The following is a 144,179-nucleotide window of genomic DNA, read 5'->3' on the forward strand; positions in this document are numbered from 1 at the left end:
ATGTATCTTCATAGGAATAAGTTGTGTAGTCAAATTAATGCTCATTTAGGCTTCAGGAGGTCAACCTGAACTAAATACATGTTGAAATGTGTGCATAAGGCCTTTGGTTTAGGCGTGACACTCATTTTGATTTTATCTTGCTTTAAATGCATTTTCAGGCAGAGTAGAGCACGTTTTTTTACTTTGAATGTATCTTCATAGGAATAAGTTGTGTAGTCAAATTAATGCTCATTTAGGCTTCAGGACGTCAACCTGAACTAAATACATGTTGAAATGTCTGCATAAGTCCTTTGGTTTAGGCGTGACACTCATTTTCAGTTTTTATTGCTTTAAATGCACTTTCAGTCCGAGTTAAGCCCGTTTTTTTACTTTGAATGTATCTTCATAGGAATAAGTTGTGTAGTCAAATTAATGCTCATTTAGGCTTCAGGAGGTCAACCTGAACTAAATACATGTTGAAATGTGTGCATAAGGCCTTTGGTTTAGGCGTGACACTCATTTTGATTTTATCTTGCTTTAAATGCATTTTCAGGCCGAGTAGAGCACGTTTTTTTACTTTGAATGTATCTTCATAGGAATAAGTTGTGTAGTCAAATTAATGCTCATTTAGGCTTCAGGACGTCAACCTGAACTAAATACATGTTGAAATGTGTGCATAAGTCCTTTGGTTTAGGCGTGACACTCATTTTCAGTTTTTATTGCTTTAAATGCACTTTCAGTCCGACTTGAGCCCGTTTTTTTACTTTGAATGTATCTTCATAGGAATAAGTTGTGTAGTCAAATTAATGCTCATTTAGGCTTCAGAATGTCAACCTGAACTAAATACATGTTGAAATGTGTGCATAAGTCCTTTGGTTTAGGCGTGACACTCATTTTGAGTTTTTATTGCTTTAAATGCACTTTCAGGCCTAGTTGAGCACGTTTTGTGACTTTGAATGTACCTTCATAGGAATGAGTTTTGTAGTCAAATTAATGCTCATTTAGGCTTCAGGAGGTCAACCTGAACTAAATACATGTTGAAATGTGTGCATAAATCCTTTTGTTTAGGCGTGACAATCATTTTCAGTTTTTATTGCTTTAAATGTACTTTCAGTCCGAGTTGAGCCCGTTTTTTTACTTTGAATGTTCCTTCATAGGAATGAGTTGTGTAGTCAAATTAATGCTCATTTAGGCTTCAGGAGGTCAACCTGAACTAAATACATGTTGAAATGTGTGCATAAGGCCTTTGGTTTAGGCGTGACACTCATTTTGAGTTTTTATTGCTTTAAATGCATTTTCAGGCCGAGTAGAACACGTTTTTTTACTTTGAATGTATCTTCATAGGAATAAGTTGTGTAGTCAAATTAATGCTCATTTAGGCTTCAAAACGTCAACCTGAACTAAATACATGTTGAAATGTGTGCATAAGTCCTTTGGTTTAGGCGTGACACTCATTTTGAGTTTTTATTGCTTTAAATGCACTTTCAGGCCTAGTTGAGCACGTTTTGTGACTTTGAATGTACCTTCATAGGAATGAGTTGTGTCGTCAAATTAATGCTCATTTAGGCTTCAGGAGGTCAACCTGAACTAAATACATGTTGAAATGTGTGCATAAGTCCTTTGGTTTAGGCGTGACACTCATTTTCAGTTTTTATTGCTTTAAATGCACTTCCAGTCCGAGTTGAGCCCGTTTTTTTACTTTGAATGTTCCTTCATAGGAATGAGTTGTGTAGTCAAATTAATGCTCATTTAGGCTTCAGGAGGTCAACCTGAACTAAATACATGTTGAAATGTGTGCATAAGTCCTTTGGTTTAGGCGTGACACTCATTTTGATTTTTTCTTGCTTTAAATGCATTTTCAGGCCGAGTAGAGCACGTTTTTTTACTTTGAATGTATCTTCATAGGAATAAGTTGTGTAGTCAAATTAATGCTCATTTAGGCTTCAGGACGTCAACCTGAACTAAATACATGTTGAAATGTGTGCATAAGTCCTTTGGTTTAGGCGTGACACTCATTTTCAGTTTTTATTGCTTTAAATGCACTTTCAGTCCGAGTTGAGCCCGTTTTTTTACTTTGAATGTTCCTTCATAGGAATGATTTGTGTAGTCAAATTAATGCTCATTTAGGCTTCAGGAGGTCAACCTGAACGAAATACATGTTGAAACGTGTGCATAAGTCCTTTGGTTTAGGCGTGACACTCATTTTCAGTTTTTATTGCTTTAAATGCACTTTCAGTCCGAGTTGAGCCCGTTTTTTTACTTTGAATGTTCCTTCATAGGAATGAGTTGTGTAGTCAAATTAATGCTCATTTAGGCTTCAGGAGGTCAACCTGAACTAAATACATGTTGAAATGTGTGCATAAGTCCTTTGGTTTAGGCGTGACACTCATTTTGATTTTTTCTTGCTTTAAATGCATTTTCAGGCCGAGTAGAGCACGTTTTTTTACTTTGAATGTATCTTCATAGGAATAAGTTGTGTAGTCAAATTAATGCTCATTTAGGCTTCAGGACGTCAACCTGAACTAAATACATGTTGAAATGTCTGCATAAGTCCTTTGGTTTAGGCGTGACACTCATTTTCAGTTTTTATTGCTTTAAATGCACTTTCAGTCCGAGTTGAGCCCGTTTTTTTACTTTGAATGTATCTTCATAGGAATAAGTTGTGTAGTCAAATTAATGCTCATTTAGGCTTCAGGAGGTCAACCTGAACTAAATACATGTTGAAATGTGTGCATAAGGCCTTTGGTTTAGGCGTGACACTCATTTTGATTTTATCTTGCTTTAAATGCATTTTCAGGCCGAGTAGAGCACGTTTTTTTACTTTGAATGTATCTTCATAGGAATAAGTTGTGTAGTCAAATTAATGCTCATTTAGGCTTCAGGACGTCAACCTGAACTAAATACATGTTGAAATGTGTGCATAAGTCCTTTGGTTTAGGCGTGACACTCATTTTCAGTTTTTATTGCTTTAAATGCACTTTCAGTCCGACTTGAGCCCGTTTTTTTACTTTGAATGTATCTTCATAGGAATAAGTTGTGTAGTCAAATTAATGCTCATTTAGGCTTCAGAATGTCAACCTGAACTAAATACATGTTGAAATGTGTGCATAAGTCCTTTGGTTTAGGCGTGACACTCATTTTGAGTTTTTATTGCTTTAAATGCACTTTCAGTCCCAGTTGAGCCCGTTTTTTTACTTTGAATGTTCCTTCATAGGAATGAGTTGTGTAGTCAAATTAATGCTCATTTAGGCTTCAGGAGGTCAACCTGAACTAAATACATGTTGAAATGTGTGCATAAGTCCTTTGGTTTAGGCGTGACACTCATTTTGAGTTTTTATTGCTTTAAATGCACTTTCAGGCCTAGTTGAGCACGTTTTGTGACTTTGAATGTACCTTCATAGGAATGAGTTGTGTCGTCAAATTAATGCTCATTTAGGCTTCAGGAGGTCAACCTGAACTAAATACATGTTGAAATGTGTGCATAAGTCCTTTGGTTTAGGCGTGACACTCATTTTCAGTTTTTATTGCTTTAAATGCACTTCCAGTCCGAGTTGAGCCCGTTTTTTTACTTTGAATGTTCCTTCATAGGAATGATTTGTGTAGTCAAATTAATGCTCATTTAGGCTTCAGGAGGTCAACCTGAACGAAATACATGTTGAAACGTGTGCATAAGTCCTTTGGTTTAGGCGTGACACTCATTTTCAGTTTTTATTGCTTTAAATGCACTTTCAGTCCGAGTTGAGCCCGTTTTTTTACTTTGAATGTTCCTTTATAGGAATGATTTGTGTAGTCAAATTAATGCTCATTTAGGCTTCAGGAGGTCAACCTGAACGAAATACATGTTGAAACGTGTGCATAAGTCCTTTGGTTTAGGCGTGACACTCATTTTGAGTTTTTATTGCTTTAAATGCACTTTCAGTCCGAGTTGAGCCCGTTTTTTTACTTTGAATGTATCTTCATAGGAATAAGTTGTGTAGTCAAATTAATGCTCATTTAGGCTTCAGGAGGTCAACCTGAACTAAATACATGTTGAAATGTGTGCATAAGTCCTTTGGTTTAGGCGTGACACTCATTTTCAGTTTTTATTGCTTTAAATGCACTTTCAGTCCCAGTTGAGCCCGTTTTTTTACTTTGAATGTTCCTTCATAGGAATGGGTTGTGTAGTCAAATTAATGCTCATTTAGGCTTCAGGAGGTCAACCTGAACTAAATACATGTTGAAATGTGTGCATAAGGCCTTTGGTTTAGGCGTGACACTCATTTTGAGTTTTTATTGCTTTAAATGCACTTTCAGTCCCAGTTGAGCCCGTTTTTTTACTTTGAATGTTCCTTCATAGGAATGAGTTGTGTAGTCAAATTAATGCTCATTTAGGCTTCAGGAGGTCCGCCTGAACTAAATACATGTTGAAATGTGTGCATAAGTCCTTTGGTTTAGGCGTGACACTCATTTTGAGTTTTTATTGCTTTAAATGCACTTTCAGGCCTAGTTGAGCACGTTTTGTGACTTTGAATGTACCTTCATAGGAATGAGTTGTGTCGTCAAATTAATGCTCATTTAGGCTTCAGGAGGTCAACCTGAACTAAATACATGTTGAAATGTTTGCATAAGTCCTTTGGTTTAGGCGTGACACTCATTTTGAGTTTTTATTGCTTTAAATGCACTTTCAGGCCTAGTTGAGCACGTTTTGTGACTTTGAATGTTCCTTCATAGGAATGAGTTGTGTAGTCAAATTAATGCTCATTTATGCTTCAGGAGGTCAACCTGAACTAAATACATGTTGAAATGTGTGCATAAGTCCTTTGGTTTAGGCGTGACACTCATTTTGATTTTTTCTTGCTTTAAATGCATTTTCAGGCCGAGTAGAGCACGTTTTTTTACTTTGAATGTATCTTCATAGGAATAAGTTGTGTAGTCAAATTAATGCTCATTTAGGCTTCAGGACGTCAACCTGAACTAAATACATGTTGAAATGTGTGCATAAGTCCTTTGGTTTAGGCGTGACACTCATTTTCAGTTTTTATTGCTTTAAATGCACTTTCAGTCCGAGTTGAGCCCGTTTTTTTACTTTGAATGTTCCTTCATAGGAATGATTTGTGTAGTCAAATTAATGCTCATTTAGGCTTCAGGAGGTCAACCTGAACGAAATACATGTTGAAACGTGTGCATAAGTCCTTTGGTTTAGGCGTGACACTCATTTTCAGTTTTTATTGCTTTAAATGCACTTTCAGTCCGAGTTGAGCCCGTTTTTTTACTTTGAATGTATCTTCATAGGAATAAGTTGTGTAGTCAAATTAATGCTCATTTAGGCTTCAGGAGGTCTACCTGAACTAAATACATGTTGAAATGTGTGCATAAGTCCTTTGGTTTAGGCGTGACACTCATTTTCAGTTTTTATTGCTTTAAATGCACTTTCAGTCCCAGTTGAGCCCGTTTTTTTACTTTGAATGTTCCTTCATAGGAATGAGTTGTGTAGTCAAATTAATGCTCATTTAGGCTTCAGGAGGTCCGCCTGAACTAAATACATGTTGAAATGTGTGCATAAGTCCTTTGGTTTAGGCGTGACACTCATTTTGAGTTTTTATTGCTTTAAATGCACTTTCAGGCCTAGTTGAGCACGTTTTGTGACTTTGAATGTACCTTCATAGGAATGAGTTGTGTAGTCAAATTAATGGTGATTTAGGCTTCAGGAGGTCAACCTGAACTAAATACATGTTGAAATGTGTGCATAAGTCCTTTGGTTTAGGCGTGACACTAATTATCAGTTTTTATTGCTTTAAATGCACTTTCAGTCCGAGTTGAGCCCGTTTTTTTACTTTGAATGTATCTTCATAGGAATAAGTTGTGTAGTCAAATTAATGCTCATTTAGGCTTCAGAATGTCAACCTGAACTAAATACATGTTGAAATGTGTGCATAAGTCCTTTGGTTTAGGCGTGACACTCATTTTGAGTTTTTATTGCTTTAAATGCACTTTCAGGCCTAGTTGAGCACGTTTTGTGACTTTGAATGTACCTTCATAGGAATGAGGTGTGTAGTCAAATTAATGCTCATTTAGGCTTCAGGACGTCAACCTGAACTAAATACATGTTGAAATGTGTGCATAAGTCCTTTGGTTTAGGCGTGACACTCATTTTCAGTTTTTATTGCTTTAAATGCACTTTCAGTCCGAGTTGAGCCCGTTTTTTTACTTTGAATGTATCTTCATAGGAATAAGTTGTGTAGTCAAATTAATGCTCATTTAGGCTTCAGAATGTCAACCTGAACTAAATACATGTTGAAATGTATGCATAAATCCTTTGGTTTAGGCGTGACACTCATTTTGAGTTTTTATTGCTTTAAATGCATTTTCAGGCCGAGTAGAGCACGTTTCTGAGTTTGAATGTATCTTCATAGGAATGAGTTGTGTGATCAAATTAATGCTCATTTAGGCTTCAGGAGGTCAACCTGAACTAAATACATGTTGAAATGTGTGCATAAGTCCTTTGGTTTAGGCGTGACACTCATTTTCAGTTTTTATTGCTTTAAATGCACTTTCAGTCCCAGTTGAGCCCGTTTTTTTACTTTGAATGTTCCTTCATAGGAATGAGTTGTGTAGTCAAATTAATGCTCATTTAGGCTTCAGGAGGTCAACCTGAACTAAATACATGTTGAAATGTGTGCATAAGTCCTTTGGTTTAGGCGTGACACTCATTTTCAGTTTTTATTGCTTTAAATGCACTTTCAGTCCGAGTTGAGCCCGTTTTTTTACTTTGAATGTTCCTTCATAGGAATGATTTGTGTAGTCAAATTAATGCTCATTTAGGCTTCAGGAGGTCAACCTGAACTAAATACATGTTGAAATGTGTGCATAAGTCCTTTGGTTTAGGCGTGACACTCATTTTCAGTTTTTATTGCTTTAAATGCACTTTCAGTCCGAGTTGAGCCCGTTTTTTTACTTTGAATGTTCCTTCATAGGAATGATTTGTGTAGTCAAATTAATGCTCATTTAGGCTTCAGGAGGTCAACCTGAACTAAATAAATGTTGAAATGTGTGCATAAGTCATTTGGTCTAGGCGTGACACTCATTATGAACCATTGATGAAAATAAGTTTTATTTTTAAAAAAGCCAAAAAATGTGAAAGGGACGAAATTACAAATGTCCTGTGTGTTTCACATAGAGTACATACAGGCCAGCGATCCCGCTCCCTCTCTTTCTCTGTGACACACACGCTTCCGAGCGCGCCAGCACGCAGCAAGCACACACACAAACGCACGCACACACACTCACACAAACGTACGCATAGACGAGCACGTATCGTAAACAACACACCAACGATGATTTAGATCAAAGAAACACTCACACATGTATGGGCACACGATCACGCGCGCGCAAACACACACACAAACTCATGAGAGGCACACACATCCGCACACGCTACGCATGTAAACAACATTTGGACACTGATTGAAGATCAAAGACTAACCCACGTGGAAGACTGAAAGATGCACAGCCAATCACCTAGGCTTTGCATCTTTTCACCTCCCCCTGCTCTCACACCACGTGGGCTAGATCCACTCGGGCTGTCATTGGTTGACGTCGTCGGTGTCAGAACAAATCAAGTGCAAGCAAAAGTTAAAACCTCTGAGTAATTCGTCATTTTTATCCGAATACAGTACTTTTGGGGGGGGGGGGGTGCGCACAACACACACACGCACACACACACACACGCACGCACCCACACAAACACACACCTACCCACTCTCACACACGCACGCACACATACACTAGCACGCATCGGAAACAACACTTTAGACGTTGAAATGTGTGCAGACATCCTTTGGTTTAGGCATGACACTCAATTTTAGTTTTTATTGATTCAAATGCATTTTCAGACAGAGCAGGGCACTTACTGACTTTGAATGTATCTTCATGGGAATGAGTTGTGTGATCAAATTAATGCTCATTTATGCTTCAGGAGGTCAACCTAAACTAAATACATGTTGAAATGTGTGCATAAGTCCTTTGATTTAGGCGTGAAACTCATTTTGAGATTTTATTGCTTTAAATGCACTTTCAGGCCTAGTTGAGCCCGTTTTTTTACTTTGAATGTTCCTTCATAGGAATGAGTTGTGTAGTCAAATTAATGCTCATTTAGGCTTCAGGAGGTCAACCTGAACTAAATACATGTTGAAATGTGTGCATAAGTCCTTTGATTTAGGCGTGAAACTCATTTTGAGATTTTATTGCTTTAAATGCACTTTCAGGCCTAGTTGAGCACGTTTTGTGACTTTGAATGTACCTTCATAGGAATGAGTTGTGTAGTCAAATTAATGCTCATTTAGGCTTCAGGACGTCAACCTGAACTAAATACATGTTGAAATGTGTGCATAAGTCCTTTGGTTTAGGCGTGACACTCATTTTCAGTTTTTATTGCTTTAAATGCACTTTCAGGCCTAGTTGAGCACGTTTTGTGACTTTGAATGTACCTTCATAGGAATGAGTTGTGTAGTCAAATTAATGGTGATTTAGGCTTCAGGAGGTCAACCTGAACTAAATACATGTTGAAATGTGTGCATAAGTCCTTTGGTTTAGGCGTGACACTCATTTTCAGTTTTTATTGCTTTAAATGCACTTTCAGTCCGAGTTGAGCCCGTTTTTTTACTTTGAATGTATCTTCATAGGAATAAGTTGTGTAGTCAAATTAATGGTGATTTAGGCTTCAGGAGGTCAACCTGAACTAAATACATGTTGAAATGTGTGCATAAGTCCTTTGGTTTAGGCGTGACACTCATTTTGAGTTTTTATTGCTTTAAATGCACTTTCAGGACTAGTTGAGCACGTTTTGTGACTTTGAATGTACCTTCATAGGAATGAGTTGTGTAGTCAAATTAATGCTCATTTAGGCTTCAGGACGTCAACCTGAACTAAATACATGTTGAAATGTGGGCATAAGTCCTTTGGTTTAGGCGTGACACTCATTTTCAGTTTTTATTGCTTTAAATGCACTTTCAGTCCGAGTTGAGCCCGTTTTTTTACTTTGAATGTATCTTCATAGGAATAAGTTGTGTAGTCAAATTAATGCTCATTTAGGCTTCAGAATGTCAACCTGAACTAAATACATGTTGAAATGTGTGCATAAGTCCTTTGGTTTAGGCGTGAAACTCATTTTGAGATTTTATTGCTTTAAATGCACTTTCAGGCCTAGTTGAGCACGTTTTGTGACTTTGAATGTACCTTCATAGGAATGAGTTGTGTAGTCAAATTAATGCTCATTTAGGCTTCAGGACGTCAACCTGAACTAAATACATGTTGAAATGTGTGCATAAGTCCTTTGGTTTAGGCGTGACACTCATTTTCAGTTTTTATTGCTTTAAATGCACTTTCAGTCCGAGTTGAGCCCGTTTTTTTACTTTGAATGTATCTTCATAGGAATAAGTTGTGTAGTCAAATTAATGGTGATTTAGGCTTCAGGAGGTCAACCTGAACTAAATACATGTTGAAATGTGTGCATAAGTCCTTTGGTTTAGGCGTGACACTCATTTTGAGTTTTTATTGCTTTAAATGCACTTTCAGGCCTAGTTGAGCACGTTTTGTGACTTTGAATGTACCTTCATAGGAATGAGTTGTGTAGTCAAATTAATGCTCATTTCGGCTTCAGGAGGTCAACCTGAACTAAATACATGTTGAAATGTGTGCATAAGTCCTTTGGTTTAGGCGTGACACTCATTTTGAGTTTTTATTGCTTTAAATGCACTTTCAGGCCTAGTTGAGCACGTTTTGTGACTTTGAATGTACCTTCATAGGAATGAGTTGTGTAGTCAAATTAATGCTCATTTCGGCTTCAGGAGGTCAACCTGAACTAAATACATGTTGAAATGTGTGCATAAGTCCTTTGGTTTCGGCGTGACACTCATTTTCAGTTTTTATTGCTTTAAATGCACTTTCAGTCCGAGTTGAGCCCGTTTTTTTACTTTGAATGTATCTTCATAGGAATAAGTTGTGTAGTCAAATTAATGCTCATTTAGGCTTCAGAATGTCAACCTGAACTAAATACATGTTGAAATGTGTGCATAAGTCCTTTGGTTTAGGCGTGACACTCATTTTCAGTTTTTATTGCTTTAAATGCACTTTCAGTCCGAGTTGAGCCCGTTTTTTTACTTTGAATGTTCCTTCATAGGAATGATTTGTGTAGTCAAATTAATGCTCATTTAGGCTTCAGGAGGTCAACCTGAACTAAATAAATGTTGAAATGTGTGCATAAGTCATTTGGTCTAGGCGTGACACTCATTATGAACCATTGATGAAAATAAGTTTTATTTTTAAAAAAGCCAAAAAATGTGAAAGGGACGAAATTACAAATGTCCTGTGTGTTTCACATAGAGTACATACAGGCCAGCGATCCCGCTCCCTCTCTTTCTCTGTGACACACACGCTTCCGAGCGCGCCAGCACGCAGCAAGCACACACACAAACGCACGCACACACACTCACACAAACGTACGCACAGACGAGCACGTATCGTAAACAACACACCAACGATGATTTAGATCAAAGAAACACTCACAGATGTATGGGCACACGATCACGCGCGCGCAAACACACACACAAACTCATGAGAGGCACACACATCCGCACACGCTACGCATGTAAACAACATTTGGACACTGATTGAAGATCAAAGACTAACCCACGTGGAAGACTGAAAGATGCACAGCCAATCACCTAGGCTTTGCATCTTTTCACCTCCCCCTGCTCTCACACCACGTGGGCTAGATCCACTCGGGCTGTCATTGGTTGACGTCGGCGGTGTCAGAACAAATCAAGTGCAAGCAAAAGTTAAAACCTCAGAGTAATTCGTCATTTTTATCCGAATACAGTACTTTTTTGGGGGGGGGGGGTGCGCACAACACACACACGCACACACACACACACGCACGCACCCACACAAACACACACCTACACACTCTCACACACGCACGCACACATACACTAGCACGCATCGGAAACAACACTTTAGACGTTGAAATGTGTGCAGACGTCCTTTGGTTTAGGCATGACACTCAATTTTAGTTTTTATTGATTCAAATGCATTTTCAGACAGAGCAGGGCACTTACTGACTTTGAATGTATCTTCATGGGAATGAGTTGTGTGATCAAATTAATGCTCATTTATGCTTCAGGAGGTCAACCTAAACTAAATACATGTTGAAATGTGTGCATAAGTCCTTTGATTTAGGCGTGACACTCATTTTGAGTTTTTATTGCTTTAAATGCACTTTCAGGCCTAGTTGAGCACGTTTTGTGACTTTGAATGTACCTTCATAGGAATGAGTTGTGTAGTCAAATTAATGGTGATTTAGGCTTCAGGAGGTCAACCTGAACTAAATACATGTTGAAATGTGTGCATAAGTCCTTTGGTTTAGGCGTGACACTCATTTTCAGTTTTTATTGCTTTAAATGCACTTTCAGTCCGAGTTGAGCCCTTTTTTTTACTTTGAATGTATCTTCATAGGAATAAGTTGTGTAGTCAAATTAATGGTGATTTAGGCTTCAGGAGGTCAACCTGAACTAAATACATGTTGAAATGTGTGCATAAGTCCTTTGGTTTAGGCGTGACACTCATTTTGAGTTTTTATTGCTTTAAATGCACTTTCAGGCCTAGTTGAGCACGTTTTGTGACTTTGAATGTACCTTCATAGGAATGAGTTGTGTAGTCAAATTAATGCTCATTTAGGCTTCAGGACGTCAACCTGAACTAAATACATGTTGAAATGTGTGCATAAGTCCTTTGGTTTAGGCGTGACACTCATTTTCAGTTTTTATAGCTTTAAATGCACTTTCAGTCCGAGTTGAGCCCGTTTTTTTACTTTGAATGTATCTTCATAGGAATAAGTTGTGTAGTCAAATTAATGCTCATTTAGGCTTCAGAATGTCAACCTGAACTAAATACATGTTGAAATGTGTGCATAAGTCCTTTGGTTTAGGCGTGACACTCATTTTGAGTTTTTATTGCTTTAAATGCATTTTCAGGCCGAGTAGAGCACGTTTCTGAGTTTGAATGTATCTTCATAGGAATGAGTTGTGTGATCAAATTAATGCTCATTTAGGCTTCAGGAGGTCAACCTGAACTAAATACATGTTGAAATGTGTGCATAAGTCCTTTCGTTTAGGCGTGACACTCATTTTCAGTTTTTATTGCTTTAAATGCACTTTCAGGCCTATTGAGCACGTTTTGTGACTTTGAATGTACCTTCATAGGAATGAGTTGTGTAGTCAAATTAATGCTCATTTAGGCTTCAGGAGGTCAACCTGAACTAAATACATGTTGAAATGTGTGCATAAGTCCTTTGGTTTAGGCGTGACACTCATTTTCAGTTTTTATTGCTTTAAATGCACTTTCAGTCCGAGTTGAGCCCGTTTTTTTACTTTGAATGTATCTTCATAGGAATAAGTTGTGTAGTCAAATTAATGCTCATTTAGGCTTCAGGAGGTCAACCTGAACTAAATACATGTTGAAATGTGTGCATAAGTCCTTTGGTTTAGGCGTGACACTCATTTTCAGTTTTTATTGCTTTAAATGCACTTTCAGTCCGAGTTGAGCCCGTTTTTTTACTTTGAATGTATCTTCATAGGAATAAGTTGTGTAGTCAAATTAATGCTCATTTAGGCTTCAGAATGTCAACCTGAACTAAATACATGTTGAAATGTGTGCATAAGTCCTTTGGTTTAGGCGTGACACTCATTTTGAGTTTTTATTGCTTTAAATGCACTTTCAGGCCTAGTTGAGCACGTTTTGTGACTTTGAATGTACCTTCATAGGAATGAGTTGTGTAGTCAAATTAATGCTCATTTAGGCTTCAGGAGGTCAACCTGAACTAAATACATGTTGAAATGTGTGCATAAATCCTTTGGTTTAGGCGTGACAATCATTTTCAGTTTTTATTGCTTTAAATGTACTTTCAGTCCGAGTTGAGCCCGTTTTTTTACTTTGAATGTTCCTTCATAGGAATGAGTTGTGTAGTCAAATTAATGCTCATTTAGGCTTCAGGAGGTCAACCTGAACTAAATACATGTTGAAATGTGTGCATAAGGCCTTTGGTTTAGGCGTGACATTCATTTTGAGTTTTTATTGCTTTAAATGCATTTTCAGTCCGAGTTGAGCCCGTTTTTTTACTTTGAATGTATCTTCATAGGAATAAGTTGTGTAGTCAAATTAATGCTCATTTAGGCTTCAGAATGTCAACCTGAACTAAATACATGTTGAAATGTGTGCATAAGTCCTTTGGTTTAGGCGTGACACTCATTTTGAGTTTTTATTGCTTTAAATGCACTTTCAGGCCTAGTTGAGCACGTTTTGTGACTTTGAATGTACCTTCATAGGAATGAGTTGTGTAGTCAAATTAATGCTCATTTAGGCTTCAGGAGGTCAACCTGAACTAATTACATGTTGAAATGTGTGCATAAATCCTTTGGTTTAGGCGTGACAATCATTTTCAGTTTTTATTGCTTTAAATGTACTTTCAGTCCGAGTTGAGCCCGTTTTTTTACTTTGAATGTTCCTTCATAGGAATGAGTTGTGTAGTCAAATTAATGCTCATTTAGGCTTCAGGAGGTCAACCTGAACTAAATACATGTTGAAATGTGTGCATAAGGCCTTTGGTTTAGGCGTGACATTCATTTTGAGTTTTTATTGCTTTAAATGCATTTTCAGGCCGAGTAGAACACGTTTTTTTACTTTGAATGTATCTTCATAGGAATAAGTTGTGTAGTCAAATTAATGCTCATTTAGGCTTTAGAATGTCAACCTGAACTAAATACATGTTGAAATGTGTGCATAAGTCCTTTGGTTTAGGCGTGACACTCATTTTGAGTTTTTATTGCTTTAAATGCACTTTCAGGCCGAGTTGAGCATGTTTTGTGACTTTGAATGTACCTTCATAGGAATGAGTTGTGTAGTCAAATTAATGCTCATTTAGGCTTCAGGAGGTCATCCTGAACTAAATAAATGTTGAAATGTGTGCATAGGTCCTTTGGTTTAGGCGTGACACTCATTTTCAGTTTTTATTGCTTTAAATGCACTTTCAGTCCGAGTTGAGCCCGTTTTTTTACTTTGAATGTTCCTTCATAGGAATGAGTTGTGTAGTCAAATTAATGCTCATTTAGGCTTCAGGAGGTCAACCTGAACTAAATACATGTTGAAATGTGTGCATAAGTCCTTTGGTTTAGGCGTGACACTCATTTTCAGTTTTTATTGCTTTAAATGCACTTTCAGTCCGAGTTGAGCCAGTTTTTTTACTTTGAATGTTCCTTCATAGGAATGAGTTATGTAGTCAAATTAATGCTCATTTAGGCTTCAGGAGGTCAACCTGAACTAAATACATGTTGAAATGTGTGCATAAGTCCTTTGGTTTAGGCGTGACACTCATTTTGAGTTTTTATTGCTTTGAATGCACTTTCAGGCCTAGTTGAGCACGTTTTGTGACTTTGAATGTACCTTCATAGGAATGAGTTGTGTAGTCAAATTAATGCTCATTTAGGCTTCAGGAGGTCAACCTGAACTAAATACATGTTGAAATGTGTGCATAAATCCTTTGGTTTAGGCGTGACAATCATTTTCAGTTTTTATTGCTTTAAATGTACTTTCAGTCCGAGTTGAGCCCGTTTTTTTACTTTGAATGTTCCTTCATAGGAATGAGTTGTGTAGTCAAATTAATGCTCATTTAGGCTTCAGAATGTCAACCTGAACTAAATACATGTTGAAATGTGTGCATAAGTCCTTTGGTTTAGGCGTGACACTCATTTTGAGTTTTTATTGCTTTAAATGCACTTTCAGGCCTAGTTGAGCACGTTTTGTGACTTTGAATGTACCTTCATAGGAATGAGTTGTGTAGTCAAATTAATGCTCATTTAGGCTTCAGGAGGTCAACCTGAACTAAATACATGTTGAAATGTGTGCATAAGTCCTTTGGTTTAGGCGTGACACTCATTTTCAGTTTTTATTGCTTTAAATGCACTTTCAGTCCGAGTTGAGCCCGTTTTTTTACTTTGAATGTTCCTTCATAGGAATGAGTTGTGTAGTCAAATTAATGCTCATTTAGGCTTCAGAATGTCAACCTGAACTAAATACATGTTGAAATGTGTGCATAAGTCCTTTGGTTTAGGCGTGACACTCATTTTCAGTTTTTATTGCTTTAAATGCATTTTCAGGCCGAGTAGAGCACGTTTCTGAGTTTGAATGTATCTTCATAGGAATGAGTTGTGTGATCAAATTAATGCTCATTTAGGCTTCAGGAGGTCAACCTGAACTAAATACATGTTGAAATATGTGCATAAGTCCTTTGGTTTAGGCGTGACACTCATTTTGAGTTTTTATTGCTTTAAATGCACTTTCAGGCCTAGTTGAGCACGTTTTGTGACTTTGAATGTACCTTCATAGGAATGAGTTGTGTAGTCAAATTAATGCTCATTTAGGCTTCAGGACGTCAACCTGAACTAAATACATGTTGAAATGTGTGCATAAGTCCTTTGGTTTAGGCGTGACACTCATTTTCAGTTTTTATTGCTTTAAATGCACTTTCAGTCCGAGTTGAGCCCGTTTTTTTACTTTGAATGTATCTTCATAGGAATAAGTTGTGTAGTCAAATTAATGCTCATTTAGGCTTCAGGAGGTCAACCTGAACTAAATACATGTTGAAATGTGTGCATAAGTCCTTTGGTTTAGGCGTGACACTCATTTTCAGTTTTTATTGCTTTAAATGCACTTACAGTCCGAGTTGAGCCCGTTTTTTTACTTTGAATGTTCCTTCATAGGAATGATTTGTGTAGTCAAATTAATGCTCATTTAGGCTTCAGGAGGTCAACCTGAACTAAATACATGTTGAAATGTGTGCATAAGTCCTTTGGTTTAGGCGTGACACTCATTTTCAGTTTTTATTGCTTTAAATGCACTTTCAGTCCGAGTTGAGCCCGTTTTTTTACTTTGAATGTTCCTTCATAGGAATGATTTGTGTAGTCAAATTAATGCTCATTTAGGCTTCAGGAGGTCAACCTGAACTAAATAAATGTTGAAATGTGTGCATAAGTCATTTGGTCTAGGCGTGACACTCATTATGAACCATTGATGAAAATAAGTTTTATTTTTAAAAAAGCCAAAAAATGTGAAAGGGACGAAATTACAAATGTCCTGTGTGTTTCACATAGAGTACATACAGGCCAGCGATCCCGCTCCCTCTCTTTCTCTGTGACACACACGCTTCCGAGCGCGCCAGCACGCAGCAAGCACACACACAAACGCACGCACACACTCTCACACAAACGTACGCACAGACGAGCACGTATCGTAAACAACACACCAACGATGATTTAGATCAAAGAAACACTCACACATGTATGGGCACACGATCACGCGCGCGCAAACACACACACAAACTCATGAGAGGCACACACATCCGCACACGCTACGCATGTAAACAACATTTGGACACTGATTGAAGATCAAAGACTAACCCACGTGGAAGACTGAAAGATGCACAGCCAATCACCTAGGCTTTGCATCTTTTCACCTCCCCCTGCTATCACACCACGTGGGCTAGATCCACTCGGGCTGTCATTGGTTGACGTCGTCGGTGTCAGAACAAATCAAGTGCAAGCAAAAGTTAAAACCTCTGAGTAATTCGTCATTTTTATCCGAATACAGTACTTTTTGGGGGGGGGGGGTGCGCACAACACACACACGCACACACACACACACGCACGCACCCACACAAACACACACCTACACACTCTCACACACGCACGCACACATACACTAGCACGCATCGGAAACAACACTTTAGACGTTGAAATGTGTGCAGACGTCCTTTGGTTTAGGCATGACACTCAATTTTAGTTTTTATTGATTCAAATGCATTTTCAGACAGAGCAGGGCACTTACTGACTTTGAATGTATCTTCATGGGAATGAGTTGTGTGATCAAATTAATGCTCATTTATGCTTCAGGAGGTCAACCTAAACTAAATACATGTTGAAATGTGTGCATAAGTCCTTTGATTTAGGCGTGAAACTCATTTTGAGATTTTATTGCTTTAAATGCACTTTCAGGCCTAGTTGAGCACGTTTTGTGACTTTGAATGTACCTTCATAGGAATGAGTTGTGTAGTCAAATTAATGCTCATTTAGGCTTCGGGAGGTCAACCTGAACTAAGTACATGTTGAAATGTGTGCATAAGTCCTTTGGTTTAGGCGTGACACTCATTTTCAGTTTTTATTGCTTTAAATGCACTTTCAGTCCGAGTTGAGCCCGTTTTTTTACTTTGAATGTTCCTTCATAGGAATGAGTTGTGTAGTCAAATTAATGCTCATTTAGGCTTCAGGAGGTCAACCTGAACTAAATACATGTTGAAATGTGTGCATAAGGCCTTTGGTTTAGGCGTGACATTCATTTTGAGTTTTTATTGCTTTAAATGCATTTTCAGTCCGAGTTGAGCCCGTTTTTTTACTTTGAATGTATCTTCATAGGAATGAGTTGTGTAGTCAAATTAATGGTGATTTAGGCTTCAGGAGGTCAACCTGAACTAAATACATGTTGAAATGTGTGCATAAGTCCTTTGGTTTAGGCGTGACACTCATTTTGAGTTTTTATTGCTTTAAATGCACTTTCAGGCCTAGTTGAGCACGTTTTGTGACTTTGAATGTACCTTCATAGGAATGAGTTGTGTAGTCAAATTAATGCTCATTTAGGCTTCAGGAGGTCAACCTGAACTGAATACATGTTGAAATGTGTGCATAAGTCCTTTGGTTTAGGCGTGACACTCATTTTGAGTTTTTATTGCTTTAAATGCACTTTCAGGCCTAGTTGAGCACGTTTTGTGACTTTGAATGTACCTTCATAGGAATGAGTTGTGTAGTCAAATTAATGGTGATTTAGGCTTCAGGAGGTCAACCTGAACTAAATACATGTTGAAATGTGTGCATAAGTCCTTTGGTTTAGGCGTGACACTCATTTTCAGTTTTTATTGCTTTAAATGCACTTTCAGTCCGAGTTGAGCCCGTTTTTTTACTTTGAATGTATCTTCATAGGAATAAGTTGTGTAGTCAAATTAATGGTGATTTAGGCTTCAGGAGGTCAACCTGAACTAAATACATGTTGAAATGTGTGCATAAGTCCTTTGGTTTAGGCGTGACACTCATTTTGAGTTTTTATTGCTTTAAATGCACTTTCAGGCCTAGTTGAGCACGTTTTGTGACTTTGAATGTACCTTCATAGGAATGAGTTGTGTAGTCAAATTAATGCTCATTTAGGCTTCAGGACGTCAACCTGAACTAAATACATGTTGAAATGTGTGCATAAGTCCTTTGGTTTAGGCGTGACACTCATTTTCAGTTTTTATTGCTTTAAATGCACTTTCAGTCCGAGTTGAGCCCGTTTTTTTACTTTGAATGTATCATCATAGGAATAAGTTGTGTAGTCAAATTAATGGTGATTTAGGCTTCAGGAGGTCAACCTGAACTAAATACATGTTGAAATGTGTGCATAAGTCCTTTGGTTTAGGCGTGACACTCATTTTGAGTTTTTATTGCTTCAAATGCACTTTCAGGCCTAGTTGAGCACGTTTTGTGACTTTGAATGTACCTTCATAGGAATGAGTTGTGTAGTCAAATTAATGCTCATTTCGGCTTCAGGAGGTCAACCTGAACTAAATACATGTTGAAATGTGTGCATAAGTCCTTTGGTTTAGGCGTGACACTCATTTTGAGTTTTTATTGCTTTAAATGCACTTTAAGGCCTAGTTGAGCACGTTTTGTGACTTTGAATGTACCTTCATAGGAATGAGTTGTGTAGTCAAATTAATGGTGATTTAGGCTTCAGGAGGTCAACCTGAACTAAATACATGTTGAAATGTGTGCATAAGTCCTTTGGTTTAGGCGTGACACTCATTTTCAGTTTTTATATCTTTAAATGCACTTTCAGTCCGAGTTGAGCCCGTTTTTTTACTTTGAATGTATCTTCATAGGAATAAGTTGTGTAGTCAAATTAATGGTGATTTAGGCTTCAGGAGGTCAACCTGAACTAAATACATGTTGAAATGTGTGCATAAGTCCTTTGGTTTAGGCGTGACACTCATTTTGAGTTTTTATTGCTTTAAATGCACTTTCAGGCCTAGTTGAGCACGTTTTGTGACTTTGAATGTACCTTCATAGGAATGAGTTGTGTAGTCAAATTAATGCTCATTTAGGCTTCAGGACGTCAACCTGAACTAAATACATGTTGAAATGTGTGCATAAGTCCTTTGGTTTAGGCGTGACACTCATTTTCAGTTTTTATTGCTTTAAATGCACTTTCAGTCCGAGTTGAGCCCGTTTTTTTACTTTGAATGTATCTTCATAGGAATAAGTTGTGTAGTCAAATTAATGCTCATTTAGGCTTCAGAATGTCAACCTGAACTAAATACATGTTGAAATGTGTGCATAAGTCCTTTGGTTTAGGCGTGACACTCATTTTCAGTTTTTATTGCTTTAAATGCACTTTCAGTCCGAGTTGAGCCCGTTTTTTTACTTTGAATGTTCCTTCATAGGAATGATTTGTGTAGTCAAATTAATGCTCATTTAGGCTTCAGGAGGTCAACCTGAACTAAATAAATGTTGAAATGTGTGCATAAGTCATTTGGTCTAGGCGTGACACTCATTATGAACCATTGATGAAAATAAGTTTTATTTTTAAAAAAGCCAAAAAATGTGAAAGGGACGAAATTACAAATGTCCTGTGTGTTTCACATAGAGTACATACAGGCCAGCGATCCCGCTCCCTCTCTTTCTCTGGGACACACACGCTTCCGAGCGCGCCAGCACGCAGCAAGCACACACACAAACGCACGCACACACACTCACACAAACGTACGCACAGACGAGCACGTATCGTAAACAACACACCAACGATGATTTAGATCAAAGAAACACTCACACATGTATGGGCACACGATCACGCGCGCGCAAACACACACACAAACTCATGAGAGGCACACACATCCGCACACGCTACGCATGTAAACAACATTTGGACACTGATTGAAGATCAAAGACTAACCCACGTGGAAGACTGAAAGATGCACAGCCAATCACCTAGGCTTTGCATCTTTTCACCTCCCCCTGCTCTCACACCACGTGGGCTAGATCCACTCGGGCTGTCATTGGTTGACGTCGTCGGTGTCAGAACAAATCAAGTGCAAGCAAAAGTTAAAACCTCAGAGTAATTCGTCATTTTTATCCGAATACAGTACTTTTTGGGGGGGGGGGGGTGCGCACAACACACACACGCACACACACACACACACACGCACCCACACAAACACACACCTACACACTCTCACACACGCACGCACACATACACTAGCACGCATCGGAAACAACACTTTAGACGTTGAAATGTGTGCAGACGTCCTTTGGTTTAGGCATGACACTCAATTTTAGTTTTTATTGATTCAAATGCATTTTCAGACAGAGCAGGGCACTTACTGACTTTGAATGTATCTTCATGGGAATGAGTTGTGTGATCAAATTAATGCTCATTTATGCTTCAGGAGGTCAACCTAAACTAAATACATGTTGAAATGTGTGCATAAGTCCTTTGATTTAGGCGTGAAACTCATTTTGAGATTTTATTGCTTTAAATGCACTTTCAGGCCTAGTTGAGCACGTTTTGTGACTTTGAATGTAACTTCATAGGAATGAGTTGTGTAGTCTAATTAATGCTCATTTAGGCTTCGGGAGGTCAACCTGAACTAAGTACATGTTGAAATGTGTGCATAAGTCCTTTGGTTTAGGCGTGACACTCATTTTCAGTTTTTATTGCTTTAAATGCACTTTCAGTCCCAGTTGAGCCCGTTTTTTTACTTTGAATGTTCCTTCATAGGAATGAGTTGTGTAGTCAAATTAATGGTGATTTAGGCTTCAGGAGGTCAACCTGAACTAAATACATGTTGAAATGTGTGCATAAGTCCTTTGGTTTAGGCGTGACACTCATTTTGAGTTTTTATTGCTTTAAATGCATTTTCAGGCCTAGTTGAGCACGTTTTGTGACTTTGAATGTACCTTCATAGGAATGAGTTGTGTAGTCAAATTAATGCTCATTTAGGCTTCAGGACGTCAACCTGAAATAAATACATGTTGAAATGTGTGCATAAGTCCTTTGGTTTAGGCGTGACACTCATTTTCAGTTTTTATTGCTTTAAATGCACTTTCAGTCCGAGTTGAGCCCGTTTTTTTACTTTGAATGTATCTTCATAGGAATAAGTTGTGTGATCAAATTAATGCTCATTTAGGCTTCAGGAGGTCAACCTGAACTAAATACATGTTGAAATGTGTGCATAAGTCCTTTGGTTTAGGCGTGACACTCATTTTCAGTTTTTATTGCTTTAAATGCACTTTCAGTCCGAGTTGAGCCCGTTTTTTTACTTTGAATGTTCCTTCATAGGAATGAGTTGTGTAGTCAAATTAATGCTCATTTAGGCTTCAGGAGGTCAACCTGAACTAAATACATGTTGAAATGTGTGCATAAGTCCTTTGGTTTAGGCGTGACACTCATTTTCAGTTTTTATTGCTTTAAATGCACTTTCAGTCCGAGTTGAGCCCGTTTTTTTACTTTGAATGTTCCTTCATAGGAATGATTTGTGTAGTCAAATTAATGCTCATTTAGGCTTCAGGAGGTCAACCTGAACTAAATACATGTTGAAATGTGTGCATAAGTCCTTTGGTTTAGGCGTGACACTCATTTTCAGTTTTTATTGCTTTAAATGCACTTTCAGTCCGAGTTGAGCCCGTTTTTTTACTTTGAATGTTCCTTCATAGGAATGATTTGTGTAGTCAAATTAATGCTCATTTAGGCTTCAGGAGGTCAACCTGAACTAAATAAATGTTGAAATGTGTGCATAAGTCATTTGGTCTAGGCGTGACACTCATTATGAACCATTGATAAAAATAAGTTTTATTTTTAAAAAAGCCAAAAAATGTGAAAGGGACGAAATTACAAATGTCCTGTGTGTTTCACATAGAGTACATACAGGCCAGCGATCCCGCTCCCTCTCTTTCTCTGTGACACACACGCTTCCGAGCGCGCCAGCACGCAGCAAGCACACACACAAACGCACGCACACACACTCACACAAACGTACGCACAGACGAGCACGTATCGTAAACAACACACCAACGATGATTTAGATCAAAGAAACACTCACACATGTATGGGCACACGATCACGCGCGCGCAAACACACACACAAACTCATGAGAGGCACACACATCCGCACACGCTACATGTAAACAACATTTGGACACTGATTGAAGATCAAAGACTAACCCACGTGGAAGACTGAAAGATGCACAGCCAATCACCTAGGCTTTGCATCTTTTCACCTCCCCCTGCTCTCACACCACGTGGGCTAGATCCACTCGGGCTGTCATTGGTTGACGTCGTCGGTGTCAGAACAAATCAAGTGCAAGCAAAAGTTAAAACCTCAGAGTAATTCGTCAGTTTTATCCGAATACAGTACTTTTTGGGGGGGGGGGGGTGCGCACAACACACACACGCACACACACACACACGCACGCACCCACACAAACACACACCTACACACTCTCACACACGCACGCACACATACACTAGCACGCATCGGAAACAACACTTTAGACGTTGAAATGTGTGCAGACGTCCTTTGGTTTAGGCATGACACTCAATTTTAGTTTTTATTGATTCAAATGCATTTTCAGACAGAGCAGGGCACTTACTGACTTTGAATGTATCTTCATGGGAATGAGTTGTGTGATCAAATTAATGCTCATTTAGGCTTCAGGAGGTCAACCTAAACTAAATACATGTTGAAATGTGTGCATAAGTCCTTTGATTTAGGCGTGAAACTCATTTTGAGATTTTATTGCTTTAAATGCACTTTCAGGCCTAGTTGAGCACGTTTTGTGACTTTGAATGTAACTTCATAGGAATGAGTTGTGTAGTCAAATTAATGCTCATTTAGGCTTCGGGAGGTCAACCTGAACTAAGTACATGTTGAAATGTGTGCATAAGTCCTTTGGTTTAGGCGTGACACTCATTTTCAGTTTTTATTGCTTTAAATGCACTTTCAGTCCCAGTTGAGCCCGTTTTTTTACTTTGAATGTTCCTTCATAGGAATGAGTTGTGTAGTCAAATTAATGGTGATTTAGGCTTCAGGAGGTCAACCTGAACTAAATACATGTTGAAATGTGTGCATAAGTCCTTTGGTTTAGGCGTGACACTCATTTTGAGTTTTTATTGCTTTAAATGCATTTTCAGGCCTAGTTGAGCACGTTTTGTGACTTTGAATGTACCTTCATAGGAATGAGTTGTGTAGTCAAATTAATGCTCATTTAGGCTTCAGGACGTCAACCTGAAATAAATACATGTTGAAATGTGTGCATAAGTCCTTTGGTTTAGGCGTGACACTCATTTTCAGTTTTTATTGCTTTAAATGCACTTTCAGTCCGAGTTGAGCCCGTTTTTTTACTTTGGATGTATCTTCATAGGAATAAGTTGTGTAGTCAAATTAATGCTCATTTAGGCTTCAGAATGTCAACCTGAACTAAATACATGTTGAAATGTGTGCATAAGTCCTTTGGTTTAGGCGTGACACTCATTTTGAGTTTTTATTGCTTTAAATGCATTTTCAGGCCGAGTAGAGCACGTTTCTGAGTTTTGAATGTATCTTCATAGGAATGAGTTGTGTGATCAAATTAATGCTCATTTAGGCTTCAGGAGGTCAACCTGAACTAAATACATGTTGAAATGTGTGCATAAGTCCTTTGGTTTAGGCGTGACACTCATTTTCAGTTTTTATTGCTTTAAATGCACTTTCAGTCCCAGTTGAGCCCGTTTTTTTACTTTGAATGTTCCTTCATAGGAATGAGTTGTGTAGTCAAATTAATGCTCATTTAGGCTTCAGGAGGTCAACCTGAACTAAATACATGTTGAAATGTGTGCATAAGTCCTTTGGTTTAGGCGTGACACTCATTTTCAGTTTTTATTGCTTTAAATGCACTTTCAGTCCGAGTTGAGCCCGTTTTTTTACTTTGAATGTTCCTTCATAGGAATGATTTGTGTAGTCAAATTAATGCTCATTTAGGCTTCAGGAGGTCAACCTGAACTAAATAAATGTTGAAATGTGTGCATAAGTCATTTGGTCTAGGCGTGACACTCATTATGAACCATTGATAAAAATAAGTTTTATTTTTAAAAAAGCCAAAAAATGTGAAAGGGACGAAATTACAAATGTCCTGTGTGTTTCACATAGAGTACATACAGGCCAGCGATCCCGCTCCCTCTCTTTCTCTGTGACACACACGCTTCCGAGCGCGCCAGCACGCAGCAAGCACACACACAAACGCACGCACACACACTCACACAAACGTACGCACAGACGAGCACGTATCGTAAACAACACACCAACGATGATTTAGATCAAAGAAACACTCACACATGTATGGGCACACGATCACGCGCGCGCAAACACACACACAAACTCATGAGAGGCACACACATCCGCACACGCTACGCATGTAAACAACATTTGGACACTGATTGAAGATCAAAGACTAACCCACGTGGAAGACTGAAAGATGCACAGCCAATCACCTAGGCTTTGCATCTTTTCACCTCCCCCTGCTCTCACACCACGTGGGCTAGATCCACTCGGGCTGTCATTGGTTGACGTCGTCGGTGTCAGAACAAATCAAGTGCAAGCAAAAGTTAAAACCTCAGAGTAATTCGTCATTTTTATCCGAATACAGTACTTTTTGGGGGGGGGGTGCGCACAACACACACACGCACACACACACACACGCACGCACCCACACAAACACACACCTACACACTCTCACACACGCACGCACACATACACTAGCACGCATCGGAAACAACACTTTAGACGTTGAAATGTGTGCAGACGTCCTTTGGTTTAGGCATGACACTCAATTTTAGTTTTTATTGATTCAAATGCATTTTCAGACAGAGCAGGGCACTTACTGACTTTGAATGTATCTTCATGGGAATGAGTTGTGTGATCAAATTAATGCTCATTTATGCTTCAGGAGGTCAACCTAAACTAAATACATGTTGAAATGTGTGCATAAGTCCTTTGATTTAGGCGTGAAACTCATTTTGAGATTTTATTGCTTTAAATGCACTTTCAGGCCTAGTTGAGCACGTTTTGTGACTTTGAATGTAACTTCATAGGAATGAGTTGTGTAGTCAAATTAATGCTCATTTAGGCTTCGGGAGGTCAACCTGAACTAAATACATGTTGAAATGTGTGCATAAGTCCTTTGGTTTAGGCGTGACACTCATTTTCAGTTTTTATTGCTTTAAATGCACTTTCAGTCCGAGTTGAGCCCGTTTTTTTACTTTGAATGTATCTTCATAGGAATAAGTTGTGTAGTCAAATTAATGGTGATTTAGGCTTCAGGAGGTCAACGTGAACTAAATACATGTTGAAATGTGTGCATAAGTCCTTTGGTTTAGGCGTGACACTCATTTTGAGTTTTTATTGCTTCAAATGCACTTTCAGGCCTAGTTGAGCACGTTTTGTGACTTTGAATGTACCTTCATAGGAATGAGTTGTGTAGTCAAATTAATGCTCATTTCGGCTTCAGGAGGTCAACCTGAACTAAATACATGTTGAAATGTGTGCATAAGTCCTTTGGTTTAGGAGTGACACTCATTTTGAGTTTTTATTGCTTTAAATGCACTTTCAGGCCTAGTTGAGCACGTTTTGTGACTTTGAATGTACCTTCATAGGAATGAGTTGTGTAGTCAAATTAATGGTGATTTAGGCTTCAGGAGGTCAACCTGAACTAAATACATGTTGAAATGTGTGCATAAGTCCTTTGGTTTAGGCGTGACACTCATTTTGAGTTTTTATTGCTTTAAATGCATTTTCAGGCCGAGTAGAGCACGTTTCTGAGTTTTGAATGTATCTTCATAGGAATGAGTTGTGTGATCAAATTAATGCTCATTTAGGCTTCAGGAGGTCAACCTGAACTAAATACATGTTGAAATGTGTGCATAAGTCCTTTGGTTTAGGCGTGACACTCATTTTCAGTTTTTATTGCTTTAAATGCACTTTCAGTCCCAGTTGAGCCCGTTTTTTTACTTTGAATGTTCCTTCATAGGAATGAGTTGTGTAGTCAAATTAATGCTCATTTAGGCTTCAGGAGGTCAACCTGAACTAAATACATGTTGAAATGTGTGCATAAGTCCTTTGGTTTAGGCGTGACACTCATTTTCAGTTTTTATTGCTTTAAATGCACTTTCAGTCCGAGTTGAGCCCGTTTTTTTACTTTGAATGTTCCTTCATAGGAATGATTTGTGTAGTCAAATTAATGCTCATTTAGGCTTCAGGAGGTCAACCTGAACTAAATAAATGTTGAAATGTGTGCATAAGTCATTTGGTCTAGGCGTGACACTCATTATGAACCATTGATAAAAATAAGTTTTATTTTTAAAAAAGCCAAAAAATGTGAAAGGGACGAAATTACAAATGTCCTGTGTGTTTCACATAGAGTACATACAGGCCAGCGATCCCGCTCCCTCTCTTTCTCTGTGACACACACGCTTCCGAGCGCGCCAGCACGCAGCAAGCACACACACAAACGCACGCACACACACTCACACAAACGTACGCACAGACGAGCACGTATCGTAAACAACACACCAACGATGATTTAGATCAAAGAAACACTCACACATGTATGGGCACACGATCACGCGCGCGCAAACACACACACAAACTCATGAGAGGCACACACATCCGCACACGCTACATGTAAACAACATTTGGACACTGATTGAAGATCAAAGACTAACCCACGTGGAAGACTGAAAGATGCACAGCCAATCACCTAGGCTTTGCATCTTTTCACCTCCCCCTGCTCTCACACCACGTGGGCTAGATCCACTCGGGCTGTCATTGGTTGACGTCGTCGGTGTCAGAACAAATCAAGTGCAAGCAAAAGTTAAAACCTCAGAGTAATTCGTCATTTTTATCCGAATACAGTACTTTTTTGGGGGGGGGGGGTGCGCACAACACACACACGCACACACACACACACGCACGCACCCACACAAACACACACCTACACACTCTCACACACGCACGCACACATACACTAGCACGCATCGGAAACAACACTTTAGACGTTGAAATGTGTGCAGACGTCCTTTGGTTTAGGCATGACACTCAATTTTAGTTTTTATTGATTCAAATGCATTTTCAGACAGAGCAGGGCACTTACTGACTTTGAATGTATCTTCATGGGAATGAGTTGTGTGATCAAATTAATGCTCATTTAGGCTTCAGGAGGTCAACCTAAACTAAATACATGTTGAAATGTGTGCATAAGTCCTTTGATTTAGGCGTGAAACTCATTTTGAGATTTTATTGCTTTAAATGCACTTTCAGGCCTAGTTGAGCACGTTTTGTGACTTTGAATGTAACTTCATAGGAATGAGTTGTGTAGTCAAATTAATGCTCATTTAGGCTTCGGGAGGTCAACCTGAACTAAGTACATGTTGAAATGTGTGCATAAGTCCTTTGGTTTAGGCGTGACACTCATTTTCAGTTTTTATTGCTTTAAATGCACTTTCAGTCCCAGTTGAGCCCGTTTTTTTACTTTGAATGTTCCTTCATAGGAATGAGTTGTGTAGTCAAATTAATGCTCATTTAGGCTTCAGGAGGTCAACCTGAACTAAATACATGTTGAAATGTGTGCATAAGTCCTTTGGTTTAGGCGTGACACTCATTTTGAGTTTTTATTGCTTTAAATGCACTTTCAGGCCTAGTTGAGCACGTTTTGTGACTTTGAATGTACCTTCATAGGAATGAGTTGTGTAGTCAAATTAATGGTGATTTAGGCTTCAGGAGGTCAACCTGAACTAAATACATGTTGAAATGTGTGCATAAGTCCTTTGGTTTAGGCGTGACACTCATTTTCAGTTTTTATTGCTTTAAATGCACTTTCAGTCCGAGTTGAGCCCGTTTTTTTACTTTGAATGTATCTTCATAGGAATAAGTTGTGTAGTCAAATTAATGGTGATTTAGGCTTCAGGAGGTCAACCTGAACTAAATACATGTTGAAATGTGTGCATAAGTCCTTTGGTTTAGGCGTGACACTCATTTTGAGTTTTTATTGCTTTAAATGCATTTTCAGGCCTAGTTGAGCACGTTTTGTGACTTTGAATGTACCTTCATAGGAATGAGTTGTGTAGTCAAATTAATGCTCATTTAGGCTTCAGGACGTCAACCTGAAATAAATACATGTTGAAATGTGTGCATAAGTCCTTTGGTTTAGGCGTGACACTCATTTTCAGTTTTTATTGCTTTAAATGCACTTTCAGTCCGAGTTGAGCCCGTTTTTTTACTTTGAATGTATCTTCATAGGAATAAGTTGTGTAGTCAAATTAATGCTCATTTAGGCTTCAGAATGTCAACCTGAACTAAATACATGTTGAAATGTGTGCATAAGTCCTTTGGTTTAGGCGTGACACTCATTTTGAGTTTTTATTGCTTTAAATGCATTTTCAGGCCGAGTAGAGCACGTTTCTGAGTTTTGAATGTATCTTCATAGGAATGAGTTGTGTGATCAAATTAATGCTCATTTAGGCTTCAGGAGGTCAACCTGAGCTAAATACATGTTGAAATGTGTGCATAAGTCCTTTGGTTTAGGCGTGACACTCATTTTCAGTTTTTATTGCTTTAAATGCACTTTCAGTCCCAGTTGAGCCCGTTTTTTTACTTTGAATGTTCCTTCATAGGAATGAGTTGTGTAGTCAAATTAATGCTCATTTAGGCTTCAGGAGGTCAACCTGAACTAAATACATGTTGAAATGTGTGCATAAGTCCTTTGGTATAGGCGTGACACTCATTTTCAGTTTTTATTGCTTTAAATGCACTTTCAGTCCGAGTTGAGCCCGTTTTTTTACTTTGAATGTTCCTTCATAGGAATGATTTGTGTAGTCAAATTAATGCTCATTTAGGCTTCAGGAGGTCAACCTGAACTAAATACATGTTGAAATGTGTGCATAAGTCCTTTGGTTTAGGCGTGACACTCATTTTCAGTTTTTATTGCTTTAAATGCACTTTCAGTCCGAGTTGAGCCCGTTTTTTTACTTTGAATGTTCCTTCATAGGAATGATTTGTGTAGTCAAATTAATGCTCATTTAGGCTTCAGGAGGTCAACCTGAACTAAATAAATGTTGAAATGTGTGCATAAGTCATTTGGTCTAGGCGTGACACTCATTATGAACCATTGATAAAAATAAGTTTTATTTTTAAAAAAGCCAAAAAATGTGAAAGGGACGAAATTACAAATGTCCTGTGTGTTTCACATAGAGTACATACAGGCCAGCGATCCCGCTCCCTCTCTTTCTCTGTGACACACACGCTTCCGAGCGCGCCAGCACGCAGCAAGCACACACACAAACGCACGCACACACACTCACACAAACGTACGCACAGACGAGCACGTATCGTAAACAACACACCAACGATGATTTAGATCAAAGAAACACTCACACATGTATGGGCACACGATCACGCGCGCGCAAACACACACACAAACTCATGAGAGGCACACACATCCGCACACGCTACATGTAAACAACATTTGGACACTGATTGAAGATCAAAGACTAACCCACGTGGAAGACTGAAAGATGCACAGCCAATCACCTAGGCTTTGCATCTTTTCACCTCCCCCTGCTCTCACACCACGTGGGCTAGATCCACTCGGGCTGTCATTGGTTGACGTCGTCGGTGTCAGAACAAATCAAGTGCAAGCAAAAGTTAAAACCTCAGAGTAATTCGTCATTTTTATCCGAATACAGTACTTTTTGGGGGGGGGGGGTGCGCACAACACACACACGCACACACACACACACGCACGCACCCACACAAGCACACACCTACACACTCTCACACACGCACGCACACATACACTAGCACGCATCGGAAACAACACTTTAGACGTTGAAATGTGTGCAGACGTCCTTTGGTTTAGGCATGACACTCAATTTTAGTTTTTATTGATTCAAATGCATTTTCAGACAGAGCAGGGCACTTACTGACTTTGAATGTATCTTCATGGGAATGAGTTGTGTGATCAAATTAATGCTCATTTAGGCTTCAGGAGGTCAACCTAAACTAAATACATGTTGAAATGTGTGCATAAGTCCTTTGATTTAGGCGTGAAACTCATTTTGAGATTTTATTGCTTTAAATGCACTTTCAGGCCTAGTTGAGCACGTTTTGTGACTTTGAATGTAACTTCATAGGAATGAGTTGTGTAGTCAAATTAATGCTCATTTAGGCTTCGGGAGGTCAACCTGAACTAAGTACATGTTGAAATGTGTGCATAAGTCCTTTGGTTTAGGCGTGACACTCATTTTCAGTTTTTATTGCTTTAAATGCACTTTCAGTCCCAGTTGAGCCCGTTTTTTTACTTTGAATGTTCCTTCATAGGAATGAGTTGTGTAGTCAAATTAATGCTCATTTAGGCTTCAGGAGGTCAACCTGAACTAAATACATGTTGAAATGTGTGCATAAGTCCTTTGGTTTAGGCGTGACACTCATTTTGAGTTTTTATTGCTTTAAATGCACTTTCAGGCCTAGTTGAGCACGTTTTGTGACTTTGAATGTACCTTCATAGGAATGAGTTGTGTAGTCAAATTAATGGTGATTTAGGCTTCAGGAGGTCAACCTGAACTAAATACATGTTGAAATGTGTGCATAAGTCCTTTGGTTTAGGCGTGACACTCATTTTCAGTTTTTATTGCTTTAAATGCACTTTCAGTCCGAGTTGAGCCCGTTTTTTTACTTTGAATGTATCTTCATAGGAATAAGTTGTGTAGTCAAATTAATGGTGATTTAGGCTTCAGGAGGTCAACCTGAACTAAATACATGTTGAAATGTGTGCATAAGTCCTTTGGTTTAGGCGTGACACTCATTTTGAGTTTTTATTGCTTTAAATGCATTTTCAGGCCTAGTTGAGCACGTTTTGTGACTTTGAATGTACCTTCATAGGAATGAGTTGTGTAGTCAAATTAATGCTCATTTAGGCTTCAGGACGTCAACCTGAAATAAATACATGTTGAAATGTGTGCATAAGTCCTTTGGTTTAGGCGTGACACTCATTTTCAGTTTTTATTGCTTTAAATGCACTTTCAGTCCGAGTTGAGCCCGTTTTTTTACTTTGAATGTATCTTCATAGGAATAAGTTGTGTAGTCAAATTAATGCTCATTTAGGCTTCAGAATGTCAACCTGAACTAAATACATGTTGAAATGTGTGCATAAGTCCTTTGGTTTAGGCGTGACACTCATTTTGAGTTTTTATTGCTTTAAATGCATTTTCAGGCCGAGTAGAGCACGTTTCTGAGTTTTGAATGTATCTTCATAGGAATGAGTTGTGTGATCAAATTAATGCTCATTTAGGCTTCAGGAGGTCAACCTGAGCTAAATACATGTTGAAATGTGTGCATAAGTCCTTTGGTTTAGGCGTGACACTCATTTTCAGTTTTTATTGCTTTAAATGCACTTTCAGTCCCAGTTGAGCCCGTTTTTTTACTTTGAATGTTCCTTCATAGGAATGAGTTGTGTAGTCAAATTAATGCTCATTTAGGCTTCAGGAGGTCAACCTGAACTAAATACATGTTGAAATGTGTGCATAAGTCCTTTGGTATAGGCGTGACACTCATTTTCAGTTTTTATTGCTTTAAATGCACTTTCAGTCCGAGTTGAGCCCGTTTTTTTACTTTGAATGTTCCTTCATAGGAATGATTTGTGTAGTCAAATTAATGCTCATTTAGGCTTCAGGAGGTCAACCTGAACTAAATACATGTTGAAATGTGTGCATAAGTCCTTTGGTTTAGGCGTGACACTCATTTTCAGTTTTTATTGCTTTAAATGCACTTTCAGTCCGAGTTGAGCCCGTTTTTTTACTTGGAATGTTCCTTCATAGGAATGATTTGTGTAGTCAAATTAATGCTCATTTAGGCTTCAGGAGGTCAACCTGAACTAAATAAATGTTGAAATGTGTGCATAAGTCATTTGGTCTAGGCGTGACACTCATTATGAACCATTGATGAAAATAAGTTTTATTTTTAAAAAAGCCAAAAAATGTGAAAGGGACGAAATTACAAATGTCCTGTGTGTTTCACATAGAGTACATACAGGCCAGCGATCCCGCTCCCTCTCTTTCTCTGTGACACACACGCTTCCGAGCGCGCCAGCACGCAGCAAGCACACACACAAACGCACGCACACACACTCACACAAACGTACGCACAGACGAGCACGTATCGTAAACAACACACCAACGATGATTTAGATCAAAGAAACACTCACACATGTATGGGCACACGATCACGCGCGCGCAAACACACACACAACTCATGAGAGGCACACACATCCGCACACGCTACGCATGTAAACAACATTTGGACACTGATTGAAGATCAAAGACTAACCCACGTGGAAGACTGAAAGATGCACAGCCAATCACCTAGGCTTTGCATCTTTTCACCTCCCCCTGCTATCACACCACGTGGGCTAGATCCACTCGGGCTGTCATTGGTTGACGTCGTCGGTGTCAGAACAAATCAAGTGCAAGCAAAAGTTAAAACCTCTGAGTAATTCGTCATTTTTATCCGAATACAGTACTTTTTTGGGGGGGGGGGGTGCGCACAACACACACACGCACACACACACGCACGCACCCACACAAACACACACCTACACACTCTCACACACGCACGCACACATTCACTAGCACGCATCGGAAACAACACTTTAGACGTTGAAATGTGTGCAGACGTCCTTTGGTTTAGGCATGACACTCAATTTTAGTTTTTATTGATTCAAATGCATTTTCAGACAGAGCAGGGCACTTACTGACTTTGAATGTATCTTCATGGGAATGAGTTGTGTGATCAAATTAATGCTCATTTATGCTTCAGGAGGTCAACCTAAACTAAATACATGTTGAAATGTGTGCATAAGTCCTTTGATTTAGGCGTGAAACTCATTTTGAGATTTTATTGCTTTAAATGCACTTTCAGGCCTAGTTGAGCACGTTTTGTGACTTTGAATGTACCTTCATAGGAATGAGTTGTGTAGTCAAATTAATGCTCATTTAGGCTTCGGGAGGTCAACCTGAACTAAGTACATGTTGAAATGTGTGCATAAGTCCTTTGGTTTAGGCGTGACACTCATTTTGAGTTTTTATTGCTTTAAATGCACTTTCAGGCCTAGTTGAGCACGTTTTGTGACTTTGAATGTACCTTCATAGGAATGAGTTGTGTAGTCAAATTAATGGTGATTTAGGCTTCAGGAGGTCAACCTGAACTAAATACATGTTGAAATGTGTGCATAAGTCCTTTGGTTTAGGCGTGACACTCATTTTCAGTTTTTATTGCTTTAAATGCACTTTCAGTCCGAGTTGAGCCCGTTTTTTTACTTTGAATGTATCTTCATAGGAATAAGTTGTGTAGTCAAATTAATGGTGATTTAGGCTTCAGGAGGTCAACCTGAACTAAATACATGTTGAAATGTGTGCATAAGTCCTTTGGTTTAGGCGTGACACTCATTTTCAGTTTTTATTGCTTTAAATGCACTTTCAGTCCGAGTTGAGCCCGTTTTTTTACTTTGAATGTTCCTTCATAGGAATGATTTGTGTAGTCAAATTAATGCTCATTTAGGATTCAGGAGGTCAACCTGAACTAAATACATGTTGAAATGTGTGCATAAGTCCTTTGGTTTAGGCGTGACACTCATTTTCAGTTTTTATTGCTTTAAATGCACTTTCAGTCCGAGTTGAGCCCGTTTTTTTACTTTGAATGTATCTTCATAGGAATAAGTTGTGTAGTCAAATTAATGGTGATTTAGGCTTCAGGAGGTCAACCTGAACTAAATACATGTTGAAATGTGTGCATAAGTCCTTTGGTTTAGGCGTGACACTAATTTTCAGTTTTTATTGCTTTAAATGCACTTTCAGGCCTAGTTGAGCACGTTTTGTGACTTTGAATGTACCTTCATAGGAATGAGTTGTGTAGTCAAATTAATGCTCATTTAGGCTTCAGGACGTCAACCTGAACTAAATACATGTTGAAATGTGTGCATAAGTCCTTTGGTTTAGGCGTGACACTCATTTTCAGTTTTTATTGCTTTAAATGCACTTTCAGTCCGAGTTGAGCCCGTTTTTTTACTTTGAATGTATCTTCATAGGAATAAGTTGTGTAGTCAAATTAATGCTCATTTAGGCTTCAGAATGTCAACCTGAACTAAATACATGTTGAAATGTGTGCATAAGTCCTTTGGTTTAGGCGTGACACTCATTTTGAGTTTTTATTGCTTTAAATGCACTTTCAGTCCGAGTTGAGCCCGTTTTTTTCCTTTGAATGTTCCTTCATAGGAATGAGTTGTGTAGTCAAATTAATGCTCATTTAGGCTTCAGGAGGTCAACCTGAATTAAATACATGTTGAAATGTGTGCATAAGGCATTTGGTTTAGGCGTGACACTCATTTTGATTTTATCTTGCTTTAAATGCATTTTCAGGCCGAGTTGAGCACGTTTTGTGACTTTGAATGTACCTTCATAGGAATGAGTTGTGTAGTCAAATTAATGCTCATTTAGGCTTCAGGACGTCAACCTGAACTAAATACATGTTGAAATGTGTGCATAAGTCCTTTGGTTTAGGCGTGACACTCATTTTCAGTTTTTATTGCTTTAAATGCACTTTCAGTCCGAGTTGAGCCCGTTTTTTTACTTTGAATGTATCTTCATAGGAATAAGTTGTGTAGTCAAATTAATGCTCATTTAGGCTTCAGAATGTCAACCTGAACTAAATACATGTTGAAATGTGTGCATAAGTCCTTTGGTTTAGGCGTGACACTCATTTTGAGTTTTTATTGCTTTAAATGCACTTTCAGTCCGAGTTGAGCCCGTTTTTTTCCTTTGAATGTTCCTTCATAGGAATGAGTTGTGTAGTCAAATTAATGCTCATTTAGGCTTCAGGAGGTCAACCTGAATTAAATACATGTTGAAATGTGTGCATAAGGCATTTGGTTTAGGCGTGACACTCATTTTGATTTTATCTTGCTTTAAATGCATTTTCAGGCCGAGTAGAGCACGTTTTTTTACTTTGAATGTATCTTCATAGGAATAAGTTGTGTAGTCAAATTAATGCTCATTTAGGCTTCAGGACGTCAACCTGAACTAAATACATGTTGAAATGTGTGCATAAGTCCTTTGGTTTAGGCGTGACACTCATTTTCAGTTTTTATTGCTTTAAATGCACTTTCAGTCCGAGTTGAGCCCGTTTTTTTACTTTGAATGTATCTTCATAGGAATAAGTTGTGTAGTCAAATTAATGCTCATTTAGGCTTCAGGAGGTCAACCTGAACTAAATACATGTTGAAATGTGTGCATAAGTCCTTTGGTTTAGGCGTGACACTCATTTTCAGTTTTTATTGCTTTAAATGCACTTTCAGTCCGAGTTGAGCCCGTTTTTTTACTTTGAATGTTCCTTCATAGGAATGATTTGTGTAGTCAAATTAATGCTCATTTAGGCTTCAGGAGGTCAACCTGAACTAAATAAATGTTGAAATGTGTGCATAAGTCATTTGGTCTAGGCGTGACACTCATTATGAACCATTGATGAAAATAAGGTTTATTTTTAAAAAAGCCAAAAAATGTGAAAGGGACGAAATTACAAATGTCCTGTGTGTTTCACATAGAGTACATACAGGCCAGCGATCCCGCTCCCTCTCTTTCTCTGTGACACACACGCTTCCGAGCGCGCCAGCACGCAGCAAGCACACACACAAACGCACGCACACACACTCACACAAACGTACGCACAGACGAGCACGTATCGTAAACAACACACCAACGATGATTTAGATCAAAGAAACACTCACACATGTATGGGCACACGATCACGCGCGCGCAAACACACACACAAACTCATGAGAGGCACACACATCCGCACACGCTACGCATGTAAACAACATTTGGACACTGATTGAAGATCAAAGACTAACCCACGTGGAAGACTGAAAGATGCACAGCCAATCACCTAGGCTTTGCATCTTTTCACCTCCCCCTGCTATCACACCACGTGGGCTAGATCCACTCGGGCTGTCATTGGTTGACGTCGTCGGTGTCAGAACAAATCAAGTGCAAGCAAAAGTTAAAACCTCTGAGTAATTCGTCATTTTTATCCGAATACAGTACTTTTTTGGGGGGGGGGGTGCGCACAACACACACACGCACACACACACGCACGCACCCACACAAACACACACCTACACACTCTCACACACGCACGCACACATTCACTAGCACGCATCGGAAACAACACTTTAGACGTTGAAATGTGTGCAGACGTCCTTTGGTTTAGGCATGACACTCAATTTTAGTTTTTATTGATTCAAATGCATTTTCAGACAGAGCAGGGCACTTACTGACTTTGAATGTATCTTCATGGGAATGAGTTGTGTGATCAAATTAATGCTCATTTATGCTTCAGGAGGTCAACCTAAACTAAATACATGTTGAAATGTGTGCATAAGTCCTTTGATTTAGGCGTGAAACTCATTTTGAGATTTTATTGCTTTAAATGCACTTTCAGGCCTAGTTGAGCACGTTTTGTGACTTTGAATGTACCTTCATAGGAATGAGTTGTGTAGTCAAATTAATGCTCATTTAGGCTTCGGGAGGTCAACCTGAACTAAGTACATGTTGAAATGTGTGCATAAGTCCTTTGGTTTAGGCGTGACACTCATTTTGAGTTTTTATTGCTTTAAATGCACTTTCAGGCCTAGTTGAGCACGTTTTGTGACTTTGAATGTACCTTCATAGGAATGAGTTGTGTAGTCAAATTAATGGTGATTTAGGCTTCAGGAGGTCAACCTGAACTAAATACATGTTGAAATGTGTGCATAAGTCCTTTGGTTTAGGCGTGACACTCATTTTCAGTTTTTATTGCTTTAAATGCACTTTCAGTCCGAGTTGAGCCCGTTTTTTTACTTTGAATGTATCTTCATAGGAATAAGTTGTGTAGTCAAATTAATGGTGATTTAGGCTTCAGGAGGTCAACCTGAACTAAATACATGTTGAAATGTGTGCATAAGTCCTTTGGTTTAGGCGTGACACTCATTTTCAGTTTTTATTGCTTTAAATGCACTTTCAGTCCGAGTTGAGCCCGTTTTTTTACTTTGAATGTTCCTTCATAGGAATGATTTGTGTAGTCAAATTAATGCTCATTTAGGATTCAGGAGGTCAACCTGAACTAAATACATGTTGAAATGTGTGCATAAGTCCTTTGGTTTAGGCGTGACACTCATTTTCAGTTTTTATTGCTTTAAATGCACTTTCAGTCCGAGTTGAGCCCGTTTTTTTACTTTGAATGTATCTTCATAGGAATAAGTTGTGTAGTCAAATTAATGGTGATTTAGGCTTCAGGAGGTCAACCTGAACTAAATACATGTTGAAATGTGTGCATAAGTCCTTTGGTTTAGGCGTGACACTCATTTTCAGTTTTTATTGCTTTAAATGCACTTTCAGGCCTAGTTGAGCACGTTTTGTGACTTTGAATGTACCTTCATAGGAATGAGTTGTGTAGTCAAATTAATGCTCATTTAGGCTTCAGGACGTCAACCTGAACTAAATACATGTTGAAATGTGTGCATAAGTCCTTTGGTTTAGGCGTGACACTCATTTTCAGTTTTTATTGCTTTAAATGCACTTTCAGTCCGAGTTGAGCCCGTTTTTTTACTTTGAATGTATCTTCATAGGAATAAGTTGTGTAGTCAAATTAATGCTCATTTAGGCTTCAGAATGTCAACCTGAACTAAATACATGTTGAAATGTGTGCATAAGTCCTTTGGTTTAGGCGTGACTCTCATTTTGAGTTTTTATTGCTTTAAATGCATTTTCAGGCCGAGTAGAGCACGTTTCTGAGTTTTGAATGTATCTTCATAGGAATGAGTTGTGTGATCAAATTAATGCTCATTTAGGCTTCAGGAGGTCAACCTGAACTAAATACATGTTGAAATGTGTGCATAAGTCCTTTGGTTTAGGCGTGACACTCATTTTCAGTTTTTATTGCTTTAAATGCACTTTCAGTCCCAGTTGAGCCCGTTTTTTTACTTTGAATGTTCCTTCATAGGAATGAGTTGTGTAGTCAAATTAATGCTCATTTAGGCTTCAGGAGGTCAACCTGAACTAAATACATGTTGAAATGTGTGCATAAGTCCTTTGGTTTAGGCGTGACACTCATTTTCAGTTTTTATTGCTTTAAATGCACTTTCAGTCCGAGTTGAGCCCGTTTTTTTACTTTGAATGTTCCTTCATAGGAATGATTTGTGTAGTCAAATTAATGCTCATTTAGGCTTCAGGAGGTCAACCTGAACTAAATAAATGTTGAAATGTGTGCATAAGTCATTTGGTCTAGGCGTGACACTCATTATGAACCATTGATAAAAATAAGTTTTATTTTTAAAAAAGCCAAAAAATGTGAAAGGGACGAAATTACAAATGTCCTGTGTGTTTCACATAGAGTACATACAGGCCAGCGATCCCGCTCCCTCTCTTTCTCTGTGACACACACGCTTCCGAGCGCGCCAGCACGCAGCAAGCACACACACAAACGCACGCACACACACTCACACAAACGTACGCACAGACGAGCACGTATCGTAAACAACACACCAACGATGATTTAGATCAAAGAAACACTCACACATGTATGGGCACACGATCACGCGCGCGCAAACACACACACAAACTCATGAGAGGCACACACATCCGCACACGCTACGCATGTAAACAACATTTGGACACTGATTGAAGATCAAAGACTAACCCACGTGGAAGACTGAAAGATGCACAGCCAATCACCTAGGCTTTGCATCTTTTCACCTCCCCCTGCTCTCACACCACGTGGGCTAGATCCACTCGGGCTGTCATTGGTTGACGTCGTCGGTGTCAGAACAAATCAAGTGCAAGCAAAAGTTAAAACCTCAGAGTAATTCGTCATTTTTATCCGAATACAGTACTTTTTGGGGGGGGGGTGCGCACAACACACACACGCACACACACACACACGCACGCACCCACACAAACACACACCTACACACTCTCACACACGCACGCACACATACACTAGCACGCATCGGAAACAACACTTTAGACGTTGAAATGTGTGCAGACGTCCTTTGGTTTAGGCATGACACTCAATTTTAGTTTTTATTGATTCAAATGCATTTTCAGACAGAGCAGGGCACTTACTGACTTTGAATGTATCTTCATGGGAATGAGTTGTGTGATCAAATTAATGCTCATTTATGCTTCAGGAGGTCAACCTAAACTAAATACATGTTGAAATGTGTGCATAAGTCCTTTGATTTAGGCGTGAAACTCATTTTGAGATTTTATTGCTTTAAATGCACTTTCAGGCCTAGTTGAGCACGTTTTGTGACTTTGAATGTAACTTCATAGGAATGAGTTGTGTAGTCAAATTAATGCTCATTTAGGCTTCGGGAGGTCAACCTGAACTAAATACATGTTGAAATGTGTGCATAAGTCCTTTGGTTTAGGCGTGACACTCATTTTCAGTTTTTATTGCTTTAAATGCACTTTCAGTCCGAGTTGAGCCCGTTTTTTTACTTTGAATGTATCTTCATAGGAATAAGTTGTGTAGTCAAATTAATGGTGATTTAGGCTTCAGGAGGTCAACGTGAACTAAATACATGTTGAAATGTGTGCATAAGTCCTTTGGTTTAGGCGTGACACTCATTTTGAGTTTTTATTGCTTCAAATGCACTTTCAGGCCTAGTTGAGCACGTTTTGTGACTTTGAATGTACCTTCATAGGAATGAGTTGTGTAGTCAAATTAATGCTCATTTCGGCTTCAGGAGGTCAACCTGAACTAAATACATGTTGAAATGTGTGCATAAGTCCTTTGGTTTAGGCGTGACACTCATTTTGAGTTTTTATTGCTTTAAATGCACTTTCAGGCCTAGTTGAGCACGTTTTGTGACTTTGAATGTACCTTCATAGGAATGAGTTGTGTAGTCAAATTAATGGTGATTTAGGCTTCAGGAGGTCAACCTGAACTAAATACATGTTGAAATGTGTGCATAAGTCCTTTGGTTTAGGCGTGACACTCATTTTGAGTTTTTATTGCTTTAAATGCATTTTCAGGCCGAGTAGAGCACGTTTCTGAGTTTTGAATGTATCTTCATAGGAATGAGTTGTGTGATCAAATTAATGCTCATTTAGGCTTCAGGAGGTCAACCTGAACTAAATACATGTTGAAATGTGTGCATAAGTCCTTTGGTTTAGGCGTGACACTCATTTTCAGTTTTTATTGCTTTAAATGCACTTTCAGTCCCAGTTGAGCCCGTTTTTTTACTTTGAATGTTCCTTCATAGGAATGAGTTGTGTAGTCAAATTAATGCTCATTTAGGCTTCAGGAGGTCAACCTGAACTAAATACATGTTGAAATGTGTGCATAAGTCCTTTGGTTTAGGCGTGACACTCATTTTCAGTTTTTATTGCTTTAAATGCACTTTCAGTCCGAGTTGAGCCCGTTTTTTTACTTTGAATGTTCCTTCATAGGAATGATTTGTGTAGTCAAATTAATGCTCATTTAGGCTTCAGGAGGTCAACCTGAACTAAATACATGTTGAAATGTGTGCATAAGTCCTTTGGTTTAGGCGTGACACTCATTTTCAGTTTTTATTGCTTTAAATGCACTTTCAGTCCGAGTTGAGCCCGTTTTTTTACTTTGAATGTTCCTTCATAGGAATGATTTGTGTAGTCAAATTAATGCTCATTTAGGCTTCAGGAGGTCAACCTGAACTAAATAAATGTTGAAATGTGTGCATAAGTCATTTGGTCTAGGCGTGACACTCATTATGAACCATTGATAAAAATAAGTTTTATTTTTAAAAAAGCCAAAAAATGTGAAAGGGACGAAATTACAAATGTCCTGTGTGTTTCACATAGAGTACATACAGGCCAGCGATCCCGCTCCCTCTCTTTCTCTGTGACACACACGCTTCCGAGCGCGCCAGCACGCAGCAAGCACACACACAAACGCACGCACACACACTCACACAAACGTACGCACAGACGAGCACGTATCGTAAACAACACACCAACGATGATTTAGATCAAAGAAACACTCACACATGTATGGGCACACGATCACGCGCGCGCAAACACACACACAAACTCATGAGAGGCACACACATCCGCACACGCTACATGTAAACAACATTTGGACACTGATTGAAGATCAAAGACTAACCCACGTGGAAGACTGAAAGATGCACAGCCAATCACCTAGGCTTTGCATCTTTTCACCTCCCCCTGCTCTCACACCACGTGGGCTAGATCCACTCGGGCTGTCATTGGTTGACGTCGTCGGTGTCAGAACAAATCAAGTGCAAGCAAAAGTTAAAACCTCAGAGTAATTCGTCATTTTTATCCGAATACAGTACTTTTTGGGGGGGGGGGTGCGCACAACACACACACGCACACACACACACACGCACGCACCCACACAAACACACACCTACACACTCTCACACACGCACGCACACATACACTAGCACGCATCGGAAACAACACTTTAGACGTTGAAATGTGTGCAGACGTCCTTTGGTTTAGGCATGACACTCAATTTTAGTTTTTATTGATTCAAATGCATTTTCAGACAGAGCAGGGCACTTACTGACTTTGAATGTATCTTCATGGGAATGAGTTGTGTGATCAAATTAATGCTCATTTAGGCTTCAGGAGGTCAACCTAAACTAAATACATGTTGAAATGTGTGCATAAGTCCTTTGATTTAGGCGTGAAACTCATTTTGAGATTTTATTGCTTTAAATGCACTTTCAGGCCTAGTTGAGCACGTTTTGTGACTTTGAATGTAACTTCATAGGAATGAGTTGTGTAGTCAAATTAATGCTCATTTAGGCTTCGGAAGGTCAACCTGAACTAAGTACATGTTGAAATGTGTGCATAAGTCCTTTGGTTTAGGCGTGACACTCATTTTCAGTTTTTATTGCTTTAAATGCACTTTCAGTCCCAGTTGAGCCCGTTTTTTTACTTTGAATGTTCCTTCATAGGAATGAGTTGTGTAGTCAAATTAATGCTCATTTAGGCTTCAGGAGGTCAACCTGAACTAAATACATGTTGAAATGTGTGCATAAGTCCTTTGGTTTAGGCGTGACACTCATTTTGAGTTTTTATTGCTTTAAATGCACTTTCAGGCCTAGTTGAGCACGTTTTGTGACTTTGAATGTACCTTCATAGGAATGAGTTGTGTAGTCAAATTAATGGTGATTTAGGCTTCAGGAGGTCAACCTGAACTAAATACATGTTGAAATGTGTGCATAAGTCCTTTGGTTTAGGCGTGACACTCATTTTCAGTTTTTATTGCTTTAAATGCACTTTCAGTCCGAGTTGAGCCCGTTTTTTTACTTTGAATGTATCTTCATAGGAATAAGTTGTGTAGTCAAATTAATGGTGATTTAGGCTTCAGGAGGTCAACCTGAACTAAATACATGTTGAAATGTGTGCATAAGTCCTTTGGTTTAGGCGTGACACTCATTTTGAGTTTTTATTGCTTTAAATGCATTTTCAGGCCTAGTTGAGCACGTTTTGTGACTTTGAATGTACCTTCATAGGAATGAGTTGTGTAGTCAAATTAATGCTCATTTAGGCTTCAGGACGTCAACCTGAAATAAATACATGTTGAAATGTGTGCATAAGTCCTTTGGTTTAGGCGTGACACTCATTTTCAGTTTTTATTGCTTTAAATGCACTTTCAGTCCGAGTTGAGCCCGTTTTTTTACTTTGAATGTATCTTCATAGGAATAAGTTGTGTAGTCAAATTAATGCTCATTTAGGCTTCAGAATGTCAACCTGAACTAAATACATGTTGAAATGTGTGCATAAGTCCTTTGGTTTAGGCGTGACACTCATTTTGAGTTTTTATTGCTTTAAATGCATTTTCAGGCCGAGTAGAGCACGTTTCTGAGTTTTGAATGTATCTTCATAGGAATGAGTTGTGTGATCAAATTAATGCTCATTTAGGCTTCAGGAGGTCAACCTGAACTAAATACATGTTGAAATGTGTGCATAAGTCCTTTGGTTTAGGCGTGACACTCATTTTCAGTTTTTATTGCTTTAAATGCACTTTCAGTCCCAGTTGAGCCCGTTTTTTTACTTTGAATGTTCCTTCATAGGAATGAGTTGTGTAGTCAAATTAATGCTCATTTAGGCTTCAGGAGGTCAACCTGAACTAAATACATGTTGAAATGTGTGCATAAGTCCTTTGGTATAGGCGTGACACTCATTTTCAGTTTTTATTGCTTTAAATGCACTTTCAGTCCGAGTTGAGCCCGTTTTTTTACTTTGAATGTTCCTTCATAGGAATGATTTGTGTAGTCAAATTAATGCTCATTTAGGCTTCAGGAGGTCAACCTGAACTAAATACATGTTGAAATGTGTGCATAAGTCCTTTGGTTTAGGCGTGACACTCATTTTCAGTTTTTATTGCTTTAAATGCACTTTCAGTCCGAGTTGAGCCCGTTTTTTTACTTTGAATGTTCCTTCATAGGAATGATTTGTGTAGTCAAATTAATGCTCATTTAGGCTTCAGGAGGTCAACCTGAACTAAATAAATGTTGAAATGTGTGCATAAGTCATTTGGTCTAGGCGTGACACTCATTATGAACCATTGATGAAAATAAGTTTTATTTTTAAAAAAGCCAAAAAATGTGAAAGGGACGAAATTACAAATGTCCTGTGTGTTTCACATAGAGTACATACAGGCCAGCGATCCCGCTCCCTCTCTTTCTCTGTGACACACACGCTTCCGAGCGCGCCAGCACGCAGCAAGCACACACACAAACGCACGCACACACACTCACACAAACGTACGCACAGACGAGCACGTATCGTAAACAACACACCAACGATGATTTAGATCAAAGAAACACTCACACATGTATGGGCACACGATCACGCGCGCGCAAACACACACACAAACTCATGAGAGGCACACACATCCGCACACGCTACGCATGTAAACAACATTTGGACACTGATTGAAGATCAAAGACTAACCCACGTGGAAGACTGAAAGATGCACAGCCAATCACCTAGGCTTTGCATCTTTTCACCTCCCCCTGCTATCACACCACGTGGGCTAGATCCACTCGGGCTGTCATTGGTTGACGTCGTCGGTGTCAGAACAAATCAAGTGCAAGCAAAAGTTAAAACCTCTGAGTAATTCGTCATTTTTATCCGAATACAGTACTTTTTTGGGGGGGGGGGGTGCGCACAACACACACACGCACACACACACGCACGCACCCACACAAACACACACCTACACACTCTCACACACGCACGCACACATTCACTAGCACGCATCGGAAACAACACTTTAGACGTTGAAATGTGTGCAGACGTCCTTTGGTTTAGGCATGACACTCAATTTTTGTTTTTATTGATTCAAATGCATTTTCAGACAGAGCAGGGCACTTACTGACTTTGAATGTATCTTCATGGGAATGAGTTGTGTGATCAAATTAATGCTCATTTATGCTTCAGGAGGTCAACCTAAACTAAATACATGTTGAAATGTGTGCATAAGTCCTTTGATTTAGGCGTGAAACTCATTTTGAGATTTTATTGCTTTAAATGCACTTTCAGGCCTAGTTGAGCACGTTTTGTGACTTTGAATGTACCTTCATAGGAATGAGTTGTGTAGTCAAATTAATGCTCATTTAGGCTTCGGGAGGTCAACCTGAACTAAGTACATGTTGAAATGTGTGCATAAGTCCTTTGGTTTAGGCGTGACACTCATTTTGAGTTTTTATTGCTTTAAATGCACTTTCAGGCCTAGTTGAGCACGTTTTGTGACTTTGAATGTACCTTCATAGGAATGAGTTGTGTAGTCAAATTAATGGTGATTTAGGCTTCAGGAGGTCAACCTGAACTAAATACATGTTGAAATGTGTGCATAAGTCCTTTGGTTTAGGCGTGACACTCATTTTCAGTTTTTATTGCTTTAAATGCACTTTCAGTCCGAGTTGAGCCCGTTTTTTTACTTTGAATGTATCTTCATAGGAATAAGTTGTGTAGTCAAATTAATGGTGATTTAGGCTTCAGGAGGTCAACCTGAACTAAATACATGTTGAAATGTGTGCATAAGTCCTTTGGTTTAGGCGTGACACTCATTTTCAGTTTTTATTGCTTTAAATGCACTTTCAGTCCGAGTTGAGCCCGTTTTTTTACTTTGAATGTATCTTCATAGGAATAAGTTGTGTAGTCAAATTAATGCTCATTTAGGCTTCAGAATGTCAACCTGAACTAAATACATGTTGAAATGTGTGCATAAGTCCTTTGGTTTAGGCGTGACACTCATTTTGAGTTTTTATTGCTTTAAATGCACTTTCAGTCCCAGTTGAGCCCGTTTTTTTACTTTGAATGTTCCTTCATAGGAATGAGTTGTGTAGTCAAATTAATGCTCATTTAGGCTTCAGGAGGTCAACCTGAACTAAATACATGTTGAAATGTGTGCATAAGTCCTTTGGTTTAGGCGTGACACTCATTTTGAGTTTTTATTGCTTTAAATGCACTTTCAGGCCTAGTTGAGCACGTTTTGTGACTTTGAATGTACCTTCATAGGAATGAGTTGTGTAGTCAAATTAATGGTGATTTAGGCTTCAGGAGGTCAACCTGAACTAAATACATGTTGAAATGTGTGCATAAGTCCTTTGGTTTAGGCGTGACACTCATTTTGAGTTTTTATTGCTTTAAATGCATTTTCAGGCCGAGTAGAGCACGTTTCTGAGTTTTGAATGTATCTTCATAGGAATGAGTTGTGTGATCAAATTAATGCTCATTTAGGCTTCAGGAGGTCAACCTGAACTAAATACATGTTGAAATGTGTGCATAAGTCCTTTGGTTTAGGCGTGACACTCATTTTCAGTTTTTATTGCTTTAAATGCACTTTCAGTCCCAGTTGAGCCCGTTTTTTTACTTTGAATGTTCCTTCATAGGAATGAGTTGTGTAGTCAAATTAATGCTCATTTAGGCTTCAGGAGGTCAACCTGAACTAAATACATGTTGAAATGTGTGCATAAGTCCTTTGGTTTAGGCGTGACACTCATTTTCAGTTTTTATTGCTTTAAATGCACTTTCAGTCCGAGTTGAGCCCGTTTTTTTACTTTGAATGTTCCTTCATAGGAATGATTTGTGTAGTCAAATTAATGCTCATTTAGGCTTCAGGAGGTCAACCTGAACTAAATACATGTTGAAATGTGTGCATAAGTCCTTTGGTTTAGGCGTGACACTCATTTTCAGTTTTTATTGCTTTAAATGCACTTTCAGTCCGAGTTGAGCCCGTTTTTTTACTTTGAATGTTCCTTCATAGGAATGATTTGTGTAGTCAAATTAATGCTCATTTAGGCTTCAGGAGGTCAACCTGAACTAAATAAATGTTGAAATGTGTGCATAAGTCATTTGGTCTAGGCGTGACACTCATTATGAACCATTGATAAAAATAAGTTTTATTTTTAAAAAAGCCAAAAAATGTGAAAGGGACGAAATTACAAATGTCCTGTGTGTTTCACATAGAGTACATACAGGCCAGCGATCCCGCTCCCTCTCTTTCTCTGTGACACACACGCTTCCGAGCGCGCCAGCACGCAGCAAGCACACACACAAACGCACGCACACACACTCACACAAACGTACGCACAGACGAGCACGTATCGTAAACAACACACCAACGATGATTTAGATCAAAGAAACACTCACACATGTATGGGCACACGATCACGCGCGCGCAAACACACACACAAACTCATGAGAGGCACACACATCCGCACACGCTACATGTAAACAACATTTGGACACTGATTGAAGATCAAAGACTAACCCACGTGGAAGACTGAAAGATGCACAGCCAATCACCTAGGCTTTGCATCTTTTCACCTCCCCCTGCTCTCACACCACGTGGGCTAGATCCACTCGGGCTGTCATTGGTTGACGTCGTCGGTGTCAGAACAAATCAAGTGCAAGCAAAAGTTAAAACCTCAGAGTAATTCGTCATTTTTATCCGAATACAGTACTTTTTGGGGGGGGGGGGGGTGCGCACAACACACACACGCACACACACACACACGCACGCACCCACACAAACACACACCTACACACTCTCACACACGCACGCACACATACACTAGCACGCATCGGAAACAACACTTTAGACGTTGAAATGTGTGCAGACGTCCTTTGGTTTAGGCATGACACTCAATTTTAGTTTTTATTGATTCAAATGCATTTTCAGACAGAGCAGGGCACTTACTGACTTTGAATGTATCTTCATGGGAATGAGTTGTGTGATCAAATTAATGCTCATTTAGGCTTCAGGAGGTCAACCTAAACTAAATACATGTTGAAATGTGTGCATAAGTCCTTTGATTTAGGCGTGAAACTCATTTTGAGATTTTATTGCTTTAAATGCACTTTCAGGCCTAGTTGAGCACGTTTTGTGACTTTGAATGTAACTTCATAGGAATGAGTTGTGTAGTCAAATTAATGCTCATTTAGGCTTCGGAAGGTCAACCTGAACTAAGTACATGTTGAAATGTGTGCATAAGTCCTTTGGTTTAGGCGTGACACTCATTTTCAGTTTTTATTGCTTTAAATGCACTTTCAGTCCCAGTTGAGCCCGTTTTTTTACTTTGAATGTTCCTTCATAGGAATGAGTTGTGTAGTCAAATTAATGCTCATTTAGGCTTCAGGAGGTCAACCTGAACTAAATACATGTTGAAATGTGTGCATAAGTCCTTTGGTTTAGGCGTGACACTCATTTTGAGTTTTTATTGCTTTAAATGCACTTTCAGGCCTAGTTGAGCACGTTTTGTGACTTTGAATGTACCTTCATAGGAATGAGTTGTGTAGTCAAATTAATGGTGATTTAGGCTTCAGGAGGTCAACCTGAACTAAATACATGTTGAAATGTGTGCATAAGTCCTTTGGTTTAGGCGTGACACTCATTTTCAGTTTTTATTGCTTTAAATGCACTTTCAGTCCGAGTTGAGCCCGTTTTTTTACTTTGAATGTATCTTCATAGGAATAAGTTGTGTAGTCAAATTAATGGTGATTTAGGCTTCAGGAGGTCAACCTGAACTAAATACATGTTGAAATGTGTGCATAAGTCCTTTGGTTTAGGCGTGACACTCATTTTGAGTTTTTATTGCTTTAAATGCATTTTCAGGCCTAGTTGAGCACGTTTTGTGACTTTGAATGTACCTTCATAGGAATGAGTTGTGTAGTCAAATTAATGCTCATTTAGGCTTCAGGACGTCAACCTGAAATAAATACATGTTGAAATGTGTGCATAAGTCCTTTGGTTTAGGCGTGACACTCATTTTCAGTTTTTATTGCTTTAAATGCACTTTCAGTCCGAGTTGAGCCCGTTTTTTTACTTTGAATGTATCTTCATAGGAATAAGTTGTGTAGTCAAATTAATGCTCATTTAGGCTTCAGAATGTCAACCTGAACTAAATACATGTTGAAATGTGTGCATAAGTCCTTTGGTTTAGGCGTGACACTCATTTTGAGTTTTTATTGCTTTAAATGCATTTTCAGGCCGAGTAGAGCACGTTTCTGAGTTTTGAATGTATCTTCATAGGAATGAGTTGTGTGATCAAATTAATGCTCATTTAGGCTTCAGGAGGTCAACCTGAACTAAATACATGTTGAAATGTGTGCATAAGTCCTTTGGTTTAGGCGTGACACTCATTTTCAGTTTTTATTGCTTTAAATGCACTTTCAGTCCCAGTTGAGCCCGTTTTTTTACTTTGAATGTTCCTTCATAGGAATGAGTTGTGTAGTCAAATTAATGCTCATTTAGGCTTCAGGAGGTCAACCTGAACTAAATACATGTTGAAATGTGTGCATAAGTCCTTTGGTATAGGCGTGACACTCATTTTCAGTTTTTATTGCTTTAAATGCACTTTCAGTCCGAGTTGAGCCCGTTTTTTTACTTTGAATGTTCCTTCATAGGAATGATTTGTGTAGTCAAATTAATGCTCATTTAGGCTTCAGGAGGTCAACCTGAACTAAATACATGTTGAAATGTGTGCATAAGTCCTTTGGTTTAGGCGTGACACTCATTTTCAGTTTTTATTGCTTTAAATGCACTTTCAGTCCGAGTTGAGCCCGTTTTTTTACTTTGAATGTTCCTTCATAGGAATGATTTGTGTAGTCAAATTAATGCTCATTTAGGCTTCAGGAGGTCAACCTGAACTAAATAAATGTTGAAATGTGTGCATAAGTCATTTGGTCTAGGCGTGACACTCATTATGAACCATTGATGAAAATAAGTTTTATTTTTAAAAAAGCCAAAAAATGTGAAAGGGACGAAATTACAAATGTCCTGTGTGTTTCACATAGAGTACATACAGGCCAGCGATCCCGCTCCCTCTCTTTCTCTGTGACACACACGCTTCCGAGCGCGCCAGCACGCAGCAAGCACACACACAAACGCACGCACACACACTCACACAAACGTACGCACAGACGAGCACGTATCGTAAACAACACACCAACGATGATTTAGATCAAAGAAACACTCACACATGTATGGGCACACGATCACGCGCGCGCAAACACACACACAAACTCATGAGAGGCACACACATCCGCACACGCTACGCATGTAAACAACATTTGGACACTGATTGAAGATCAAAGACTAACCCACGTGGAAGACTGAAAGATGCACAGCCAATCACCTAGGCTTTGCATCTTTTCACCTCCCCCTGCTATCACACCACGTGGGCTAGATCCACTCGGGCTGTCATTGGTTGACGTCGTCGGTGTCAGAACAAATCAAGTGCAAGCAAAAGTTAAAACCTCTGAGTAATTCGTCATTTTTATCCGAATACAGTACTTTTTTGGGGGGGGGGGGGTGCGCACAACACACACACGCACACACACACGCACGCACCCACACAAACACACACCTACACACTCTCACACACGCACGCACACATTCACTAGCACGCATCGGAAACAACACTTTAGACGTTGAAATGTGTGCAGACGTCCTTTGGTTTAGGCATGACACTCAATTTTTGTTTTTATTGATTCAAATGCATTTTCAGACAGAGCAGGGCACTTACTGACTTTGAATGTATCTTCATGGGAATGAGTTGTGTGATCAAATTAATGCTCATTTATGCTTCAGGAGGTCAACCTAAACTAAATACATGTTGAAATGTGTGCATAAGTCCTTTGATTTAGGCGTGAAACTCATTTTGAGATTTTATTGCTTTAAATGCACTTTCAGGCCTAGTTGAGCACGTTTTGTGACTTTGAATGTACCTTCATAGGAATGAGTTGTGTAGTCAAATTAATGCTCATTTAGGCTTCGGGAGGTCAACCTGAACTAAGTACATGTTGAAATGTGTGCATAAGTCCTTTGGTTTAGGCGTGACACTCATTTTGAGTTTTTATTGCTTTAAATGCACTTTCAGGCCTAGTTGAGCACGTTTTGTGACTTTGAATGTACCTTCATAGGAATGAGTTGTGTAGTCAAATTAATGGTGATTTAGGCTTCAGGAGGTCAACCTGAACTAAATACATGTTGAAATGTGTGCATAAGTCCTTTGGTTTAGGCGTGACACTCATTTTCAGTTTTTATTGCTTTAAATGCACTTTCAGTCCGAGTTGAGCCCGTTTTTTTACTTTGAATGTATCTTCATAGGAATAAGTTGTGTAGTCAAATTAATGGTGATTTAGGCTTCAGGAGGTCAACCTGAACTAAATACATGTTGAAATGTGTGCATAAGTCCTTTGGTTTAGGCGTGACACTCATTTTCAGTTTTTATTGCTTTAAATGCACTTTCAGTCCGAGTTGAGCCCGTTTTTTTACTTTGAATGTATCTTCATAGGAATAAGTTGTGTAGTCAAATTAATGCTCATTTAGGCTTCAGAATGTCAACCTGAACTAAATACATGTTGAAATGTGTGCATAAGTCCTTTGGTTTAGGCGTGACACTCATTTTGAGTTTTTATTGCTTTAAATGCACTTTCAGTCCCAGTTGAGCCCGTTTTTTTACTTTGAATGTTCCTTCATAGGAATGAGTTGTGTAGTCAAATTAATGCTCATTTAGGCTTCAGGAGGTCAACCTGAACTAAATACATGTTGAAATGTGTGCATAAGTCCTTTGGTTTAGGCGTGACACTCATTTTGAGTTTTTATTGCTTTAAATGCACTTTCAGGCCTAGTTGAGCACGTTTTGTGACTTTGAATGTACCTTCATAGGAATGAGTTGTGTAGTCAAATTAATGGTGATTTAGGCTTCAGGAGGTCAACCTGAACTAAATACATGTTGAAATGTGTGCATAAGTCCTTTGGTTTAGGCGTGACACTCATTTTGAGTTTTTATTGCTTTAAATGCATTTTCAGGCCGAGTAGAGCACGTTTCTGAGTTTTGAATGTATCTTCATAGGAATGAGTTGTGTGATCAAATTAATGCTCATTTAGGCTTCAGGAGGTCAACCTGAACTAAATACATGTTGAAATGTGTGCATAAGTCCTTTGGTTTAGGCGTGACACTCATTTTCAGTTTTTATTGCTTTAAATGCACTTTCAGTCCCAGTTGAGCCCGTTTTTTTACTTTGAATGTTCCTTCATAGGAATGAGTTGTGTAGTCAAATTAATGCTCATTTAGGCTTCAGGAGGTCAACCTGAACTAAATACATGTTGAAATGTGTGCATAAGTCCTTTGGTTTAGGCGTGACACTCATTTTCAGTTTTTATTGCTTTAAATGCACTTTCAGTCCGAGTTGAGCCCGTTTTTTTACTTTGAATGTTCCTTCATAGGAATGATTTGTGTAGTCAAATTAATGCTCATTTAGGCTTCAGGAGGTCAACCTGAACTAAATACATGTTGAAATGTGTGCATAAGTCCTTTGGTTTAGGCGTGACACTCATTTTCAGTTTTTATTGCTTTAAATGCACTTTCAGTCCGAGTTGAGCCCGTTTTTTTACTTTGAATGTTCCTTCATAGGAATGATTTGTGTAGTCAAATTAATGCTCATTTAGGCTTCAGGAGGTCAACCTGAACTAAATAAATGTTGAAATGTGTGCATAAGTCATTTGGTCTAGGCGTGACACTCATTATGAACCATTGATAAAAATAAGTTTTATTTTTAAAAAAGCCAAAAAATGTGAAAGGGACGAAATTACAAATGTCCTGTGTGTTTCACATAGAGTACATACAGGCCAGCGATCCCGCTCCCTCTCTTTCTCTGTGACACACACGCTTCCGAGCGCGCCAGCACGCAGCAAGCACACACACAAACGCACGCACACACACTCACACAAACGTACGCACAGACGAGCACGTATCGTAAACAACACACCAACGATGATTTAGATCAAAGAAACACTCACACATGTATGGGCACACGATCACGCGCGCGCAAACACACACACAAACTCATGAGAGGCACACACATCCGCACACGCTACATGTAAACAACATTTGGACACTGATTGAAGATCAAAGACTAACCCACGTGGAAGACTGAAAGATGCACAGCCAATCACCTAGGCTTTGCATCTTTTCACCTCCCCCTGCTCTCACACCACGTGGGCTAGATCCACTCGGGCTGTCATTGGTTGACGTCGTCGGTGTCAGAACAAATCAAGTGCAAGCAAAAGTTAAAACCTCAGAGTAATTCGTCATTTTTATCCGAATACAGTACTTTTTGGGGGGGGGGGGTGCGCACAACACACACACGCACACACACACACACGCACGCACCCACACAAACACACACCTACACACTCTCACACACGCACGCACACATACACTAGCACGCATCGGAAACAACACTTTAGACGTTGAAATGTGTGCAGACGTCCTTTGGTTTAGGCATGACACTCAATTTTAGTTTTTATTGATTCAAATGCATTTTCAGACAGAGCAGGGCACTTACTGACTTTGAATGTATCTTCATGGGAATGAGTTGTGTGATCAAATTAATGCTCATTTAGGCTTCAGGAGGTCAACCTAAACTAAATACATGTTGAAATGTGTGCATAAGTCCTTTGATTTAGGCGTGAAACTCATTTTGAGATTTTATTGCTTTAAATGCACTTTCAGGCCTAGTTGAGCACGTTTTGTGACTTTGAATGTAACTTCATAGGAATGAGTTGTGTAGTCAAATTAATGCTCATTTAGGCTTCGGAAGGTCAACCTGAACTAAGTACATGTTGAAATGTGTGCATAAGTCCTTTGGTTTAGGCGTGACACTCATTTTCAGTTTTTATTGCTTTAAATGCACTTTCAGTCCCAGTTGAGCCCGTTTTTTTACTTTGAATGTTCCTTCATAGGAATGAGTTGTGTAGTCAAATTAATGCTCATTTAGGCTTCAGGAGGTCAACCTGAACTAAATACATGTTGAAATGTGTGCATAAGTCCTTTGGTTTAGGCGTGACACTCATTTTGAGTTTTTATTGCTTTAAATGCACTTTCAGGCCTAGTTGAGCACGTTTTGTGACTTTGAATGTACCTTCATAGGAATGAGTTGTGTAGTCAAATTAATGGTGATTTAGGCTTCAGGAGGTCAACCTGAACTAAATACATGTTGAAATGTGTGCATAAGTCCTTTGGTTTAGGCGTGACACTCATTTTCAGTTTTTATTGCTTTAAATGCACTTTCAGTCCGAGTTGAGCCCGTTTTTTTACTTTGAATGTATCTTCATAGGAATAAGTTGTGTAGTCAAATTAATGGTGATTTAGGCTTCAGGAGGTCAACCTGAACTAAATACATGTTGAAATGTGTGCATAAGTCCTTTGGTTTAGGCGTGACACTCATTTTGAGTTTTTATTGCTTTAAATGCATTTTCAGGCCTAGTTGAGCACGTTTTGTGACTTTGAATGTACCTTCATAGGAATGAGTTGTGTAGTCAAATTAATGCTCATTTAGGCTTCAGGACGTCAACCTGAAATAAATACATGTTGAAATGTGTGCATAAGTCCTTTGGTTTAGGCGTGACACTCATTTTCAGTTTTTATTGCTTTAAATGCACTTTCAGTCCGAGTTGAGCCCGTTTTTTTACTTTGAATGTATCTTCATAGGAATAAGTTGTGTAGTCAAATTAATGCTCATTTAGGCTTCAGAATGTCAACCTGAACTAAATACATGTTGAAATGTGTGCATAAGTCCTTTGGTTTAGGCGTGACACTCATTTTGAGTTTTTATTGCTTTAAATGCATTTTCAGGCCGAGTAGAGCACGTTTCTGAGTTTTGAATGTATCTTCATAGGAATGAGTTGTGTGATCAAATTAATGCTCATTTAGGCTTCAGGAGGTCAACCTGAACTAAATACATGTTGAAATGTGTGCATAAGTCCTTTGGTTTAGGCGTGACACTCATTTTCAGTTTTTATTGCTTTAAATGCACTTTCAGTCCCAGTTGAGCCCGTTTTTTTACTTTGAATGTTCCTTCATAGGAATGAGTTGTGTAGTCAAATTAATGCTCATTTAGGCTTCAGGAGGTCAACCTGAACTAAATACATGTTGAAATGTGTGCATAAGTCCTTTGGTATAGGCGTGACACTCATTTTCAGTTTTTATTGCTTTAAATGCACTTTCAGTCCGAGTTGAGCCCGTTTTTTTACTTTGAATGTTCCTTCATAGGAATGATTTGTGTAGTCAAATTAATGCTCATTTAGGCTTCAGGAGGTCAACCTGAACTAAATACATGTTGAAATGTGTGCATAAGTCCTTTGGTTTAGGCGTGACACTCATTTTCAGTTTTTATTGCTTTAAATGCACTTTCAGTCCGAGTTGAGCCCGTTTTTTTACTTTGAATGTTCCTTCATAGGAATGATTTGTGTAGTCAAATTAATGCTCATTTAGGCTTCAGGAGGTCAACCTGAACTAAATAAATGTTGAAATGTGTGCATAAGTCATTTGGTCTAGGCGTGACACTCATTATGAACCATTGATGAAAATAAGTTTTATTTTTAAAAAAGCCAAAAAATGTGAAAGGGACGAAATTACAAATGTCCTGTGTGTTTCACATAGAGTACATACAGGCCAGCGATCCCGCTCCCTCTCTTTCTCTGTGACACACACGCTTCCGAGCGCGCCAGCACGCAGCAAGCACACACACAAACGCACGCACACACACTCACACAAACGTACGCACAGACGAGCACGTATCGTAAACAACACACCAACGATGATTTAGATCAAAGAAACACTCACACATGTATGGGCACACGATCACGCGCGCGCAAACACACACACAAACTCATGAGAGGCACACACATCCGCACACGCTACGCATGTAAACAACATTTGGACACTGATTGAAGATCAAAGACTAACCCACGTGGAAGACTGAAAGATGCACAGCCAATCACCTAGGCTTTGCATCTTTTCACCTCCCCCTGCTATCACACCACGTGGGCTAGATCCACTCGGGCTGTCATTGGTTGACGTCGTCGGTGTCAGAACAAATCAAGTGCAAGCAAAAGTTAAAACCTCTGAGTAATTCGTCATTTTTATCCGAATACAGTACTTTTTTTGGGGGGGGGGGGTGCGCACAACACACACACGCACACACACACGCACGCACCCACACAAACACACACCTACACACTCTCACACACGCACGCACACATTCACTAGCACGCATCGGAAACAACACTTTAGACGTTGAAATGTGTGCAGACGTCCTTTGGTTTAGGCATGACACTCAATTTTTGTTTTTATTGATTCAAATGCATTTTCAGACAGAGCAGGGCACTTACTGACTTTGAATGTATCTTCATGGGAATGAGTTGTGTGATCAAATTAATGCTCATTTATGCTTCAGGAGGTCAACCTAAACTAAATACATGTTGAAATGTGTGCATAAGTCCTTTGATTTAGGCGTGAAACTCATTTTGAGATTTTATTGCTTTAAATGCACTTTCAGGCCTAGTTGAGCACGTTTTGTGACTTTGAATGTACCTTCATAGGAATGAGTTGTGTAGTCAAATTAATGCTCATTTAGGCTTCGGGAGGTCAACCTGAACTAAGTACATGTTGAAATGTGTGCATAAGTCCTTTGGTTTAGGCGTGACACTCATTTTGAGTTTTTATTGCTTTAAATGCACTTTCAGGCCTAGTTGAGCACGTTTTGTGACTTTGAATGTACCTTCATAGGAATGAGTTGTGTAGTCAAATTAATGGTGATTTAGGCTTCAGGAGGTCAACCTGAACTAAATACATGTTGAAATGTGTGCATAAGTCCTTTGGTTTAGGCGTGACACTCATTTTCAGTTTTTATTGCTTTAAATGCACTTTCAGTCCGAGTTGAGCCCGTTTTTTTACTTTGAATGTATCTTCATAGGAATAAGTTGTGTAGTCAAATTAATGGTGATTTAGGCTTCAGGAGGTCAACCTGAACTAAATACATGTTGAAATGTGTGCATAAGTCCTTTGGTTTAGGCGTGACACTCATTTTCAGTTTTTATTGCTTTAAATGCACTTTCAGTCCGAGTTGAGCCCGTTTTTTTACTTTGAATGTATCTTCATAGGAATAAGTTGTGTAGTCAAATTAATGCTCATTTAGGCTTCAGAATGTCAACCTGAACTAAATACATGTTGAAATGTGTGCATAAGTCCTTTGGTTTAGGCGTGACACTCATTTTGAGTTTTTATTGCTTTAAATGCACTTTCAGTCCCAGTTGAGCCCGTTTTTTTACTTTGAATGTTCCTTCATAGGAATGAGTTGTGTAGTCAAATTAATGCTCATTTAGGCTTCAGGAGGTCAACCTGAACTAAATACATGTTGAAATGTGTGCATAAGTCCTTTGGTTTAGGCGTGACACTCATTTTGAGTTTTTATTGCTTTAAATGCACTTTCAGGCCTAGTTGAGCACGTTTTGTGACTTTGAATGTACCTTCATAGGAATGAGTTGTGTAGTCAAATTAATGGTGATTTAGGCTTCAGGAGGTCAACCTGAACTAAATACATGTTGAAATGTGTGCATAAGTCCTTTGGTTTAGACGTGACACTCATTTTCAGTTTTTATTGCTTTAAATGCACTTTCAGTCCGAGTTGAGCCCGTTTTTTTACTTTGAATGTATCTTCATAGGAATAAGTTGTGTATTCAAATTAATGGTGATTTAGGCTTCAGGAGGTCAACCTGAACTAAATACATGTTGAAATGTGTGCATAAGTCCTTTGGTTTAGGCGTGACACTCATTTTGAGTTTTTATTGCTTTAAATGCACTTTCAGGCCTAGTTGAGCACGTTTTGTGACTTTGAATGTACCTTCATAGGAATGAGTTGTGTAGTCAAATTAATGCTCATTTAGGCTTCAGGACGTCAACCTGAACTAAATACATGTTGAAATGTGTGCATAAGTCCTTTGGTTTAGGCGTGACACTCATTTTCAGTTTTTATTGCTTTAAATGCACTTTCAGTCCGAGTTGAGCCCGTTTTTTTACTTTGAATGTATCTTCATAGAAATAAGTTGTGTAGTCAAATTAATGCTCATTTAGGCTTCAGGAGGTCAACCTGAACTAAATACATGTTGAAATGTGTGCATAAGGCCTTTGGTTTAGGCGTGACACTCATTTTGATTTTATCTTGCTTTAAATGCATTTTCAGGCCGAGTAGAGCACGTTTTTTTACTTTGAATGTATCTTCATAGGAATAAGTTGTGTAGTCAAATTAATGCTCATTTAGGCTTCAGGACGTCAACCTGAACTAAATACATGTTGAAATGTGTGCATAAGTCCTTTGGTTTAGGCGTGACACTCATTTTCAGTTTTTATTGCTTTAAATGCACTTTCAGTCCGAGTTGAGCCCGTTTTTTTTACTTTGAATGTATCTTCATAGGAATAAGTTGTGTAGTCAAATTAATGCTCATTTAGGCTTCAGAATGTCAACCTGAACTAAATACATGTTGAAATGTGTGCATAAGTCCTTTGGTTTAGGCGTGACACTCATTTTGAGTTTTTATTGCTTTAAATGCACTTTCAGGCCTAGTTGAGCACGTTTTGTGACTTTGAATGTACCTTCATAGGAATGAGTTTTGTAGTCAAATTAATGCTCATTTAGGCTTCAGGACGTCAACCTGAACTAAATACATGTTGAAATGTGTGCATAAATCCTTTGGTTTAGGCGTGACAATCATTTTCAGTTTTTATTGCTTTAAATGTACTTTCAGTCCGAGTTGAGCCCGTTTTTTTACTTTGAATGTTCCTTCATAGGAATGAGTTGTGTAGTCAAATTAATGCTCATTTAGGCTTCAGGAGGTCAACCTGAACTAAATACATGTTGAAATGTGTGCATAAGTCCTTTGGTTTAGGCGTGACACTCATTTTGAGTTTTTATTGCTTTAAATGCACTTTCAGGCCTAGTTGAGCACGTTTTGTGACTTTGAATGTACCTTCATAGGAATGAGTTTTGTAGTCAAATTAATGCTCATTTAGGCTTCAGGACGTCAACCTGAACTAAATACATGTTGAAATGTGTGCATAAATCCTTTGGTTTAGGCGTGACAATCATTTTCAGTTTTTATTGCTTTAAATGTACTTTCAGTCCGAGTTGAGCCCGTTTTTTTACTTTGAATGTTCCTTCATAGGAATGAGTTGTGTAGTCAAATTAATGCTCATTTAGGCTTCAGGAGGTCAACCTGAACTAAATACATGTTGAAATGTGTGCATAAGGCCTTTGGTTTAGGCGTGACACTCATTTTGAGTTTTTATTGCTTTAAATGCATTTTCAGGCCGAGTAGAACACGTTTTTTTACTTTGAATGTATCTTCATAGGAATAAGTTGTGTAGTCAAATTAATGCTCATTTAGGCTTCAAAATGTCAACCTGAACTAAATACATGTTGAAATGTGTGCATAAGTCCTTTGGTTTAGGCGTGACACTCATTTTCAGTTTTTATTGCTTTAAATGCACTTTCAGTCCGAGTTGAGCCCGTTTTTTTACTTTGAATGTTCCTTCATAGGAATGATTTGTGTAGTCAAATTAATGCTCATTTAGGCTTCAGGAGGTCAACCTGAACGAAATACATGTTGAAACGTGTGCATAAGTCCTTTGGTTTAGGCGTGACACTCATTTTCAGTTTTTATTGCTTTAAATGCACTTTCAGTCCGAGTTGAGCCCGTTTTTTTACTTTGAATGTATCTTCATAGGAATAAGTTGTGTAGTCAAATTAATGCTCATTTAGGCTTCAGGAGGTCAACCTGAACTAAATACATGTTGAAATGTGTGCATAAGTCCTTTGGTTTAGGCGTGACACTCATTTTCAGTTTTTATTGCTTTAAATGCACTTTCAGTCCCAGTTGAGCCCGTTTTTTTACTTTGAATGTTCCTTCATAGGAATGGGTTGTGTAGTCAAATTAATGCTCATTTAGGCTTCAGGAGGTCAACCTGAACTAAATACATGTTGAAATGTGTGCATAAGGCCTTTGGTTTAGGCGTGACACTCATTTTGAGTTTTTATTGCTTTAAATGCAATTTCAGGCCGAGTAGAACACGTTTTTTTACTTTGAATGTATCTTCATAGGAATACGTTGTGTAGTCAAATTAATGCTCATTTAGGCTTCAAAATGTCAACCTGAACTAAATACATGTTGAAATGTGTGCATAAGTCCTTTGGTTTAGGCGTTACACTCATTTTGAGTTTTTATTGCTTTAAATGCATTTTCAGGCCGAGTAGAACAGGTTTTTTTACTTTGAATGTATCTTCATAGGAATAAGTTGTGTAGTCAAATTAATGCTCATTTAGGCTTCAAAATGTCAACCTGAACTAAATACATGTTGAAATGTGTGCATAAGTCCTTTGGTTTAGGCATGACACTCATTTTGAGTTTTTATTGCTTTAAATGCACTTTCAGGCCTAGTTGAGCACGTTTTGTGACTTTGAATGTTCCTTCATAGGAATGAGTTGTGTAGTCAAATTAATGCTCATTTATGCTTCAGGAGGTCAACCTGAACTAAATACATGTTGAAATGTGTGCATAAGTCCTTTGGTTTAGGCGTGACACTCATTTTGATTTTTTCTTGCTTTAAATGCATTTTCAGGCCGAGTAGAGCACGTTTTTTTACTTTGAATGTATCTTCATAGGAATAAGTTGTGTAGTCAAATTAATGCTCATTTAGGCTTCAGGAGGTCAACCTGAACGAAATACATGTTGAAACGTGTGCATAAGTCCTTTGGTTTAGGCGTGACACTCATTTTCAGTTTTTATTGCTTTAAATGCACTTTCAGTCCGAGTTGAGCCCGTTTTTTTACTTTGAATGTATCTTCATAGGAATAAGTTGTGTAGTCAAATTAATGCTCATTTAGGCTTCAGGAGGTCTACCTGAACTAAATACATGTTGAAATGTGTGCATAAGTCCTTTGGTTTAGGCGTGACACTCATTTTCAGTTTTTATTGCTTTAAATGCACTTTCAGTCCCAGTTGAGCCCGTTTTTTTACTTTGAATGTTCCTTCATAGGAATGAGTTGTGTAGTCAAATTAATGCTCATTTAGGCTTCAGGAGGTCCGCCTGAACTAAATACATGTTGAAATGTGTGCATAAGTCCTTTGCTTTAGGCGTGACACTCATTTTGAGTTTTTATTGCTTTAAATGCACTTTCAGGCCTAGTTGAGCACGTTTTGTGACTTTGAATGTACCTTCATAGGAATGAGTTGTGTAGTCAAATTAATGGTGATTTAGGCTTCAGGAGGTCAACCTGAACTAAATACATGTTGAAATGTGTGCATAAGTCCTTTGGTTTAGGCGTGACACTAATTATCAGTTTTTATTGCTTTAAATGCACTTTCAGTCCGAGTTGAGCCCGTTTTTTTACTTTGAATGTTCCTTCATAGGAATGAGTTGTGTAGTCAAATGAATGCTCATTTAGGCTTCAGGAGGTCAACCTGAACTAAATACATGTTGAAATGTGTGCATAAGTCCTTTGGTTTAGGCGTGACACTCATTTTGAGTTTTTATTGCTTTAAATGCACTTTCAGGCCTAGTTGAGCACGTTTTGTGACTTTGAATGTACCTTCATAGGAATGAGGTGTGTAGTCAAATTAATGCTCATTTAGGCTTCAGGACGTCAACCTGAACTAAATACATGTTGAAATGTGTGCATAAGTCCTTTGGTTTAGGCGTGACACTCATTTTCAGTTTTTATTGCTTTAAATGCACTTTCAGTCCGAGTTGAGCCCGTTTTTTTACTTTGAATGTATCTTCATAGGAATAAGTTGTGTAGTCAAATTAATGCTCATTTAGGCTTCAGAATGTCAACCTGAACTAAATACATGTTGAAATGTGTGCATAAATCCTTTGGTTTAGGCGTGACACTCATTTTGAGTTTTTATTGCTTTAAATGCATTTTCAGGCCGAGTAGAGCACGTTTCTGAGTTTGAATGTATCTTCATAGGAATGAGTTGTGTGATCAAATTAATGCTCATTTAGGCTTCAGGAGGTCAACCTGAACTAAATACATGTTGAAATGTGTGCATAAGTCCTTTGGTTTAGGCGTGACACTCATTTTCAGTTTTTATTGCTTTAAATGCACTTTCAGTCCCAGTTGAGCCCGTTTTTTTACTTTGAATGTTCCTTCATAGGAATGAGTTGTGTAGTCAAATTAATGCTCATTTAGGCTTCAGGAGGTCAACCTGAACTAAATACATGTTGAAATGTGTGCATAAGTCCTTTGGTTTAGGCGTGACACTCATTTTCAGTTTTTATTGCTTTAAATGCACTTTCAGTCCGAGTTGAGCCCATTTTTTTACTTTGAATGTTCCTTCATAGGAATGATTTGTGTAGTCAAATTAATGCTCATTTAGGCTTCAGGAGGTCAACCTGAACTAAATACATGTTGAAATGTGTGCATAAGTCCTTTGGTTTAGGCGTGACACTCATTTTCAGTTTTTATTGCTTTAAATGCACTTTCAGTCCGAGTTGAGCCCGTTTTTTTACTTTGAATGTTCCTTCATAGGAATGATTTGTGTAGTCAAATTAATGCTCATTTAGGCTTCAGGAGGTCAACCTGAACTAAATAAATGTTGAAATGTGTGCATAAGTCATTTGGTCTAGGCGTGACACTCATTATGAACCATTGATGAAAATAAGTTTTATTTTTAAAAAAGCCAAAAAATGTGAAAGGGACGAAATTACAAATGTCCTGTGTGTTTCACATAGAGTACATACAGGCCAGCGATCCCGCTCCCTCTCTTTCTCTGTGACACACACGCTTCCGAGCGCGCCAGCACGCAGCAAGCACACACACAAACGCACGCACACACACTCACACAAACGTACGCATAGACGAGCACGTATCGTAAACAACACACCAACGATGATTTAGATCAAAGAAACACTCACACATGTATGGGCACACGATCACGCGCGCGCAAACACACACACAAACTCATGAGAGGCACACACATCCGCACACGCTACGCATGTAAACAACATTTGGACACTGATTGAAGATCAAAGACTAACCCACGTGGAAGACTGAAAGATGCACAGCCAATCACCTAGGCTTTGCATCTTTTCACCTCCCCCTGCTCTCACACCACGTGGGCTAGATCCACTCGGGCTGTCATTGGTTGACGTCGTCGGTGTCAGAACAAATCAAGTGCAAGCAAAAGTTAAAACCTCTGAGTAATTCGTCATTTTTATCCGAATACAGTACTTTTTTGGGGGGGGTGCGCACAACACACACACGCACACACACACACACGCACGCACCCACACAAACACACACCTACCCACTCTCACACACGCACGCACACATACACTAGCACGCATCGGAAACAACACTTTAGACGTTGAAATGTGTGCAGACGTCCTTTGGTTTAGGCATGACACTCAATTTTAGTTTTTATTGATTCAAATGCATTTTCAGACAGAGCAGGGCACTTACTGACTTTGAATGTATCTTCATGGGAATGAGTTGTGTGATCAAATTAATGCTCATTTATGCTTCAGGAGGTCAACCTAAACTAAATACATGTTGAAATGTGTGCATAAGTCCTTTGATTTAGGCGTGAAACTCATTTTGAGATTTTATTGCTTTAAATGCACTTTCAGGCCTAGTTGAGCCCGTTTTTTTACTTTGAATGTTCCTTCATAGGAATGAGTTGTGTAGTCAAATTAATGCTCATTTAGGCTTCAGGAGGTCAACCTGAACTAAATACATGTTGAAATGTGTGCATAAGTCCTTTGATTTAGGCGTGAAACTCATTTTGAGATTTTATTGCTTTAAATGCACTTTCAGGCCTAGTTGAGCACGTTTTGTGACTTTGAATGTACCTTCATAGGAATGAGTTGTGTAGTCAAATTAATGCTCATTTAGGCTTCAGGACGTCAACCTGAACTAAATACATGTTGAAATGTGTGCATAAGTCCTTTGGTTTAGGCGTGACACTCATTTTCAGTTTTTATTGCTTTAAATGCACTTTCAGGCCTAGTTGAGCACGTTTTGTGACTTTGAATGTACCTTCATAGGAATGAGTTGTGTAGTCAAATTAATGGTGATTTAGGCTTCAGGAGGTCAACCTGAACTAAATACATGTTGAAATGTGTGCATAAGTCCTTTGGTTTAGGCGTGACACTCATTTTCAGTTTTTATTGCTTTAAATGCACTTTCAGTCCGAGTTGAGCCCGTTTTTTTACTTTGAATGTATCTTCATAGGAATAAGTTGTGTAGTCAAATTAATGGTGATTTAGGCTTCAGGAGGTCAACCTGAACTAAATACATGTTGAAATGTGTGCATAAGTCCTTTGGTTTAGGCGTGACACTCATTTTGAGTTTTTATTGCTTTAAATGCACTTTCAGGCCTAGTTGAGCACGTTTTGTGACTTTGAATGTACCTTCATAGGAATGAGTTGTGTAGTCAAATTAATGCTCATTTAGGCTTCAGGACGTCAACCTGAACTAAATACATGTTGAAATGTGTGCATAAGTCCTTTGGTTTAGGCGTGACACTCATTTTCAGTTTTTATTGCTTTAAATGCACTTTCAGTCCGAGTTGAGCCCGTTTTTTTACTTTGAATGTATCTTCATAGGAATAAGTTGTGTAGTCAAATTAATGCTCATTTAGGCTTCAGAATGTCAACCTGAACTAAATACATGTTGAAATGTGTGCATAAGTCCTTTGGTTTAGGCGTGAAACTCATTTTGAGATTTTATTGCTTTAAATGCACTTTCAGGCCTAGTTGAGCACGTTTTGTGACTTTGAATGTACCTTCATAGGAATGAGTTGTGTAGTCAAATTAATGCTCATTTAGGCTTCAGGACGTCAACCTGAACTAAATACATGTTGAAATGTGTGCATAAGTCCTTTGGTTTAGGCGTGACACTCATTTTCAGTTTTTATTGCTTTAAATGCACTTTCAGTCCGAGTTGAGCCCGTTTTTTTTACTTTGAATGTATCTTCATAGGAATAAGTTGTGTAGTCAAATTAATGGTGATTTAGGCTTCAGGAGGTCAACCTGAACTAAATACATGTTGAAATGTGTGCATAAGTCCTTTGGTTTAGGCGTGACACTCATTTTGAGTTTTTATTGCTTTAAATGCACTTTCAGGCCTAGTTGAGCACGTTTTGTGACTTTGAATGTACCTTCATAGGAATGAGTTGTGTAGTCAAATTAATGCTCATTTCGGCTTCAGGAGGTCAACCTGAACTAAATACATGTTGAAATGTGTGCATAAGTCCTTTGGTTTAGGCGTGACACTCATTTTGAGTTTTTATTGCTTTAAATGCACTTTCAGGCCTAGTTGAGCACGTTTTGTGACTTTGAATGTACCTTCATAGGAATGAGTTGTGTAGTCAAATTAATGCTCATTTCGGCTTCAGGAGGTCAACCTGAACTAAATACATGTTGAAATGTGTGCATAAGTCCTTTGGTTTAGGCGTGACACTCATTTTGAGTTTTTATTGCTTTAAATGCACTTTCAGGCCTAGTTGAGCACGTTTTGTGACTTTGAATATACCTTCATAGGAATGAGTTGTGTAGTCAAATTAATGCTCATTTAGGCTTCAGGACGTCAACCTGAACTAAATACATGTTGAAATGTGTGCATAAGTCCTTTGGTTTAGGCGTGACACTCATTTTCAGTTTTTATTGCTTTAAATGCACTTTCAGTCCGAGTTGAGCCCGTTTTTTTACTTTGAATGTATCTTCATAGGAATAAGTTGTGTAGTCAAATTAATGGTGATTTAGGCTTCAGGAGGTCAACCTGAACTAAATACATGTTGAAATGTGTGCATAAGTCCTTTGGTTTAGGCGTGACACTCATTTTGAGTTTTTATTGCTTTAAATGCACTTTCAGGCCTAGTTGAGCACGTTTTGTGACTTTGAATATACCTTCATAGGAATGAGTTGTGTAGTCAAATTAATGCTCATTTCGGCTTCAGGAGGTCAACCTGAACTAAATACATGTTGAAATGTGTGCATAAGTCCTTTGGTTTAGGCGTGACACTCATTTTCAGTTTTTATTGCTTTAAATGCACTTTCAGTCCGAGTTGAGCCCGTTTTTTTACTTTGAATGTATCTTCATAGGAATAAGTTGTGTAGTCAAATTAATGGTGATTTAGGCTTCAGGAGGTCAACCTGAACTAAATACATGTTGAAATGTGTGCATAAGTCCTTTGGTTTAGGCGTGACACTCATTTTGAGTTTTTATTGCTTTAAATGCACTTTCAGGCCTAGTTGAGCACGTTTTGTGACTTTGAATGTACCTTCATAGGAATGAGTTGTGTAGTCAAATTAATGCTCATTTAGGCTTCAGGACGTCAACCTGAACTAAATACATGTTGAAATGTGTGCATAAGTCCTTTGGTTTAGGCGTGACACTCATTTTCAGTTTTTATTGCTTTAAATGCACTTTCAGTCCGAGTTGAGCCCGTTTTTTTACTTTGAATGTATCTTCATAGGAATAAGTTGTGTAGTCAAATTAATGCTCATTTAGGCTTCAGAATGTCAACCTGAACTAAATACATGTTGAAATGTGTGCATAAGTCCTTTGGTTTAGGCGTGACACTCATTTTCAGTTTTTATTGCTTTAAATGCACTTTCAGTCCGAGTTGAGCCCGTTTTTTTACTTTGAATGTTCCTTCATAGGAATGATTTGTGTAGTCAAATTAATGCTCATTTAGGCTTCAGGAGGTCAACCTGAACTAAATAAATGTTGAAATGTGTGCATAAGTCATTTGGTCTAGGCGTGACACTCATTATGAACCATTGATGAAAATAAGTTTTATTTTTAAAAAAGCCAAAAAATGTGAAAGGGACGAAATTACAAATGTCCTGTGTGTTTCACATAGAGTACATACAGGCCAGCGATCCCGCTCCCTCTCTTTCTCTGTGACACACACGCTTCCGAGCGCGCCAGCACGCAGCAAGCACACACACAAACGCACGCACACACACTCACACAAACGTACGCACAGACGAGCACGTATCGTAAACAACACACCAACGATGATTTAGATCAAAGAAACACTCACACATGTATGGGCACACGATCACGCGCGCGCAAACACACACACAAACTCATGAGAGGCACACACATCCGCACACGCTACGCATGTAAACAACATTTGGACACTGATTGAAGATCAAAGACTAACCCACGTGGAAGACTGAAAGATGCACAGCCAATCACCTAGGCTTTGCATCTTTTCACCTCCCCCTGCTCTCACACCACGTGGGCTAGATCCACTCGGGCTGTCATTGGTTGACGTCGTCGGTGTCAGAACAAATCAAGTGCAAGCAAAAGTTAAAACCTCTGAGTAATTCGTCATTTTTATCCGAATACAGTACTTTTTTGGGGGGGGTGCGCACAACACACACACGCACACACACACACACGCACGCACCCACACAAACACACACCTACCCACTCTCACACACGCACGCACACATACACTAGCACGCATCGGAAACAACACTTTAGACGTTGAAATGTGTGCAGACGTCCTTTGGTTTAGGCATGACACTCAATTTTAGTTTTTATTGATTCAAATGCATTTTCAGACAGAGCAGGGCACTTACTGACTTTGAATGTATCTTCATGGGAATGAGTTGTGTGATCAAATTAATGCTCATTTATGCTTCAGGAGGTCAACCTAAACTAAATACATGTTGAAATGTGTGCATAAGTCCTTTGATTTAGGCGTGAAACTCATTTTGAGATTTTATTGCTTTAAATGCACTTTCAGGCCTAGTTGAGCCCGTTTTTTTACTTTGAATGTTCCTTCATAGGAATGAGTTGTGTAGTCAAATTAATGCTCATTTAGGCTTCAGGAGGTCAACCTGAACTAAATACATGTTGAAATGTGTGCATAAGTCCTTTGATTTAGGCGTGAAACTCATTTTGAGATTTTATTGCTTTAAATGCACTTTCAGGCCTAGTTGAGCACGTTTTGTGACTTTGAATGTACCTTCATAGGAATGAGTTGTGTAGTCAAATTAATGCTCATTTAGGCTTCAGGACGTCAACCTGAACTAAATACATGTTGAAATGTGTGCATAAGTCCTTTGGTTTAGGCGTGACACTCATTTTCAGTTTTTATTGCTTTAAATGCACTTTCAGGCCTAGTTGAGCACGTTTTGTGACTTTGAATGTACCTTCATAGGAATGAGTTGTGTAGTCAAATTAATGGTGATTTAGGCTTCAGGAGGTCAACCTGAACTAAATACATGTTGAAATGTGTGCATAAGTCCTTTGGTTTAGGCGTGACACTCATTTTCAGTTTTTATTGCTTTAAATGCACTTTCAGTCCGAGTTGAGCCCGTTTTTTTACTTTGAATGTATCTTCATAGGAATAAGTTGTGTAGTCAAATTAATGGTGATTTAGGCTTCAGGAGGTCAACCTGAACTAAATACATGTTGAAATGTGTGCATAAGTCCTTTGGTTTAGGCGTGACACTCATTTTGAGTTTTTATTGCTTTAAATGCACTTTCAGGCCTAGTTGAGCACGTTTTGTGACTTTGAATGTACCTTCATAGGAATGAGTTGTGTAGTCAAATTAATGCTCATTTAGGCTTCAGGACGTCAACCTGAACTAAATACATGTTGAAATGTGTGCATAAGTCCTTTGGTTTAGGCGTGACACTCATTTTCAGTTTTTATTGCTTTAAATGCACTTTCAGTCCGAGTTGAGCCCGTTTTTTTACTTTGAATGTATCTTCATAGGAATAAGTTGTGTAGTCAAATTAATGCTCATTTAGGCTTCAGAATGTCAACCTGAACTAAATACATGTTGAAATGTGTGCATAAGTCCTTTGGTTTAGGCGTGAAACTCATTTTGAGATTTTATTGCTTTAAATGCACTTTCAGGCCTAGTTGAGCACGTTTTGTGACTTTGAATGTACCTTCATAGGAATGAGTTGTGTAGTCAAATTAATGCTCATTTAGGCTTCAGGACGTCAACCTGAACTAAATACATGTTGAAATGTGTGCATAAGTCCTTTGGTTTAGGCGTGACACTCATTTTCAGTTTTTATTGCTTTAAATGCACTTTCAGTCCGAGTTGAGCCCGTTTTTTTTACTTTGAATGTATCTTCATAGGAATAAGTTGTGTAGTCAAATTAATGGTGATTTAGGCTTCAGGAGGTCAACCTGAACTAAATACATGTTGAAATGTGTGCATAAGTCCTTTGGTTTAGGCGTGACACTCATTTTGAGTTTTTATTGCTTTAAATGCACTTTCAGGCCTAGTTGAGCACGTTTTGTGACTTTGAATGTACCTTCATAGGAATGAGTTGTGTAGTCAAATTAATGCTCATTTCGGCTTCAGGAGGTCAACCTGAACTAAATACATGTTGAAATGTGTGCATAAGTCCTTTGGTTTAGGCGTGACACTCATTTTGAGTTTTTATTGCTTTAAATGCACTTTCAGGCCTAGTTGAGCACGTTTTGTGACTTTGAATGTACCTTCATAGGAATGAGTTGTGTAGTCAAATTAATGCTCATTTCGGCTTCAGGAGGTCAACCTGAACTAAATACATGTTGAAATGTGTGCATAAGTCCTTTGGTTTAGGCGTGACACTCATTTTGAGTTTTTATTGCTTTAAATGCACTTTCAGGCCTAGTTGAGCACGTTTTGTGACTTTGAATATACCTTCATAGGAATGAGTTGTGTAGTCAAATTAATGCTCATTTAGGCTTCAGGACGTCAACCTGAACTAAATACATGTTGAAATGTGTGCATAAGTCCTTTGGTTTAGGCGTGACACTCATTTTCAGTTTTTATTGCTTTAAATGCACTTTCAGTCCGAGTTGAGCCCGTTTTTTTACTTTGAATGTATCTTCATAGGAATAAGTTGTGTAGTCAAATTAATGGTGATTTAGGCTTCAGGAGGTCAACCTGAACTAAATACATGTTGAAATGTGTGCATAAGTCCTTTGGTTTAGGCGTGACACTCATTTTGAGTTTTTATTGCTTTAAATGCACTTTCAGGCCTAGTTGAGCACGTTTTGTGACTTTGAATATACCTTCATAGGAATGAGTTGTGTAGTCAAATTAATGCTCATTTCGGCTTCAGGAGGTCAACCTGAACTAAATACATGTTGAAATGTGTGCATAAGTCCTTTGGTTTAGGCGTGACACTCATTTTCAGTTTTTATTGCTTTAAATGCACTTTCAGTCCGAGTTGAGCCCGTTTTTTTACTTTGAATGTATCTTCATAGGAATAAGTTGTGTAGTCAAATTAATGGTGATTTAGGCTTCAGGAGGTCAACCTGAACTAAATACATGTTGAAATGTGTGCATAAGTCCTTTGGTTTAGGCGTGACACTCATTTTGAGTTTTTATTGCTTTAAATGCACTTTCAGGCCTAGTTGAGCACGTTTTGTGACTTTGAATGTACCTTCATAGGAATGAGTTGTGTAGTCAAATTAATGCTCATTTAGGCTTCAGGACGTCAACCTGAACTAAATACATGTTGAAATGTGTGCATAAGTCCTTTGGTTTAGGCGTGACACTCATTTTCAGTTTTTATTGCTTTAAATGCACTTTCAGTCCGAGTTGAGCCCGTTTTTTTACTTTGAATGTATCTTCATAGGAATAAGTTGTGTAGTCAAATTAATGCTCATTTAGGCTTCAGAATGTCAACCTGAACTAAATACATGTTGAAATGTGTGCATAAGTCCTTTGGTTTAGGCGTGACACTCATTTTCAGTTTTTATTGCTTTAAATGCACTTTCAGTCCGAGTTGAGCCCGTTTTTTTACTTTGAATGTTCCTTCATAGGAATGATTTGTGTAGTCAAATTAATGCTCATTTAGGCTTCAGGAGGTCAACCTGAACTAAATAAATGTTGAAATGTGTGCATAAGTCATTTGGTCTAGGCGTGACACTCATTATGAACCATTGATGAAAATAAGTTTTATTTTTAAAAAAGCCAAAAAATGTGAAAGGGACGAAATTACAAATGTCCTGTGTGTTTCACATAGAGTACATACAGGCCAGCGATCCCGCTCCCTCTCTTTCTCTGTGACACACACGCTTCCGAGCGCGCCAGCACGCAGCAAGCACACACACAAACGCACGCACACACACTCACACAAACGTACGCACAGACGAGCACGTATCGTAAACAACACACCAACGATGATTTAGATCAAAGAAACACTCACACATGTATGGGCACACGATCACGCGCGCGCAAACACACACACAAACTCATGAGAGGCACACACATCCGCACACGCTACGCATGTAAACAACATTTGGACACTGATTGAAGATCAAAGACTAACCCACGTGGAAGACTGAAAGATGCACAGCCAATCACCTAGGCTTTGCATCTTTTCACCTCCCCCTGCTCTCACACCACGTGGGCTAGATCCACTCGGGCTGTCATTGGTTGACGTCGTCGGTGTCAGAACAAATCAAGTGCAAGCAAAAGTTAAAACCTCTGAGTAATTCGTCATTTTTATCCGAATACAGTACTTTTTGGGGGGGGGGGGTGCGCACAACACACACACGCACACACACACACACACGCACGCACCCACACAAACACACACCTACACACTCTCACACACGCACGCACACATACACTAGCACGCATCGGAAACAACACTTTAGACGTTGAAATGTGTGCAGACGTCCTTTGGTTTAGGCATGACACTCAATTTTAGTTTTTATTGATTCAAATGCATTTTCAGACAGAGCAGGGCACTTACTGACTTTGAATGTATCTTCATGGGAATGAGTTGTGTGATCAAATTAATGCTCATTTATGCTTCAGGAGGTCAACCTAAACTAAATACATGTTGAAATGTGTGCATAAGTCCTTTGATTTAGGCGTGACACTCATTTTGAGTTTTTATTGCTTTAAATGCACTTTCAGGCCTAGTTGAGCACGTTTTGTGACTTTGAATGTACCTTCATAGGAATGAGTTGTGTAGTCAAATTAATGGTGATTTAGGCTTCAGGAGGTCAACCTGAACTAAATACATGTTGAAATGTGTGCATAAGTCCTTTGGTTTAGGCGTGACACTCATTTTCAGTTTTTATTGCTTTAAATGCACTTTCAGTCCGAGTTGAGCCCTTTTTTTTACTTTGAATGTATCTTCATAGGAATAAGTTGTGTAGTCAAATTAATGGTGATTTAGGCTTCAGGAGGTCAACCTGAACTAAATACATGTTGAAATGTGTGCATAAGTCCTTTGGTTTAGGCGTGACACTCATTTTGAGTTTTTATTGCTTTAAATGCACTTTCAGGCCTAGTTGAGCACGTTTTGTGACTTTGAATGTACCTTCATAGGAATGAGTTGTGTAGTCAAATTAATGCTCATTTAGGCTTCAGGAGGTCAACCTGAACTAAATACATGTTGAAATGTGTGCATAAGTCCTTTGGTTTAGGCGTGACACTCATTTTGAGTTTTTATTGCTTTAAATGCATTTTCAGGCCGAGTAGAGCACGTTTCTGAGTTTGAATGTATCTTCATAGGAATGAGTTGTGTGATCAAATTAATGCTCATTTAGGCTTCAGGAGGTCAACCTGAACTAAATACATGTTGAAATGTGTGCATAAGTCCTTTCGTTTAGGCGTGACACTCATTTTCAGTTTTTATTGCTTTAAATGCACTTTCAGGCCTATTGAGCACGTTTTGTGACTTTGAATGTACCTTCATAGGAATGAGTTGTGTAGTCAAATTAATGCTCATTTAGGCTTCAGGAGGTCAACCTGAACTAAATACATGTTGAAATGTGTGCATAAGTCCTTTGGTTTAGGCGTGACACTCATTTTCAGTTTTTATTGCTTTAAATGCACTTTCAGTCCGAGTTGAGCCCGTTTTTTTACTTTGAATGTATCTTCATAGGAATAAGTTGTGTAGTCAAATTAATGCTCATTTAGGCTTCAGGAGGTCAACCTGAACTAAATACATGTTGAAATGTGTGCATAAGTCCTTTGGTTTAGGCGTGACACTCATTTTCAGTTTTTATTGCTTTAAATGCACTTTCAGTCCGAGTTGAGCCCGTTTTTTTACTTTGAATGTATCTTCATAGGAATAAGTTGTGTAGTCAAATTAATGCTCATTTAGGCTTCAGAATGTCAACCTGAACTAAATACATGTTGAAATGTGTGCATAAGTCCTTTGGTTTAGGCGTGACACTCATTTTGAGTTTTTATTGCTTTAAATGCACTTTCAGGCCTAGTTGAGCACGTTTTGTGACTTTGAATGTACCTTCATAGGAATGAGTTGTGTAGTCAAATTAATGCTCATTTAGGCTTCAGGAGGTCAACCTGAACTAAATACATGTTGAAATGTGTGCATAAATCCTTTGGTTTAGGCGTGACAATCATTTTCAGTTTTTATTGCTTTAAATGTACTTTCAGTCCGAGTTGAGCCCGTTTTTTTACTTTGAATGTTCCTTCATAGGAATGAGTTGTGTAGTCAAATTAATGCTCATTTAGGCTTCAGGAGGTCAACCTGAACTAAATACATGTTGAAATGTGTGCATAAGGCCTTTGGTTTAGGCGTGACATTCATTTTGAGTTTTTATTGCTTTAAATGCATTTTCAGTCCGAGTTGAGCCCGTTTTTTTACTTTGAATGTATCTTCATAGGAATAAGTTGTGTAGTCAAATTAATGCTCATTTAGGCTTCAGAATGTCAACCTGAACTAAATACATGTTGAAATGTGTGCATAAGTCCTTTGGTTTAGGCGTGACACTCATTTTGAGTTTTTATTGCTTTAAATGCACTTTCAGGCCTAGTTGAGCACGTTTTGTGACTTTGAATGTACCTTCATAGGAATGAGTTGTGTAGTCAAATTAATGCTCATTTAGGCTTCAGGAGGTCAACCTGAACTAATTACATGTTGAAATGTGTGCATAAATCCTTTGGTTTAGGCGTGACAATCATTTTCAGTTTTTATTGCTTTAAATGTACTTTCAGTCCGAGTTGAGCCCGTTTTTTTACTTTGAATGTTCCTTCATAGGAATGAGTTGTGTAGTCAAATTAATGCTCATTTAGGCTTCAGGAGGTCAACCTGAACTAAATACATGTTGAAATGTGTGCATAAGGCCTTTGGTTTAGGCGTGACATTCATTTTGAGTTTTTATTGCTTTAAATGCACTTTCAGGCCGAGTTGAGCACGTTTTGTGACTTTGAATGTACCTTCATAGGAATGAGTTGTGTAGTCAAATTAATGCTCATTTAGGCTTCAGGAGGTCATCCTGAACTAAATAAATGTTGAAATGTGTGCATAGGTCCTTTGGTTTAGGCGTGACACTCATTTTCAGTTTTTATTGCTTTAAATGCACTTTCAGTCCGAGTTGAGCCCGTTTTTTTACTTTGAATGTTCCTTCATAGGAATGAGTTGTGTAGTCAAATTAATGCTCATTTAGGCTTCAGGAGGTCAACCTGAACTAAATACATGTTGAAATGTGTGCATAAGTCCTTTGGTTTAGGCGTGACACTCATTTTCAGTTTTTATTGCTTTAAATGCACTTTCAGTCCGAGTTGAGCCAGTTTTTTTACTTTGAATGTTCCTTCATAGGAATGAGTTATGTAGTCAAATTAATGCTCATTTAGGCTTCAGGAGGTCAACCTGAACTAAATACATGTTGAAATGTGTGCATAAGTCCTTTGGTTTAGGCGTGACACTCATTTTGAGTTTTTATTGCTTTAAATGCACTTTCAGGCCTAGTTGAGCACGTTTTGTGACTTTGAATGTACCTTCATAGGAATGAGTTGTGTAGTCAAATTAATGCTCATTTAGGCTTCAGGAGGTCAACCTGAACTAAATACATGTTGAAATGTGTGCATAAATCCTTTGGTTTAGGCGTGACAATCATTTTCAGTTTTTATTGCTTTAAATGTACTTTCAGTCCGAGTTGAGCCCGTTTTTTTACTTTGAATGTTCCTTCATAGGAATGAGTTGTGTAGTCAAATTAATGCTCATTTAGGCTTCAGAATGTCAACCTGAACTAAATACATGTTGAAATGTGTGCATAAGTCCTTTGGTTTAGGCGTGACACTCATTTTGAGTTTTTATTGCTTTAAATGCACTTTCAGGCCTAGTTGAGCACGTTTTGTGACTTTGAATGTACCTTCATAGGAATGAGTTGTGTAGTCAAATTAATGCTCATTTAGGCTTCAGGAGGTCAACCTGAACTAAATACATGTTGAAATGTGTGCATAAGTCCTTTGGTTTAGGCGTGACACTCATTTTCAGTTTTTATTGCTTTAAATGCACTTTCAGTCCGAGTTGAGCCCGTTTTTTTACTTTGAATGTTCCTTCATAGGAATGAGTTGTGTAGTCAAATTAATGCTCATTTAGGCTTCAGGAGGTCAACCTGAATTAAATACATGTTGAAATGTGTGCATAAGGCCTTTGGTTTAGGCGTGACACTCATTTTGATTTTATCTTGCTTTAAATGCATTTTCAGGCCGAGTAGAGCACGTTTTTTTACTTTGAATGTATCTTCATAGGAATAAGTTGTGTAGTCAAATTAATGGTGATTTAGGCTTCAGGAGGTCAACCTGAACTAAATACATGTTGAAATGTGTGCATAAGTCCTTTGGTTTAGGCGTGACACTAATTATCAGTTTTTATTGCTTTAAATGCACTTTCAGTCCGAGTTGAGCCCGTTTTTTTACTTTGAATGTACCTTCATAGGAATGAGTTGTGTAGTCAAATTAATGCTCATTTAGGCTTCAGGACGTCAACCTGAACTAAATACATGTTGAAATGTGTGCATAAGTCCTTTGGTTTAGGCGTGACACTCATTTTCAGTTTTTATTGCTTTAAATGCACTTTCAGTCCGAGTTGAGCCCGTTTTTTTACTTTGAATGTATCTTCATAGGAATAAGTTGTGTAGTCAAATTAATGCTCATTTAGGCTTCAGAATGTCAACCTGAACTAAATACATGTTGAAATGTGTGCATAAGTCCTTTGGTTTAGGCGTGACACTCATTTTCAGTTTTTATTGCTTTAAATGCATTTTCAGGCCGAGTAGAGCACGTTTCTGAGTTTGAATGTATCTTCATAGGAATGAGTTGTGTGATCAAATTAATGCTCATTTAGGCTTCAGGAGGTCAACCTGAACTAAATACATGTTGAAATATGTGCATAAGTCCTTTGGTTTAGGCGTGACACTCATTTTGAGTTTTTATTGCTTTAAATGCACTTTCAGGCCTAGTTGAGCACGTTTTGTGACTTTGAATGTACCTTCATAGGAATGAGTTGTGTAGTCAAATTAATGCTCATTTAGGCTTCAGGACGTCAACCTGAACTAAATACATGTTGAAATGTGTGCATAAGTCCTTTGGTTTAGGCGTGACACTCATTTTCAGTTTTTATTGCTTTAAATGCACTTTCAGTCCGAGTTGAGCCCGTTTTTTTATTTTGAATGTATCTTCATAGGAATAAGTTGTGTAGTCAAATTAATGCTCATTTAGGCTTCAGAATGTCAACCTGAACTAAATACATGTTGAAATGTGTGCATAAGTCCTTTGGTTTAGGCGTGACACTCATTTTCAGTTTTTATTGCTTTAAATGCATTTTCAGGCCGAGTAGAGCACGTTTCTGAGTTTGAATGTATCTTCATAGGAATGAGTTGTGTGATCAAATTAATGCTCATTTAGGCTTCAGGAGGTCAACCTGAACTAAATACATGTTGAAATGTGTGCATAAGTCCTTTGGTTTAGGCGTGACACTCATTTTGAGTTTTTATTGCTTTAAATGCACTTTCAGGCCTAGTTGAGCACGTTTTGTGACTTTGAATGTACCTTCATAGGAATGAGTTGTGTAGTCAAATTAATGCTCATTTAGGCTTCAGGACGTCAACCTGAACTAAATACATGTTGAAATGTGTGCATAAGTCCTTTGGTTTAGGCGTGACACTCATTTTCAGTTTTTATTGCTTTAAATGCACTTTCAGTCCGAGTTGAGCCCGTTTTTTTACTTTGAATGTATCTTCATAGGAATAAGTTGTGTAGTCAAATTAATGCTCATTTAGGCTTCAGAATGTCAACCTGAACTAAATACATGTTGAAATGTGTGCATAAGTCCTTTGGTTTAGGCGTGACACTCATTTTGAGTTTTTATTGCTTTAAATGCATTTTCAGGCCGAGTAGAGCACGTTTCTGAGTTTGAATGTATCTTCATAGGAATGAGTTGTGTGATCAAATTAATGCTCATTTAGGCTTCAGGACGTCAACCTGAACTAAATACATGTTGAAATGTGTGCATAAGTCCTTTGGTTTAGGCGTGACACTCATTTTCAGTTTTTATTGCTTTAAATGCACTTTCAGTCCCAGTTGAGCCCGTTTTTTTACTTTGAATGTTCCTTCATAGGAATGAGTTGTGTAGTCATATTAATGCTCATTTAGGCTTCAGGAGGTCAACCTGAACTAAATACATGTTGAAATGTGTGCATAAGTCCTTTGGTTTAGGCGTGACACTCATTTTCAGTTTTTATTGCTTTAAATGCACTTACAGTCCGAGTTGAGCCCGTTTTTTTACTTTGAATGTTCCTTCATAGGAATGATTTGTGTAGTCAAATTAATGCTCATTTAGGCTTCAGGAGGTCAACCTGAACTAAATACATGTTGAAATGTGTGCATAAGTCCTTTGGTTTAGGCGTGACACTCATTTTCAGTTTTTATTGCTTTAAATGCACTTTCAGTCCGAGTTGAGCCCGTTTTTTTACTTTGAATGTTCCTTCATAGGAATGATTTGTGTAGTCAAATTAATGCTCATTTAGGCTTCAGGAGGTCAACCTGAACTAAATAAATGTTGAAATGTGTGCATAAGTCATTTGGTCTAGGCGTGACACTCATTATGAACCATTGATGAAAATAAGTTTTATTTTTAAAAAAGCCAAAAAATGTGAAAGGGACGAAATTACAAATGTCCTGTGTGTTTCACATAGAGTACATACAGGCCAGCGATCCCGCTCCCTCTCTTTCTCTGTGACACACACGCTTCCGAGCGCGCCAGCACGCAGCAAGCACACACACAAACGCACGCACACACTCTCACACAAACGTACGCACAGACGAGCACGTATCGTAAACAACACACCAACGATGATTTAGATCAAAGAAACACTCACACATGTATGGGCACACGATCACGCGCGCGCAAACACACACACAAACTCATGAGAGGCACACACATCCGCACACGCTACGCATGTAAACAACATTTGGACACTGATTGAAGATCAAAGACTAACCCACGTGGAAGACTGAAAGATGCACAGCCAATCACCTAGGCTTTGCATCTTTTCACCTCCCCCTGCTATCACACCACGTGGGCTAGATCCACTCGGGCTGTCATTGGTTGACGTCGTCGGTGTCAGAACAAATCAAGTGCAAGCAAAAGTTAAAACCTCTGAGTAATTCGTCATTTTTATCCGAATACAGTACTTTTTGGGGGGGGGGGGTGCGCACAACACACACACGCACACACACACACACGCACGCACCCACACAAACACACACCTACACACTCTCACACACGCACGCACACATACACTAGCACGCATCGGAAACAACACTTTAGACGTTGAAATGTGTGCAGACGTCCTTTGGTTTAGGCATGACACTCAATTTTAGTTTTTATTGATTCAAATGCATTTTCAGACAGAGCAGGGCACTTACTGACTTTGAATGTATCTTCATGGGAATGAGTTGTGTGATCAAATTAATGCTCATTTAGGCTTCAGGAGGTCAACCTAAACTAAATACATGTTGAAATGTGTGCATAAGTCCTTTGATTTAGGCGTGAAACTCATTTTGAGATTTTATTGCTTTAAATGCACTTTCAGGCCTAGTTGAGCACGTTTTGTGACTTTGAATGTAACTTCATAGGAATGAGTTGTGTAGTCAAATTAATGCTCATTTAGGCTTCGGAAGGTCAACCTGAACTAAGTACATGTTGAAATGTGTGCATAAGTCCTTTGGTTTAGGCGTGACACTCATTTTCAGTTTTTATTGCTTTAAATGCACTTTCAGTCCCAGTTGAGCCCGTTTTTTTACTTTGAATGTTCCTTCATAGGAATGAGTTGTGTAGTCAAATTAATGCTCATTTAGGCTTCAGGAGGTCAACCTGAACTAAATACATGTTGAAATGTGTGCATAAGTCCTTTGGTTTAGGCGTGACACTAATTATCAGTTTTTATTGCTTTAAATGCACTTTCAGTCCGAGTTGAGCCCGTTTTTTTACTTTGAATGTACCTTCATAGGAATGAGTTGTGTAGTCAAATTAATGCTCATTTAGGCTTCAGGACGTCAACCTGAACTAAATACATGTTGAAATGTGTGCATAAGTCCTTTGGTTTAGGCGTGACACTCATTTTCAGTTTTTATTGCTTTAAATGCACTTTCAGTCCGAGTTGAGCCCGTTTTTTTACTTTGAATGTATCTTCATAGGAATAAGTTGTGTAGTCAAATTAATGCTCATTTAGGCTTCAGAATGTCAACCTGAACTAAATACATGTTGAAATGTGTGCATAAGTCCTTTGGTTTAGGCGTGACACTCATTTTCAGTTTTTATTGCTTTAAATGCATTTTCAGGCCGAGTAGAGCACGTTTCTGAGTTTGAATGTATCTTCATAGGAATGAGTTGTGTGATCAAATTAATGCTCATTTAGGCTTCAGGAGGTCAACCTGAACTAAATACATGTTGAAATATGTGCATAAGTCCTTTGGTTTAGGCGTGACACTCATTTTGAGTTTTTATTGCTTTAAATGCACTTTCAGGCCTAGTTGAGCACGTTTTGTGACTTTGAATGTACCTTCATAGGAATGAGTTGTGTAGTCAAATTAATGCTCATTTAGGCTTCAGGACGTCAACCTGAACTAAATACATGTTGAAATGTGTGCATAAGTCCTTTGGTTTAGGCGTGACACTCATTTTCAGTTTTTATTGCTTTAAATGCACTTTCAGTCCGAGTTGAGCCCGTTTTTTTATTTTGAATGTATCTTCATAGGAATAAGTTGTGTAGTCAAATTAATGCTCATTTAGGCTTCAGAATGTCAACCTGAACTAAATACATGTTGAAATGTGTGCATAAGTCCTTTGGTTTAGGCGTGACACTCATTTTCAGTTTTTATTGCTTTAAATGCATTTTCAGGCCGAGTAGAGCACGTTTCTGAGTTTGAATGTATCTTCATAGGAATGAGTTGTGTGATCAAATTAATGCTCATTTAGGCTTCAGGAGGTCAACCTGAACTAAATACATGTTGAAATGTGTGCATAAGTCCTTTGGTTTAGGCGTGACACTCATTTTGAGTTTTTATTGCTTTAAATGCACTTTCAGGCCTAGTTGAGCACGTTTTGTGACTTTGAATGTACCTTCATAGGAATGAGTTGTGTAGTCAAATTAATGCTCATTTAGGCTTCAGGACGTCAACCTGAACTAAATACATGTTGAAATGTGTGCATAAGTCCTTTGGTTTAGGCGTGACACTCATTTTCAGTTTTTATTGCTTTAAATGCACTTTCAGTCCGAGTTGAGCCCGTTTTTTTACTTTGAATGTATCTTCATAGGAATAAGTTGTGTAGTCAAATTAATGCTCATTTAGGCTTCAGAATGTCAACCTGAACTAAATACATGTTGAAATGTGTGCATAAGTCCTTTGGTTTAGGCGTGACACTCATTTTGAGTTTTTATTGCTTTAAATGCATTTTCAGGCCGAGTAGAGCACGTTTCTGAGTTTGAATGTATCTTCATAGGAATGAGTTGTGTGATCAAATTAATGCTCATTTAGGCTTCAGGACGTCAACCTGAACTAAATACATGTTGAAATGTGTGCATAAGTCCTTTGGTTTAGGCGTGACACTCATTTTCAGTTTTTATTGCTTTAAATGCACTTTCAGTCCCAGTTGAGCCCGTTTTTTTACTTTGAATGTTCCTTCATAGGAATGAGTTGTGTAGTCATATTAATGCTCATTTAGGCTTCAGGAGGTCAACCTGAACTAAATACATGTTGAAATGTGTGCATAAGTCCTTTGGTTTAGGCGTGACACTCATTTTCAGTTTTTATTGCTTTAAATGCACTTACAGTCCGAGTTGAGCCCGTTTTTTTACTTTGAATGTTCCTTCATAGGAATGATTTGTGTAGTCAAATTAATGCTCATTTAGGCTTCAGGAGGTCAACCTGAACTAAATACATGTTGAAATGTGTGCATAAGTCCTTTGGTTTAGGCGTGACACTCATTTTCAGTTTTTATTGCTTTAAATGCACTTTCAGTCCGAGTTGAGCCCGTTTTTTTACTTTGAATGTTCCTTCATAGGAATGATTTGTGTAGTCAAATTAATGCTCATTTAGGCTTCAGGAGGTCAACCTGAACTAAATAAATGTTGAAATGTGTGCATAAGTCATTTGGTCTAGGCGTGACACTCATTATGAACCATTGATGAAAATAAGTTTTATTTTTAAAAAAGCCAAAAAATGTGAAAGGGACGAAATTACAAATGTCCTGTGTGTTTCACATAGAGTACATACAGGCCAGCGATCCCGCTCCCTCTCTTTCTCTGTGACACACACGCTTCCGAGCGCGCCAGCACGCAGCAAGCACACACACAAACGCACGCACACACTCTCACACAAACGTACGCACAGACGAGCACGTATCGTAAACAACACACCAACGATGATTTAGATCAAAGAAACACTCACACATGTATGGGCACACGATCACGCGCGCGCAAACACACACACAAACTCATGAGAGGCACACACATCCGCACACGCTACGCATGTAAACAACATTTGGACACTGATTGAAGATCAAAGACTAACCCACGTGGAAGACTGAAAGATGCACAGCCAATCACCTAGGCTTTGCATCTTTTCACCTCCCCCTGCTATCACACCACGTGGGCTAGATCCACTCGGGCTGTCATTGGTTGACGTCGTCGGTGTCAGAACAAATCAAGTGCAAGCAAAAGTTAAAACCTCTGAGTAATTCGTCATTTTTATCCGAATACAGTACTTTTTGGGGGGGGGGGGTGCGCACAACACACACACGCACACACACACACACGCACGCACCCACACAAACACACACCTACACACTCTCACACACGCACGCACACATACACTAGCACGCATCGGAAACAACACTTTAGACGTTGAAATGTGTGCAGACGTCCTTTGGTTTAGGCATGACACTCAATTTTAGTTTTTATTGATTCAAATGCATTTTCAGACAGAGCAGGGCACTTACTGACTTTGAATGTATCTTCATGGGAATGAGTTGTGTGATCAAATTAATGCTCATTTATGCTTCAGGAGGTCAACCTAAACTAAATACATGTTGAAATGTGTGCATAAGTCCTTTGATTTAGGCGTGAAACTCATTTTGAGATTTTATTGCTTTAAATGCACTTTCAGGCCTAGTTGAGCACGTTTTGTGACTTTGAATGTACCTTCATAGGAATGAGTTGTGTAGTCAAATTAATGCTCATTTAGGCTTCGGGAGGTCAACCTGAACTAAGTACATGTTGAAATGTGTGCATAAGTCCTTTGGTTTAGGCGTGACACTCATTTTCAGTTTTTATTGCTTTAAATGCACTTTCAGTCCGAGTTGAGCCCGTTTTTTTACTTTGAATGTTCCTTCATAGGAATGAGTTGTGTAGTCAAATTAATGCTCATTTAGGCTTCAGGAGGTCAACCTGAACTAAATACATGTTGAAATGTGTGCATAAGTCCTTTGATTTAGGCGTGAAACTCATTTTGAGATTTTATTGCTTTAAATGCACTTTCAGGCCTAGTTGAGCACGTTTTGTGACTTTGAATGTACCTTCATAGGAATGAGTTGTGTAGTCAAATTAATGCTCATTTAGGCTTCAGGACGTCAACCTGAACTAAATACATGTTGAAATGTGTGCATAAGTCCTTTGGTTTAGGCGTGACACTCATTTTCAGTTTTTATTGCTTTAAATGCACTTTCAGTCCGAGTTGAGCCCGTTTTTTTACTTTGAATGTATCTTCATAGGAATAAGTTGTGTAGTCAAATTAATGGTGATTTAGGCTTTAGGAGGTCAACCTGAACTAAATACATGTTGAAATGTGTGCATAAGTCCTTTGGTTTAGGCGTGACACTCATTTTGAGTTTTTATTGCTTTAAATGCACTTTCAGGCCTAGTTGAGCACGTTTTGTGACTTTGAATGTACCTTCATAGGAATGAGTTGTGTAGTCAAATTAATGCTCATTTAGGCTTCAGGAGGTCAACCTGAACTGAATACATGTTGAAATGTGTGCATAAGTCCTTTGGTTTAGGCGTGACACTCATTTTGAGTTTTTATTGCTTTAAATGCACTTTCAGGCCTAGTTGAGCACGTTTTGTGACTTTGAATGTACCTTCATAGGAATGAGTTGTGTAGTCAAATTAATGGTGATTTAGGCTTCAGGAGGTCAACCTGAACTAAATACATGTTGAAATGTGTGCATAAGTCCTTTGGTTTAGGCGTGACACTCATTTTCAGTTTTTATTGCTTTAAATGCACTTTCAGTCCGAGTTGAGCCCGTTTTTTTACTTTGAATGTATCTTCATAGGAATAAGTTGTGTAGTCAAATTAATGGTGATTTAGGCTTCAGGAGGTCAACCTGACTAAATACATGTTGAAATGTGTGCATAAGTCCTTTGGTTTAGGCGTGACACTCATTTTGAGTTTTTATTGCTTTAAATGCACTTTCAGGCCTAGTTGAGCACGTTTTGTGACTTTGAATGTACCTTCATAGGAATGAGTTGTGTAGTCAAATTAATGCTCATTTAGGCTTCAGGACGTCAACCTGAACTAAATACATGTTGAAATGTGTGCATAAGTCCTTTGGTTTAGGCGTGACACTCATTTTCAGTTTTTATTGCTTTAAATGCACTTTCAGTCCGAGTTGAGCCCGTTTTTTTACTTTGAATGTATCTTCATAGGAATAAGTTGTGTAGTCAAATTAATGGTGATTTAGGCTTCAGGAGGTCAACCTGAACTAAATACATGTTGAAATGTGTGCATAAGTCCTTTGGTTTAGGCGTGACACTCATTTTGAGTTTTTATTGCTTCAAATGCACTTTCAGGCCTAGTTGAGCACGTTTTGTGACTTTGAATGTACCTTCATAGGAATGAGTTGTGTAGTCAAATTAATGCTCATTTCGGCTTCAGGAGGTCAACCTGAACTAAATACATGTTGAAATGTGTGCATAAGTCCTTTGGTTTAGGCGTGACACTCATTTTGAGTTTTTATTGCTTTAAATGCACTTTCAGGCCTAGTTGAGCACGTTTTGTGACTTTGAATGTACCTTCATAGGAATGAGTTGTGTAGTCAAATTAATGGTGATTTAGGCTTCAGGAGGTCAACCTGAACTAAATACATGTTGAAATGTGTGCATAAGTCCTTTGGTTTAGGCGTGACACTCATTTTCAGTTTTTATATCTTTAAATGCACTTTCAGTCCGAGTTGAGCCCGTTTTTTTACTTTGAATGTATCTTCATAGGAATAAGTTGTGTAGTCAAATTAATGGTGATTTAGGCTTCAGGAGGTCAACCTGAACTAAATACATGTTGAAATGTGTGCATAAGTCCTTTGGTTTAGGCGTGACACTCATTTTGAGTTTTTATTGCTTTAAATGCACTTTCAGGCCTAGTTGAGCACGTTTTGTGACTTTGAATGTACCTTCATAGGAATGAGTTGTGTAGTCAAATTAATGCTCATTTAGGCTTCAGGACGTCAACCTGAACTAAATACATGTGGAAATGTGTGCATAAGTCCTTTGGTTTAGGCGTGACACTCATTTTCAGTTTTTATTGCTTTAAATGCACTTTCAGTCCGAGTTGAGCCCGTTTTTTTACTTTGAATGTATCTTCATAGGAATAAGTTGTGTAGTCAAATTAATGCTCATTTAGGCTTCAGAATGTCAACCTGAACTAAATACATGTTGAAATGTGTGCATAAGTCCTTTGGTTTAGGCGTGACACTCATTTTCAGTTTTTATTGCTTTAAATGCACTTTCAGTCCGAGTTGAGCCCGTTTTTTTACTTTGAATGTTCCTTCATAGGAATGATTTGTGTAGTCAAATTAATGCTCATTTAGGCTTCAGGAGTTCAACCTGAACTAAATAAATGTTGAAATGTGTGCATAAGTCATTTGGTCTAGGCGTGACACTCATTATGAACCATTGATGAAAATAAGTTTTATTTTTAAAAAAGCCAAAAAATGTGAAAGGGACGAAATTACAAATGTCCTGTGTGTTTCACATAGAGTACATACAGGCCAGCGATCCCGCTCCCTCTCTTTCTCTGTGACACACACGCTTCCGAGCGCGCCAGCACGCAGCAAGCACACACACAAACGCACGCACACACACTCACACAAACGTACGCACAGACGAGCACGTATCGTAAACAACACACCAACGATGATTTAGATCAAAGAAACACTCACACATGTATGGGCACACGATCACGCGCGCGCAAACACACACACAAACTCATGAGAGGCACACACATCCGCACACGCTACGCATGTAAACAACATTTGGACACTGATTGAAGATCAAAGACTAACCCACGTGGAAGACTGAAAGATGCACAGCCAATCACCTAGGCTTTGCATCTTTTCACCTCCCCCTGCTCTCACACCACGTGGGCTAGATCCACTCGGGCTGTCATTGGTTGACGTCGTCGGTGTCAGAACAAATCAAGTGCAAGCAAAAGTTAAAACCTCAGAGTAATTCGTCATTTTTATCCGAATACAGTACTTTTTGGGGGGGGGGGGTGCGCACAACACACACACGCACACACACACACACACGCACGCACCCACACAAACACACACCTACACACTCTCACACACGCACGCACACATACACTAGCACGCATCGGAAACAACACTTTAGACGTTGAAATGTGTGCAGATGTCCTTTGGTTTAGGCATGACACTCAATTTTAGTTTTTATTGATTCAAATGCATTTTCAGACAGAGCAGGGCACTTACTGACTTTGAATGTATCTTCATGGGAATGAGTTGTGTGATCAAATTAATGCTCATTTATGCTTCAGGAGGTCAACCTAAACTAAATACATGTTGAAATGTGTGCATAAGTCCTTTGATTTAGGCGTGAAACTCATTTTGAGATTTTATTGCTTTAAATGCACTTTCAGGCCTAGTTGAGCACGTTTTGTGACTTTGAATGTAACTTCATAGGAATGAGTTGTGTAGTCTAATTAATGCTCATTTAGGCTTCGGGAGGTCAACCTGAACTAAGTACATGTTGAAATGTGTGCATAAGTCCTTTGGTTTAGGCGTGACACTCATTTTCAGTTTTTATTGCTTTAAATGCACTTTCAGTCCCAGTTGAGCCCGTTTTTTTACTTTGAATGTTCCTTCATAGGAATGAGTTGTGTAGTCAAATTAATGGTGATTTAGGCTTCAGGAGGTCAACCTGAACTAAATACATGTTGAAATGTGTGCATAAGTCCTTTGGTTTAGGCGTGACACTCATTTGAGTTTTTATTGCTTTAAATGCATTTTCAGGCCTAGTTGAGCACGTTTTGTGACTTTGAATGTACCTTCATAGGAATGAGTTGTGTAGTCAAATTAATGCTCATTTAGGCTTCAGGACGTCAACCTGAAATAAATACATGTTGAAATGTGTGCATAAGTCCTTTGGTTTAGGCGTGACACTCATTTTCAGTTTTTATTGCTTTAAATGCACTTTCAGTCCGAGTTGAGCCCGTTTTTTTACTTTGAATGTATCTTCATAGGAATAAGTTGTGTAGTCAAATTAATGCTCATTTAGGCTTCAGAATGTCAACCTGAACTAAATACATGTTGAAATGTGTGCATAAGTCCTTTGGTTTAGGCGTGACACTCATTTTGAGTTTTTATTGCTTCAAATGCACTTTCAGGCCTAGTTGAGCACGTTTTGTGACTTTGAATGTACCTTCATAGGAATGAGTTGTGTAGTCAAATTAATGCTCATTTCGGCTTCAGGAGGTCAACCTGAACTAAATACATGTTGAAATGTGTGCATAAGTCCTTTGGTTTAGGCGTGACACTCATTTTGAGTTTTTATTGCTTTAAATGCACTTTCAGGCCTAGTTGAGCACGTTTTGTGACTTTGAATGTACCTTCATAGGAATGAGTTGTGTAGTCAAATTAATGGTGATTTAGGCTTCAGGAGGTCAACCTGAACTAAATACATGTTGAAATGTGTGCATAAGTCCTTTGGTTTAGGCGTGACACTCATTTTGAGTTTTTATTGCTTTAAATGCATTTTCAGGCCGAGTAGAGCACGTTTCTGAGTTTTGAATGTATCTTCATAGGAATGAGTTGTGTGATCAAATTAATGCTCATTTAGGCTTCAGGAGGTCAACCTGAACTAAATACATGTTGAAATGTGTGCATAAGTCCTTTGGTTTAGGCGTGACACTCATTTTCAGTTTTTATTGCTTTAAATGCACTTTCAGTCCCAGTTGAGCCCGTTTTTTTACTTTGAATGTTCCTTCATAGGAATGAGTTGTGTAGTCAAATTAATGCTCATTTAGGCTTCAGGAGGTAAACCTGAACTAAATACATGTTGAAATGTGTGCATAAGTCCTTTGGTTTAGGCGTGACACTCATTTTCAGTTTTTATTGCTTTAAATGCACTTTCAGTCCGAGTTGAGCCCGTTTTTTTACTTTGAATGTTCCTTCATAGGAATGATTTGTGTAGTCAAATTAATGCTCATTTAGGCTTCAGGAGGTCAACCTGAACTAAATACATGTTGAAATGTGTGCATAAGTCCTTTGGTTTAGGCGTGACACTCATTTTCAGTTTTTATTGCTTTAAATGCACTTTCAGTCCGAGTTGAGCCCGTTTTTTTACTTTGAATGTTCCTTCATAGGAATGATTTGTGTAGTCAAATTAATGCTCATTTAGGCTTCAGAAGGTCAACCTGAACTAAATAAATGTTGAAATGTGTGCATAAGTCATTTGGTCTAGGCGTGACACTCATTATGAACCATTGATAAAAATAAGTTTTATTTTTAAAAAAGCCAAAAAATGTGAAAGGGACGAAATTACAAATGTCCTGTGTGTTTCACATAGAGTACATACAGGCCAGCGATCCCGCTCCCTCTCTTTCTCTGTGACACACACGCTTCCGAGCGCGCCAGCACGCAGCAAGCACACACACAAACGCACGCACACACACTCACACAAACGTACGCACAGACGAGCACGTATCGTAAACAACACACCAACGATGATTTAGATCAAAGAAACACTCACACATGTATGGGCACACGATCACGCGCGCGCAAACACACACACAAACTCATGAGAGGCACACACATCCGCACACGCTACATGTAAACAACATTTGGACACTGATTGAAGATCAAAGACTAACCCACGTGGAAGACTGAAAGATGCACAGCCAATCACCTAGGCTTTGCATCTTTTCACCTCCCCCTGCTCTCACACCACGTGGGCTAGATCCACTCGGGCTGTCATTGGTTGACGTCGTCGGTGTCAGAACAAATCAAGTGCAAGCAAAAGTTAAAACCTCAGAGTAATTCGTCATTTTTATCCGAATACAGTACTTTTTGGGGGGGGGGGGGGTGCGCACAACACACACACGCACACACACACACACGCACGCACCCACACAAACACACACCTACACACTCTCACACACGCACGCACACATACACTAGCACGCATCGGAAACAACACTTTAGACGTTGAAATGTGTGCAGACGTCCTTTGGTTTAGGCATGACACTCAATTTTAGTTTTTATTGATTCAAATGCATTTTCAGACAGAGCAGGGCACTTACTGACTTTGAATGTATCTTCATGGGAATGAGTTGTGTGATCAAATTAATGCTCATTTAGGCTTCAGGAGGTCAACCTAAACTAAATACATGTTGAAATGTGTGCATAAGTCCTTTGATTTAGGCGTGAAACTCATTTTGAGATTTTATTGCTTTAAATGCACTTTCAGGCCTAGTTGAGCACGTTTTGTGACTTTGAATGTAACTTCATAGGAATGAGTTGTGTAGTCAAATTAATGCTCATTTAGGCTTCGGGAGGTCAACCTGAACTAAGTACATGTTGAAATGTGTGCATAAGTCCTTTGGTTTAGGCGTGACACTCATTTTCAGTTTTTATTGCTTTAAATGCACTTTCAGTCCCAGTTGAGCCCGTTTTTTTACTTTGAATGTTCCTTCATAGGAATGAGTTGTGTAGTCAAATTAATGGTGATTTAGGCTTCAGGAGGTCAACCTGAACTAAATACATGTTGAAATGTGTGCATAAGTCCTTTGGTTTAGGCGTGACACTCATTTTGAGTTTTTATTGCTTTAAATGCATTTTCAGGCCTAGTTGAGCACGTTTTGTGACTTTGAATGTACCTTCATAGGAATGAGTTGTGTAGTCAAATTAATGCTCATTTAGGCTTCAGGACGTCAACCTGAAATAAATACATGTTGAAATGTGTGCATAAGTCCTTTGGTTTAGGCGTGACACTCATTTTCAGTTTTTATTGCTTTAAATGCACTTTCAGTCCGAGTTGAGCCCGTTTTTTTACTTTGAATGTATCTTCATAGGAATAAGTTGTGTAGTCAAATTAATGCTCATTTAGGCTTCAGAATGTCAGCCTGAACTAAATACATGTTGAAATGTGTGCATAAGTCCTTTGGTTTAGGCGTGACACTCATTTTGAGTTTTTATTGCTTTAAATGCATTTTCAGGCCGAGTAGAGCACGTTTCTGAGTTTTGAATGTATCTTCATAGGAATGAGTTGTGTGATCAAATTAATGCTCATTTAGGCTTCAGGAGGTCAACCTGAACTAAATACATGTTGAAATGTGTGCATAAGTCCTTTGGTTTAGGCGTGACACTCATTTTCAGTTTTTATTGCTTTAAATGCACTTTCAGTCCCAGTTGAGCCCGTTTTTTTACTTTGAATGTTCCTTCATAGGAATGAGTTGTGTAGTCAAATTAATGCTCATTTAGGCTTCAGGAGGTCAACCTGAACTAAATACATGTTGAAATGTGTGCATAAGTCCTTTGGTTTAGGCGTGACACTCATTTTCAGTTTTTATTGCTTTAAATGCACTTTCAGTCCGAGTTGAGCCCGTTTTTTTACTTTGAATGTTCCTTCATAGGAATGATTTGTGTAGTCAAATTAATGCTCATTTAGGCTTCAGGAGGTCAACCTGAACTAAATACATGTTGAAATGTGTGCATAAGTCCTTTGGTTTAGGCGTGACACTCATTTTCAGTTTTTATTGCTTTAAATGCACTTTCAGTCCGAGTTGAGCCCGTTTTTTTACTTTGAATGTTCCTTCATAGGAATGATTTGTGTAGTCAAATTAATGCTCATTTAGGCTTCAGGAGGTCAACCTGAACTAAATAAATGTTGAAATGTGTGCATAAGTCATTTGGTCTAGGCGTGACACTCATTATGAACCATTGATAAAAATAAGTTTTATTTTTAAAAAAGCCAAAAAATGTGAAAGGGACGAAATTACAAATGTCCTGTGTGTTTCACATAGAGTACATACAGGCCAGCGATCCCGCTCCCTCTCTTTCTCTGTGACACACACGCTTCTGAGCGCGCCAGCACGCAGCAAGCACACACACAAACGCACGCACACACACTCACACAAACGTACGCACAGACGAGCACGTATCGTAAACAACACACCAACGATGATTTAGATCAAAGAAACACTCACACATGTATGGGCACACGATCACGCGCGCGCAAACACACACACAAACTCATGAGAGGCACACACATCCGCACACGCTACGCATGTAAACAACATTTGGACACTGATTGAAGATCAAAGACTAACCCACGTGGAAGACTGAAAGATGCACAGCCAATCACCTAGGCTTTGCATCTTTTCACCTCCCCCTGCTCTCACACCACGTGGGCTAGATCCACTCGGGCTGTCATTGGTTGACGTCGTCGGTGTCAGAACAAATCAAGTGCAAGCAAAAGTTAAAACCTCAGAGTAATTCGTCATTTTTATCCGAATACAGTACTTTTTGGGGGGGGGGGGGGTGCGCACAACACACACACGCACACACACACACGCACGCACCCACACAAACACACACCTACACACTCTCACACACGCACGCACACATACACTAGCACGCATCGGAAACAACACTTTAGACGTTGAAATGTGTGCAGACGTCCTTTGGTTTAGGCATGACACTCAATTTTAGTTTTTATTGATTCAAATGCATTTTCAGACAGAGCAGGGCACTTACTGACTTTGAATGTATCTTCTTGGGAATGAGTTGTGTGATCAAATTAATGCTCATTTATGCTTCAGGAGGTCAACCTAAACTAAATACATGTTGAAATGTGTGCATAAGTCCTTTGATTTAGTTGTGAAACTCATTTTGAGATTTTATTGCTTTAAATGCACTTTCAGGCCTAGTTGAGCACGTTTTGTGACTTTGAATGTAACTTCATAGGAATGAGTTGTGTAGTCAAATTAATGCTCATTTAGGCTTCGGGAGGTCAACCTGAACTAAGTACATGTTGAAATGTGTGCATAAGTCCTTTGGTTTAGGCGTGACACTCATTTTCAGTTTTTATTGCTTTAAATGCACTTTCAGTCCCAGTTGAGCCCGTTTTTTTACTTTGAATGTTCCTTCATAGGAATGAGTTGTGTAGTCAAATTAATGCTCATTTAGGCTTCAGGAGGTCAACCTGAACTAAATACATGTTGAAATGTGTGCATAAGTCCTTTGGTTTAGGCGTGACACTCATTTTGAGTTTTTATTGCTTTAAATGCACTTTCAGGCCTAGTTGAGCACGTTTTGTGACTTTGAATGTACCTTCATAGGAATGAGTTGTGTAGTCAAATTAATGGTGATTTAGGCTTCAGGAGGTCAACCTGAACTAAATACATGTTGAAATGTGTGCATAAGTCCTTTGGTTTAGGCGTGACACTCATTTTCAGTTTTTATTGCTTTAAATGCACTTTCAGTCCGAGTTGAGCCCGTTTTTTTACTTTGAATGTATCTTCATAGGAATAAGTTGTGTAGTCAAATTAATGGTGATTTAGGCTTCAGGAGGTCAACCTGAACTAAATACATGTTGAAATGTGTGCATAAGTCCTTTGGTTTAGGCGTGACACTCATTTTGAGTTTTTATTGCTTTAAATGCATTTTCAGGCCTAGTTGAGCACGTTTTGTGACTTTGAATGTACCTTCATAGGAATGAGTTGTGTAGTCAAATTAATGCTCATTTAGGCTTCAGGACGTCAACCTGAACTAAATACATGTTGAAATGTGTGCATAAGTCCTTTGGTTTAGGCGTGACACTCATTTTCAGTTTTTATTGCTTTAAATGCACTTTCAGTCCGAGTTGAGCCCGTTTTTTTACTTTGAATGTATCTTCATAGGAATAAGTTGTGTAGTCAAATTAATGCTCATTTAGGCTTCAGAATGTCAACCTGAACTAAATACATGTTGAAATGTGTGCATAAGTCCTTTGGTTTAGGCGTGACACTCATTTTGAGTTTTTATTGCTTTAAATGCATTTTCAGGCCGAGTAGAGCACGTTTCTGAGTTTTGAATGTATCTTCATAGGAATGAGTTGTGTGATCAAATTAATGCTCATTTAGGCTTCAGGAGGTCAACCTGAACTAAATACATGTTGAAATGTGTGCATAAGTCCTATGGTTTAGGCGTGACACTCATTTTCAGTTTTTATTGCTTTAAATGCACTTTCAGTCCCAGTTGAGCCCGTTTTTTTACTTTGAATGTTCCTTCATAGGAATGAGTTGTGTAGTCAAATTAATGCTCATTTAGGCTTCAGGAGGTCAACCTGAACTAAATACATGTTGAAATGTGTGCATAAGTCCTTTGGTATAGGCGTGACACTCATTTTCAGTTTTTATTGCTTTAAATGCACTTTCAGTCCGAGTTGAGCCCGTTTTTTTACTTTGAATGTTCCTTCATAGGAATGATTTGTGTAGTCAAATTAATGCTCATTTAGGCTTCAGGAGGTCAACCTGAACTAAATACATGTTGAAATGTGTGCATAAGTCCTTTGGTTAAGGCGTGACACTCATTTTCAGTTTTTATTGCTTTAAATGCACTTTCAGTCCGAGTTGAGCCCGTTTTTTTACTTTGAATGTTCCTTCATAGGAATGATTTGTGTAGTCAAATTAATGCTCATTTAGGCTTCAGGAGGTCAACCTGAACTAAATAAATGTTGAAATGTGTGCATAAGTCATTTGGTCTAGGCGTGACACTCATTATGAACCATTGATGAAAATAAGTTTTATTTTTAAAAAAGCCAAAAAATGTGAAAGGGACGAAATTACAAATGTCCTGTGTGTTTCACATAGAGTACATACAGGCCAGCGATCCCGCTCCCTCTCTTTCTCTGTGACACACACGCTTCCGAGCGCGCCAGCACGCAGCAAGCACACACACAAACGCACGCACACACACTCACACAAACGTACGCACAGACGAGCACGTATCGTAAACAACACACCAACGATGATTTAGATCAAAGAAACACTCACACATGTATGGGCACACGATCACGCGCGCGCAAACACACACACAAACTCATGAGAGGCACACACATCCGCACACGCTACGCATGTAAACAACATTTGGACACTGATTGAAGATCAAAGACTAACCCACGTGGAAGACTGAAAGATGCACAGCCAATCACCTAGGCTTTGCATCTTTTCACCTCCCCCTGCTATCACACCACGTGGGCTAGATCCACTCGGGCTGTCATTGGTTGACGTCGTCGGTGTCAGAACAAATCAAGTGCAAGCAAAAGTTAAAACCTCTGAGTAATTCGTCATTTTTATCCGAATACAGTACTTTTTGGGGGGGGGGGTGCGCACAACACACACACGCACACACACACGCACGCACCCACACAAACACACACCTACACACTCTCACACACGCACGCACACATTCACTAGCACGCATCGGAAACAACACTTTAGACGTTGAAATGTGTGCAGACGTCCTTTGGTTTAGGCATGACACTCAATTTTAGTTTTTATTGATTCAAATGCATTTTCAGACAGAGCAGGGCACTTACTGACTTTGAATGTATCTTCATGGGAATGAGTTGTGTGATCAAATTAATGCTCATTTATGCTTCAGGAGGTCAACCTAAACTAAATACATGTTGAAATGTGTGCATAAGTCCTTTGATTTAGGCGTGAAACTCATTTTGAGATTTTATTGCTTTAAATGCACTTTCAGGCCTAGTTGAGCACGTTTTGTGACTTTGAATGTACCTTCATAGGAATGAGTTGTGTAGTCAAATTAATGCTCATTTAGGCTTCGGGAGGTCAACCTGAACTAAGTACATGTTGAAATGTGTGCATAAGTCCTTTGGTTTAGGCGTGACACTCATTTTGAGTTTTTATTGCTTTAAATGCACTTTCAGGCCTAGTTGAGCACGTTTTGTGACTTTGAATGTACCTTCATAGGAATGAGTTGTGTAGTCAAATTAATGGTGATTTAGGCTTCAGGAGGTCAACCTGAACTAAATACATGTTGAAATGTGTGCATAAGTCCTTTGGTTTAGGCGTGACACTCATTTTCAGTTTTTATTGCTTTAAATGCACTTTCAGTCCGAGTTGAGCCCGTTTTTTTACTTTGAATGTATCTTCATAGGAATAAGTTGTGTAGTCAAATTAATGGTGATTTAGGCTTCAGGAGGTCAACCTGAACTAAATACATGTTGAAATGTGTGCATAAGTCCTTTGGTTTAGGCGTGACACTCATTTTCAGTTTTTATTGCTTTAAATGCACTTTCAGTCCGAGTTGAGCCCGTTTTTTTACTTTGAATGTTCCTTCATAGGAATGATTTGTGTAGTCAAATTAATGCTCATTTAGGATTCAGGAGGTCAACCTGAACTAAATACATGTTGAAATGTGTGCATAAGTCCTTTGGTTTAGGCGTGACACTCATTTTCAGTTTTTATTGCTTTAAATGCACTTTCAGTCCGAGTTGAGCCCGTTTTTTTACTTTGAATGTATCTTCATAGGAATAAGTTGTGTAGTCAAATTAATGGTGATTTAGGCTTCAGGAGGTCAACCTGAACTAAATACATGTTGAAATGTGTGCATAAGTCCTTTGGTTTAGGCGTGACACTAATTTTCAGTTTTTATTGCTTTAAATGCACTTTCAGGCCTAGTTGAGCACGTTTTGTGACTTTGAATGTACCTTCATAGGAATGAGTTGTGTAGTCAAATTAATGCTCATTTAGGCTTCAGGACGTCAACCTGAACTAAATACATGTTGAAATGTGTGCATAAGTCCTTTGGTTTAGGCGTGACACTCATTTTCAGTTTTTATTGCTTTAAATGCACTTTCAGTCCGAGTTGAGCCCGTTTTTTTACTTTGAATGTATCTTCATAGGAATAAGTTGTGTAGTCAAATTAATGCTCATTTAGGCTTCAGAATGTCAACCTGAACTAAATACATGTTGAAATGTGTGCATAAGTCCTTTGGTTTAGGCGTGACACTCATTTTGAGTTTTTATTGCTTTAAATGCACTTTCAGTCCGAGTTGAGCCCGTTTTTTTCCTTTGAATGTTCCTTCATAGGAATGAGTTGTGTAGTCAAATTAATGCTCATTTAGGCTTCAGGAGGTCAACCTGAATTAAATACATGTTGAAATGTGTGCATAAGGCATTTGGTTTAGGCGTGACACTCATTTTGATTTTATCTTGCTTTAAATGCATTTTCAGGCCGAGTAGAGCACGTTTTTTTACTTTGAATGTATCTTCATAGGAATAAGTTGTGTAGTCAAATTAATGCTCATTTAGGCTTCAGGACGTCAACCTGAACTAAATACATGTTGAAATGTGTGCATAAGTCCTTTGGTTTAGGCGTGACACTCATTTTCAGTTTTTATTGCTTTAAATGCACTTTCAGTCCGAGTTGAGCCCGTTTTTTTACTTTGAATGTATCTTCATAGGAATAAGTTATGTAGTCAAATTAATGCTCATTTAGGCTTCAGGAGGTCAACCTGAACTAAATACATGTTGAAATGTGTGCATAAGTCCTTTGGTTTAGGCGTGACACTCATTTTCAGTTTTTATTGCTTTAAATGCACTTTCAGTCCGAGTTGAGCCCGTTTTTTTACTTTGAATGTTCCTTCATAGGAATGATTTGTGTAGTCAAATTAATGCTCATTTAGGCTTCAGGAGGTCAACCTGAACTAAATAAATGTTGAAATGTGTGCATAAGTCATTTGGTCTAGGCGTGACACTCATTATGAACCATTGATGAAAATAAGGTTTATTTTTAAAAAAGCCAAAAAATGTGAAAGGGACGAAATTACAAATGTCCTGTGTGTTTCACATAGAGTACATACAGGCCAGCGATCCCGCTCCCTCTCTTTCTCTGTGACACACACGCTTCCGAGCGCGCCAGCACGCAGCAAGCACACACACAAACGCACGCACACACACTCACACAAACGTACGCACAGACGAGCACGTATCGTAAACAACACACCAACGATGATTTAGATCAAAGAAACACTCACACATGTATGGGCACACGATCACGCGCGCGCAAACACACACACAAACTCATGAGAGGCACACACATCCGCACACGCTACGCATGTAAACAACATTTGGACACTGATTGAAGATCAAAGACTAACCCACGTGGAAGACTGAAAGATGCACAGCCAATCACCTAGGCTTTGCATCTTTTCACCTCCCCCTGCTATCACACCACGTGGGCTAGATCCACTCGGGCTGTCATTGGTTGACGTCGTCGGTGTCAGAACAAATCAAGTGCAAGCAAAAGTTAAAACCTCTGAGTAATTCGTCATTTTTATCCGAATACAGTACTTTTTGGGGGGGGGGGGTGCGCACAACACACACACGCACACACACACGCACGCACCCACACAAACACACACCTACACACTCTCACACACGCACGCACACATTCACTAGCACGCATCGGAAACAACACTTTAGACGTTGAAATGTGTGCAGACGTCCTTTGGTTTAGGCATGACACTCAATTTTAGTTTTTATTGATTCAAATGCATTTTCAGACAGAGCAGGGCACTTACTGACTTTGAATGTATCTTCATGGGAATGAGTTGTGTGATCAAATTAATGCTCATTTATGCTTCAGGAGGTCAACCTAAACTAAATACATGTTGAAATGTGTGCATAAGTCCTTTGATTTAGGCGTGAAACTCATTTTGAGATTTTATTGCTTTAAATGCACTTTCAGGCCTAGTTGAGCACGTTTTGTGACTTTGAATGTACCTTCATAGGAATGAGTTGTGTAGTCAAATTAATGCTCATTTAGGCTTCGGGAGGTCAACCTGAACTAAGTACATGTTGAAATGTGTGCATAAGTCCTTTGGTTTAGGCGTGACACTCATTTTGAGTTTTTATTGCTTTAAATGCACTTTCAGGCCTAGTTGAGCACGTTTTGTGACTTTGAATGTACCTTCATAGGAATGAGTTGTGTAGTCAAATTAATGGTGATTTAGGCTTCAGGAGGTCAACCTGAACTAAATACATGTTGAAATGTGTGCATAAGTCCTTTGGTTTAGGCGTGACACTCATTTTCAGTTTTTATTGCTTTAAATGCACTTTCAGTCCGAGTTGAGCCCGTTTTTTTACTTTGAATGTATCTTCATAGGAATAAGTTGTGTAGTCAAATTAATGGTGATTTAGGCTTCAGGAGGTCAACCTGAACTAAATACATGTTGAAATGTGTGCATAAGTCCTTTGGTTTAGGCGTGACACTCATTTTCAGTTTTTATTGCTTTAAATGCACTTTCAGTCCGAGTTGAGCCCGTTTTTTTACTTTGAATGTTCCTTCATAGGAATGATTTGTGTAGTCAAATTAATGCTCATTTAGGATTCAGGAGGTCAACCTGAACTAAATACATGTTGAAATGTGTGCATAAGTCCTTTGGTTTAGGCGTGACACTCATTTTCAGTTTTTATTGCTTTAAATGCACTTTCAGTCCGAGTTGAGCCCGTTTTTTTACTTTGAATGTATCTTCATAGGAATAAGTTGTGTAGTCAAATTAATGGTGATTTAGGCTTCAGGAGGTCAACCTGAACTAAATACATGTTGAAATGTGTGCATAAGTCCTTTGGTTTAGGCGTGACACTAATTTTCAGTTTTTATTGCTTTAAATGCACTTTCAGGCCTAGTTGAGCACGTTTTGTGACTTTGAATGTACCTTCATAGGAATGAGTTGTGTAGTCAAATTAATGCTCATTTAGGCTTCAGGACGTCAACCTGAACTAAATACATGTTGAAATGTGTGCATAAGTCCTTTGGTTTAGGCGTGACACTCATTTTCAGTTTTTATTGCTTTAAATGCACTTTCAGTCCGAGTTGAGCCCGTTTTTTTACTTTGAATGTATCTTCATAGGAATAAGTTGTGTAGTCAAATTAATGCTCATTTAGGCTTCAGAATGTCAACCTGAACTAAATACATGTTGAAATGTGTGCATAAGTCCTTTGGTTTAGGCGTGACACTCATTTTGAGTTTTTATTGCTTTAAATGCACTTTCAGTCCGAGTTGAGCCCGTTTTTTTCCTTTGAATGTTCCTTCATAGGAATGAGTTGTGTAGTCAAATTAATGCTCATTTAGGCTTCAGGAGGTCAACCTGAATTAAATACATGTTGAAATGTGTGCATAAGGCATTTGGTTTAGGCGTGACACTCATTTTGATTTTATCTTGCTTTAAATGCATTTTCAGGCCGAGTAGAGCACGTTTTTTTACTTTGAATGTATCTTCATAGGAATAAGTTGTGTAGTCAAATTAATGCTCATTTAGGCTTCAGGACGTCAACCTGAACTAAATACATGTTGAAATGTGTGCATAAGTCCTTTGGTTTAGGCGTGACACTCATTTTCAGTTTTTATTGCTTTAAATGCACTTTCAGTCCGAGTTGAGCCCGTTTTTTTACTTTGAATGTATCTTCATAGGAATAAGTTGTGTAGTCAAATTAATGCTCATTTAGGCTTCAGGAGGTCAACCTGAACTAAATACATGTTGAAATGTGTGCATAAGTCCTTTGGTTTAGGCGTGACACTCATTTTCAGTTTTTATTGCTTTAAATGCACTTTCAGTCCGAGTTGAGCCCGTTTTTTTACTTTGAATGTTCCTTCATAGGAATGATTTGTGTAGTCAAATTAATGCTCATTTAGGCTTCAGGAGGTCAACCTGAACTAAATAAATGTTGAAATGTGTGCATAAGTCATTTGGTCTAGGCGTGACACTCATTATGAACCATTGATGAAAATAAGGTTTATTTTTAAAAAAGCCAAAAAATGTGAAAGGGACGAAATTACAAATGTCCTGTGTGTTTCACATAGAGTACATACAGGCCAGCGATCCCGCTCCCTCTCTTTCTCTGTGACACACACGCTTCCGAGCGCGCCAGCACGCAGCAAGCACACACACAAACGCACGCACACACACTCACACAAACGTACGCACAGACGAGCACGTATCGTAAACAACACACCAACGATGATTTAGATCAAAGAAACACTCACACATGTATGGGCACACGATCACGCGCGCGCAAACACACACACAAACTCATGAGAGGCACACACATCCGCACACGCTACGCATGTAAACAACATTTGGACACTGATTGAAGATCAAAGACTAACCCACGTGGAAGACTGAAAGATGCACAGCCAATCACCTAGGCTTTGCATCTTTTCACCTCCCCCTGCTATCACACCACGTGGGCTAGATCCACTCGGGCTGTCATTGGTTGACGTCGTCGGTGTCAGAACAAATCAAGTGCAAGCAAAAGTTAAAACCTCTGAGTAATTCGTCATTTTTATCCGAATACAGTACTTTTTTGGGGGGGGGGGGTGCGCACAACACACACACGCACACACACACGCACGCACCCACACAAACACACACCTACACACTCTCACACACGCACGCACACATTCACTAGCACGCATCGGAAACAACACTTTAGACGTTGAAATGTGTGCAGACGTCCTTTGGTTTAGGCATGACACTCAATTTTAGTTTTTATTGATTCAAATGCATTTTCAGACAGAGCAGGGCACTTACTGACTTTGAATGTATCTTCATGGGAATGAGTTGTGTGATCAAATTAATGCTCATTTATGCTTCAGGAGGTCAACCTAAACTAAATACATGTTGAAATGTGTGCATAAGTCCTTTGATTTAGGCGTGAAACTCATTTTGAGATTTTATTGCTTTAAATGCACTTTCAGGCCTAGTTGAGCACGTTTTGTGACTTTGAATGTACCTTCATAGGAATGAGTTGTGTAGTCAAATTAATGCTCATTTAGGCTTCGGGAGGTCAACCTGAACTAAGTACATGTTGAAATGTGTGCATAAGTCCTTTGGTTTAGGCGTGACACTCATTTTGAGTTTTTATTGCTTTAAATGCACTTTCAGGCCTAGTTGAGCACGTTTTGTGACTTTGAATGTACCTTCATAGGAATGAGTTGTGTAGTCAAATTAATGGTGATTTAGGCTTCAGGAGGTCAACCTGAACTAAATACATGTTGAAATGTGTGCATAAGTCCTTTGGTTTAGGCGTGACACTCATTTTCAGTTTTTATTGCTTTAAATGCACTTTCAGTCCGAGTTGAGCCCGTTTTTTTACTTTGAATGTATCTTCATAGGAATAAGTTGTGTAGTCAAATTAATGGTGATTTAGGCTTCAGGAGGTCAACCTGAACTAAATACATGTTGAAATGTGTGCATAAGTCCTTTGGTTTAGGCGTGACACTCATTTTCAGTTTTTATTGCTTTAAATGCACTTTCAGTCCGAGTTGAGCCCGTTTTTTTACTTTGAATGTTCCTTCATAGGAATGATTTGTGTAGTCAAATTAATGCTCATTTAGGATTCAGGAGGTCAACCTGAACTAAATACATGTTGAAATGTGTGCATAAGTCCTTTGGTTTAGGCGTGACACTCATTTTCAGTTTTTATTGCTTTAAATGCACTTTCAGTCCGAGTTGAGCCCGTTTTTTTACTTTGAATGTATCTTCATAGGAATAAGTTGTGTAGTCAAATTAATGGTGATTTAGGCTTCAGGAGGTCAACCTGAACTAAATACATGTTGAAATGTGTGCATAAGTCCTTTGGTTTAGGCGTGACACTCATTTTCAGTTTTTATTGCTTTAAATGCACTTTCAGGCCTAGTTGAGCACGTTTTGTGACTTTGAATGTACCTTCATGGGAATGAGTTGGGTAGTCAAATTAATGCTCATTTAGGCTTCAGGACGTCAACCTGAACTAAATACATGTTGAAATGTGTGCATAAGTCCTTTGGTTTAGGCGTGACACTCATTTTCAGTTTTTATTGCTTTAAATGCACTTTCAGTCCGAGTTGAGCCCGTTTTTTTACTTTGAATGTATCTTCATAGGAATAAGTTGTGTAGTCAAATTAATGCTCATTTAGGCTTCAGAATGTCAACCTGAACTAAATACATGTTGAAATGTGTGCATAAGTCCTTTGGTTTAGGCGTGACACTCATTTTGAGTTTTTATTGCTTTAAATGCACTTTCAGTCCGAGTTGAGCCCGTTTTTTTCCTTTGAATGTTCCTTCATAGGAATGAGTTGTGTAGTCAAATTAATGCTCATTTAGGCTTCAGGAGGTCAACCTGAATTAAATACATGTTGAAATGTGTGCATAAGGCATTTGGTTTAGGCGTGACACTCATTTTGATTTTATCTTGCTTTAAATGCATTTTCAGGCCGAGTAGAGCACGTTTTTTTACTTTGAATGTATCTTCATAGGAATAAGTTGTGTAGTCAAATTAATGCTCATTTAGGCTTCAGGACGTCAACCTGAACTAAATACATGTTGAAATGTGTGCATAAGTCCTTTGGTTTAGGCGTGACACTCATTTTCAGTTTTTATTGCTTTAAATGCACTTTCAGTCCGAGTTGAGCCCGTTTTTTTACTTTGAATGTATCTTCATAGGAATAAGTTGTGTAGTCAAATTAATGCTCATTTAGGCTTCAGGAGGTCAACCTGAACTAAATACATGTTGAAATGTGTGCATAAGTCCTTTGGTTTAGGCGTGACACTCATTTTCAGTTTTTATTGCTTTAAATGCACTTTCAGTCCGAGTTGAGCCCGTTTTTTTACTTTGAATGTTCCTTCATAGGAATGATTTGTGTAGTCAAATTAATGCTCATTTAGGCTTCAGGAGGTCAACCTGAACTAAATAAATGTTGAAATGTGTGCATAAGTCATTTGGTCTAGGCGTGACACTCATTATGAACCATTGATGAAAAGAAGTTTTATTTTTAAAAAAGCCAAAAAATGTGAAAGGGACGAAATTACAAATGTCCTGTGTGTTTCACATAGAGTACATACAGGCCAGCGATCCCGCTCCCTCTCTTTCTCTGTGACACACACGCTTCCGAGCGCGCCAGCACGCAGCAAGCACACACACAAACGCACGCACACACACTCACACAAACGTACGCACAGACGAGCACGTATCGTAAACAACACACCAACGATGATTTAGATCAAAGAAACACTCACACATGTATGGGCACACGATCACGCGCGCGCAAACACACACACAAACTCATGAGAGGCACACACATCCGCACACGCTACGCATGTAAACAACATTTGGACACTGATTGAAGATCAAAGACTAACCCACGTGGAAGACTGAAAGATGCACAGCCAATCACCTAGGCTTTGCATCTTTTCACCTCCCCCTGCTCTCACACCACGTGGGCTAGATCCACTCGGGCTGTCATTGGTTGACGTCGTCGGTGTCAGAACAAATCAAGTGCAAGCAAAAGTTAAAACCTCTGAGTAATTCGTCATTTTTATCCGAATACAGTACTTTTTTTTGGGGGGGGGGGGGGTGCGCACAACACACACACGCACACACACACACGCACGCACCCACACAAACACACACCTACACACTCTCACACACGCACGCACACATTCACTAGCACGCATCGGAAACAACACTTTAGACGTTGAAATGTGTGCAGACGTCCTTTGGTTTAGGCATGACACTCAATTTTAGTTTTTATTGATTCAAATGCATTTTCAGACAGAGCAGGGCACTTACTGACTTTGAATGTATCTTCATGGGAATGAGTTGTGTGATCAAATTAATGCTCATTTATGCTTCAGGAGGTCAACCTAAACTAAATACATGTTGAAATGTGTGCATAAGTCCTTTGATTTAGGCGTGAAACTCATTTTGAGATTTTATTGCTTTAAATGCACTTTCAGGCCTAGTTGAGCATGTTTTGTGACTTTGAATGTACCTTCATAGGAATGAGTTGTGTAGTCAAATTAATGCTCATTTAGGCTTCGGGAGGTCAACCTGAACTAAGTACATGTTGAAATGTGTGCATAAGTCCTTTGGTTTAGGCGTGACACTCATTTTCAGTTTTTATTGCTTTTAATGCACTTTCAGTCCGAGTTGAGCCCGTTTTTTTACTTTGAATGTTCCTTCATAGGAATGAGTTGTGTAGTCAAATTAATGCTCATTTAGGCTTCAGGAGGTCAACCTGAATTAAATACATGTTGAAATGTGTGCATAAGGCCTTTGGTTTAGGCGTGACACTCATTTTGAGTTTTTATTGCTTTAAATGCATTTTCAGGCCGTGTAGAGCACGTTTTTTTACTTTGAATGAATCTTCATAGGAATAAGTTGTGTAGTCAAATTAATGCTCATTTAGGCTTCAGGACGTCAACCTGAACTAAATACATGTTGAAATGTGTGCATAAGTCCTTTGGTTTAGGCGTGACACTCATTTTCAGTTTTTATTGCTTTAAATGCACTTTCAGTCCGAGTTGAGCCCGTTTTTTTACTTTGAATGTTCCTTCATAGGAATGATTTGTGTAGTCAAATTAATGCTCATTTAGGATTCAGGAGGTCAACCTGAACTAAATACATGTTGAAATGTGTGCATAAGTCCTTTGGTTTAGGCGTGACACTCATTTTCAGTTTTTATTGCTTTAAATGCACTTTCAGTCCGAGTTGAGCCCGTTTTTTTACTTTGAATGTATCTTCATAGGAATAAGTTGTGTAGTCAAATTAATGGTGATTTAGGCTTCAGGAGGTCAACCTGAACTAAATACATGTTGAAATGTGTGCATAAGTCCTTTGGTTTAGGCGTGACACTCATTTTCAGTTTTTATTGCTTTAAATGCACTTTCAGGCCTAGTTGAGCACGTTTTGTGACTTTGAATGTACCTTCATAGGAATGAGTTGTGTAGTCAAATTAATGCTCATTTAGGCTTCAGGACGTCAACCTGAACTAAATACATGTTGAAATGTGTGCATAAGTCCTTTGGTTTAGGCGTGACACTCATTTTCAGTTTTTATTGCTTTAAATGCACTTTCAGTCCGAGTTGAGCCCGTTTTTTTACTTTGAATGTATCTTCATAGGAATAAGTTGTGTAGTCAAATTAATGCTCATTTAGGCTTCAGAATGTCAACCTGAACTAAATACATGTTGAAATGTGTGCATAAGTCCTTTGGTTTAGGCGTGACACTCATTTTGAGTTTTTATTGCTTTAAATGCACTTTCAGTCCGAGTTGAGCCCGTTTTTTTCCTTTGAATGTTCCTTCATAGGAATGAGTTGTGTAGTCAAATTAATGCTCATTTAGGCTTCAGGAGGTCAACCTGAATTAAATACATGTTGAAATGTGTGCATAAGGCATTTGGTTTAGGCGTGACACTCATTTTGATTTTATCTTGCTTTAAATGCATTTTCAGGCCGAGTAGAGCACGTTTTTTTACTTTGAATGTATCTTCATAGGAATAAGTTGTGTAGTCAAATTAATGCTCATTTAGGCTTCAGGACGTCAACCTGAACTAAATACATGTTGAAATGTGTGCATAAGTCCTTTGGTTTAGGCGTGACACTCATTTTCAGTTTTTATTGCTTTAAATGCACTTTCAGTCCGAGTTGAGCCCGTTTTTTTACTTTGAATGTATCTTCATAGGAATAAGTTGTGTAGTCAAATTAATGCTCATTTAGGCTTCAGGAGGTCAACCTGAACTAAATACATGTTGAAATGTGTGCATAAGTCCTTTGGTTTAGGCGTGACACTCATTTTCAGTTTTTATTGCTTTAAATGCACTTTCAGTCCGAGTTGAGCCCGTTTTTTTACTTTGAATGTTCCTTCATAGGAATGATTTGTGTAGTCAAATTAATGCTCATTTAGGCTTCAGGAGGTCAACCTGAACTAAATAAATGTTGAAATGTGTGCATAAGTCATTTGGTCTAGGCGTGACACTCATTATGAACCATTGATGAAAATAAGTTTTATTTTTAAAAAAGCCAAAAAATGTGAAAGGGACGAAATTACAAATGTCCTGTGTGTTTCACATAGAGTACATACAGGCCAGCGATCCCGCTCCCTCTCTTTCTCTGTGACACACACGCTTCCGAGCGCGCCAGCACGCAGCAAGCACACACACAAACGCACGCACACACACTCACACAAACGTACGCACAGACGAGCACGTATCGTAAACAACACACCAACGATGATTTAGATCAAAGAAACACTCACACATGTATGGGCACACGATCACGCGCGCGCAAACACACACACAAACTCATGAGAGGCACACACATCCGCACACGCTACGCATGTAAACAACATTTGGACACTGATTGAAGATCAAAGACTAACCCACGTGGAAGACTGAAAGATGCACAGCCAATCACCTAGGCTTTGCATCTTTTCACCTCCCCCTGCTCTCACACCACGTGGGCTAGATCCACTCGGGCTGTCATTGGTTGACGTCGTCGGTGTCAGAACAAATCAAGTGCAAGCAAAAGTTAAAACCTCTGAGTAATTCGTCATTTTTATCCGAATACAGTACTTTTTTGGGGGGGGGGGTGCGCACAACACACACACGCACACACACACACACGCACGCACCCACACAAACACACACCTACACACTCTCACACACGCACGCACACATTCACTAGCACGCATCGGAAACAACACTTTAGACGTTGAAATGTGTGCAGACGTCCTTTGGTTTAGGCATGACACTCAATTTTAGTTTTTATTGATTCAAATGCATTTTCAGACAGAGCAGGGCACTTACTGACTTTGAATGTATCTTCATGGGAATGAGTTGTGTGATCAAATTAATGCTCATTTATGCTTCAGGAGGTCAACCTAAACTAAATACATGTTGAAATGTGTGCATAAGTCCTTTGATTTAGGCGTGAAACTCATTTTGAGATTTTATTGCTTTAAATGCACTTTCAGGCCTAGTTGAGCACGTTTTGTGACTTTGAATGTACCTTCATAGGAATGAGTTGTGTAGTCAAATTAATGCTCATTTAGGCTTCGGGAGGTCAACCTGAACTAAGTACATGTTGAAATGTGTGCATAAGTCCTTTGGTTTAGGCGTGACACTCATTTTCAGTTTTTATTGCTTTTAATGCACTTTCAGTCCGAGTTGAGCCTGTTTTTTTACTTTGAATGTTCCTTCATAGGAATGAGTTGTGTAGTCAAATTAATGCTCATTTAGGCTTCAGGAGGTCAACCTGAATTAAATACATGTTGAAATGTGTGCATAAGGCCTTTGGTTTAGGCGTGACACTCATTTTGATTTTTTATTGCTTTAAATGCATTTTCAGGCCGTGTAGAGCACGTTTTTTTACTTTGAATGAATCTTCATAGGAATAAGTTGTGTAGTCAAATTAATGCTCATTTAGGCTTCAGGACGTCAACCTGAACTAAATACATGTTGAAATGTGTGCATAAGTCCTTTGGTTTAGGCGTGACACTCATTTTCAGTTTTTATTGCTTTAAATGCACTTTCAGTCCGAGTTGAGCCCGTTTTTTTACTTTGAATGTTCCTTCATAGGAATGATTTGTGTAGTCAAATTAATGCTCATTTAGGATTCAGGAGGTCAACCTGAACTAAATACATGTTGAAATGTGTGCATAAGTCCTTTGGTTTAGGCGTGACACTCATTTTCAGTTTTTATTGCTTTAAATGCACTTTCAGTCCGAGTTGAGCCCGTTTTTTTACTTTGAATGTATCTTCATAGGAATAAGTTGTGTAGTCAAATTAATGGTGATTTAGGCTTCAGGAGGTCAACCTGAACTAAATACATGTTGAAATGTGTGCATAAGTCCTTTGGTTTAGGCGTGACACTCATTTTCAGTTTTTATTGCTTTAAATGCACTTTCAGGCCTAGTTGAGCACGTTTTGTGACTTTGAATGTACCTTCATAGGAATGAGTTGTGTAGTCAAATTAATGCTCATTTAGGCTTCAGGACGTCAACCTGAACTAAATACATGTTGAAATGTGTGCATAAGTCCTTTGGTTTAGGCGTGACACTCATTTTCAGTTTTTATTGCTTTAAATGCACTTTCAGTCCGAGTTGAGCCCGTTTTTTTACTTTGAATGTATCTTCATAGGAATAAGTTGTGTAGTCAAATTAATGCTCATTTAGGCTTCAGAATGTCAACCTGAACTAAATACATGTTGAAATGTGTGCATAAGTCCTTTGGTTTAGGCGTGACACTCATTTTGAGTTTTTATTGCTTTAAATGCACTTTCAGTCCGAGTTGAGCCCGTTTTTTTCCTTTGAATGTTCCTTCATAGGAATGAGTTGTGTAGTCAAATTAATGCTCATTTAGGCTTCAGGAGGTCAACCTGAATTAAATACATGTTGAAATGTGTGCATAAGGCATTTGGTTTAGGCGTGACACTCATTTTGATTTTATCTTGCTTTAAATGCATTTTCAGGCCGAGTAGAGCACGTTTTTTTACTTTGAATGTATCTTCATAGGAATAAGTTGTGTAGTCAAATTAATGCTCATTTAGGCTTCAGGACGTCAACCTGAACTAAATACATGTTGAAATGTGTGCATAAGTCCTTTGGTTTAGGCGTGACACTCATTTTCAGTTTTTATTGCTTTAAATGCACTTTCAGTCCGAGTTGAGCCCGTTTTTTTACTTTGAATGTATCTTCATAGGAATAAGTTGTGTAGTCAAATTAATGCTCATTTAGGCTTCAGAATGTCAACCTGAACTAAATACATGTTGAAATGTGTGCATAAGTCCTTTGGTTTAGGCGTGACACTCATTTTGAGTTTTTATTGCTTTAAATGCACTTTCAGGCCTAGTTGAGCACGTTTTGTGACTTTGAATGTACCTTCATAGGAATGAGTTGTGTAGTCAAATTAATGCTCATTTAGGCTTCAGGAGGTCAACCTGAACTAAATACATGTTGAAATGTGTGCATAAATCCTTTGGTTTAGGCGTGACAATCATTTTCAGTTTTTATTGCTTTAAATGTACTTTCAGTCCGAGTTGAGCCCGTTTTTTTACTTTGAATGTTCCTTCATAGGAATGAGTTGTGTAGTCAAATTAATGCTCATTTAGGCTTCAGGAGGTCAACCTGAACTAAATACATGTTGAAATGTGTGCATAAGTCCTTTGGTTTAGGCGTGACACTCATTTTCAGTTTTTATTGCTTTAAATGCACTTTCAGTCCGAGTTGAGCCCGTTTTTTTACTTTGAATGTTCCTTCATAGGAATGAGTTGTGTAGTCAAATTAATGCTCATTTAGGCTTCAGGAGGTCAACCTGAACTAAATACATGTTGAAATGTGTGCATAAGGCCTTTGGTTTAGGCGTGACACTCATTTTGAGTTTTTATTGCTTTAAATGCATTTTCAGGCCGAGTAGAACACGTTTTTTTACTTTGAATGTATCTTCATAGGAATAAGTTGTGTAGTCAAATTCATGCTCATTTAGGCTTCAGAATGTCAACCTGAACTAAATACATGTTGAAATGTGTGCATAAGTCCTTTGGTTTAGGCGTGACACTCATTTTGAGTTTTTATTGCTTTAAATGCACTTTCAGGCCTAGTTGAGCACGTTTTGTGACTTTGAATGTACCTTCATAGGAATGAGTTGTGTCGTCAAATTAATGCTCATTTAGGCTTCAGGAGGTCAACCTGAACTAAATACATGTTGAAATGTGTGCATAAGTCCTTTGGTTTAGGCGTGACACTCATTTTCAGTTTTTATTGCTTTAAATGCACTTTCAGTCCGAGTTGAGCCCGTTTTTTTACTTTGAATGTTCCTTCATAGGAATGAGTTGTGTAGTCAAATTAATGCTCATTTAGGCTTCAGGAGGTCAACCTGAACTAAATACATGTTGAAATGTGTGCATAAGTCCTTTGGTTTAGGCGTGACACTCATTTTGATTTTTTCTTGCTTTAAATGCATTTTCAGGCCGAGTAGAGCACGTTTTTTTACTTTGAATGTATCTTCATAGGAATAAGTTGTGTAGTCAAATTAATGCTCATTTAGGCTTCAGGACGTCAACCTGAACTAAATACATCTTGAAATGTGTGCATAAGTCCTTTGGTTTAGGCGTGACACTCATTTTCAGTTTTTATTGCTTTAAATGCTCTTTCAGTCCGAGTTGAGCCCGTTTTTTTACTTTGAATGTTCCTTCATAGGAATGATTTGTGTAGTTAAATTAATGCTCATTTAGGCTTCAGGAGGTCAACCTGAACTAAATACATGTTGAAATGTGTGCATAAGTCCTTTGGTTTAGGCGTGACACTCATTTTCAGTTTTTATTGCTTTAAATGCACTTTCAGTCCGAGTTGAGCCCGTTTTTTTACTTTGAATGTATCTTCATAGGAATAAGTTGTGTAGTCAAATTAATGCTCATTTAGGCTTCAGGAGGTCAACCTGAACTAAATACATGTTGAAATGTGTGCATAAGTCCTTTGGTTTAGGCGTGACACTCATTTTCAGTTTTTATTGCTTTAAATGCACTTTCAGTCCCAGTTGAGCCCGTTTTTTTACTTTGAATGTTCCTTCATAGGAATGAGTTGTGTAGTCAAATTAATGCTCATTTAGGCTTCAGGAGGTCAACCTGAACTGAATACATGTTGAAATGTGTGCATAAGTCCTTTGGTTTAGGCGTGACACTCATTTTCAGTTTTTATTGCTTTAAATGCACTTGCAGTCCGAGTTGAGTCCGTTTTTTTATTTTGAATGTTCCTTCATAGGAATGATTTGTGTAGTCAAATTAATGCTCATTTAGGCTTCAGGAGGTCAACCTGAACTAAATACATGTTGAAATGTGTGCATAAGTCCTTTGGTTTAGGCGTGACACTCATTTTCAGTTTTTATTGCTTTAAATGCACTTTCAGTCCGAGTTGAGCCCGTTTTTTTACTTTGAATGTTCCTTCATAGGAATGATTTGTGTAGTCAAATTAATGCTCATTTAGGCTTCAGGAGGTCAACCTGAACTAAATAAATGTTGAAATGTGTGCATAAGTCATTTGGTCTAGGCGTGACACTCATTATGAACCATTGATGAAAATAAGTTTTATTTTTAAAAAAGCCAAAAAATGTGAAAGGGACGAAATTACAAATGTCCTGTGTGTTTCACATAGAGTACATACAGGCCAGCGATCCCGCTCCCTCTCTTTCTCTGTGACACACACGCTTCCGAGCGCGCCAGCACGCAGCAAGCACACACACAAACGCACGCACACACACTCACACAAACGTACGCACAGACGAGCACGTATCGTAAACAACACACCAACGATGATTTAGATCAAAGAAACACTCACACATGTATGGGCACACGATCACGCGCGCGCAAACACACACACAAACTCATGAGAGGCACACACATCCGCACACGCTACGCATGTAAACAACATTTGGACACTGATTGAAGATCAAAGACTAACCCACGTGGAAGACTGAAAGATGCACAGCCAATCACCTAGGCTTTGCATCTTTTCACCTCCCCCTGCTCTCACACCACGTGGGCTAGATCCACTCGGGCTGTCATTGGTTGACGTCGTCGGTGTCAGAACAAATCAAGTGCAAGCAAAAGTTAAAACCTCTGAGTAATTCGTCATTTTTATCCGAATACAGTACTTTTTGGGGGGGGGGGGGGGGGTGCGCACAACACACACACGCACACACACACACGCACGCACCCACACAAACACACACCTACACACTCTCACACACGCACGCACACATTCACTAGCACGCATCGGAAACAACACTTTAGACGTTGAAATGTGTGCAGACGTCCTTTGGTTTAGGCATGACACTCAATTTTAGTTTTTATTGATTCAAATGCATTTTCAGACAGAGCAGGGCACTTACTGACTTTGAATGTATCTTCATGGGAATGAGTTGTGTGATCAAATTAATGCTCATTTATGCTTCAGGAGGTCAACCTAAACTAAATACATGTTGAAATGTGTGCATAAGTCCTTTGATTTAGGCGTGAAACTCATTTTGAGATTTTATTGCTTTAAATGCACTTTCAGGCCTAGTTGAGCACGTTTTGTGACTTTGAATGTACCTTCATAGGAATGAGTTGTGTAGTCAAATTAATGCTCATTTAGGCTTCGGGAGGTCAACCTGAACTAAGTACATGTTGAAATGTGTGCATAAGTCCTTTGGTTTAGGCGTGACACTCATTTTCAGTTTTTATTGCTTTTAATGCACTTTCAGTCCGAGTTGAGCCCGTTTTTTTACTTTGAATGTTCCTTCATAGGAATGAGTTGTGTAGTCAAATTAATGCTCATTTAGGCTTCAGGAGGTCAACCTGAATTAAATACATGTTGAAATGTGTGCATAAGGCCTTTGGTTTAGGCGTGACACTCATTTTGATTTTTTATTGCTTTAAATGCATTTTCAGGCCGTGTAGAGCACGTTTTTTTACTTTGAATGAATCTTCATAGGAATAAGTTGTGTAGTCAAATTAATGCTCATTTAGGCTTCAGGACGTCAACCTGAACTAAATACATGTTGAAATGTGTGCATAAGTCCTTTGGTTTAGGCGTGACACTCATTTTCAGTTTTTATTGCTTTAAATGCACTTTCAGTCCGAGTTGAGCCCGTTTTTTTACTTTGAATGTTCCTTCATAGGAATGATTTGTGTAGTCAAATTAATGCTCATTTAGGATTCAGGAGGTCAACCTGAACTAAATACATGTTGAAATGTGTGCATAAGTCCTTTGGTTTAGGCGTGACACTCATTTTCAGTTTTTATTGCTTTAAATGCACTTTCAGTCCGAGTTGAGCCCGTTTTTTTACTTTGAATGTATCTTCATAGGAATAAGTTGTGTAGTCAAATTAATGGTGATTTAGGCTTCAGGAGGTCAACCTGAACTAAATACATGTTGAAATGTGTGCATAAGTCCTTTGGTTTAGGCGTGACACTCATTTTCAGTTTTTATTGCTTTAAATGCACTTTCAGGCCTAGTTGAGCACGTTTTGTGACTTTGAATGTACCTTCATAGGAATGAGTTGTGTAGTCAAATTAATGCTCATTTAGGCTTCAGGACGTCAACCTGAACTAAATACATGTTGAAATGTGTGCATAAGTCCTTTGGTTTAGGCGTGACACTCATTTTCAGTTTTTATTGCTTTAAATGCACTTTCAGTCCGAGTTGAGCCCGTTTTTTTTACTTTGAATGTATCTTCATAGGAATAAGTTGTGTAGTCAAATTAATGCTCATTTAGGCTTCAGAATGTCAACCTGAACTAAATACATGTTGAAATGTGTGCATAAGTCCTTTGGTTTAGGCGTGACACTCATTTTGAGTTTTTATTGCTTTAAATGCACTTTCAGTCCGAGTTGAGCCCGTTTTTTTCCTTTGAATGTTCCTTCATAGGAATGAGTTGTGTAGTCAAATTAATGCTCATTTAGGCTTCAGGAGGTCAACCTGAATTAAATACATGTTGAAATGTGTGCATAAGGCATTTGGTTTAGGCGTGACACTCATTTTGATTTTATCTTGCTTTAAATGCATTTTCAGGCCGAGTAGAGCACGTTTTTTTACTTTGAATGTATCTTCATAGGAATAAGTTGTGTAGTCAAATTAATGCTCATTTAGGCTTCAGGACGTCAACCTGAACTAAATACATGTTGAAATGTGTGCATAAGTCCTTTGGTTTAGGCGTGACACTCATTTTCAGTTTTTATTGCTTTAAATGCACTTTCAGTCCGAGTTGAGCCCGTTTTTTTACTTTGAATGTATCTTCATAGGAATAAGTTGTGTAGTCAAATTAATGCTCATTTAGGCTTCAGAATGTCAACCTGAACTAAATACATGTTGAAATGTGTGCATAAGTCCTTTGGTTTAGGCGTGACACTCATTTTGAGTTTTTATTGCTTTAAATGCACTTTCAGGCCTAGTTGAGCACGTTTTGTGACTTTGAATGTACCTTCATAGGAATGAGTTGTGTAGTCAAATTAATGCTCATTTAGGCTTCAGGAGGTCAACCTGAACTAAATACATGTTGAAATGTGTGCATAAATCCTTTGGTTTAGGCGTGACAATCATTTTCAGTTTTTATTGCTTTAAATGTACTTTCAGTCTGAGTTGAGCCCGTTTTTTTACTTTGAATGTTCCTTCATAGGAATGAGTTGTGTAGTCAAATTAATGCTCATTTAGGCTTCAGGAGGTCAACCTGAACTAAATACATGTTGAAATGTGTGCATAAGGCCTTTGGTTTAGGCGTGACACTCATTTTGAGTTTTTATTGCTTTAAATGCATTTTCAGGCCGAGTAGAACACGTTTTTTTACTTTGAATGTATCTTCATAGGAATAAGTTGTGTAGTCAAATTAATGCTCATTTAGGCTTCAGAATGTCAACCTGAACTAAATACATGTTGAAATGTGTGCATAAGTCCTTTGGTTTAGGCGTGACACTCATTTTGAGTTTTTATTGCTTTAAATGCACTTTCAGGCCTAGTTGAGCACGTTTTGTGACTTTGAATGTACCTTCATAGGAATGAGTTGTGTCGTCAAATTAATGCTCATTTAGGCTTCAGGAGGTCAACCTGAACTAAATACATGTTGAAATGTGTGCATAAGTCCTTTGGTTTAGGCGTGACACTCATTTTCAGTTTTTATTGCTTTAAATGCACTTTCAGTCCGAGTTGAGCCCGTTTTTTTACTTTGAATGTTCCTTCATAGGAATGAGTTGTGTAGTCAAATTAATGCTCATTCAGGCTTCAGGAGGTCAACCTGAACTAAATACATGTTGAAATGTGTGCATAAGTCCTTTGGTTTAGGCGTGACACTCATTTTGATTTTTTCTTGCTTTAAATGCATTTTCAGGCCGAGTAGAGCACGTTTTTTTACTTTGAATGTATCTTCATAGGAATAAGTTGTGTAGTCAAATTAATGCTCATTTAGGCTTCAGGACGTCAACCTGAACTAAATACATCTTGAAATGTGTGCATAAGTCCTTTGGTTTAGGCGTGACACTCATTTTCAGTTTTTATTGCTTTAAATGCTCTTTCAGTCCGAGTTGAGCCCGTTTTTTTACTTTGAATGTTCCTTCATAGGAATGATTTGTGTAGTTAAATTAATGCTCATTTAGGCTTCAGGAGGTCAACCTGAACTAAATACATGTTGAAATGTGTGCATAAGTCCTTTGGTTTAGGCGTGACACTCATTTTCAGTTTTTATTGCTTTAAATGCACTTTCAGTCCGAGTTGAGCCCGTTTTTTTACTTTGAATGTATCTTCATAGGAATAAGTTGTGTAGTCAAATTAATGCTCATTTAGGCTTCAGGAGGTCAACCTGAACTAAATACATGTTGAAATGTGTGCATAAGTCCTTTGGTTTAGGCGTGACACTCATTTTCAGTTTTTATTGCTTTAAATGCACTTTCAGTCCCAGTTGAGCCCGTTTTTTTACTTTGAATGTTCCTTCATAGGAATGGGTTGTGTAGTCAAATTAATGCTCATTTAGGCTTCAGGAGGTCAACCTGAACTAAATACATGTTGAAATGTGTGCATAAGTCCTTTGGTTTAGGCGTGACACTCATTTTCAGTTTTTATTGCTTTAAATGCACTTGCAGTCCGAGTTGAGCCCGTTTTTTTATTTTGAATGTTCCTTCATAGGAATGATTTGTGTAGTCAAATTAATGCTCATTTAGGCTTCAGGAGGTCAACCTGAACTAAATACATGTTGAAATGTGTGCATAAGTCCTTTGGTTTAGGCGTGACACTCATTTTCAGTTTTTATTGCTTTAAATGCACTTTCAGTCCGAGTTGAGCCCGTTTTTTTACTTTGAATGTATCTTCATAGGAATAAGTTGTGTAGTCAAATTAATGCTCATTTAGGCTTCAGAATGTCAACCTGAACTAAATACATGTTGAAATGTGTGCATAAGTCCTTTGGTTTAGGCGTGACACTCATTTTGAGTTTTTATTGCTTTAAATGCACTTTCAGGCCTAGTTGAGCACGTTTTGTGACTTTGAATGTACCTTCATAGGAATGAGTTGTGTAGTCAAATTAATGCTCATTTAGGCTTCAGGAGGTCAACCTGAACTAAATACATGTTGAAATGTGTGCATAAATCCTTTGGTTTAGGCGTGACAATCATTTTCAGTTTTTATTGCTTTAAATGTACTTTCAGTCTGAGTTGAGCCCGTTTTTTTACTTTGAATGTTCCTTCATAGGAATGAGTTGTGTAGTCAAATTAATGCTCATTTAGGCTTCAGGAGGTCAACCTGAACTAAATACATGTTGAAATGTGTGCATAAGGCCTTAGGTTTAGGCGTGACACTCATTTTGAGTTTTTATTGCTTTAAATGCATTTTCAGGCCGAGTAGAACACGTTTTTTTACTTTGAATGTATCTTCATAGGAATAAGTTGTGTAGTCAAATTAATGCTCATTTAGGCTTCAGAATGTCAACCTGAACTAAATACATGGTGAAATGTGTGCATAAGTCCTTTGGTTTAGGCGTGACACTCATTTTGAGTTTTTATTGCTTTAAATGCACTTTCAGGCCTAGTTGAGCACGTTTTGTGACTTTGAATGTACCTTCATAGGAATGAGTTGTGTCGTCAAATTAATGCTCATTTAGGCTTCAGGAGGTCAACCTGAACTAAATACATGTTGAAATGTGTGCATAAGTCCTTTGGTTTAGGCGTGACACTCATTTTCAGTTTTTATTGCTTTAAATGCACTTTCAGTCCGAGTTGAGCCCGTTTTTTTACTTTGAATGTTCCTTCATAGGAATGAGTTGTGTAGTCAAATTAATGCTCATTTAGGCTTCAGGAGGTCAACCTGAACTAAATACATGTTGAAATGTGTGCATAAGGCCTTTGGTTTAGGCGTGACACTCATTTTGAGTTTTTATTGCTTTAAATGCATTTTCAGGCCGAGTAGAACACGTTTTTTTACTTTGAATGTATCTTCATAGGAATAAGTTGTGTAGTCAAATTAATGCTCATTTAGGCTTCAGAATGTCAACCTGAACTAAATACATGTTGAAATGTGTGCATAAGTCCTTTGGTTTAGGCGTGACACTCATTTTGAGTTTTTATTGCTTTAAATGCACTTTCAGGCCTAGTTGAGCACGTTTTGTGACTTTGAATGTACCTTCATAGGAATGAGTTGTGTCGTCAAATTAATGCTCATTTAGGCTTCAGGAGGTCAACCTGAACTAAATACATGTTGAAATGTGTGCATAAGTCCTTTGGTTTAGGCGTGACACTCATTTTCAGTTTTTATTGCTTTAAATGCACTTTCAGTCCGAGTTGAGCCCGTTTTTTTACTTTGAATGTTCCTTCATAGGAATGAGTTGTGTAGTCAAATTAATGCTCATTCAGGCTTCAGGAGGTCAACCTGAACTAAATACATGTTGAAATGTGTGCATAAGTCCTTTGGTTTAGGCGTGACACTCATTTTGATTTTTTCTTGCTTTAAATGCATTTTCAGGCCGAGTAGAGCACGTTTTTTTACTTTGAATGTATCTTCATAGGAATAAGTTGTGTAGTCAAATTAATGCTCATTTAGGCTTCAGGACGTCAACCTGAACTAAATACATCTTGAAATGTGTGCATAAGTCCTTTGGTTTAGGCGTGACACTCATTTTCAGTTTTTATTGCTTTAAATGCTCTTTCAGTCCGAGTTGAGCCCGTTTTTTTACTTTGAATGTTCCTTCATAGGAATGATTTGTGTAGTTAAATTAATGCTCATTTAGGCTTCAGGAGGTCAACCTGAACTAAATACATGTTGAAATGTGTGCATAAGTCCTTTGGTTTAGGCGTGACACTCATTTTCAGTTTTTATTGCTTTAAATGCACTTTCAGTCCGAGTTGAGCCCGTTTTTTTACTTTGAATGTATCTTCATAGGAATAAGTTCTGTAGTCAAATTAATGCTCATTTAGGCTTCAGGAGGTCAACCTGAACTAAATACATGTTGAAATGTGTGCATAAGTCCTTTGGTTTAGGCGTGACACTCATTTTCAGTTTTTATTGCTTTAAATGCACTTTCAGTCCCAGTTGAGCCCGTTTTTTTACTTTGAATGTTCCTTCATAGGAATGGGTTGTGTAGTCAAATTAATGCTTATTTAGGCTTCAGGAGGTCAACCTGAACTAAATACATGTTGAAATGTGTGCATAAGTCCTTTGGTTTAGGCGTGACACTCATTTTCAGTTTTTATTGCTTTAAATGCACTTGCAGTCCGAGTTGAGCCCGTTTTTTTATTTTGAATGTTCCTTCATAGGAATGATTTGTGTAGTCAAATTAATGCTCATTTAGGCTTCAGGAGGTCAACCTGAACTAAATACATGTTGAAATGTGTGCATAAGTCCTTTGGTTTAGGCGTGACACTCATTTTCAGTTTTTATTGCTTTAAATGCACTTTCAGTCCGAGTTGAGCCCGTTTTTTTACTTTGAATGTTCCTTCATAGGAATGATTTGTGTAGTCAAATTAATGCTCATTTAGGCTTCAGGAGGTCAACCTGAACTAAATAAATGTTGAAATGTGTGCATAAGTCATTTGGTCTAGGCGTGACACTCATTATGAACCATTGATGAAAATAAGTTTTATTTTTAAAAAAGCCAAAAAATGTGAAAGGGACGAAATTACAAATGTCCTGTGTGTTTCACATAGAGTACATACAGGCCAGCGATCCCGCTCCCTCTCTTTCTCTGTGACACACACGCTTCCGAGCGCGCCAGCACGCAGCAAGCACACACACAAACGCACGCACACACACTCACACAAACGTACGCACAGACGAGCACGTATCGTAAACAACACACCAACGATGATTTAGATCAAAGAAACACTCACACATGTATGGGCACACGATCACGCGCGCGCAAACACACACACAAACTCATGAGAGGCACACACATCCGCACACGCTACGCATGTAAACAACATTTGGACACTGATTGAAGATCAAAGACTAACCCACGTGGAAGACTGAAAGATGCACAGCCAATCACCTAGGCTTTGCATCTTTTCACCTCCCCCTGCTCTCACACCACGTGGGCTAGATCCACTCGGGCTGTCATTGGTTGACGTCGTCGGTGTCAGAACAAATCAAGTGCAAGCAAAAGTTAAAACCTCTGAGTAATTCGTCATTTTTATCCGAATACAGTACTTTTTGGGGGGGGGGGGGGGTGCGCACAACACACACGCACACACACACACACGCACGCACCCACACAAACACACACCTACACACTCTCACACACGCACGCACACATACACTAGCACGCATCGGAAACAACACTTTAGACGTTGAAATGTGTGCAGACGTCCTTTGGTTTAGGCATGACACTCAATTTTAGTTTTTATTGATTCAAATGCATTTTCAGACAGAGCAGGGTACTTACTGACTTTGAATGTATCTTCATGGGAATGAGTTGTGTGATCAAATTAATGCTCATTTATGCTTCAGGAGGTCAACCTAAACTAAATACATGTTGAAATGTGTGCATAAGTCCTTTGATTTAGGCGTGAAACTCATTTTGAGATTTTATTGCTTTAAATGCACTTTCAGGCCTAGTTGAGCACGTTTTGTGACTTTGAATGTACCTTCATAGGAATGAGTTGTGTAGTCAAATTAATGCTCATTTAGGCTTCGGGAGGTCAACCTGAACTAAGTACATGTTGAAATGTGTGCATAAGTCCTTTGGTTTAGGCGTGACACTCATTTTCAGTTTTTATTGCTTTAAATGCTCTTTCAGTCCGAGTTGAGCCCGTTTTTTTACTTTGAATGTTCCTTCATAGGAATGATTTGTGTAGTTAAATTAATGCTCATTTAGGCTTCAGGAGGTCAACCTGAACTAAATACATGTTGAAATGTGTGCATAAGTCCTTTGGTTTAGGCGTGACACTCATTTTCAGTTTTTATTGCTTTAAATGCACTTTCAGTCCGAGTTGAGCCCGTTTTTTTACTTTGAATGTATCTTCATAGGAATAAGTTGTGTAGTCAAATTAATGGTGATTTAGGCTTCAGGACGTCAACCTGAACTAAATACATGTTGAAATGTGTGCATAAGTCCTTTGGTTTAGGCGTGACACTCATTTTGAGTTTTTATTGCTTTAAATGCACTTTCAGGCCAAGTTGAGCACGTTTTGTGACTTTGAATGTACCTTCATAGGAATGAGTTGTGTAGTCAAATTAATGCTCATTTAGGCTTCAGGACGTCAACCTGAACTAAATACATGTTGAAATGTGTGCATAAGTCCTTTGGTTTAGGCGTGACACTCATTTTCAGTTTTTGATGCTTTAAATGCACTTTCAGTCCGAGTTGAGCCCGTTTTTTTACTTTGAATGTTCCTTCATAGGAATGAGTTGTGTAGTCAAATTAATGCTCATTTAGGCTTCAGGAGGTCAACCTGAACTAAATACATGTTGAAATGTGTGCATAAGTCCTTTGATTTAGGCGTGAAACTCATTTTGAGATTTTATTGCTTTAAATGCACTTTCAGGCCTAGTTGAGCACGTTTTGTGACTTTGAATGTACCTTCATAGGAATGAGTTGTGTAGTCAAATTAATGCTCATTTAGGCTTCAGGACGTCAACCTGAACTAAATACATGTTGAAATGTGTGCATAAGTCCTTTGGTTTAGGCGTGACACTCATTTTCAGTTTTTATTGCTTTAAATGCACTTTCAGTCCGAGTTGAGCCCGTTTTTTTACTTTGAATGTATCTTCATAGGAATAAGTTGTGTAGTCAAATTAATGGTGATTTAGGCTTCAGGAGGTCAACCTGAACTAAATACATGTTGAAATGTGTGCATAAGTCCTTTGGTTTAGGCGTGACACTCATTTTGAGTTTTTATTGCTTTAAATGCATTTTCAGGCCTAGTTGAGCACGTTTTGTGACTTTGAATGTACCTTCATAGGAATGAGTTGTGTAGTCAAATTAATGCTCATTTAGGCTTCAGGACGTCAACCTGAAATAAATACATGTTGAAATGTGTGCATAAGTCCTTTGGTTTAGGCGTGACACTCATTTTCAGTTTTTATTGCTTTAAATGCACTTTCAGTCCGAGTTGAGCCCGTTTTTTTACTTTGAATGTATCTTCATAGGAATAAGTTGTGTAGTCAAATTAATGCTCATTTAGGCTTCAGAATGTCAACCTGAACTAAATACATGTTGAAATGTGTGCATAAGTCCTTTGGTTTAGGCGTGACACTCATTTTGAGTTTTTATTGCTTTAAATGCATTTTCAGGCCGAGTAGAGCACGTTTCTGAGTTTTGAATGTATCTTCATAGGAATGAGTTGTGTGATCAAATTAATGCTCATTTAGGCTTCAGGAGGTCAACCTGAACTAAATACATGTTGAAATGTGTGCATAAGTCCTTTGGTTTAGGCGTGACACTCATTTTCAGTTTTTATTGCTTTAAATGCACTTTCAGTCCCAGTTGAGCCCGTTTTTTTACTTTGAATGTTCCTTCATAGGAATGAGTTGTGTAGTCAAATTAATGCTCATTTAGGCTTCAGGAGGTCAACCTGAACTAAATACATGTTGAAATGTGTGCATAAGTCCTTTGGTTTAGGCGTGACACTCATTTTCAGTTTTTATTGCTTTAAATGCACTTTCAGTCCGAGTTGAGCCCGTTTTTTTACTTTGAATGTTCCTTCATAGGAATGATTTGTGTAGTCAAATTAATGCTCATTTAGGCTTCAGGAGGTCAACCTGAACTAAATACATGTTGAAATGTGTGCATAAGTCCTTTGGTTTAGGCGTGACACTCATTTTCAGTTTTTATTGCTTTAAATGCACTTTCAGTCCGAGTTGAGCCCGTTTTTTTACTTTGAATGTTCCTTCATAGGAATGATTTGTGTAGTCAAATTAATGCTCATTTAGGCTTCAGGAGGTCAACCTGAACTAAATAAATGTTGAAATGTGTGCATAAGTCATTTGGTCTAGGCGTGACACTCATTATGAACCATTGATAAAAATAAGTTTTATTTTTAAAAAAGCCAAAAAATGTGAAAGGGACGAAATTACAAATGTCCTGTGTGTTTCACATAGAGTACATACAGGCCAGCGATCCCGCTCCCTCTCTTTCTCTGTGACACACACGCTTCCGAGCGCGCCAGCACGCAGCAAGCACACACACAAACGCACGCACACACACTCACACAAACGTACGCACAGACGAGCACGTATCGTAAACAACACACCAACGATGTTTTAGATCAAAGAAACACTCACACATGTATGGGCACACGATCACGCGCGCGCAAACACACACACAAACTCATGAGAGGCACACACATCCGCACACGCTACGCATGTAAACAACATTTGGACACTGATTGAAGATCAAAGACTAACCCACGTGGAAGACTGAAAGATGCACAGCCAATCACCTAGGCTTTGCATCTTTTCACCTCCCCCTGCTCTCACACCACGTGGGCTAGATCCACTCGGGCTGTCATTGGTTGACGTCGTCGGTGTCAGAACAAATCAAGTGCAAGCAAAAGTTAAAACCTCAGAGTAATTCGTCATTTTTATCCGAATACAGTACTTTTTGGGGGGGGGGGTGCGCACAACACACACACGCACACACACACGCACGCACCCACACAAACACACACCTACACACTCTCACACACGCATGCACACATACACTAGCACGCATCGGAAACAACACTTTAGACGTTGAAATGTGTGCAGACGTCCTTTGGTTTAGGCATGACACTCAATTTTAGTTTTTATTGATTCAAATGCATTTTCAGACAGAGCAGGGCACTTACTGACTTTGAATGTATCTTCATGGGAATGAGTTGTGTGATCAAATTAATGCTCATTTATGCTTCAGGAGGTCAACCTAAACTAAATACATGTTGAAATGTGTGCATAAGTCCTTTGATTTAGGCGTGAAACTCATTTTTAGATTTTATTGCTTTAAATGCACTTTCAGGCCTAGTTGAGCACGTTTTGTGACTTTGAATGTAACTTCATAGGAATGAGTTGTGTAGTCAAATTAATGCTCATTTAGGCTTCGGGAGGTCAACCTGAACTAAGTACATGTTGAAATGTGTGCATAAGTCCTTTGGTTTAGGCGTGACACTCATTTTCAGTTTTTATTGCTTTAAATGCACTTTCAGTCCCAGTTGAGCCCGTTTTTTTACTTTGAATGTTCCTTCATAGGAATGAGTTGTGTAGTCAAATTAATGCTCATTTAGGCTTCAGGAGGTCAACCTGAACTAAATACATGTTGAAATGTGTGCATAAGTCCTTTGGTTTAGGCGTGACACTCATTTTGAGTTTTTATTGCTTTAAATGCACTTTCAGGCCTAGTTGAGCACGTTTTGTGACTTTGAATGTACCTTCATAGGAATGAGTTGTGTAGTCAAATTAATGGTGATTTAGGCTTCAGGAGGTCAACCTGAACTAAATACATGTTGAAATGTGTGCATAAGTCCTTTGGTTTAGGCGTGACACTCATTTTCAGTTTTTATTGCTTTAAATGCACTTTCAGTCCGAGTTGAGCCCGTTTTTTTACTTTGAATGTATCTTCATAGGAATAAGTTGTGTAGTCAAATTAATGGTGATTTAGGCTTCAGGAGGTCAACCTGAACTAAATACATGTTGAAATGTGTGCATAAGTCCTTTGGTTTAGGCGTGACACTCATTTTGAGTTTTTATTGCTTTAAATGCATTTTCAGGCCTAGTTGAGCACGTTTTGTGACTTTGAATGTACCTTCATAGGAATGAGTTGTGTAGTCAAATTAATGCTCATTTAGGCTTCAGGACGTCAACCTGAAATAAATACATGTTGAAATGTGTGCATAAGTCCTTTGGTTTAGGCGTGACACTCATTTTCAGTTTTTATTGCTTTAAATGCACTTTCAGTCCGAGTTGAGCCCGTTTTTTTACTTTGAATGTATCTTCATAGGAATAAGTTGTGTAGTCAAATTAATGCTCATTTAGGCTTCAGAATGTCAACCTGAACTAAATACATGTTGAAATGTGTGCATAAGTCCTTTGGTTTAGGCGTGACACTCATTTTGAGTTTTTATTGCTTTAAATGCATTTTCAGGCCGAGTAGAGCACGTTTCTGAGTTTTGAATGTATCTTCATAGGAATGAGTTGTGTGATCAAATTAATGCTCATTTAGGCTTCAGGAGGTCAACCTGAACTAAATACATGTTGAAATGTGTGCATAAGTCCTTTGGTTTAGGCGTGACACTCATTTTCAGTTTTTATTGCTTTAAATGCACTTTCAGTCCCAGTTGAGCCCGTTTTTTTACTTTGAATGTTCCTTCATAGGAATGAGTTGTGTAGTCAAATTAAGGCTCATTTAGGCTTCAGGAGGTCAACCTGAACTAAATACATGTTGAAATGTGTGCATAAGTCCTTTGGTATAGGCGTGACAATCATTTTCAGTTTTTATTGCTTTAAATGCACTTTCAGTCCGAGTTGAGGCCGTTTTTTTACTTTGAATGTTCCTTCATAGGAATGATTTGTGTAGTCAAATTAATGCTCATTTAGGCTTCAGGAGGTCAACCTGAACTAAATACATGTTGGAATGTGTGCATAAGTCCTTTGGTTTAGGCGTGACACTCATTTTCAGTTTTTATTGCTTTAAATGCACTTTCAGTCCGAGTTGAGCCCGTTTTTTTACTTTGAATGTTCCTTCATAGGAATGATTTGTGTAGTCAAATTAATGCTCATTTAGGCTTTAGGAGGTCAACCTGAACTAAATAAATGTTGAAATGTGTGCATAAGTCATTTGGTCTAGGCGTGACACTCATTATGAACCATTGATGAAAATAAGTTTTATTTTTAAAAAAGCCAAAAAATGTGAAAGGGACGAAATTACAAATGTCCTGTGTGTTTCACATAGAGTACATACAGGCCAGCGATCCCGCTCCCTCTCTTTCTCTGTGACACACACGCTTCCGAGCGCGCCAGCACGCAGCAAGCACACACACAAACGCACGCACACACACTCACACAAACGTACGCACAGACGAGCACGTATCGTAAACAACACACCAACGATGATTTAGATCAAAGAAACACTCACACATGTATGGGCACACGATCACGCGCGCGCAAACACACACACAAACTCATGAGAGGCACACACATCCGCACACGCTACGCATGTAAACAACATTTGGACACTGATTGAAGATCAAAGACTAACCCACGTGGAAGACTGAAAGATGCACAGCCAATCACCTAGGCTTTGCATCTTTTCACCTCCCCCTGCTCTCACACCACGTGGGCTAGATCCACTCGGGCTGTCATTGGTTGACGTCGTCGGTGTCAGAACAAATCAAGTGCAAGCAAAAGTTAAAACCTCTGAGTAATTCGTCATTTTTATCCGAATACAGTACTTTTTTTTGGGGGGGGGGGGTGCGCACAACACACACACGCACACACACACACGCACGCACCCACACAAACACACACCTACACACTCTCACACACGCACGCACACATTCACTAGCACGCATCGGAAACAACACTTTAGACGTTGAAATGTGTGCAGACGTCCTTTGGTTTAGGCATGACACTCAATTTTAGTTTTTATTGATTCAAATGCATTTTCAGACAGAGCAGGGCACTTACTGACTTTGAATGTATCTTCATGGGAATGAGTTGTGTGATCAAATTAATGCTCATTTATGCTTCAGGAGGTCAACCTAAACTAAATACATGTTGAAATGTGTGCATAAGTCCTTTGATTTAGGCGTGAAACTCATTTTGAGATTTTATTGCTTTTAATGCACTTTCAGTCCGAGTTGAGCCCGTTTTTTTACTTTGAATGTTCCTTCATAGGAATGAGTTGTGTAGTCAAATTAATGCTCATTTAGGCTTCAGGAGGTCAACCTGAATTAAATACATGTTGAAATGTGTGCATAAGGCCTTTGGTTTAGGCGTGACACTCATTTTGAGTTTTTATTGCTTTAAATGCATTTTCAGGCCGTGTAGAGCACGTTTTTTTACTTTGAATGAATCTTCATAGGAATAAGTTGTGTAGTCAAATTAATGCTCATTTAGGCTTCAGGACGTCAACCTGAACTAAATACATGTTGAAATGTGTGCATAAGTCCTTTGGTTTAGGCGTGACACTCATTTTCAGTTTTTATTGCTTTAAATGCACTTTCAGTCCGAGTTGAGCCCGTTTTTTTACTTTGAATGTTCCTTCATAGGAATGATTTGTGTAGTCAAATTAATGCTCATTTAGGATTCAGGAGGTCAACCTGAACTAAATACATGTTGAAATGTGTGCATAAGTCCTTTGGTTTAGGCGTGACACTCATTTTCAGTTTTTATTGCTTTAAATGCACTTTCAGTCCGAGTTGAGCCCGTTTTTTTACTTTGAATGTATCTTCATAGGAATAAGTTGTGTAGTCAAATTAATGGTGATTTAGGCTTCAGGAGGTCAACCTGAACTAAATACATGTTGAAATGTGTGCATAAGTCCTTTGGTTTAGGCGTAACACTCATTTTCAGTTTTTATTGCTTTAAATGCACTTTCAGGCCTAGTTGAGCACGTTTTGTGACTTTGAATGTACCTTCATAGGAATGAGTTGTGTAGTCAAATTAATGCTCATTTAGGCTTCAGGACGTCAACCTGAACTAAATACATGTTGAAATGTGTGCATAAGTCCTTTGGTTTAGGCGTGACACTCATTTTCAGTTTTTATTGCTTTAAATGCACTTTCAGTCCGAGTTGAGCCCGTTTTTTTACTTTGAATGTATCTTCATAGGAATAAGTTGTGTAGTCAAATTAATGCTCATTTAGGCTTCAGAATGTCAACCTGAACTAAATACATGTTGAAATGTGTGCATAAGTCCTTTGGTTTAGGCGTGACACTCATTTTGAGTTTTTATTGCTTTAAATGCACTTTCAGTCCGAGTTGAGCCCGTTTTTTTCCTTTGAATGTTCCTTCATAGGAATGAGTTGTGTAGTCAAATTAATGCTCATTTAGGCTTCAGGAGGTCAACCTGAATTAAATACATGTTGAAATGTGTGCATAAGGCATTTGGTTTAGGCGTGACACTCATTTTGATTTTATCTTGCTTTAAATGCATTTTCAGGCCGAGTAGAGCACGTTTTTTACTTTGAATGTATCTTCATAGGAATAAGTTGTGTAGTCAAATTAATGCTCATTTAGGCTTCAGGACCTCAACCTGAACTAAATACATGTTGAAATGTGTGCATAAATCCTTTGGTTTAGGCGTGACAATCATTTTGAGTTTTTATTGCTTTAAATGTACTTTCAGTCCGAGTTGAGCCCGTTTTTTTACTTTGAATGTTCCTTCATAGGAATGAGTTGTGTAGTCAAATTAATGCTCATTTAGGCTTCAGGAGGTCAACCTGAACTAAATACATGTTGAAATGTGTGCATAAGGCCTTTGGTTTAGGCGTGACACTCATTTTGAGTTTTTATTGCTTTAAATGCATTTTCAGGCCGAGTAGAACACGTTTTTTTACTTTGAATGTATCTTCATAGGAATAAGTTGTGTAGTCAAATTAATGCTCATTTAGGCTTCAGAATGTCAACCTGAACTAAATACATGTTGAAATGTGTGCATAAATCCTTTGGTTTAGGCGTGACAATCATTTTCAGTTTTTATTGCTTTAAATGTACTTTCAGTCCGAGTTGAGCCCGTTTTTTTACTTTGAATGTTCCTTCATAGGAATGAGTTGTGTAGTCAAATTAATGCTCATTTAGGCTTCAGGAGGTCAGCCTGAACTAAATACATGTTGAAATGTGTGCATAAGGCCTTTGGTTTAGGCGTGACACTCATTTTGAGTTTTTATTGCTTTAAATGCATTTTCAGGCCGAGTAGAACACGTTTTTTTACTTTGAATGTTCCTTCATAGGAATGAGTTGTGTAGTCAAATTAATGCTCATTTAGGCTTCAGGAGGTCAACCTGAACTAAATACATGTTGAAATGTGTGCATAAGGCCTTTGGTTTAGGCGTGACACTCATTTTGAGTTTTTATTGCTTTAAATGCATTTTCAGGCCGAGTAGAACACGTTTTTTTACTTTGAATGTATCTTCATAGGAATAAGTTGTGTAGTCAAATTAATGCTCATTTAGGCTTCAGAATGTCAACCTGAACTAAATACATGTTGAAATGTGTGCATAAATCCTTTGGTTTAGGCGTGACAATCATTTTCAGTTTTTATTGCTTTAAATGTACTTTCAGTCCGAGTTGAGCCCGTTTTTTTACTTTGAATGTTCCTTCATAGGAATGAGTTGTGTAGTCAAATTAATGCTCATTTAGGCTTCAGGAGGTCAGCCTGAACTAAATACATGTTGAAATGTGTGCATAAGGCCTTTGGTTTAGGCGTGACACTCATTTTGAGTTTTTATTGCTTTAAATGCATTTTCAGGCCGAGTAGAACACGTTTTTTTACTTTGAATGTTCCTTCATAGGAATGAGTTGTGTAGTCAAATTAATGCTCATTTAGGCTTCAGGAGGTCAACCTGAACTAAATACATGTTGAAATGTGTGCATAAGGCCTTTGGTTTAGGCGTGACACTCATTTTGAGTTTTTATTGCTTTAAATGCATTTTCAGGCCGAGTAGAACACGTTTTTTTACTTTGAATGTATCTTCATAGGAATAAGTTGTGTAGTCAAATTAATGCTCATTTAGGCTTCAGAATGTCAACCTGAACTAAATACATGTTGAAATGTGTGCATAAATCCTTTGGTTTAGGCGTGACAATCATTTTCAGTTTTTATTGCTTTAAATGTACTTTCAGTCCGAGTTGAGCCCGTTTTTTTACTTTGAATGTTCCTTCATAGGAATGAGTTGTGTAGTCAAATTAATGCTCATTTAGGCTTCAGGAGGTCAGCCTGAACTAAATACATGTTGAAATGTGTGCATAAGGCCTTTGGTTTAGGCTTGACACTCATTTTGAGTTTTTATTGCTTTAAATGCATTTTCAGGCCGAGTAGAACACGTTTTTTTACTTTGAATGTATCTTCATAGGAATAAGTTGTGTAGTCAAATTAATGCTCATTTAGGCTTCAGAATGTCAACCTGAACTAAATACATGGTGAAATGTGTGCATAAGTCCTTTGGTTTAGGCGTGACACTCATTTTCAGTTTTTATTGCTTTAAATGCACTTTCAGTCCGAGTTGAGCCCGTTTTTTTACTTTGAATGTTCCTTCATAGGAATGAGTTGTGTAGTCAAATTAATGCTCATTTAGGCTTCAGGAGGTCAACCTGAACTAAATACATGTTGAAATGTGTGCATAAGGCCTTTGGTTTAGGCGTGACACTCATTTTGAGTTTTTATTGCTTTAAATGCATTTTCAGGACGAGTAGAACACGTTTTTTTACTTTGAATGTATCTTCATAGGAATAAGTTGTGTAGTCAAATAAATGCTCATTTAGGCTTCAGGAGGTCAACCTGAACTAAATACATGTTGAAATGTGTGCATAAGGCCTTTGGTTTAGGCGTGACACTCATTTTGAGTTTTTATTGCTTTAAATGCATTTTCAGGCCGAGTAGAGCACGTTTCTGAGTTTGAATGTATCTTCATAGGAATGAGTTGTGTGATCAAATTAATGCTCATTTAGGCTTCAGGAGGTCAACCTGAACTAAATACATGTTGAAATGTGTGCATAAGTCCTTTGGTTTAGGCGTGACACTCATTTTCAGTTTTTATTGCTTTAAATGCACTTTCAGTCCGAGTTGAGGCCGTTTTTTTACTTTGAATGTTCCTTCATAGGAATGATTTGTGTAGTCAAATTAATGCTCATTTAGGCTTCAGGAGGTCAACCTGAACTAAATACATGTTGAAATGTGTGCATAAGTCCTTTGGTTTAGGCGTGACACTCATTTTCAGTTTTTATTGCTTTAAATGCACTTTCAGTCCGAGTTGAGCCCGTTTTTTTACTTTGAATGTTCCTTCATAGGAATGATTTGTGTAGTCAAATTAATGCTCATTTAGGCTTCAGGAGGTCAACCTGAACTAAATAAATGTTGAAATGTGTGCATAAGTCATTTGGTCTAGGCGTGACACTCATTATGAACCATTGATGAAAATAAGTTTTATTTTTAAAAAAGCCAAAAAATGTGAAAGGGACGAAATTACAAATGTCCTGTGTGTTTCACATAGAGTACATACAGGCCAGCGATCCCGCTCCCTCTCTTTCTCTGTGACACACACGCTTCCGAGCGCGCCAGCACGCAGCAAGCACACACACAAACGCACGCACACACACTCACACAAACGTACGCACAGACGAGCACGTATCGTAAACAACACACCAACGATGATTTAGATCAAAGAAACACTCACACATGTATGGGCACACGATCACGCGCGCGCAAACACACACACAAACTCATGAGAGGCACACACATCCGCACACGCTACGCATGTAAACAACATTTGGACACTGATTGAAGATCAAAGACTAACCCACGTGGAAGACTGAAAGATGCACAGCCAATCACCTAGGCTTTGCATCTTTTCACCTCCCCCTGCTCTCACACCACGTGGGCTAGATCCACTCGGGCTGTCATTGGTTGACGTCGTCGGTGTCAGAACAAATCAAGTGCAAGCAAAAGTTAAAACCTCTGAGTAATTCGTCATTTTTATCCGAATACAGTACTTTTTGGGGGCGGGGGTGCGCACAACAAACACACGCACACACACACACACGCACGCACCCACACAAACACACACCTACACACTCTCACACACGCACGCACACATTCACTAGCACGCATCGGAAACAACACTTTAGACGTTGAAATGTGTGCAGACGTCCTTTGGTTTAGGCATGACACTCAATTTTAGTTTTTATTGATTCAAATGCATTTTCAGACAGAGCAGGGCACTTACTGACTTTGAATGTATCTTCATGGGAATGAGTTGTGTGATCAAATTAATGCTCATTTATGCTTCAGGAGGTCAACCTAAACTAAATACATGTTGAAATGTGTGCATAAGTCCTTTGATTTAGGCGTGAAACTCATTTTGAGATTTTATTGCTTTAAATGCACTTTCAGGCCTAGTTGAGCCCGTTTTTTTACTTTGAATGTTCCTTCATAGGAATGAGTTGTGTAGTCAAATTAATGCTCATTTAGGCTTCAGGAGGTCAACCTGAACTAAATACATGTTGAAATGTGTGCATAAGTCCTTTGATTTAGGCGTGAAACTCATTTTCAGTTTTTATTGCTTTAAATGCACTTTCAGTCCGAGTTGAGCCCGTTTTTTTACTTTGAATGTATCTTCATAGGAATAAGTTGTGTAGTCAAATTAATGCTCATTTAGGCTTCAGAATGTCAACCTGAACTAAATACATGTTGAAATGTGTGCATAAGTCCTTTGGTTTAGGCGTGACACTCATTTTGAGTTTTTATTGCTTTAAATGCACTTTCAGTCCGAGTTGAGCCCGTTTTTTTCCTTTGAATGTTCCTTCATAGGAATGAGTTGTGTAGTCAAATTAATGCTCATTTAGGCTTCAGGAGGTCAACCTGAATTAAATACATGTTGAAATGTGTGCATAAGGCATTTGGTTTAGGCGTGACACTCATTTTGATTTTATCTTGCTTTAAATGCATTTTCAGGCCGAGTAGAGCACGTTTTTTTACTTTGAATGTATCTTCATAGGAATAAGTTGTGTAGTCAAATTAATGCTTATTTAGGCTTCAGGACGTCAACCTGAACTAAATACATGTTGAAATGTGTGCATAAGTCCTTTGGTTTAGGCGTGACACTCATTTTCAGTTTTTATTGCTTTAAATGCACTTTCAGTCCGAGTTGAGCCCGTTTTTTTACTTTGAATGTATCTTCATAGGAATAAGTTGTGTAGTCAAATTAATGCTCATTTAGGCTTCAGAATGTCAACCTGAACTAAATACATGTTGAAATGTGTGCATAAGTCCTTTGGTTTAGGCGTGACACTCATTTTGAGTTTTTATTGCTTTAAATGCACTTTCAGGCCTAGTTGAGCACGTTTTGTGACTTTGAATGTACCTTCATAGGAATGAGTTGTGTAGTCAAATTAATGCTCATTAGGCTTCAGGAGGTCAACCTGAACTAAATACATGTTGAAATGTGTGCATAAATCCTTTGGTTTAGGCGTGACAATCATTTTCAGTTTTTATTGCTTTAAATGTACTTTCAGTCCGAGTTGAGCCCGTTTTTTTACTTTGAATGTTCCTTCATAGGAATGAGTTGTGTAGTCAAATTAATGCTCATTTAGGCTTCAGGAGGTCAACCTGAACTAAATACATGTTGAAATGTGTGCATAAGGCCTTTGGTTTAGGCGTGACACTCATTTTGAGTTTTTATTGCTTTAAATGCATTTTCAGGCCGACTAGAACACGTTTTTTTACTTTGAATGTATCTTCATAGGAATAAGTTGTGTAGTCAAATTAATGCTCATTTAGGCTTCAGAATGTCAACCTGAACTAAATACATGTTGAAATGTGTGCATAAGTCCTTTGGTTTAGGCGTGACACTCATTTTGAGTTTTTATTGCTTTAAATGCACTTTCAGGCCTAGTTGAGCACGTTTTGTGACTTTGAATGTACCTTCATAGGAATGAGTTGTGTAGTCAAATTAATGCTCATTTAGGCTTCAGGAGGTCAACCTGAACTAAATACATGTTGAAATGTGTGCATAAATCCTTTGGTTTAGGCGTGACAATCATTTTCAGTTTTTATTGCTTTAAATGTACTTTCAGTCCGAGTTGAGCCCGTTTTTTTACTTTGAATGTTCCTTCATAGGAATGAGTTGTGTAGTCAAATTAATGCTCATTTAGGCTTCAGGAGGTCAACCTGAACTAAATACATGTTGAAATGTGTGCATAAGGCCTTTGGTTTAGGCGTGACACTCATTTTGAGTTTTTATTGCTTTAAATGCATTTTCAGGCCGAGTAGAACACGTTTTTTTACTTTGAATGTATCTTCATAGGAATAAGTTGTGTAGTCAAATTAATGCTCATTTAGGCTTCAGAATGTCAACCTGAACTAAATACATGGTGAAATGTGTGCATAAGTCCTTTGGTTTAGGCGTGACACTCATTTTGAGTTTTTATTGCTTTAAATGCACTTTCAGGCCTAGTTGAGCACGTTTTGTGACTTTGAATGTACCTTCATAGGAATGAGTTGTGTCGTCAAATTAATGCTCATTTAGGCTTCAGGAGGTCAACCTGAACTAAATACATGTTGAAATGTGTGCATAAGTCCTTTGGTTTAGGCGTGACACTCATTTTCAGTTTTTATTGCTTTAAATGCACTTTCAGTCCGAGTTGAGCCCGTTTTTTTACTTTGAATGTATCTTCATAGGAATAAGTTGTGTAGTCAAATTAATGCTCATTTAGGCTTCAGAATGTCAACCTGAACTAAATACATGTTGAAATGTGTGCATAAGTCCTTTGGTTTAGGCGTGACACTCATTTTGAGTTTTTATTGCTTTAAATGCATTTTCAGGCCGAGTAGAGCACGTTTCTGAGTTTGAATGTATCTTCATAGGAATGAGTTGTGTGATCAAATTAATGCTCATTTAGGCTTCAGGAGGTCAACCTGAACTAAATACATGTTGAAATGTGTGCATAAGTCCTTTCGTTTAGGCGTGACACTCATTTTCAGTTTTTATTGCTTTAAATGCACTTTCAGGCCTATTGAGCACGTTTTGTGACTTTGAATGTACCTTCATAGGAATGAGTTGTGTAGTCAAATTAATGCTCATTTAGGCTTCAGGAGGTCAACCTGAACTAAATACATGTTGAAATGTGTGCATAAGTCCTTTGGTTTAGGCGTGACACTCATTTTCAGTTTTTATTGCTTTAAATGCACTTTCAGTCCGAGTTGAGCCCGTTTTTTTACTTTGAATGTATCTTCATAGGAATAAGTTGTGTAGTCAAATTAATGCTCATTTAGGCTTCAGGAGGTCAACCTGAACTAAATACATGTTGAAATGTGTGCATAAGTCCTTTGGTTTAGGCGTGACACTCATTTTCAGTTTTTATTGCTTTAAATGCACTTTCAGGCCAAGTTGAGCACGTTTTGTGACTTTGAATGTACCTTCATAGGAATGAGTTGTGTAGTCAAATTAATGCTCATTTAGGCTTCAGGACGTCAACCTGAACTAAATACATGTTGAAATGTGTGCATAAGTCCTTTGGTTTAGGCGTGACACTCATTTTCAGTTTTTGATGCTTTAAATGCACTTTCAGTCCGAGTTGAGCCCGTTTTTTTACTTTGAATGTTCCTTCATAGGAATGAGTTGTGTAGTCAAATTAATGCTCATTTAGGCTTCAGGAGGTCAACCTGAACTAAATACATGTTGAAATGTGTGCATAAGTCCTTTGATTTAGGCGTGAAACTCATTTTGAGATTTTATTGCTTTAAATGCACTTTCAGGCCTAGTTGAGCACGTTTTGTGACTTTGAATGTACCTTCATAGGAATGAGTTGTGTAGTCAAATTAATGCTCATTTAGGCTTCAGGACGTCAACCTGAACTAAATACATGTTGAAATGTGTGCATAAGTCCTTTGGTTTAGGCGTGACACTCATTTTCAGTTTTTATTGCTTTAAATGCACTTTCAGTCCGAGTTGAGCCCGTTTTTTTACTTTGAATGTATCTTCATAGGAATAAGTTGTGTAGTCAAATTAATGGTGATTTAGGCTTCAGGAGGTCAACCTGAACTAAATACATGTTGAAATGTGTGCATAAGTCCTTTGGTTTAGGCGTGACACTCATTTTGAGTTTTTATTGCTTTAAATGCACTTTCAGGCCTAGTTGAGCACGTTTTGTGACTTTGAATGTACCTTCATAGGAATGAGTTGTGTAGTCAAATTAATGGTGATTTAGGCTTCAGGAGGTCAACCTGAACTAAATACATGTTGAAATGTGTGCATAAGTCCTTTGGTTTAGGCGTGACACTCATTTTCAGTTTTTATTGCTTTAAATGCACTTTCAGTCCGAGTTGAGCCCGTTTTTTTACTTTGAATGTATCTTCATAGGAATAAGTTGTGTAGTCAAATTAATGGTGATTTAGGCTTCAGGAGGTCAACCTGAACTAAATACATGTTGAAATGTGTGCATAAGTCCTTTGGTTTAGGCGTGACACTCATTTTGAGTTTTTATTGCTTTAAATGCACTTTCAGGCCTAGTTGAGCACGTTTTCTGACTTTGAATGTACCTTCATAGGAATGAGTTGTGTAGTCAAATTAATGCTCATTTAGGCTTCAGGACGTCAACCTGAACTAAATACATGTTGAAATGTGTGCATAAGTCCTTTGGTTTAGGCGTGACACTCATTTTCAGTTTTTATTGCTTTAAATGCACTTTCAGTCCGAGTTGAGCCCGTTTTTTTACTTTGAATGTATCTTCATAGGAATAAGTTGTGTAGTCAAATTAATGCTCATTTAGGCTTCAGAATGTCAACCTGAACTAAATACATGTTGAAATGTGTGCATAAGTCCTTTGGTTTAGGCGTGACACTCATTTTGAGTTTTTATTGCTTTAAATGCATTTTCAGGCCGAGTAGAGCACGTTTCTGAGTTTGAATGTATCTTCATAGGAATGAGTTGTGTGATCAAATTAATGCTCATTTAGGCTTCAGGAGGTCAACCTGAACTAAATACATGTTGAAATGTGTGCATAAGTCCTTTGGTTTAGGCGTGACACTCATTTTCAGTTTTTATTGCTTTAAATGCACTTTCAGTCCCAGTTGAGCCCGTTTTTTTACTTTGAATGTTCCTTCATAGGAATGATTTGTGTAGTCAAATTAATGCTCATTTAGGCTTCAGGAGGTCAACCTGAACTAAATACATGTTGAAACGTGTGCATAAGTCCTTTGGTTTAGGCGTGACACTCATTTTCAGTTTTTATTGCTTTAAATGCACTTTCAGTCCGAGTTGAGCCCGTTTTTTTACTTTGAATGTTCCTTCATAGGAATGATTTGTGTAGTCAAATTAATGCTCATTTAGGCTTCAGGAGGTCAACCTGAACTAAATACATGTTGAAATGTGTGCATAAGTCCTTTGGTTTAGGCGTGACACTCATTTTCAGTTTTTATTGCTTTAAATGCACTTTCAGTCCGAGTTGAGCCCGTTTTTTTACTTTGAATGTTCCTTCATAGGAATGATTTGTGTAGTCAAATTAATGCTCATTTAGGCTTCAGGAGGTCAACCTGAACTAAATAAATGTTGAAATGTGTGCATAAGTCCTTTGGTCTAGGCGTGACACTCATTATGAACCATTGATGAAAATAAGTTTTATTTTTAAAAAAGCCAAAAAATGTGAAAGGGACGAAATTACAAATGTCCTGTGTGTTTCACATAGAGTAAATACAGGCCAGCGATCCCGCTCCCTCTCTTTCTCTCTGACACACACGCTTCCGAGCGCGCCAGCACGCAGCAAGCACACACACGAACGCACGCACACACACTCACACAAACGTACGCACAGACGAGCACGTATCATAAACAACACACCAACGATGATTTAGATCAAAGAAACACTCACACATGTATGGGCACACGATCACGCGCGCGCAAACACACACACAAACTCATGAGAGGCACACACATCCGCACACGCTACGCATGTAAACAACATTTGGACACTGATTGAAGATCAAAGACTAACCCACGTGGAAGACTGAAAGATGCACAGCCAATCACCTAGGCTTTGCATCTTTTCACCTCCCCCTGCTCTCACACCACGTGGGCTAGATCCACTCGGGCTGTCATTGGTTGACGTCGTCGGTGTCAGAACAAATCAAGTGCAAGCAAAAGTTAAAACCTCTGAGTAATTCGTCATTTTTATCCGAATACAGTACTTTTTGGGGGGGGGGGTGCGCACAACACACACACGCGCACACACACACACGCACGCACCCACACAAACACACACCTACACACTCTCACACACGCACGCACACATACACTAGCAGGCATCGGAAACAACACTTTAGACGTTGAAATGTGTGCAGACGTCCTTTGGTTTAGGCATGACACTCAATTTTAGTTTTTATTGATTCAAATGCATTTTCAGACAGAGCAGGGCACTTACTCACTTTGAATGTATCTTCATGGGAATGAGTTGTGTGATCAAATTAATGCTCATTTAGGCTTCAGGAGGTCAACCTAAACTAAATACAAGTTGAAATGTGTGCATAAGTCCTTTGATTTAGGCGTGAAACTCATTTTGAGATTTTATTGCTTTAAATGCACTTTCAGGCCTAGTTGAGCACGTTTTGTGACTTTGAATGTACCTTCATAGGAATGAGTTGTGTAGTCAAATTAATGCTCATTTAGGCTTCGGGAGGTCAACCTGAACTAAGTACATGTTGAAATGTGTGCATAAGTCCTTTGGTTTAGGCGTGACACTCATTTTCAGTTTTTATTGCTTTAAATGCTCTTTCAGTCCGAGTTGAGCCCGTTTTTTTACTTTGAATGTTCCTTCATAGGAATGATTTGTGTAGTTAAATTAATGCTCATTTAGGCTTCAGGAGGTCAACCTGAACTAAATACATGTTGAAATGTGTGCATAAGTCCTTTGGTTTAGGCGTGACACTCATTTTCAGTTTTTATTGCTTTAAATGCACTTTCAGTCCGAGTTGAGCCCGTTTTTTTACTTTGAATGTATCTTCATAGGAATAAGTTGTGTAGTCAAATTAATGGTGATTTAGGCTTCAGGAGGTCAACCTGAACTAAATACATGTTGAAATGTGTGCATAAGTCCTTTGGTTTAGGCGTGACACTCATTTTGAGTTTTTATTGCTTTAAATGCACTTTCAGGCCTAGTTGAGCACGTTTTGTGACTTTGAATGTACCTTCATAGGAATGAGTTGTGTAGTCAAATTAATGCTCATTTAGGCTTCAGGAGGTCAACCTGAACTAAATACATGTTGAAATGTGTGCATAAGTCCTTTGGTTTAGGCGTGACACTCATTTTCAGTTTTTATTGCTTTAAATGCACTTTCAGTCCGAGTTGAGCCCGTTTTTTTACTTTGAATGTATCTTCATAGGAATAAGTTTTGTAGTCAAATTAATGGTGATTTAGGCTTCAGGAGGTCAACCTGAACTAAATACATGTTGAAATGTGTGCATAAGTCCTTTGGTTTAGGCGTGACACTAATTTTGAGTTTTTATTGCTTTAAATGCACTTTCAGGCCTAGTTGAGCACGTTTTCTGACTTTGAATGTACCTTCATAGGAATGAGTTGTGTAGTCAAATTAATGCTCATTTAGGCTTCAGGACGTCAACCTGAACTAAATACATGTTGAAATGTGTGCATAAGTCCTTTGGTTTAGGCGTGACACTCATTTTCAGTTTTTATTGCTTTAAATGCACTTTCAGTCCGAGTTGAGCCCGTTTTTTTACTTTGAATGTATCTTCATAGGAATAAGTTGTGTAGTCAAATTAATGCTCATTTAGGCTTCGGGAGGTCAACCTGAACTAAGTACATGTTGAAATGTGTGCATAAGTCCTTTGGTTTACGCGTGACACTCATTTTCAGTTTTTATTGCTTTAAATGCTCTTTCAGTCCGAGTTGAGCCCGTTTTTTTACTTTGAATGTTCCTTCATAGGAATGATTTGTGTAGTTAAATTAATGCTCATTTAGGCTTCAGGAGGTCAACCTGAACTAAATACATGTTAAATGTGTGCATAAGTCCTTTGGTTTAGGCGTGACACTCATTTTCAGTTTTTATTGCTTTAAATGCACTTTCAGTCCGAGTTGAGCCCGTTTTTTTACTTTGAATGTATCTTCATAGGAATAAGTTGTGTAGTCAAATTAATGGTGATTTAGGCTTCAGGACGTCAACCTGAACTAAATACATGTTGAAATGTGTGCATAAGTCCTTTGGTTTAGGCGTGACACTCATTTTGAGTTTTTATTGCTTTAAATGCACTTTCAGGCCAAGTTGAGCACGTTTTGTGACTTTGAATGTACCTTCATAGGAATGAGTTGTGTAGTCAAATTAATGCTCATTTAGGCTTCAGGACGTCAACCTGAACTAAATACATGTTGAAATGTGTGCATAAGTCCTTTGGTTTAGGCGTGACACTCATTTTCAGTTTTTGATGCTTTAAATGCACTTTCAGTCCGAGTTGAGCCCGTTTTTTTACTTTGAATGTACCTTCATAGGAATGAGTTGTGTCGTCAAATTAATGCTCATTTAGGCTTCAGGAGGTCAACCTGAACTAAATACATGTTGAAATGTGTGCATAAGTCCTTTGGTTTAGGCGTGACACTCATTTTCAGTTTTTATTGCTTTAAATGCACTTTCAGTCCGAGTTGAGCCCGTTTTTTTACTTTGAATGTTCCTTCATAGGAATGAGTTGTGTAGTCAAATTAATGCTCATTTAGGCTTCAGGAGGTCAACCTGAACTAAATACATGTTGAAATGTGTGCATAAGTCCTTTGGTTTAGGCGTGACACTCATTTTCAGTTTTTATTGCTTTAAATGCACTTTCAGTCCGAGTTGAGCCCGTTTTTTTACTTTGAATGTATCTTCATAGGAATAAGTTGTGTAGTCAAATTAATGCTCATTTAGGCTTCGGGAGGTCAACCTGAACTAAGTACATGTTGAAATGTGTGCATAAGTCCTTTGGTTTACGCGTGACACTCATTTTCAGTTTTTATTGCTTTAAATGCTCTTTCAGTCCGAGTTGAGCCCGTTTTTTTACTTTGAATGTTCCTTCATAGGAATGATTTGTGTAGTTAAATTAATGCTCATTTAGGCTTCAGGAGGTCAACCTGAACTAAATACATGTTAAATGTGTGCATAAGTCCTTTGGTTTAGGCGTGACACTCATTTTCAGTTTTTATTGCTTTAAATGCACTTTCAGTCCGAGTTGAACCCGTTTTTTTACTTTGAATGTATCTTCATAGGAATAAGTTGTGTAGTCAAATTAATGGTGATTTAGGCTTCAGGACGTCAACCTGAACTAAATACATGTTGAAATGTGTGCATAAGTCCTTTGGTTTAGGCGTGACACTCATTTTGAGTTTTTATTGCTTTAAATGCACTTTCAGGCCAAGTTGAGCACGTTTTGTGACTTTGAATGTACCTTCATAGGAATGAGTTGTGTAGTCAAATTAATGCTCATTTAGGCTTCAGGACGTCAACCTGAACTAAATACATGTTGAAATGTGTGCATAAGTCCTTTGGTTTAGGCGTGACACTCATTTTCAGTTTTTGATGCTTTAAATGCACTTTCAGTCCGAGTTGAGCCCGTTTTTTTACTTTGAATGTTCCTTCATAGGCATGAGTTGTGTAGTCAAATTAATGCTCATTTAGGCTTCAGGAGGTCAACCTGAACTAAATACATGTTGAAATGTGTGCATAAGTCCTTTGATTTAGGCGTGAAACTCATTTTGAGATTTTATTGCTTTAAATGCACTTTCAGGCCTAGTTGAGCACGTTTTGTGACTTTGAATGTACCTTCATAGGAATGAGTTGTGTAGTCAAATTAATGCTCATTTAGGCTTCAGGACGTCAACCTGAACTAAATACATGTTGAAATGTGTGCATAAGTCCTTTGGTTTAGGCGTGACACTCATTTTCAGTTTTTATTGCTTTAAATGCACTTTCAGTCCGAGTTGAGCCCGTTTTTTTACTTTGAATGTATCTTCATAGGAATAAGTTGTGTAGTCAAATTAATGGTGATTTAGGCTTCAGGAGGTCAACCTGAACTAAATACATGTTGAAATGTGTGCATAAGTCCTTTGGTTTAGGCGTGACACTCATTTTCAGTTTTTATTGCTTTAAATGCACTTTCAGTCCGAGTTGAGCCCGTTTTTTTACTTTGAATGTATCTTCATAGGAATAAGTTGTGTAGTCAAATTAATGCTCATTTAGGCTTCAGAATGTCAACCTGAACTAAATACATGTTGAAATGTGTGCATAAGTCCTTTGGTTTAGGCGTGACACTCATTTTGAGTTTTTATTGCTTTAAATGCATTTTCAGGCCGAGTAGAGCACGTTTCTGAGTTTGAATGTATCTTCATAGGAATTAGTTGTGTGATCAAATTAATGCTCATTTAGGCTTCAGGAGGTCAACCTGAACTAAATACATGTTGAAATGTGTGCATAAGTCCTTTGGTTTAGGCGTGACACTCATTTTCAGTTTTTATTGCTTTAAATGCACTTTCAGTCCCAGTTGAGCCCGTTTTTTTACTTTGAATGTTCCTTCATAGGAATGAGTTGTGTAGTCAAATTAATGCTCATTTAGGCTTCAGGAGGTCAACCTGAACTAAATACATGTTGAAATGTGTGCATAAGTCCTTTGGTTTAGGCGTGACACTCATTTTCAGTTTTTATTGCTTTAAATGCACTTTCAGTCCGAGTTGAGCCCGTTTTTTTACTTTGAATGTTCCTTCATAGGAATGATTTGTGTAGTCAAATTAATGCTCATTTAGGCTTCAGGAGGTCAACCTGAACTAAATAAATGTTGAAATGTGTGCATAAGTCATTTGGTCTAGGCGTGACACTCATTATGAACCATTGATGAAAATAAGTTTTATTTTTAAAAAAGCCAAAAAATGTGAAAGGGACGAAATTACAAATGTCCTGTGTGTTTCACATAGAGTACATACAGGCCAGCGATCCCGCTCCCTCTTTTTCTCTCTGACACACACGCTTCCGAGCGCTCCAGCACGCAGCAAGCACACACACAAACGCACGCACACACACTCACACAAACGTACGCACAGACGAGTACGTATCGTAAACAACACACCAACGATGATTTAGATCAAAGAAACACTCACACATGTATGGGCACACGATCACGCGCGCGCAAACACACACACAAACTCATGAGAGGCACACACATCCGCACACGCTACGCATGTAAACAACATTTGGACACTGATTGAAGATCAAAGACTAACCCACGTGGAAGACTGAAAGATGCACAGCCAATCACCTAGGCTTTGCATCTTTTCACCCCCCCCCTGCTCTCACACCACGTGGGCTAGATCCACTCGGGATGTCATTGGTTGACGTCGTCGGTGTCAGAACAAATCAAGTGCAAGCAAAAGTTAAAACCTCTGAGTAATTCGTCATTTTTATCCGAATACAGTACTTTTGGGGGGGGGGGGTGCGCACAACACACACACGCACACACACACACGCACGCACCCACACAAACACACACCTACACACTCTCACACACGGACGCACACATACACTAGCACGCATCGGAAACAACACTTTAGACGTTGAAATGTGTGCAGACGTCCTTTGGTTTAGGCATGACACTCAATTTTAGTTTTTATTGATTCAAATGCATTTTCATACAGAGCAGGGCACTTACTGACTTTGAATGTATCTTCATGGGAATGAGTTGTGTGATCAAATTAATGCTCATTTATGCTTCAGGAGGTCAACCTAAACTAAATACATGTTGAAATGTGTGCATAAGTCCTTTGATTTAGGCGTGAAACTCATTTTGAGATTTTATTGCTTTAAATGCACTTTCAGGCCTAGTTGAGCACATTTGTGACTTTGAATGTACCTTCATAGGAATGAGTTGTGTAGTCAAATTAATGCTCATTTAGGCTTCGGGAGGTCAACCTGAACTAAGTACATGTTGAAATGTGTGCATAAGTCCTTTGGTTTAGGCGTGACACTCATTTTCAGTTTTTATTGCTTTAAATGCTCTTTCAGTCCGAGTTGAGCCCGTTTTTTTACCTTGAATGTTCCTTCATAGGAATGATTTGTGTAGTTAAATTAATGCTCATTTAGGCTTCAGGAGGTCAACCTGAACTAAATACATGTTGAAATGTGTGCATAAGTCCTTTGGTTTAGGCGTGACACTCATTTTCAGTTTTTATTGCTTTAAATGCACTTTCAGTCCGAGTTGAGCCCGTTTTTTTACTTTGAATGTATCTTCATAGGAATAAGTTGTGTAGTCAAATTAATGGTGATTTAGGCTTCAGGAGGTCAACCTGAACTAAATAAATGTTGAAATGTGTGCATAAGTCATTTGGTCTAGGCGTGACACTCATTATGAACCATTGATGAAAATAAGTTTTATTTTTAAAAAAGCCAAAAAATGTGAAAGGGACGAAATTACAAATGTCCTGTGTGTTTCACATAGAGTACATACAGGCCAGCGATCCCGCTCCCTCTCTTTCTCTCTGACACACACGCTTCCGAGCGCGCCAGCACGCAGCAAGCACACACACAAACGCACGCACACACACTCACACAAACGTACGCACAGACGAGCACGTATCGTAAACAACACACCAACGATGATTTAGATCAAAGAAACACTCACACATGTATGGGCACACGATCACGCGCGCGCAAACACACACACAAACTCATGAGAGGCACACACATCCGCACACGCTACGCATGTAAACAACATTTGGACACTGATTGAAGATCAAAGACTAACCCACGTGGAAGACTGAAAGATGCACAGCCAATCAACTAGGCTTTGCATCTTTTCACCTCCCCCTGCTCTCACACCACGTGGGCTAGATCCTCTCGGGCTGTCATTGGTTGACGTCGTCGGTGTCAGAACAAATCAAGTGCAAGCAAAAGTTAAAACCTCTGAGTAATTCGTCATTTTTATCCGAATACAGTACTTTTTTGGGGGGGGGGGGGTGCGCACAACACACACACGCACACACACACACACGCACGCACCCACACAAACACACACCTACACACTCTCACACACGCACGCACACATACACTAGCACGCATCGGAAACAACACTTTAGACGTTGAAATGTGTGCAGACGTCCTTTGGTTTAGGCATGACACTCAATTTTAGTTTTTATTGATTCAAATGCATTTTCAGACAGAGCAGGGCACTTACTGACTTTGAATGTATCTTCATGGGAATGAGTTGTGTGATCAAATTAATGCTCATTTATGCTTCAGGAGGTCAACCTAAACTAAATACATGTTGAAATGTGTGCATAAGTCCTTTGATTTAGGCGTGAAACTCATTTTGAGATTTTATTGCTTTAAATGCACTTTCAGGCCTAGTTGAGCACATTTGTGACTTTGAATGTACCTTCATAGGAATGAGTTGTGTAGTCAAATTAATGCTCATTTAGGCTTCGGGAGGTCAACCTGAACTAAGTATATGTTGAAATGTGTGCATAAGTCCTTTGGTTTAGGCGTGACACTCATTTTCAGTTTTTATTGCTTTAAATGCTCTTTCAGTCCGAGTTGAGCCCGTTTTTTTACCTTGAATGTTCCTTCATAGGAATGATTTGTGTAGTTAAATTAATGCTCATTTAGGCTTCAGGAGGTCAACCTGAACTAAATACATGTTGAAATGTGTGCATAAGTCCTTTGGTTTAGGCGTGACACTCATTTTCAGTTTTTATTGCTTTAAATGCACTTTCAGTCCGAGTTGAGCCCGTTTTTTTACTTTGAATGTATCTTCATAGGAATAAGTTGTGTAGTCAAATTAATGGTGATTTAGGCTTCAGGACGTCAACCTGAACTAAATACATGTTGAAATGTGTGCATAAGTCCTTTGGTTTAGGCGTGACACTCATTTTGAGTTTTTATTGCTTTAAATGCACTTTCAGGCCAAGTTGAGCACGTTTTGTGACTTTGAATGTACCTTCATAGGAATGAGTTGTGTAGTCAAATTAATGCTCATTTAGGCTTCAGGACGTCAACCTGAACTAAATACATGTTGAAATGTGTGCATAAGTCCTTTGGTTTAGGCGTGACACTCATTTTGAGTTTTTGATGCTTTAAATGTACTTTCAGTCCGAGTTGAGCCCGTTTTTTTACTTTGAATGTTCCTTCATAGGAATGAGTTGTGTAGTCAAATTAATGCTCATTTAGGCTTCAGGAGGTCAACCTGAACTAAATACATGTTGAAATGTGTGCATAAGTCCTTTGATTTAGGCGTGAAACTCATTTTGAGATTTTATTGCTTTAAATGCACTTTCAGGCCTAGTTGAGCACGTTTTGTGACTTTGAATGTACCTTCATAGGAATGAGTTGTGTAGTCAAATTAATGCTCATTTAGGCTTCAGGACGTCAACCTGAACTAAATACATGTTGAAATGTGTGCATAAGTCCTTTGGTTTAGGCGTGACACTCATTTTCAGTTTTTATTGCTTTAAATGCACTTTCAGTCCGAGTTGAGCCCGTTTTTTTACTTTGAATGTATCTTCATAGGAATAAGTTGTGTAGTCAAATTAATGGTGATTTAGGCTTCAGGAGGTCAACCTGAACTAAATACATGTTGAA

Source organism: Hippocampus zosterae, chromosome 5, assembly GCF_025434085.1.
Source record: "Hippocampus zosterae strain Florida chromosome 5, ASM2543408v3, whole genome shotgun sequence".
NCBI classification, from domain to species: Eukaryota; Metazoa; Chordata; class Actinopteri; order Syngnathiformes; family Syngnathidae; genus Hippocampus; species Hippocampus zosterae.